Raw genomic sequence first — 144,179 nt, 5'->3', positions numbered from 1 at the left:
CTTGTCATCTGACGTGTATCAATCAACCCTTTTGTAAGCATGGAACTCTGAACCATCCACCGGAGGGAGATAAGTGTTGCACACCAATTTCCCGTCTAGGACAAACAATGGGTGTCAAAACAAAAGCTTTCCAATGTCCAGTAGGATGAACTGACTCAATGTTATAGCAGATGGTGTTTTGCCAAAGTGAGGCCAGCAGGGCTGTGGTTGGCTGCAGTGTTGGTAATGTTCAACTGAAATTACAACTTTCCTTGATACCTCTCACTAGCTTGGTTTCCATCCAAATATGGACATTTCTTCTTTAATGATATGCATGTCAATCGCTCATGGCTCAAATGGGAAGAGCTTGACTTCATCACTACTTGTTTGTAAGAAGTGTTGACAAGCTGACTGTACCGAGCTGTTTTTAAACTACTAGCACACAGCTCGGACACCCATGCCTTGCATTCCCCACAAGACATCTCTTCACAATCTCCAAGTCCGAACTACGGAAGGTACAGAGCCATGAATACGTTGCAATCTATTCTGCATCAGGATAAGCTTTAAACACACACCGTAAGGAACAGCAGGGACTGAAGAAACACACTCCTTTAAAAGTTGCGAGCCTGCACCGCGGGATGGCTTCATTGCTCCAGACCACAAGGGGGAGTTTGCGCACTCATTATGCATTTGGGTCCCAAGGCTTTGACCAAAGACGAATTTTGACACGAGCCACCCTTGCCTTGTGGCGCTCAACGAAGATTGCTGACAAAATAGATGGAAGTTGTCTTAACGAGTCAAGCAAATGTACAATTTGAGGAATGTGTTAATGTAGAGACGTTTGTGCGGCTTTTTTTTGTCAGTTAAATTACGAAAATGAATTTGTCTTTCAGGGACTCCTGAGAACCAACAAACCAGGCTGTTGTCTTGTGAAACAGTGGATGGAAAGAATCTAGCTGGCTAAAGCATTGACTGCACAATTGTGTAAGCTTGCCTTGCAGCTGAAGTAACATGGCTAGCTATTTACTTAGTGTCGGATTAAAAATAACTGTTGCCTATCTGGGTATGGACCTTAAACGTAAAGTTCTGAAGTAATATTCATACCAATCCATGAACCAAGTCTGAATGGCATTAATGAAGCCCAGAGTAGAATACCTTTATTGTGCGACGGATGCAAGACCTATACACACACGTATTTTAGTTATTACCACGCGTGAGATTCCCATATTGTAGCTTGTACATTGAATATATTCACCGATCATGTGCGGTTCAGGTATGACTGACACATTCTTTTTCAGTCATATCAAATGATGCGGTGTCTGCATGTATGTATTACACTACAACAGCGTTTACTGCTCCTGTGATATCAATGATTACACTAACTATACATGATTGATTTAATTCATATATACAGGAAAAAAACCTATGCAGATCTAACTCATCTGAGGACACGAGTGTTTCAACCAGTGGAGAATGTGAAACGCTTTATTGAAAGTGCATTTTAATTGTAAGAGTTCAATCTTGGGCGGGCAGGTGGGTAGAGCGTTGGACTAGTAACCAGAAGGTTGCAAGATCAAATCCCTGAGCAGAAACGGTAAACATCTGTCCTTCTGCCCCTGAACAAGGCAGTTCCTAGGCCGTCATTCTTATCTGACATGCCTAGTTAAAAGGAAGGCAAATCTCTACTCTACAATGCACATATGGTGTGCATTAGATGAGGTGGGGGGAGAGAGAGCATATGATTCATGAATGACAGTGCTTCCCTAATATTCTCTCAGTTCATCCCAATTGCGCTGTCGGGACTGGATTCCTCTCACATCAAAACATACATGCAGACAAGAGCATGATTAAACCTTTTTATTCTAACACGGTCAGTCATCTTAAATCAGGAGGTGAAATGCAAAACTGACTTTGGATCATTAACTCTGGGATTTCAATGTAAAGCATCTAATAATACTTCCAGTTGACTCAACCAAGTGACATCATCTCTATGATCAGAACATGCCCTCTGTCAGCCATTTCAGATGCGGGAGGGGTTCAACAAAACAGCTGATATAACCTAGAGGATTTAGGGAGAGAGGGATGGCGGACACCACACACACACAAGTACTTTAAGCTGAAAAACAGACCCGTGAGGACAAACGATAGAAGATAATGCCAATAGGTGTCTGCGTCACATACAGTATCTTCTTTCAAAGTGTACCTGAAACATTTTAAAGAGGGCTGTGTTTCTCACCACTTGGTTATTGCAAGGCTAACCCATGACTTGGCAGCAACAGATAGTCCAGTGAAAATGTTTATGTGGTGTAAATCTGAAAATTAGCAGCTGACATCTTAAGGGTTTTTTAATTCATGCAAGCGAGACAGATTCCACGGAGAAAAAGAACACAGAACAGTTCAATTACCTCTGGTTATGGACACTTTTTGCCAGCAATAAAGCTTCCACGGCCTGGTCCTCACACAGTGAACATCTGGCAATATCTACATTTTCGACCCCCTTGGTCAGCTCGCTCTCTGAATGTGAAGAAAGCAATAACTGAGATATGACCGTTCAATCTAAAGCAGCACGTGCCATTTTTTAGGATAAGTCAATACAGCCCAGTGCTGCTTACCTGAGATGCCATCTTCGTAGGTGTCCGCTATGACTTCCTTTTGTGTCGGGGGAAAAAAAGTGGCTTTCAGAACAGTTCTTTTTGATTTTGACAAAAAGACAATTGGCCTGTGAAAAACCACACCTTCATACAAACGTGCTACTGTATGCAGAATTCTTGACTCGCAACTGAAGACGCTGCCCTATCCTGCCAGCACGCCCACAAGCGAGCCAGTCGGGAGCAGAATGATGACGCGTGGAAGAGGGAAAGGAATGAGAGGGGAACAGCAATTTGTTGCAAGTTGGGCTAATAGCTGAACAATAGACTATTCTTTAGTAAAGGTTGAATAGTCTAATAGCCGAGCTAGTGTGAGGATTTATGTCTATGCTCTATAACCTACTACTATATCACGTAAGATTGAATTGTTTGAACAGCAGTTGTCTGTGTGTGTGTGTCAAGAACTGAGCAACATGCTTAGCATGTTGCAAAACTGTAGATAACAGCCCGGCAGATGCTTTGTCCTTGTGTTTGTCTGTGACAATATTGAGCACATGGTGTTACTTGATGTATCTTACAAAGTTGTGGTTAATCAGGTATAGGGAGGGGTGGTCATCACGAGGTTTAACTGAGATGGAAAAATACGGAACAACACAATAGCAGGAACTGAGCAACTGCTTTAACTAGGGGGTGATACCAGAACAGTAAGAATCTATACATCGACGGAGGGAGAACTCCAAGAGGCGGGGACCAGCCTGAGCGCCTGCGATAGGCTGAGCAAGTCTAAACCACGCTCAGCCTCTACTGTGATAGACATAGTTCCAACCCGTCTGTTGGCCTATCACAGTATAAGAACAGCTGTTTACGTACATCCTGACAGTTCCCTGTTCTGCCCTGCGTGGTATTACAGTGAGCCCGTATATACGAAAGTTGCATTTGCCATTTATTGCTTAGCTAATAAAAGTACATAGAGTACAATCAGTGACTCAGTGTTATAACTTGTTCTGATACCAGATTCGAATTGACGCAACCCTAACACTAGGTGTGATCCCCTCCCCCCTATCACAGACCAGATTTGCCCTAAAGACCAATGCAATGACTGTTTAAATATGTTACCTTACACGTTACGTTGGCTGACAATTTGTTAGCTACGATGTCCTTACGAACCACATAGCATATCATTACACAGCACTATGTACCGGTATGTTAGTAGTTGTACATCAGACTTGCCAGTAGATTAACTATAGACTTGATTATTCTCGTCGTTCTTATTCACCCAAGGCTGAAAAATTCACCCAAGGCTGAAAAACGGCTAAATAAGAACGTTGACTAAGCTGGAACACTAGCGCGAGCCCATAGCAAATGAATGGAATCGAACGTTCGCAGAGATCGTTTTGACTGGAGTGATGCTTAGGATTCCATTAAAAATCTATCCAGTTTAATTTTACCACTACAATCTGCTCGTCGGACGAAACTGGAGGAAATAAACTAGTGTAGAAAGTAAACATCCGCACCTCGATGGTGTCAACTGTGCTTATGTCTGCGTAATGAAAAATAAAAAGCCTGGCCTAGCGATCGATGACAAATGAAATGGTGCCCGTGTAACAGTTTTACTTCTGTCCTGAACCAGGGACCCGTTGAACACAGACAACAGTTAACCATCGCTCCACAAAAGCCGCGGCCCTTGCAGGGCAGGGCAGCGTTTCCCAAACTTGGTGTACATTTAGGTTTTTGTCCTAACACTACACAGCTGATTCAGATTAACAAAGCTGATTGATTATTTGAATCAGCTTTGTAGGGCTAGGGGAATAAAAAGAAAATGTGCAGCCCTTTGGGGTTCAGGTGACTGAGTGTGGGAAGCCTTTGTCAGAGGGTAAAAGTTGCATACCCCTGGGCTGTAGGCTGCACACCTTGGGTCAATCATTAGGTTCTGTAGCTGTGCATTTTATCAAAACAATTCTGTTCTACAATGGTTATTTTCCTTAGCTCAGGGTAAGTAGTAGCAGGCCTAGAACAGTCTTATGCGACGCAAACATTTGAGTTGTGTTCTTCTTAATCAATCATAATATTTTGTCAAATGCCTTACAGGTTGTTTTGCCTATTGATGGCAGCTGTGGGCATACAAGCACAACAGACACCTTCTATAAGTATGCATTTTGCACCCTGCAAATTCAAGCACTAAGCGTTTGACAATATATTTTTAACTAACCTTTCCCATTCCAGATGACCTCCATGCTGAATGCCTTGGTAACGTTATTCGTTTGAGTGTCGCTCCTCTTTTTGAAGAGGTTGCTACTGTCTTCAGTGAGTTTGCCTCTTATGATTCTTTCTCTCCTTTCATAATTCATGGCTTGATATTGCTCGTCAACTATTGTGTTCACACCATCTCCATCCCTTCCAGATGACACACACATCATAAACCTGACGCCTGGCCTTGCTACTCAGTGTGGATTCAGCTTTAAATTTGACCCCATGGGGAATGCCATGTTTTTTGCTTCTCTTCAAAACTGCTTTTCCCAAAACATGGTAACCCTAAGAACTGTAGTGTTTGCTTGAACTTCAAATGGACAGTTTGCCTTTCAGTGTCACTGCATTTGCAACCCATAATGTAGCAACGTCATTTTATTTAACCTTTGACCTGGAGTCATGCTGAGACCAGGCTCTTTTACAGAGGAGCCCTGTATACACAAAGATACAAGTCAATATTTGCATCACTAGATGGAAAAATGAAATCATTGAAAACAAACACATTCTTCAGTAAAAAGGTCCTCAATAAGCCCGAGTTGCCGTAGAGGTGGTAATTCATACAATTTTAGAGCATGGAGGTTATTAGAAGTACGGTGCCAGAAACATTGAAGCAGTTTTACTGAACTCTGTGGCCACCCCTGGGTCTGGTATCTCTTACCTCTAAGTTAACGATGACGGAAGGTACAGCAGAAGTTTATGGAGGGCTTTCAGAGGGCCAGCCAACTTTCTGTAGTGTGGCTTCAATACAGTGGCAGCTGCATTCATATAGCCAATTTTGCCACAGTCTATAACTTGCATGAATGTCACCTGCATTATTTGTTTTTTTGTTATATAATGAAAGGCTTTTTTTCCCTTCCCCCTTCATTTTAGGATGATAAGATGTTCAGCTTGGTCATGCAGTTCAGGCTGCCAGGAAACCACATGACCGAAGACCCTGTGTATAGAGTGGGCAAAACCTGTAGCTACACCCCCTGGACCTCCCGAGAGATTCTGTGCGACCGCAACTACATGGAGGCAAGTGAGCAGAGCATGCCCTAATGGACATGTTTACAGTCGAGCTTGTCATACTGCCTGTATAAATGATCTGTCTAGAGCTACAACTGTCCAGTGTTTCATTTCTTCTGCGACACAACGTAGAGGTCTTGACTCTCTCTCTCAATTCCACTCGCCTCTTCAAAATGCACATAGGATAACTTTAGAGGTGAGGAATCTTGGCCTATTCTCAATGCATTTAAGGAGGCGAGTGGACAGATTGATTTCCTATTGTCTGGGAGGGAGAAAATGCATAGGGAATAATGGCTTTTCTTCTCTAGGTGTCTGTCAGAAGGACTCTTCCAGACATCCAAACCGTCCCCGAACAGCCCACTGGGGGCCCGAAAGCAAGGAGCGCCAACTTCCGGAGAGGAGCTGAGGTAGCCATATTTCAGTTTCTGTAATTTCACTACAACATGACAGGATGGCGCTAAACAAAATGTGCGTTTGTTGACAATTTTGTTTAATTCATGTTTCCATTTCCTGAGACAGGCTGTTGCTTCAGGATACAAAATGACAGCAGTCGTCTTTAGTCCTAGCAAGAAGGTCATGAATGTGGATGAGGTCCAAAGAAAGGGCTATGCGATAGCCAACACTCCCACACGGCTGGTGTTAAGAAGCCCCCATAATGCAGAGGAAACATACCTCCAGAATGTAAGCTGACTTCCTCCATGAACTGGGTCATGTTCAGTAGAGCAAACATTTGGAAAGCGTGGCCCTACCTGAACTCTGCAACATATTGTTAATACGGTTTGCCCTACTGAACACGGCCCTGGTGTGGTTGCCCCCTGAACAGGTAGCTGGGGTTCCGATGCGGGTGCTCTCAACCTCAACCTTCTTTGAGCAGAAGTGGCTGGTTACTCGAGTAGATGCCACGGCTGTTTGTCCAACACCAGGTTGAGTGTGAAATCATTTAAGATCCTTTAAACCCAGTTCTTAATTGGCTCCAGACAAGACTTTCATTTGTGTTATGTAGTGTTCAGTTGGGAAAATGTTTTGGGGTGAACTGTTTCCAAATAATGGCACATTTGTTTTCAGTTGCAAAATGTTCTGTTATGATGTGCACTTGGCTTCTTGTGTCACTGCAGAGGCAGTGGTCTTTACTCCAGAAGTGATCACCTGGTACATGCCCAAGCACATAGACCCACTTTTCTCCTCTGATGCCTTCACTATGTTGGAGGTGTACATGGGAATTGACGCTAAGAGGCTGGACACTGAGGAAATGGCTGCCAGAAACTACTCGGTTTTAGTCACGGAGGCTCATATTATTGTTGAAATTCCGGTGGGGGCTGTTGGCGGCTATTTCAAGGTCAGCGTTGGATGAGTAAAATGTTCCTGTTTAATTTCTAAATCTTATTTGTAGAGCCTTCAGTGCTTTGCAGTAACCCTTTGCCATCTCTCATGGGTAAACTCCTAGAACCGTTGTTTTGTGTAAAATGTTTCTTATTGAGCAATTGTCTGCTTAATCAGGCTAATATACAATGGATTGCAAATTGTGTGAATGCTGCATAAAATGACACTTAAACATACTCTACCGCTTGTCTTTGCAGTTTGTCCTTTAGCCGCTTGACATTTGAGACCAAATATCCACACTAAAGTATTGTTTACCGGACTTTTTAGGGAGCCGGTAGCTTTGCCACTGTCAACTGAATGCAAGCAACACTCGGCTGCTGTTTACATATTGTGCAAGTGTTTACTTTGCGTGTCAGTTGCTTTGAAAATGCACACCGCCGGAAATGCAAGTTGACAAGCGTATACCTACCAGCTCTCTAAAGTCTGGTAAACAATACTTTGGATATTTTGTCTTAAATTACGAGCGGCTAAAAGACAAGCGGTAGAATGATTGTATTTAACTTTCTGGCTTATAAGGAACATTGACCTGTTTTTGCACTCCAATTGTGTATTACAGCCTGACTGCATCACTCGTCTCCCTTACAGAGCCATATTCAGGATGACCAGTACTTTGTCACTTACACCATTGAGCCCATGCTTGAGTTGCTGTGGATCGAGGAGGTCGCACACGAGGACACCAGCTACAAAGTCCTCTTCCCTATCACAACACCTCCGATGGCCAGGCCTCCACAAGTTCGCAACTGTGAGTCTGGTTTAGTTAAACAGTGCCTATGGTAATTTGGGATGCCTGGGTTGTTCATTAGGCACGACGAAACAGAAGAAAATGTACTGAAACGGGGAGGCAATACCCGGACTTATCCAATAACAAATGTCCATTTTCAACTTCCATTGTACCGCATTTCAAAATGTTTTCCTTTGTTTGCCAATGAACAGACACGCCCTTAGACACAGTTCCTGAGCAGGCAGTGTTTGTGCTTGAGTTGGGGACCTTCAACCTTGATGTGGAGCTGCTGAACATCACCTTTCCCACCATGGTGCTAACTGTTGCAGAGTGCAACGCCAGAGGCTTCAATGTTCAGGAGCAGAGATCCCCGGACAACACCTTGAAGACCTTCAGGATGGAGGTGCCCTTCTCAGACCCGGTGGTCGTCAAGGAGGTGTGTTTCTGTTAAATGCAAAGCCACACGCAGTGATTTGTACATGCCCTAAGAAGTGGGCCACCAACAAAATAGAAATAATGGCACAAATGTACTTTGTATCCCTCATTTACTCAAGTGTTTCCATTATTTTGGCAGTTGCCAATAGTGCTTGATTTAGAGGAATGAGGGCAACATTACTTTAAGTATATAGTTTGTTTTAATAGTCCCCATATGTACTTGTCACTTGATGTTGAGTAAGGTTCTGTTAGCATTATTGTTGTATCAATTGACCAATGCTTTTAACTTCACTACAGAGAAGGGCGGAACAAGGTGTCACAACCTTCACTCTTCAGCTGATCTACGGCCTGGTCGTCTTTCCAGAGTACGCTCCTTTCTCTCACTCTGCCGTTGTGGACGCTGTACTGCTGGACATTGGTATGTCTCTGGACTACGCCAAACTACTGTTGAATGGTTTCCTCTCGTTAATGATTGCCCTGAAAGGAAATTGTCAGCGGAAGCCCAACTAGCCATACTGTAGGTTTTTCCTATGCGGTCTCTCTACAAAGAAAATGTTAAGCTTTAGAGTATTTGGACCCCGTTGTCCTGTTCCTGATTTGCCAGGATCGTGTTTATTCAGGCCCACCGTTGCAAAACAAGGGCTTCTTCTTGGACAAGTTCAAGTAGTACCTTCCTGTTTTTTGTGCTTAATGAACACAACCCTGTTTGTCCTTGTAGTGCCACCCTCAGTCACTGGCAACTGTGATCAGGAGAACTTCCACATCACTGTGGACTACAGGAACCAAGATCCCTTTTTCGTGGTCTTGGTTGGCAAGCGGCTGCTTAACCATGAGCTTGCTCAACAGTATTTAACAGAGGGCGACGCAGACTTCACCATCACGTTGCCCTTCTCTTCGCCGGACGCAGTGTTTGAGGTACGACGCTCTCCCAAAACATGTTAACCTAAATTGCTGCAGCTACCCTGTATACTTGCGTACGATATTGGACTAATGAACTCTCCCATTGGTTCCCAGTCGGTTCACTCGTCCTCTGTCAGGAGCAGACTGGATGTGGCTCTGTTGAATCCTTACAACAACATGACCATCAAATACTTTTCCCTGGCTTGCAGCTTCCTCAAAACGCTGACTGGTTGGTTCTCAAACAATTGCTTCCGATAAATAGTCGTTTGACATGGTTACCAAACCTGGGTTCCTTGCAAATACTGTGAGTCTAATAGTAGTGCCACAGATGGGCATGGTTTGCACTTTTGGTGCTATTCCATTGGTTCAAGCTCAATTAAGTGTCACAAATACAGAACCCAGGTCTGATGGCTACCTGTCTTTTGCTCCCCCACCTCCAAGAGTGTTTCTCTAACGGAACGATGACTGCGCTGGCGGTGAAGGTGGAGTCTGCTCCCGGTCTGAACCCCGGTCAGCTGACCCTGAGCGACCCCGCCTGTGGTCCCACCTACAGCGACGATCGCTTCGCCTACTTCCACTTCACTGTGAACTCCTGTGGCACCACCAGGAAGGTAAAATGACGATTACCCTGAGGTGATACGGACTGTTTGCTTCTGCAGGCTGTAATAAGCAATTCCCCTCTACTACAGTTTATCAACAATGTCATGCTGTATGAGAACGAAATCTCCTTGCCAGATGAACTTGAGGTGAAGCTGAATGCCACGGTGTCTTCAGAGGAGGAATATCAGTAAGTGTATTACGCATCCCAATTGTGGCATTGGCTTTTATTGGGTGTTTTTTTTTTTTTCCTTCGCCAATTGCTCAATGCTTTGTATACAGGGAAAATGTGCCTCTACTACCAGTGTGTCCACTCCACTGCTTGAAGTTGCCTACATCCCTCTTTTTAGGTTAAAGGTTTCCTGCTACTACGTGGCCAACACCACTCGCACATTGGCCTTCCTGACCAGGCCGCGTGACCACGAGCCTTTTGTCGAGACTGGGACGGGTCGACTAATGGTCAGAATGAGACTCGCTCAGGGTAAGCGTGCACAAATTCAGAATTTCAACTTGACCCCTCTAAAAGAATCTCGGAAGGTCTCCTTTTACAAAACGCTTCCCACAAAATGTAAGCCTTGCGTTCTGAGATCTACAGGTGTGGCTATGGAGTAACGGTGAGGAGCTGATTTGGGGTGGTAGTGTTGGCTATAATTGACTTGTGTTCATCGGGGCACAACAGGATATGATAAACGAGCATTTCTTAATGGACATGTTCAGATGGTGCCCACTGAACACGATCCCCGGTTGTCTTGTTCTGTGTTCCAGACGCCTCGTATAACACGTTCCACCAGGAGGAGGACTATCCAGTGGTGAGGTACCTGAGACAGCCTCTGCACTTTGAGGTGGAGCTGACCACGTCCTCTGACCCCAAGGTAGCGCTGGTGCTTGACCACTGCTGGGCCACCCTCAACGAGGACCGCGACTCCCGACCCCGGTGGAATCTCATCATTAATGGGTAACATGTTGTTTTTGGGCCTAAACAAGTGTTATTCCACAGGTGTGGTTCCTGAGTAATTAGCAACCTATCATGCTTGGCAGGCCATTTACTTTGGCTACCGTGGCTATGCCCCCACCCATAGGTCCTGAGTGGTCACAATGCTTAAAAAGCCGTGTGCGGTCTGTCACCAGATCGCCACCCAATTCTGGTGCGTACGATCACATTTTTGTGGTCCCTGCAGCGTACCATTGGAACGGAACGCATGCTGCAACAAACGACTCTAAACCGCGTTGTCTGAAAAGCATCTAAACAATGTTTTGTACTGATGAGAAATAAAGGTCTTCACAACTTTATTCCACCTTAAATGTTAACGTTATCATCTAGTCTAAATAACAGGTTGACTTGTTTTTCAATGTGATGCGGTACAAGGGAACCATGTAAATCTAGTTTAGAAAATATGGCATGCCGTTCACTGCGCCCGTTGCCTGAGATCTTAACTTAGTTTGGCCACTTCAGCATGTGACAAATCTTTGTACTTGTTACGGCGTACACATGACAAGTAGTTTACAGTTAACCAATCAAAAAGCCAATTGTCACCTCCCCAAATACAACCGTAGCTCGACAGCTACACAGAGTTGCAAGATATAACCCCCCCCCCCCCTAAAAAATGGCTTGAGCTAAGGTATTGTGGAGAGGATGATGCAGGAAATATTACTAAGATGGGGGATTTATCAACAGTTTTAAGCTAAATACCCCTGGAAAGGGGGGTCTGATCTGGCAACCCTGAGGTACCATAGTTTACACTCTGCCGTGTTCAAATCAACTAACGACTTCAGTGCATTCAAGACAATGGGGGTACTCCAGTTGAGATCACCATACGTCAGTCGAGTCTGACAGACGCTTACGTGATAACCGACTGCATTGTATGGCGCTAGCATTAGCTCATATGCAGTACCACCTTCAAAAGTGTTTTACACATGTGTCATTACAATCTAGGCAAGAATCAGAAAGCATGAATAGAAAGTACATAATACTTACGGTACGCTACAGTAGAAACGACAACACGTTACGCAGAAAATAAGGCACTTTGAAAGGAATGCACGCATGTCCACAGTTATTTGTAAGGAAGGCAATAAATGTGCAAGGCCTGTATACCTGATCTGGGGAAGTGCTTGGAGTTTCTTTTGAAGGAAAGTTTGTCCGGCTCATTAAATTCTCAAATAGAAATGGTCTGCAACAGTGAAATGGGCTACTTTTGTGAAAATGAGAAGTTGAAACGGCCTATAGAAAATTAGCAGGTAGTGTGCCTTGGTTTGAGGTCAGCGCGGGTTAACTGTGCACATTTTGGAGCAGGGAGTGCATTGTGACGTCACGCGCATAAAATCAACTCCCACTGCTGGGGCGACTGTTGAAGATATTTGGAACTCGCGTGTGAAAAGGTTGTTGGCGTTACCTACACCTTTTTACTCAATGTTATCCTTTTGGTTTGCTACAGTTCAGTGTTCAGCCGAACTGATGGTCAGTCGAATGGAAGTCAAGAGCGGCTGGCAAGCTTAGCTTGCCTTTCCGATTGGTTTCATACAACTGCTCTTAACACTGACTGAATACTTGTTGGTTTTGGGTTGAATTCAGGCACAAGTGACCTCTTGTGTTGAACAGTTATTGCACTAAACATAAAGGATGGTTCACACGCCTGTGCAGCATGGATGTTTGAAACGGAATAGGATCAGTTGACAGGACGCCGCTTTCAATGGAATTTCCTGTCCTAGAGGAATGCGCTAATTGGGAGTTGCTAAACATGAACAAATACCACGGTCAAGTGTAGCAGCTTGCTAGCTAATGTTCATATTTAAAAAAATGTTACTACATTTTTGATTTGGGTGAGCACTTTGCCACAGATGGACACCGCTGGCCTAATTTTTATCTCAAGAATTTAAATTGGGTAACTATTGAAAGATGACTTATTTTTCCTACATTGTAATGGACTTATGATTATGCATGCTGCAAATGACACTTTATTTTGCGGGTGCCTTTTCAGTATCTGGAGACATGTTACACCAAGCAGTGTAGTGAAGCAACTTTATTGGTCAAAACCATTCATTTGGGGGATCGGGTTTGCAAAATGCTATCAAACCACGCAATTTTACCTTTTTAATGAAGTGGTCACAAAAACCTAAATTTGGCCATGTGGACACGGGAGTAACTTTGCAGCTGTTTATTAAATCAGAAATGTCACAGCAGTTTAAAAAAACAGGCTGAATGTTTTGTGTATCATAGGAGAAGACACCACATTCACATGGCTGTGCACGAAATGGGCAGTTCAGATTTGTCGCTGCAACTATATCGTTGTGCAAAATCCTGACCATCCTGATTTCACAAATCCCTTTTTGCTAATATCTGGCAGTTAAACAGTAAATGATTAACCTCCCAAAGATGCACATTTAAAAAGTAGGCCTAAACTGTCAATGCGTAGGTTACTTTGTATAGTAGAGCTGCGCCCTTCACAGAAGTCCTCCACGTGTGAATCCGATGCCATGGGTGTAGAATTGATTGTGTGACCAATTTTTCCGACAGCGGAAGAATTGCTCTGGCGCATTGCATGAAATTCTTAATTAAAATGAAGTGCTTATTTTTGCTTTGTTGATGATGATGATGATGATACCGACTGTCTATTCGGCAACTTTGGTTAAACTACGGTCAGTTGATCAATATTCAGGTAGTCTGACCATTCTGGATAATTTAGAATTTTAAGAACCATTTTAGAGGGACATCTCACCTCATGTCAATGTAATTGAATATACATGTTTGACATCCGTCATTTAACAAGCCATTGCAGTAGACCAAAAGTAATATTGTTGACATTTTTTTTCTTCAAATAGGCAGCCCAATTTCTGTTCTTTAAAATGTACTAAATCAGATTCATCCAGGTCTGATGGGCCAAAAGATCAGAAATTAAAACCAACTGTCGTGACGTGGCCTTGAATTATCTGAGGACTGTTTAATTGTTAGCCGACTCTAAATGAATCATGTTAGGATTTGGGGTGCCGAGGAAGCGGTTTGAAAGAGTTACCGTCTCCCGACTTAAACTCTAGACGGTAGAAATCTATTACATTGATAAAGTCAACTTATTAACCATGACATCGTATCCTCCTTGCAGCTGCAAAAACCCCAGCCTTATGATTCACCATGCACATTTTCTAGGGGAGTTTCTCTAACACGTTCAAAAGTGAATACTGAAACAATATTTCTATCAGAGAGATTAGCTATAGAAAATGAATGTCATATTGGATTTTACTAGAAAGGTGCTCACTCTACAGGTAGGAAGTCTCTAGCCTTTACATTGTATATGAAATATGTTTTTTAAAGATATGGTGATTTTTGGTGGGAAAAGCCTGTTAACAAAGACATTCCTTTAGTTCATACTGGAGGGGGAGAAAGAACCCACTTCTGCTGTAAATTGATCTGATCCTCACAGGACATTCATGACACCGCTACAAGGCGGTTGGGGTTTGCAGCGTTTTCTTGTCACTAACTTAGTCCCCCTCTCTACACTGGCAGCTGTGAGAACCCCGGTGATCCATACCGTGTGGTCTTCCATCCGGTGGTAGCTGACGCCAGGGTCCACTTCCCCCCTCACGTCAAACGCTTTGAGGTCTATATGTTTTCCTTCACCGAGGATGCGGGTGAGCCGAGTGGCCAGGTAACAATCTTTATTGGTTAATTTTGTGTGAGTGGCAATCCTCCCTTTTAAAAAAATCTGACACATTCAAATCTTTGATTCCTAGGTCTTTGTCCATTGTGATGTGGTCATCTGTGATGCCAGTAGTCCCTCTGGCGGCCCCTGTAGTGGACAATGTGTGAATCAGGACAACCCGAAAAGAGGTTGGTCTTGTTTTATGCTTTTCAGACCCTGGCAGACCATAACTGAACTAATAGCTTCTCTCTCTCTCTCTCTCAACAGGACAACGACATGTCAAAGACCTCTTTGAGGAGCGTCATTTATATGTTTCTTCTGGATACATTCTTTGGGTGTAATGTCTCTAACATGTCAAATAAAGTGTTCTATATAAAACAATCCTAACCGTTGGACTACCTTAATTGTATCTGATTTGCATTTAATACCAAGGCGCATGTAGTAGGCTTGTCATCTGACGTGTATCACTCAATATCTATGTACACTGCTCAAAAAAAATAAAGGGAACACTAAATAACACATCCTAGATCTGAATGCAATATTCTTATTAAATACTTTTCTCTTTATATAGTTGAATGTGCTGACAACAATCACACAAATGATCAATGGAAATCAAATGTATCAACCCATGGAGGTCTGGATTTGGAGTGACACTCAAAATTCAAGTGGAAAACCACACTACAGGCTGATCCAACTTTGAAGTAATGTCCTTAAAACAAGTTCAAATGAGGCTCAGTAGTGTGTGTGACCTCCCTACAAATTCTGGGCATGCTCCTGATGAGGTGGCGGAGGGTCTCCTGAGGGATCTCCTCCCAGACCTGGACTAAAGCATCCGCCAACTCCTGGACAGTCTGGTGCTACGTGACGTTGGTGGATGGAGCGAGACATGATGTGCTCAATTGGATTCAGGTCTGGGGAACGGGCGGGCCAGTCCATAGCATCAATGCCTACCTCTTGCAGGAACTGCTGACACACTCCAGCCACATGTCTTGCATTAGGAGGAACCCAGGGCCAACCGCACCAGCATATGGTCTCACAAGGGGTCTGAGGATCTCATCTCGGTACCTAATGGCAGTCAGGCTACCTCTGGCAAGCACATGGAGGGCTGTGCGGAAATGCCACCCCACACCATGACTGACCCATCGCCAAACCGGCCATGCTGGAGGATGGTGCAGGCAGCAGAACGTTCTCCACGGCGTCTCCAGACTGTCACATGTGCTCAGTGTGAACCTGCTTTCATCTGTGAAGAGCACAGGGTGCCAGTGGCGACTTTACCAATCTTGGTGTTCTCTGGCAAATGCCAAACGTCGTGCACGGTGTTAGGCTGTAAGCACAATCCCCACCTGTGGACGTCGGGCCCTCATACCACCCTCATGGAGTCTGTTTCTGACCGTTTGAGCAGACACATGCACATTTGTGGCCTGCTGGAGGTCATTTTGCAGGGCTCTTGCAGTGCTCCTCCTGCTCCTCCTTGCACAAAGGCGGAGGTAGCGGTCCTGCTGCTGGGTTGTTGGCCTCCTACGGCCTCCTCCACGTCGCCTGATGTACTGGTCTGTCTCCTGGTAGCGCCTCCATGCTCTGGAAACTACGCTGACAGACGCAGCAAACCTTCTTGCCACAGCTCGCATTGATGTGTCATCCTGGATGAGCTGCACTACCTGCGCCACTTGTGTGGGTTGTAGACTCCATCTCATGCTACCACTAGAGTGAAAGCACCGCCAGCATTCAAAAGTGACCAAAACATCAGCCAGGAAGCATGGGAACTGAGAAGGTGTCTGTGGTCACCACCTGCAGAACCACTCTTTTATTGGGGGTGTCTTGCTAATTGCCTATAATTTCCACCTGTGTATCTCGGCTATAAGACACTACTTTATTAAAGGTTAAAGTCCATTTCTCAGCTAATAGCCCATCCTGCTACGCTTGTGAAAAGCTAATAGTTTTTCCCTTTTCCACATGTTAAAGGTTCCATTTGATAGTGGTTTTAGCCTTAATCGGTTAACCCCAATTCATACATTTAGGCACAGTCGATAGTGTGCTGGACTTCGGGCTAGAATGTTGAGGGTTCGAAACCTGCTCCCTGCTTGTTTCATTACGTTATTGTGCCGGTCTCAGAGCAAATAGCCTGGATTGTTACTCCCATCTCGTTCCTCGCCCTCTTCCAAACGTCATTCTCCGCCTGAGTGGCTCGCTTGTGGGCGTGCTGGCAGGATATAGCAGGATCTTCAGTTCTGCATCAAGAATTCAGCATAGCAAGTTTGTATGAAGGTCTGGTTATTCACAGGCAAATAGTATGCTCTAAACGGCTGTGGTGACAAACTTTGCTGCCATTTTTTTCCATCGTCCACATGGCTAGGAGAACCTCAGATTAATGCAGATGAAGGGAGTTAGATATGCATAGGAAGTGTAGTGTACTGTCTTTCTGTATACATGAATTACCAATCATCCTTTGCTTAAATCATGTTTCTAGATTATTGCATAGTTACAATGTGTAATCATTGTCCTAGGAGCAGGAGTGGTGAAAACAAAAATGTCTAATTGTAATGCAGACACGGCATCATTCAAAGAATGGAGTGTGATGCACCTGGTATTGGATATGACTGAAAAAAGAACTTGACAAAATATGCACAGTTTCTCTACGTTAGCTAGCATATTCTTCTCAATCGTACATTTTTACCTTGACTCGTTATGTTTATAATTACTTACATTCGCTTCCACCGTAATGTTCTGTCAGCCATCTTTACTGAAGAAAGTCAACAGGGACGGGTGGGTCGCGTCAAATTTGTAATTGGAACCACTCAATATGATTGGTCATAAAAACCCTGGGACCAAAAGAGCACTCGTTATGCATAACTCCCCTTTGCTGTGGTCTGGAGCAATGAAGCCGTGACGCTGGGTACCTCTAAGTCCCGCGGTGTAAGTTCGCAAAGAGGAACCACTGTAGCCGAATTGGAAGAGACGGTTACTTAAATGGAATGAATGTTAATATCTGATTGGCAATTGCGATAGAGCTTGTGGCTGTGATCATAATTGAAAACTAAACATGCATATGAATTATTCCATGATAAAACAAGGTTACAAACAGCAATGGATTGAGGCTGTGGGTAGTACGAGGCTGTAGTATTGTGCCCACAAATGTTTTTCTTTTAAGAATTGGCCGATTTGTATATTATACATTTGGCGTATTACAGGTGAATCTTAAAATAGACGTTTAAGTCTGAAGTAGAAAGTGAATATCCAGAGGTTGGTATTAAAAATATAGAGTAATATTGCTAGGGTAGACTACAATGCAAACATTGCTCAATTAATGCAACAGGTTAAACTGATGAGATTACTGGAAAGGGGCCCTGGGATTGTTTACTTTAGAAGGTCTATTCCACTTATTGAACACTGTGTTCTCTGATGTGTTTGAGTAGGATTCTTTCTTCCAGGACTGATGGAAGTCCACTACAGTATGCATGTTAACTTCTTATGACTGGGGGCAGGATTGAGTAGCTTGGATGAATAAGGTGCCCAGAGTAAACTGCCTGCTACTCAGGCTCAGAAGCTAAGATATGCATATTATTAGTAGATTTGGATAGAAAACACAAGTTTCATTTAACAGTTTTCTAAAACTGTTAAAGACCTGGAGAATAAACCCTCCTCCTCACAGCTGCCCATGTCCCTTAATGTTGATGTGGTTGTTACTGACAAAAAGCATATGGCTGAGCTCCTTTAATCACCACTTCATTAAGTCAGGATTCCTCTTTGACTCAGCCATGCCTCCTTGCCTGTCCAACGTTTCCTCATCTCCCACCCCTTCTAATGTGACTTCCCGATGCTCTTCCCTTTTTTTTCCCCCTTCCCCACTACAAAGTTTCTCCCCACAGGCATTCACTGAGTCTGAGATGCTACAAGAGTTCCTGAAACTTTACACCAAAAAAACCATCTGGGTCAGAGAGAGAGAGAACTGTTCCTTAAAATAACTAACTTTGGCTTTCCGGATAGCCCGAGTACACTTATTTCTCATTTGCTTGAATGAGAGCCATTCTGCCTGAGTATGCGTGTGCCGAGCCTTTTGCCAAATGCAATTCTTGAGGTAAGATCACGGTCGAACCAGGGGCTGAACCTGTTTTTAAATATTTTCTTTATGGTGTGATAACAAAACCACTGAAAATATCAAAAAAGGTACAAGCATCTTCGATAGAGGGGATCAAGCTGATTCTATACCATTTTACAGAATAACTCAAACTGCAGTAAAGTTATTTTGGACAGTATTTGCAGAATACTGCAGTTATACTACACTCTGACTATAATCTTTTTTCAGGAGGGATGTGGTAGCTAACTAGCTTACTTGTTTAAAAATTGGTGAATGTGCTAAAAAGCTACCTAGCTAAACTCCTTTTTCAGGATCCTGTCTTTCAAAGATAATTCATAAAAATCCAAATAACTTCACAGATCTTCATTGTAAAGGGTTTAAACACTGTTTTCCATGCTTGTTCAATGAACCATCAACAATTAATGAACATGCACCCGTGGAACGGTCGTTAAGAGACTAACAGCTTACAGACGGTAGGCAATTAAAGTCAAAGTTCTAAAAACTTAGGACACTAAAAAGGCCTTTCTACCGACACTGAAAAACAGACAGCGCTACTGGGAGACAGGACAGACAGCTGATCGTCCTCGCAGTAGCAGGCCACACGTAACACCTGCACAGGATCGGTACATCTGAGCATCACACCTGAGGGACAGGTACAGAATGGTGACAACAACTTCCCGGGTTACACTAGGAAACCACAATCCCTCCATCAGTGCTCAGATTGTTCACAATAGGCTGGACTGAGGGATTGTAGGCCTGTTGTAAGGCAGGTCCTCACCAGACATCACTGGCAACAACGTTGCCTATGGGCACAGACCCACCGTCGCTGGACCAGACAGGACTGGCAAAAAGTGCTCTTCACTGACGAGTCGCGGTTTTGTCTCACCAGGGGTGATGGTCGGATTCGCGTTTATCGTCGACGGAATGAGCGTTACACCAAGGCCTGTACTCTAGAGCTGGATCGATTTGGAGGTGGAGGGTCCGTCATGGTCTGGGGCGGTGTGTCACAGCATCATCTGACTGAGCTGTCATTGCAGGCAATCTCAACGCTGTGCTTTAAAGGGAAGACATCCTCCTCCCTCACGTGGTACCCTTCCTGCAGGCTCATCCTGACATGACCCTCCAGCATGACAACGCCACCAGTCATACCGCTCATTCTTTGTGTGATTTCCTGCAAGACAGGAATGTCAGTGTTCTGCCAGAGCCAGTGAAGAGCCCGGATCTCAATCCCATTGAGCACATCTGGGACCTGTTGGATCGGAGGGTGAGGGCTAGGGCAATTCCCCCCCCAAATGTCCGGGAACTTGCAGGCGCCTTGGTGGAAGAGTGGGGTAACATCTCACAGCAAGAACTGGCAAATCTGGTGCAGTCCATGAGATGAACTGCATTACTTAATGCAGCTGGTGGCCACACCAGATACTGACTAACTTTTATTCCCCCCCCCCCCCCCCCCTTCATTCAGGGACACATTATTCAATTTGTTAGTCACGTCTGTGGAACTAACAATATTTACAACAAATATTTATACAGTTAGCTGAAAATAAACACAGTTGACAGTGGGAGGACGTTTATTTTTTTGCTGAGTTTAGTTAGTTGACTGCTGTTGCTAGCCAAAAAGGACTTGTTTTTGAAAGTTGGATCATCTTATCCTTTAAGGCTTTAAACGTGTTCTTAAACATTCAAAGCAACTGCGGAATGTCCATAGCAACTGGGAAACGTCCATGCAGGCATTGTCACCTTACCTTGCTAAATTACTGGTTGTCGCGCTCTTTGTTCTATCACAATCAGCATTCACCATTGCACCCACATCTGTCTTTACTATGACAACTAGTGTAGACATGTCAGCAAATAACGGTCTTAACACACAAAACCGATTGCAAAACGGATGGAAACATGGAAAACAAAACTTGAGCATTAATGCCTGCAGTGTAAACAAGGCTTTAGAGCACTGAGCTTGCAATTCAAATTATCATTTTCATAATTTACTGACATGAGATGGCACCTGATATATTATTCAGGACAGAGAAGCTACCTCCAAATAGATTTTAATACTGAATGTCATTCTGTAGGCCAGTCTCAAAACACTCCTGCGGCATCCACTACTACCGTGTGCTACATCCAAGAAATGGAGTGTTTCATAAATCCAGATTGAGTACAGAACCAAATAAATCCAAAAAGTAATGACATTTCTTTGCTCATATCAGGTAAAAAGAATAGATACACTGCTCAGTCAGGTGATGAATACAAATGTTTATTGAATGTGTTTTTCACAAGGATCAAAACACAACGTAAAGAAAAAGGCAGAAAGAGTAGCATGCATCCACCACTGTTCACAAAACTAGCCATTTATTCCCTCCACTTTCCTAATAAGGCATCTCTCTCCTTAAACAGGACAATCCATTCCAAAACCAACATTTATCAGATATTTCCAGACCTCCAACATGGACCTTTGTTGAGACAAAATGAGACTCATCTTGACAACTTTTGTCTGAAATCATCTGACAAACTTTGGTTTTGGAGTGTACTTTCCCCTTTAACCAGCAGCATCAGGTAATTTAACTGCAACACAATTCACTAGCTTAACTAAGCTAACAACGCAGGGTCACACAGAAGGCGGCGGCGGATAATGGACATGGACATCCAAGGCTAAATAAATAAAGGGACGAAGAGAGAAACTGCTACAGATGTCCCCGTCAAACTCTGGACAAAAAAAAATAATAAACTGATTCAACGATAAGATAAGAGATAAGTGGATTGTCTTAAGAATGTTTATTTTTTTTAGTCACACAATATCAAATCTATAAGGAAAGGATGGTGTTTATTCTAAAAGATGAACTAACTGGTGATAGGCATTCAAGTGATGGTACTTTCACTAATATATATTTTTTTACTAAGACATCAGAAAGATGGGGGGGGGGGGATCGGAAAGCTTTCATCGCTTTATACATTTCACGTTATCCGATGGCAGACTACTTGATCTGCCCCTCCACTCTCCTTTCACCTATCTACAATATTATGGGGTCTGGGTTTGAATGATGCAGTGCCTTTGAAAGTTCCAATGCAGCCGTTTTTATCTAAATATGAAATCATTTCTGGGTAACAATTAAGCACCTTACAGTGATTGCTTTTGACCATTTTAATTGAAAACAAAAACTGCTTCTTAGCAAAGAGCAATTTTGCTAGGACTGTTGGAGTGGTCTGAGTGGAGAACTGAACATTTACCTCTTAAGACAAAGAAGTTTGGGACTCTTTCCTTAGTCGTCTATTAACTAATTTACTACATGGTGATGTCACCATGGGAAGGCCAAAACTCCATCCCACCAAAACAGGCAAACATTTTAGGCACGCTTTTCAAACAGCTCTTACACTAAAAGGGCCAAATATTACACCACTTGCCCCCAAAACACACAAATATTGGACTATAATGTGTGCCTTCTTGTACTATAATTTCAAAAAAATGTATTCAACTGAGCCATTTATACTTTGTTAGTATTCTTCTCTTTTATTGTTTCTTATTATTGTTGCATTGTCGAGAAGGAACCTGTAAGGAAGCATTCCGTGTATCGATATATACAACCAATACAACTTGAAACTTGAAGGGCCTTATCATTTTCACAGTATTATTCCAACCTCAGTGTAGAAATGTATATAAAAACAGGGAAATCACGTTTTTGACTGCATTGGGCCTTTAAAGATTATCCCTCTCTAGAAATGCACTGCTGGGTTAAAAATGGCGAGCTGTGGGAGGCCACACACACACACGAGGGGGGTCTTCAGGCAGGCATGTAGGGGGGAGGGGGCTCTTTCACTGGCATCTTCATTGCCATCTCATAGGTGGGCAGGATGTACTGAGGAGAGAGAGAAAGTTCATAATTATTCATTTCATTAAACAATGAATCAATTTAGAAATATAGCCAACTTCGCAGTGTGAAAGGACCAGAGATGGACATGAATCATATTTGCGACATTTGATAATGCTATAATCGGTCTCTTAAACAATCTGGGAAGGAGACTGGGTGTACTGTATCAGTAACATGCATATATTATGACGTTATTAAGTGTTTTCCAGATTACAGACTAATTTACAGTCGGCTACTTTGTCCACTTTTCAACTCTCTAGTCAAAGACTGCAGAGCCCTCTTCCGCTAGAATGAGCAAAATGCACTTTCTAGCGATCTATTGATATAGTACAGGCGCCTGGTCAGTCACAAAGTGAACGATGACAGAGAAACACTGCTGGTTTGGCAGTCATCTGTCCCACCTCTTAGTAACTTTGGGTGTGTGATGTGTACGCTGTGGTTCCAGTCAAATTTCTTTAAATGGAGGGAGATAAAATGAATTTGCGCACATCCCATATAATGTGGTAAAGATAAGACAAAATCCACTCTGTCCATTGTTTTCAGACACATTCATTTATTTTATTTTGCAGGCAGAGTCCGACATCATTGATGGACAACTGACCCGGGGCCAGTAAAAATGTGTGTGGGGCCAGAGGATCTCGTCAGTCACTGGCCTAACAGAGACAGTAACTTTTCGCATTCCAGTTCAACATTTACCTGCTCAGTCGCAGTCTACCATTGAAGACTACACACGTAAAATGTCATGCTATTTGTATTTGAGAAATATGATTGGCCATTCATTCAAGCACCACCACGCTCCCACAAGTCACATCATCTCAAGCAGTAGCATGCGTCTTGGAAAGCCTACTATAGCCATGTCAATTGCTCTTTTGGAAATAGTGTCCTATTTTAAAATCTTCACAAAATGACAATTTAGAAACAAAAATGAATGCAATTAATAGAATGCAGTTCTAAACAATGGAGTAATGACTTGCATTGCTAAACTATATTACACAGATGTTTAATACACAATAACCAAATGTAGCCTATTAATAGCTGAATATAGAGAGAAAGCATGCCAACCTAAAGGCCCCTGCATGTCCACAATGCATTTAAGAACTACACCATGTTCGAGCCAGTAGATCACCACTCCGGGCCAGTGAGAAGTGAACATTGCACCCTGGCTAGTTTCATATGCAGCCACGGAGTGGTGGCGCATAGGCCAATTACTGTGCTTTGATTGACAAACCGCAAGCTTGGCTAGTCTTTAAAAGGTGTCGAACTGACTCAAAGTTAATCTCATACAGTACCAGTCAAAAGTTGACACCTACTCATTCAAGGGTTTTTCTTTTTACTATTTTCTACATTGTAGAATAAAAGTGATGAAATAACACACATGGAATCATGCACTAACCAAAAAAGTGTTAAACAAATCAAAATCAAACAGGTGTGCCTTGGAAAGAAATTCCACAAAATTATGTTTAACGCGTTTGAGCCAACAAGGTAGGGGTGGTATACAGAAGATAGCCCTATTTGGTAAAATGCCAAGTCCATATTATGGCAAGAACAGCTCAAATAAGCAAAGAGAAACAAGTCATTACTTTAAGACGTGAAGGTAAGTCAATCAGGAAAATGTCAAGAACTTTTAAAGTTTCTTCAAGTGCAGTCACAAAAACCATAAAGCGCTATGATGAAACTAGCTCTCATGAGGACAGCCACAGGAAAGGAAGATCCAGAGTTACCACTGCTGCAGAGAATGAGTTCATTAGTTACCAGCCTCAGAAAATACGGCCCAAATAAATGCTTCAGAGTTCAAGTAACAGACACAACAACTGAAATCAGGCCTTCATGGTCAAATTACTGCAAAGAAACCACTAAAGGACACCAATAAGAAGAAGAGGCTTGCTTGGGCAAGAAACACAAGCAATGGACATGGAAATCTGTCCTTTGGTCTGATGAGTCAAATTTGAGATTTTTGGATCCAACCGCCGTGTCTTTGAGACGCAGAGTAGGTGAACGGATGATCTCTGCAAATGTGGTTCCCACCACGAAGCATGGAGGACGTGTGATGGTGCTTTGCAGGTGACACGGTCTGTGATTAGAATTCACACACTTAACCAGCATGGCTACCACAGCATTCTCCAGCAATACGCCATCCCATCTGATTTGCACTTAGTGGGACTATCATTTGTTTTTCAACAGGATAATGACCCAACAAACCCTTGGGCTTTGTAAGGGCTATTTGACCAAGAAGTAGATTGATGGAGTGCTGCCTCAGATGAACTGGCCTCCACAATCACCTGACCTCAACCCAATTGAGATGGTTTGGAATGAGTTGGACCACAGTGAAGGGAAAAGCAGCCAACAAGTGCTCAGCATATGTGGGAACTCCTACAAGACTGTTGGAAAAGTATTCCAGGTGAAGCTGGTTGAGAGAATGTCAAAGCCGCCAAAGAGGATGTGCAAAGCTGTCATCAAGGCAAAGTATTGCTACTTTGAAGATTCTAAAACATTTTTTTTTTTTTGTATTAACACTTTAGTTACTACACGATTCCACATGTGTTATTTCATAATTTGTATGTCTTCATTATTCTTCTACAATGTATAAAAAGGTCAACAAAAAAACAACTTTTGACTAGTACTGTATATCCTTAATAAATCATACAATACACCGATTCCACAAACATTAAGAAGACCTTCCTAATATTGAGTTTCACCCCTTTTGTCCTCAGAACCGCCTGAATTCGTTAGGAATTGACTTGACAAGGTGCTGAATGGCCCATGTTGACGCCAATGTTTCCCACAGCTGTGCCAAGTTGGCCAAATGTCATTTGGGTGGTGGACCATTCTTGATACACACAGGAAATTGTTTTTTTTTTTTAAATTAACAGCAGCGTTGCAGTTCTTGACATAAATACTGGTGCGCCTGGCACCTACTAACATACCCCGTTCAAAAGGCAATTAAATCTTCTGTCTGACCCATTCACCCTCTGAATGGAACACATACACATTCCATATCAAAATTATCTCAAGGCTTAAAAATCCTTCTTTAACCGGTCTCCTCCCCTTCATCGACACTAATTGAAGTGGATTTAACAGGTGACATCAATAAGGGATCATAGCTTTCACCTGAATCACCTAGTCAGTCGATGTCATGGAAAGATTGCCTAATGTTTCGTACACAGTGTACGTCCATAGTATCACATCGGGACAAGTAACGATCTTGTTTGTATTTTTGATATGAAGTCCATCAGGACTTGCCAGACCGTGACGTTAAAGTGAGTAGCCTACCAAATTCCATCGGTAAAATAGCTGTTCAGTTGGCTCCCTAATTTGCATACTGGTAGGCCTTTTTGCGATTATCTGCAGATTAATTATGCAAACATTTGATGGTGAATCCTCTTCACTGCAGAAACAATAGGTAGGATCTCTCCACTAGCCTAACTCTGGTCCAAAATATGATCAAATAAAACAGATTGATTAAATCAATATCAATAAGTATCATTATTTTTATTCAAAGTATTGACAATGGAGTAGTCAGCTGCTGCTGCTTTCTGTGTAGCAAAGCCAATGTTTGACACCTGCTTCATTCTTCAATCATACCTGTATGGCAGATGTTTTTTCTCATCTGTCTTAAAAAAGGAAGCTTGAAGCTCGTGGAAGTCGTGAAAATTAAAATGTTTCTGGTGTTTTATATCATATTATACACCAGCTGATAAAACTAACACTAATTAGTGTGAAAATACCATATAGCATTAGAATGTACCAGAGGCCACCAAAATAGTTTGTTCTGCAAAAATTTCTTAAACCGGGGGAGCCTGGCTTGCTTTTTGAATTATTGGGCTAGCAACTTGTGCTTGTGGAAAACAGTTATTTTTATTCTGCAGTTTTTACTTCGGTTGATCGAGCACACATTTTTTCCTCGAGGCAAGTCTAAGTTCGGTAGACAAAGTCCACGCTCCTTTGTCTGTGAAAGGTCAACAGTACTACTCCTAGTGGAAGATGGAACTATGGACAGGATTCTTCAATTAAGTGTTTGTTGTCATTCTATGAGAGACTACTAGTTTTCATTCAAATCTTTTCACTTGAAATACTGCTCCAAACATCCTAGTTAGACCTTAATTACAGATTTCTTGATTTATCTTAGATTAATTCAGACTATTTTGATGAAGTATTTCAGGCTGTTGTTGCTCAAGAGGGATAAACAACAGTAATATTGGCATACTATTTTGACATTTTTCAAGTGAAGGTCTTTAGGGAGTAGTCGAGCAGACGTTTGCATCGCCTAGTAAAGTTCTGCTAGGAGCAAACCGAACCTGTTTGCAGACTGCTTAAAGATGTGAAAGGTATGCTTCAGATGTAATTACCGGTAATCCGAGTAGGGGCTTTTCAGGCACAAACATACCTGGGGAGGCGCCGTAAAGGCAGGGTAGACGGCGATCTCCGGGACGTTCCTGTTGTTGATGTACTTGTAGCAATTCCACACGCAGTTGATCAGGTAAGCCTGAGGGGAAAGTGGTCAAAATGTTTAGTCCTTCTACCTGATCCAGTGATGCTCAATCCTGGTCCTAGAGAGCCACAATGTGTGCAGGCTTTTGTTATAGCCTAGCTCAAAACACCCCTGAGTCAGCATCTGAAGGCCTATAACCCATCTACTAAAGACCTGTCAGTCAGGGTCTATCAGTCTACTAAAGTACTTTCATGGATTGGTAATTCAGATCAAATCTCACATGAACACTAACAAGTGCAGTAAATCAAATAAATTGCATATTCTTGGGAATGGAGTGCAGCATTCAATCACAGCTATTTCCCCAAAGACCTTCATGATGATGAGAAAGGTGAAGAAGACGAGGACGAAGAGCAGCAGGCAGCTGGAGTCCATGGAGAGCAGGTTGTCCTTGTAGGGGAAGTCTGGCTGAGAGGCGAGGAGAGAGACATTCAGCACATACAGAAGCTAAACAAAACCCCATAAAGACAGACAGGCCAGGTGACAACGATAGTGAGAACACATTTAAACCCTCTAGGGGGGTATATTACAGAGCGAGGTCAATGAGTTAGCCAGCTAACGTTCCCAAGTACTCAGAAATTACTTTAGTTCTCTCTGAATATAAACTCTAACTTTGAATCAGCAACCCATATGAATGTTTTTCTTTAATTAACTGCTGTCATAGAGTGGTGAGGAGCAGTCTACCATACCCGGAAGCTAACTCAACATTCATTTTCTGTATATTTAGAGTTCACGCAAACAGTTTAAGCTTTGTTTTACTACCGACAGTTAAAGCTCATATCGGGATTGTATATAGATTCTGTCCTTAAATATAAAGTAATCTGATTTATTAGTTTGTCTCAATTGTTTAATAATTTTTTTACCCTTAACCTTTTTTCAACTGACCATCGTATTTGTTGAATAAATCGGGCTTTAATAATATGAGTAATCCAGGAATGTCAAGTTAATTGACACGAGAAAACTTGAGAAAACAGCAACGCTAGAGATCGCAATGACTACAATGCATGGCTAAATTATTTCTGGACACTAACAGCCCTGCTACACTACAGCGTCCGGAGTTGCCGTCAGACATTAGCCATTGAGGGATGCTTCCTTTGAAATCAATAAAAGCTGCTATACTGCTCACGTTGAGTCACATCCAACGGCAGTGTTCAAGCTCCAGAATCTCAGCGGTTCCATTTTTGACTGATAACGCACGTTCATTACATCTTGTGAATTGAAATAAAGTTGATTTTGGTTGCATAATGGCCCCCACTAGACACCACTGGCTATTTTACTAAGATTTATGAAGTTAAGAAGCTACTAGTTAACAGAAACTCTAGCTAGCTACATTGACTATGTTCACAATGTAAACAAAAGCAACGTGTAATTAGAGGATATTCAGTACAACCACTAGAAACAATGAGTACTTGCGGAAAAACTGGACCAAAGCCATGGTACTTACGCATAATAGATCAATATGTAACAGTACAGATTTTTTTAAATAAAGATGCTCTTCCACTCTGCTCCTTCGCTCTCAAAACAACGCACTCTGTGTAGCATGTAGAACGCCACATTGACACAACGCTGAAGGTAACGCAACTCTTATAGTGGAGCTGAAGTGTAAGGGTCCACGGAGCGCCTCCTCACCACTTGATTGTGCTTTGACCAGAAAACGAAGAGCATTAACTTCTTTGATATAGGGGGCACTCTTAATTTTTGGAAAAAAAAAACGTTCCCGTTTTAAACAAGATATTTTGTCACGAAAAGATGCTCGACTATGCATATAATTGACAACTTTGGAAAGAAAACACTGACGTTTCCAAATCTGCAAAGATATTGTCTGTGAGTGCCACAGAACTGATGCTACAGGCGAAACCAAGATGAAATTTCAAACAGGAAGTACCCCAGATTTTGAAGGCGCTGTGTTTCAATGAGTCCTTATATGGCTGTGTATGGGTCACGAATGAGCTTAGACTTTCTGTCGTTTCCCCATAGTGTCGACAGCATTGTGACGTATTTGTAGGCATATCATTGGAAGATTGACCATTTTACACTACATATACCAGGTGGTCGCTTGGTGTCCTCCGTCGCAATTATTGCGTAATCTCCAGCTGCATGTATTTTTCTGTTTGCTTCCGAGGAGAAACCAAACTGCCACAAATGATTTATCATCGAATAGATATGTGAAAACACCTTGAGGATTGATTCTAAACAACGTTTGCCATGTTTCTGTCGATATTATGGAGTTAATTTGGAAAAAAGTTCGGCGTTGTAATGACTGAATGTTCGGGGGGTTTTCTTAGCCAAACGTGATGAACAAAACGGAGCGATTTCTCCTACACAAATAATATTTTTTGGAAAAAATGAACATTTGCTATCTAACTGAGAGTCTCCTCATTGAAAACATCCGAAGTTCTTCAAAGGTAAATGATTTTATTTGAATGCTTTTCTTGTGTTTGTGAAAATGTTGCCTGCTGAATGCTAGGCTTAATGCTATGCTAGCTATCAATACTCTTACACAAATGCTTGTGTAGCTATGGTTGAAAAGCATATTTTGAAAATCTGAGATGACAGTGTTGTTAACAAAAGGCTAAGCTTGTGAGTGAATATATTTCTTTCATTTCATTTGCGATTTTCATGAATAGTTAACGTTGCGTTATGGTAATAAGCTTGAGGCTATGATTACGCTCCCGGATACGGGTTTGCTCGACGCAAGAAGTTAACTGGATGTTTTATAGCAGATTTGTATTTTTCTGTATCATAAGAATGTCAGTTGGTTATCATAAAATTGTTCCTGTTAATTGTTAGAATAAAACAATTATTAAAAAAATTAAAAACATTCACAAGACTTCTGGTTCGCTTCATAATTGTGATTTGCGAGACTAGCTGACAGGCAGTGGTGAAGGACTAGACCGACTTACCAGCTCCTTCAAGTAGTCCTTTATCCTGGGCAGGTAGGTGAGGGAGCTGATGGCCACCAGGCAACTCAGAGCAAAGTCAAAGAGCTGGTAGCAAAAGAACGGGATAAGCCAGCCGTCACGATGCTACGGGGGGGAGGAAGGGAAAACCACACACATTACTAAACAAAAGTGTGAAAGGATGGCCATTTCACTAGAGTTCATCAGGAGGTTTGTCATAGCCATAGCAAAAGCTTAATCTAAATGTTGGGTACTATGTTGAGGATGTCACAAAATCAAGAGTTTCTATGTACAGTGCCTTCAAAAACTATTCATACCTCTTGACTTATTCCACGTGTTACAGTCTGAATTCAAAATGGGTTAAATATACTTTTTTGTATTGTTATAGGTTTTGGTTTTTCTATTTATGTTTTGAGGTTGGTCTTAGGGCGCACCGATTGGTGTCACCTCGTTAGACGGAAGGTGCTCCAGTTGCCTTGAGAGATGTGGAGGGCCAACACCTTTAGTTGACTCTCCCTGTTTGATCAAAATAAAAATTCCTTTGTCTGATCTTACCTGTTTTCATTTTTGCTCCACTTTTTGGTTTGCTTCCTGTCTAAGTTTGGTAGTGGGTGCTCATGGTGGATCTTTTTTAGGTCCCAGTTGTTGCTATGCAACCTTCAGTGGACACCCACCTAAAACCCATCCGTTTCAATTTGGTTGTTGTCAGTGACTCTGTTCGTTCCCCCTTCAGTTTGAACAACATTTTTGGTTTTCTTGCTGGGGAACGTAACAGTATACAGGCTTCCTTCTTTTCACCATGTCACTTAGGTTAGTAATGTGGAGTAACTACAAGGTTATTGATCCATCCGAAGTGTAATTAATAACTTCACCACGCTCAAAGGGATATACAAATTATTTACCCATCTACCAATAGGTGTTTCTTTACGAGGCATTGGAAAACATCCCTGATAGGTGGTTGAATCTGTTTGAAATTAACTGCTCGACCTAGGGACCTTTGTATGAGTGGGATACAGATATGAGGTAGTCATTTAAAAATTGTGTTAAACACTACTATTGCACACAGTGTGAGTCCATGTGACTTGTTAATAAAGTTATAAAAACATAATACCACCTTGACATTATGGGGTATTGTGTGTAGGCCAGTGGTACACAACCTCAATTTAATCAATTTTTAAAATTCAGCCTGTAGCACAAACAAATGTTTTTTTTTTAAGTCAAGGGGTGTGAATGATTTCTGAAGGCACTGTACACGTCTTTGCTTAGGTCATCATGACTGGTATTTAGCAGGGGAGGCTACAGCCAGCAATGGACCTACTGTGTGAACACTGAATACAGGGCATCAACAAGGGTAACCTAAGAGCCTGCAGTCACAGCTAAGGCATAACGCTCTATGCTTACGCAGAACCTCTACGAGAGGCAAGCGTTAGCTGTGCGTCGCCATTTAAACTAGCAGATCTAGTCGGGTCCACGTCACATAGCCGACAAACCTGTCAGTATGGATGCCCATCAGGCAGGCCTGGTGAGGTAAACATGATAATCGTTAGAGAAACATTCTGCTTGCCCTGGTGGGGCCAGTAGAATGCACAAGTAAGGAGTCTGCATGCAGTGAGTCAATGTCCATTGCTGAAAAAGCATTAAATACATTAGAAATTGTCCTTTTAGACACCAGGATGTGACAAAGGGCAGCCACCTGAGTTGTATTCATTAGGGCACATATCGTTTTAAAACATTTTGCAATGCAAAACTTAAAATTAGTGTTTATTATTTGACAACTCCAGGTAGTCCCTCCCCGTTTCAGTCCGCTTTCTTTCGTAATGGTTGAGGTTCAATAACATAATTTAAACCTCCTATTTTACACACTCCTCCAGGGGTATTTGTCGTAGGCTTGCTTTACACGTTCATTTAATTTGTATTCAGGGTTTAGAATAGCCGCGACCAAAAGGTCTATTATTAGAAAGTAGGAAAACGAGGCTTTCATGAGTGTGTATTTAGGAGCAGACATTTGCATAACAAACCAAGAGAGTAGTCAGGATGAAAGATTATGCAGGGGGTTATTTTCCCACCCCTGAGCAAAAATGTTGAGAAGTTGACTCGAGAATTTGTAATAGTCGTGAATTTCATTATGGACATGATGTGGATGAAAACACGCTCACACAGACACACAAATCAGAAAGAAATAACTTACAGTAATGGCTCCATAGACCATCATGGCGCTGATAGTGAGCATCAACAGAGAGATGGCGAATCCCACACAGGCATTCTCTATACACACACAGATAGAGACATTCATTAGCGTAAAATACTTTGTTGAAGGACAAATAGGGTTGCAAAGGGTGGGAAACTTCCCGGTAAATTTCCTGAATTTTTCTGGAAATTTTCCATGGGAAGTTAAGCCCTGGAATTTGGAGAATGTTGCTTAAATTCATTAAAAATAGTTAGCTTATAACAGTGAACCTTTTTGTGGGATACACAAGGCAATTCTAGGTCATGTGGCATATTTTGGTTAAACTATCCCCGATTCTATGGAATTGCAACATTGCAATTGCAATGTGCAGATGATTCTCAAGCTCTTGCACACTAATGATATGCTATTGAGCCCACACTACTACACGGTCTGAGCGAAGGACTACATGCTTTCTGGTATGTTTTGATTACAATACTGGGTGGGGTGAATATATTTTTTGACATACATGATTTTTTGTTAACTAGTAAATAGTAGCCTACAGCAAAGTGTGTTTAAATCATTTCGAACTTGTTAATTTCTGCTAGTTAGTTTTTGCTATAATGTGGGTTTTAGCTTGCTAACAGTGTTAATTCACCTGTTTCCATGCATGTTTCATTTTAAAACATTTATCTCACAAAGGAGTTGTTTAATTTAACTGCTTATCTATTTATTTGTACATGGAATTGTATGTTGTATTTTTACTCTTTTTTTTCTAATCATTATAGGAAAATGCCACGGGCACTATCTGATGTGTGGAGACGTTTCACTGCAGCTAATGTAGAAGGAAAAGCTGTGTACATTTGCAAATACTGAGCCAAATCATATGTGAAGAATGCAACAAAGATGCGGAATCATCTGGCCAAGTGCATAAAGTTCCCTCATCACTCACAACAAGCAACCTCTGTCAAAAGTCCCTCTACTTCCATTCGAGGTGAACATGATGAATCAGACACCTTATCGATAGCAACAGCTCATTGTCCTCCTGGAAATCAGATTTTTTTTTTTTACTCAATGGAGGAACGTAGTCAGAGAAATGCTGATGAATGTCATGCTCGAGCTGTGTATGGAACTGGTTCACCTCTGATGCTCACAGGCAATGTGTATTGGAAGAGATTTCTGAATGTTCTTCACCCAGCATACACCCCTCCAACCAGACATGCTTTATTTACCTCCTGCTAAGCTCGGGAATGATTAAGTCATTGAGGAGAGGCATGTGTGGTTCAGTCACAAGGTTCTCAAGGTCTATTATTCACACAGTCACTCTTAAACTGTGCAGGAAGCCATCGATTTCTCAGGTATTTGAAGAGGGCCCTCTTCTTCCACACCTTGTACTTTGATATCACTAACAAACTATAGGTTACAGCAGTTTAGTCCCTCATCTTTTGTCTGTAAACAATATACTTTTATTTTGTGGACTTTATTTAGACAGTAGGTGGGGGACATAGAAAGGGATGAACAGCATTGAAAAAGTGTCGGACCAGTGATTTTGAACCATTACTGCAGGGTGAAATCGGATGTGTAGATGCCAAACTCTGGCTCACGATCTCCTTCTTTAACATAATAACTAAGTGGGAAGAGACCGATTAGAAATGGCACTGATGAAGCCACAGCAGTGCCAGGCTTTGATAATAGCCCAATCAATTCACTGAATGCTGACATTGTATCAAAGCTAGGATTTATGTAGCGCAACCTCGACCCTGTAAATAGCAAGTCAACCAGAGTGCATAGAACTGGGCCCAGTTTCATGATAGCGATAGATTTTAGGCTTAAGTGTGTTTTAACAATGCATCTTTTCTACAACGGCCAAAGACTCGTTTCCCAAAACATCATGCAGAGAGAACAGTCGACAAGTGCTTCAGAGGCATAGGGACCTTACAGATAAGATCGAAAGTAAGGGAGCACTGCTCTCGGATCAGCTTTGTCCATTAAAAGTTTACCTTAAAAGTATAATTATTTCACAATACTTACAACGGATCGACTCCTATTACCACCTATGGCTGCAAATATGAGGCGCCTTATTCTAATGGTTACCCAATACAAATGCAATGCATGGCTAAATTACTTCCGGACACTAACAGCCCTGCTACACTACAGCCATCGGGCGTCCGGAGTTGCCGCCAGACATTAACCATTAAGGGAATGCTCCCTATGAAATCATTAAAAGCTGCTATACTGCTCGCGTTGAGTCACATCCAATGGCAGCGTTCAAGCTCCAGAATCTCAGAGGTTCCATTTTTGACTGATAACGCACACGTTCATTCCATCTTGTGAATTGAAATGAGAAATATAGTTGATTTTGGTTGCACAATGTCCCCCACTAGACACCACTGGCTATTTTACTAATATTCATGAAGTCAAGAAACTACTAGTTAGTCAATGTAGCTAGTTCGAGTTTCTGCTACGTTCACAACGTAAACAAAAGCAACGTGTAATTAGAAGATATTTAGTACAACCACTAAAAACAACTTAAGAGTACTTGTGAAAATGAACACTAAGAATTATTTCACAATACTGACAACGGATCAGCTCCTATTACCACCTACGGCCGAAAATATTGAGTCACATCATTGTGCTCGTGTTACACATCATGAAATATAGAGACAAATTACAAACAGAAGCCTGAAGGTATCAAAATAGAACTTCATTGATTAGTATTAAATGTATTTCAATGATTGAAATAGGCCTATAGCCTCCTGTTTATAATGCCATCATTTGATGTTTTCATTGAAATCATCTACAGTGGCTTGCGAAAGTATTCACCCCATTTTTCCTATTTTGAAGCCTTTACAACCTGGATTTAAAATACATTTTTGGGGGGGTTTGTATCATTTGATTTCCACAAAATGCCTACCACTTTGAAGATACAAAATATATTTTTGCGAAACAAACAAGAAATAAGAAAAACACTGAAAACTTCAGCGTGCATAACTATTCACCCCCCCCCAAAGTCAATACTTTGTAGAGCTACCTTTTGCTGCAAGTCTCTTGGGGTATGTCTCGATAAGCTTGGCACATCTAGCCACTGGGATTTTTGCCCATTCTTCAAGGCAAAACTGCTCCAGCTCCTTCAAGTTGGATGGGTTCCCCTGGTGTACAGCAATCTTTAAGTTATACCAGAGTCTCAATTGGATTGAGGTCTGGGCTTTGACTAGGCCATTCCAAGACATTTAAATGTTTCCCCTTAAACCACTCGAGTGTTGCTTTAGCAGTATGCTGAGTCATTGTCCTGCTGGAAGGAGAACCCCCATCCCACTCTCAAATCTCTGGAAGACTGAAACAGGTTTCCCTCAAGAATTTCCCTGTATTTAGCGACATCCATTATTCCTTCAATTCTGACCAGTTTCCAGTTCTTGCCGATGAAAAACAACCCCACAGCATGATGCTGCCACCACCATGCTTCAACTGTGGGGATGGTGTTCTCGGGTTGATGAGAGGTTTTGGGTTCGCGCCAGACATAGTGTTTTCCTTCATGGCCAAAAAAAGCTAAATTGTAGTCCGCTGTGGAACTTTGCAGCTCCTTCAGGGTTACCTTTGGTCTCTTTGTTGCCCCACTGATTAATGCCCTCCTTGCCTGGTCTGTGAGTTTTGGTGGGCGGCCCTCTCTTGGCAGGTTTGTTGTTGGTGCCATATCTTTCCATTTTTTAATAATGGATTTAATGGTGCTCTGTGGGATGTTCAAAGTTCCTGACATTTTTTATAACCCAACCCTGATCCTTACTTCTCCACAACTTTATCCCAGACCTATTTGGAGAGCTCCCTGGTCTGCATGGTGCCGCTTGCTTGGTGGTGCCCCTTGCTTTGTGGTGTTGCAGACTCTGGGGCCTTTCAGAACAGGTGTATATATACACAGATCATGTGACAAATCTTGTGACACTTAAAGTCCACCTGTGTGCAATCTAACTAATTATGTGACTTCTGAAGGTAATTCGTTGCACCAGATCTTATTTAGGGGCTTCATAGCAAAGGGGGTGAATACATATGCACGCACCACTTATCAGTTTTTTATTTTTTTCATTTCACTTCACCAATTTGGACTATTTTGTGTATGTCCATTACATGAGTCTGTATTGGGCTAAAAAAGGTTAAAGAAGCAGGCATTTGGTGATAGTTATCCATGGCGATGTTATCAAGGGGATTTGGCTGTCTCTCTGTGTGTGTGTGTCTCTCGGTGTGTGGGACAGCCATGAGGTACCAGTATATAAAAAGGTAGTGCAGCTTTGCTAACTATGTGGAAATGTTAACAAATATTGTATAAATCGGGGGATGATGCTAAATCATGCTAGCTACTGCCTGCAGCAATTGTGGACGATGTCACTAATGGCGAACATAGACAACTCAAGTTGAACATGAGCCACACATGAAGATTAGATAAACTAACCCTTAAGGACATTCCCCTCTCCTTGGAAGGTGTGGCTAAAGTAGTGCTCGATGACCTCATACTGCAAGTCGACGGTGGGCACATTCTCTGGGTGGGTCACGGCCACAGTCAGCAGGATGCCCATCAACAGGTTCACCACCTGGCAAGAGAGAGAAAGGTATTGTTAGACTACGTTCTTAAATACATAGCCTGCTCCTAGATCCGTTTGTGTTGGTTTGCCAACGCCTATAATTTGGCGTGAGTGACAATGATCATAGGAGTTGTCAAGACATTACAAATAGATCTGACTGGGCACCAGGCTAGGATACAGTCTGTTGTAGATTAGAACATCTATATTTTATTTCACCAGTTTCTGTTTCAACTTACGTTTCCTTTCCGCAGACATGAATGATAGACTAAGGAATGTCAGTAAAAGTGGTAAAAAAAAAAAGGAGTAGAAAGGGCAGAGAGATGTAGCCAAGATGGATAGAAAGAAGGGAATGGAGGGAGATGTAGAGCCACATTCCATGAAACATTTAGTCTGGATAGTGTTCTCAAAAAACAACTTGTTAGTTTCTCTGAAGGTCAACTTCCCATCCGCCACCACTACACATGGTGGGCCTAAGCCTAACCAATTTATTTCATGAGGCCGATAGTCCCTTGTGGTTTAGGAACAACATTATTATTATTAATTTCCACTGAAATAACGACTGTACAATGTTGGACCTGGGACCGTCATCACGAAGGAAGATAGGCTTCTGAGTGTTTTAAAGATGCATCTTTCCTACAACGGCCAAAGATGTAACATGGGCTTCCCAAAACACAACGCAGAGAGAAATTGATAAGGCATCGTTGGAGCAGGTGTCGAAAAGAGCTGCGCCGGGTAGTAAGACAAAACGAGTATCATAACAGATACAGGCATTTTTTTTATTTTTTAGATACGATTACGATCATAGTATTTTGTAATTATCTGTGATTGGGGGGGGGGGGGGGGGGGGGGGGGGGGGGGGGGGGGGGAGTACTTTTCGGATGCCAGCACGTATCTTTCTCATGTCAGTCAGTCATGTGCAAGGTTCAACGTGGTCTAAATAACTCAACTGGCTAGTTTGGCCGTCTGTAAAGAGAAGGGCAGGCTGTACGTTGATCCTGCTGTTCTGTTTGTATAGAGTGAAGCTGTATTTCTCCATCCACTCTCTACATAATTTCCCCCGATTAGTTTCTCGCCCACTGCAAATTGGAGGACAAACACACCCCTCCGCACACGGCTCATAATCTGCATCTTTTTTTTGCATTGAGAATGTGTAGGGAGGTATTTTGCCAACATATATTTAGGCATATTAAAACACTTCCGTTTTTTCCAATCACGAATATCATTCGATCTGATTATCAACTGTGAATTTACAGATCTGATTGTGAGTATGGTCATGTTGGCACACCTCTAGTGTCAATACTGATAATATCGAAGGGAGCACTGCTCTCGGATTAGCTTTCTCCATTAGAATCTTAGTTTAAAATGATCTCACAATACTGACGACGGATCAGCTCCTATTACCACCTACCACTGCAACTTTTGAGGCGGCTTATTTGAATGCATACTCAATATAAATTCACAGATTTGGCACATAATCATGAAATATATAGAGAAATTACAGACAGCCTACAAGGAACTAAAAATAACTCAATATGATTGAAATACTGTTTATATTTTAACGAAGTCATTTCGGTTTTCATTTGAAGCATATTGAAGACATTGGCAACTTTGTATTTGTAGTCAACTTTGTCCTGAAGTCATCAGGGGTCAGAGAGATGGATAAACTATGTGATTCTTTGTTTAGCTGAGATCTTGTGTAAGGGCAAAGGGGGAAAAAAATATCTAAGGACACACTTAGCTGTTCTACGAGTGGTCTGAGGCAGGCGTTAAGATTACGAACATTTTCAAGTACAAATAACGATGGTTTTAGGAAACAGCTCAGATATTTAACGATGCTCCTAAGAAGGTTCTAATGATGAACTTAACCTTAATATGATTTTTGGGAAACCGAGCCCAGGACACATGTGTGTTGTAGAATGTTTTGAATATTGATCAACTGAAAATAGTGACATCTCTTGATGTTCACACGAAGAAAGCAAACAGTGGAGTCAAAATTATTGACACCCTTGATAAAGATGCGTAAAAACTACTGTATAAAATAATTATAATACTGAGCTATATTGTATACTAAAAAATATATATATATATATTCATACTAATATTTGTCTCAGATAAAGATGGTTTAGCAAGTAATACTTTTTTTTCATAAAAAAAGGTAGGTGTCAAAATGATTGACTCCTGCATTCAATACCTCACCTTGCAAGGATAACAGCACTGAGCTTTATTCTAAAATGTTTTATGAGTTGGAGAACACATTAGGAGGGATCTTAGATCATAGTTCTAATCTAAGTGCAGTGTTTACCACTAGTGCAGGCTGTGGCTATACAGCCGGTTACACACTCATTTTGAGCAGGTTACTTTTTCTAATTAAATTAACTGCCCTACTTTTTTTTTTTTTTTTTTTTACAATTCAGAGGTTTGTAAAAAAACTTTTCTGCAGTCATAGTGCAGCATAAATGCAATACGCTGCAAACAAAATACTTTTCTCCCCCTGCAGTAATTTTGCAGTGTAACTGCAGTTGTAGTGCAGTATAGCTGCAGTTCAACTGCAGTACACAAGTTATTCTGCATTTACTGCATCCAAAATACTACAGTCAACTGCAGTTACTGCACTTTTACTGCAGTTTTAAATCTGCAATCTTTTTTTGTAAGTGGAACGATATTAATTAATTAACTGGGATACTTTTTTTTACAGTAAGTTAGGGGAAAAAGTATTCAGAGCCATTTCCCGCTAGAATGAACGATATGCATCTTCTAGCAATCTATTGACAGGAAAGGCGACTGTCAGTCACAAAGTGAGCGATGACTGGGAAACATTCCACTGTCTGCCATCTGTCCTGCCTCCTGGTACCTGGGTGTGTGTGTTGTGTACGCTGTGGTTGCAGTTACAATTATTTACATGGAGGAAGAGAACATGATGCTCCTTAAATCATCCAAGCGAGTCAATTTGCACGCCCTTTATAATATGGTAACGTTGAGTAGAAATTCACTTAGCCTTTTGTTTTCAGGCACATTCATTTATTTGATGTCATGCCTCTCATATGCAGGCACGAAGTGCTGGGGCATAGGCTTACTGTGAAGGAAGGAAGTAAGGAAGGAAGTAAGGAAGGAAAAAGAGGACGGCTCCACACTACTCTCACCTGTGTACAGTGCATTCGGAAAGTATTCAGACCCCATTACTTTTTCCACATTGTTACGTTACAGCATGAGGCTAAAAAGGTTTAAATAAATAAATCTTAAATCTACACACAATACCCCATGACGACAAAGCGAGCACAGGTTTAGAAATGTGTGCAAATGAATAAAAAAAGATACATTTACATAAGTATTCAAACCCTTTGCTATGAGACTCGAAATTGAGCTCAGGTGCATCCTGTTTCCATCGATCATCCTTGAGATGTTTCTACAACTGAGTCCACCTGTGGTAAATTAAATTGATTGGACATAATTTGGAAAGGCACAGACCTGTATAGATAAGGTCCCAGTTGACAGTGCATGTCAGAGCAAATAATAAGCCATGAGGTCGAAGGAATTGTCCGTAGAGCTCCGAGACAGGATTGTGTCGAGGCACAGATCTGAGGAAGGGTACCAAAACATTTATGCATTGAAGATCCTTAAGATCACTGTGGCCTCCATCATTCTTAAACAGAAGAAGTTTGAAACCACCAAGACCCATCCTAGAGCTGGCCGCACGACCAAACTGAGCAATGGGGGGAGAAGGGCCTTGGTCAGGGAGGTGACCAAGAACCCGGTGGTCACTCTGACTGAGCTCAAGAGTTCTTCTGCAGCGATGGGAGAACCTTCCAGAAGGACAACCATCCCTGCAGCACTCTACCAATCAGGCCTTTATGCTAGTTGCCAAACGGAAGCCACAAACGGAAGCCTGCTTAGGCTTGCCAAAAGACAACTAGACTCTCAGACCATGAGAAACAAGATTCTCTGGTCTGATGAAACGATATTTGAACTCTTTGGCCTGAATACCAAGCATCACGTCTGGAGGAAATCTGGCACCACCCCTTAGGTGAAGCATGGTGGTGGCAGTAACTGTGGGGATGTTTTTCAGCAGCAGGGTGACTAGTCAGGATTGAGGGAAAGATGAACAGAGCCAAGTACAGAGAGGTACTTGATAACTTGTTCCAGAACACTCAGGACCGCATACAGGGGCGAAAGTTCACCTTCCAACAGGACAACGACCCTAAGCACACAGCAAAGACAACGCAGGAGTGGCTTCAGGACAAGCCTCAATGTCCTTGAGTGGCCCAGCCAGAGCCCAGACTAGAACCCAATCGAACATCTCTGGAGAGACCTGACAAAAGCTGTGCAGTGACGCTCCCTATCAAACCTGACAGAGCTTGAGAGAATCTGCAGAAAAGTATGTTAGAAACTCACCAAATACAGGTGTGCCAAGCTTGTAGCGTCATACTCCAAAATAATTGAGTCTGTAATCGCTGCCAAAAAAAAAATAGATTAAAGTTTTAGGGCATATCAACCAGTCCTAATTACTTGTTAAAAAAAAAAGGAGCACTGGAAACTGCACACGTACCAAAAACCCTGTTGTTTTTTTGACAAGTGCCAATAAATAACTCTTCGAGATATGCGCTATGGAAATTACCATAACTCAAAAACCACATGGAAACAGTAGATATTTTTACATTACAGGTCAGAGGACAACCTGCAGAACAGTCTGCTACATTTCGGTATGTTGCAGTTTGATACAGGGGTCACCAAAACAGAGAGACAAATGCAACACTTTTGTCTTACACTCATACCGATTTTCACATCGAAATCAATTGATTTAGCGTCCTGTTAAAACGAACACAGCTCAAAAACCACACATAATCTGGTTAGAGGACAATTTGTAGGAGTCAGCTAGTTAAAATTGTTTCATTTTGATTCAAGTGGATCGCCAACGCAGAAGTTTAACACAACACCTTTTTGGTTAATCACTTCAATCGATATCACACTGAAATTTGATTGGTCACATACACATGGTTAGGAGATCTTATTGGTCGCATACACATGGTTAGGAGATGTTATTGCAAGTGTAGCGAAATGCTTGTACTTATAGTTCTGACTGTGCAGTAATATCTAACAATTACACAACTACCAAATACACACAATTATAAGTAAACGGGATGGAATAAGAATATGTACTAGGAGGTCGACCGATTAATCGGAATGGACGATTAATTAGGGCCGATTTCAAGTCATAATCGGTAATCGGCATTTTTGGACACCGATTATGGCCGAATACGTCGCACTCCACAAGGAGTGGCAGGCTGACTACTTGTTACACGAGTGCAGCAAGGAGCCAAGGTAAGTTGCTAGCTAACATTAAACTTCTCATTAAAAAAAAAACAATCTTAACATAATCACTAGTTAACATGGTTGATAATATTACTAGTTTATCTAGCTTGCCCTGTGTTGCATATAATCGATGCAGTGCCTGTTAATTTATCATCGAATCACAGCCTACTTCGTCAAACAAGTGATGATTTAACAAGTGCATTCATGACAAAAAAGCACTGTCGTTGCACCAATGTACCTAACCATTAACATCAATGCCCTTCAAAACACAAGTATATATTTTTAAACTTGCAAATTTAGTTAATATTGCCTGCTAACATTAATTTATTTTAACTAGGGAAATTGTGTCACTACTCTATGTGCAAGCAGAGTCAGGGTATATGCAGCAGTTTGGGCTGCCTGGCTCAGTGCGAACTGTGTGAAGACCATTTCTTCCTAACAAAGACCGTCATTAATTTGCCAGAATTGTACATAATTATGACATACATTGAAGGTTGTGCAATGTAATAGCAGTATTTTGACTTAGGGATGCCACCTGTTAGATAAAATACGGAACGGTTCCGTATTTCAATGAAAGAATAAACGTTTTGTTTTCGAAATGATAGTTTCCGGATTTGACCATATTAATGACCAAAGGCTCATATTTGATAGAGTGTTTGCCAGCAGCTCTTCAATGTGCTTCAAGCATTACGCCGTTCATGACTTCATACCTATCAACTCCCGAGATTAGGCTGGTAATACTATAGTGCCTATAAGAACATCCAATAGTCAAAGGTATATGAAATACAAATGGTAGAGATAAATAGTCCTATAATTCCCATAACTACAACCTAAAACTTCTTACCTGGGAATATTGAAGACTCATGTTGAAAGGAACCACCAGCTTTCATATGTTCTTATGTTCTGGGCATGGAACGTAAACGTTAGCTTTCTTACATGGCAAATATTGCACTTTTACTTTCTTCTCCAACACTGTTTTGGCATTATTTAAACCAAATTTAACATGTTTCATTATATGAGGCTAAATTGATTTATTGATGCATTATATTAAGTTAAAATACGTGTTCATTCAGTATTGTTGTAATTGTCATGATTACAAATAAATATTATTATTTATTAATTAAAGTATTATATTAAGTTAAAATACGTGTTCATTCAGTATTGTTGTAATTGTCATTATTACAAATAAATATGATTTATTTATTAAAATCGGCCAACTAATCGGTATCGGCTTCTTTTGGTCCTCCAATAATCGGTATCGGCGTCAAAAAAATCATAATCGGTCGACCTCTAATCCTGAGGCTGCATTTATTGTAGCTGGGGACTTTAGCAAAGCTAATTTGAGAACAAGGCTACCTAAATTCTATCAGCATATCGATTGCAGTACACAAGTGAGAAACACACTCGACCATTGCTACTCTAACTTCCGCAATGCATACAAGGTCCTCTCCCACCCTTCTTTTGGTAAATCTGACCATGACTCCATCTTGATGCTCCCTCCCATAGGCAGGAACGAAATCAAGAAGCACCCAATCGGATTCCACACTTGAAGATTGCTTCAATCACGTGGACTGGGATATATTCCGGGTAGCCTCAGAGAACAACATTGACGTACGTATACGCTGACTCAGTGAGCGAGTTTATGAAGGAAGTGTAGATGAGACGTTGTACCCACTGACTATTAAAACCTTCCCTAACCAGAAACCATGGATTGATGGCAGCATTCAAGCAAAACTGAAAGCATGTCCCACCGCATTTAATCATGGCAAGGCCACTGGGAATATGGCTGAATATAAACAATGTAGTTATTCCCTCCACAAGACAATCAAAGAAGCAAAGTGTCAGTCAGTATAGAGACAAACTGGAGTCGCAATTCCATGGCTCCAAAACGAGACGTTTGTGGCAGGGTCTACAGACAATCACAGTTTACAAAAAGAAAACCAGCCCCGTCGCAGACATCGACGTCTTACTACCAGAAAAATTGAACAACTTCTTTGCTCGCTTTGAGGACAATACAGTGCCATCGACGCGACCCGCTACCAAAGACTGTGGGCTCTCCTCCTCCATGGCTGACGTGAGTAAAACATTCAAACGTGTTAATCCTCGCAGGGCTGCCTGCCCAGACGGCATCCCTTGCCGAGTCCTCAGAGCATGCGCAGGCCAGCTGGCTGGTGTGTTTACGGACATATTCAATCAATACCTATCCCAGTCTGTTGTCCACACATTCTTCAAGATGGCCACCATTTCTCCAATTCCCAAGAAAGCCAAGGTATCTCAACTAAAAACTATCGCCCCATAGCACTCACTTCTGTCATCATGAAGTGCTTTGAGAGACTAATCAAGGATCATATCACCGCCACACTACCGGTCACCCTAGACCCACTTCAATTTGCTTACCGCCCCAATAGATCCACACTGCCCTAACCCATCTGGACAAGAGGAATACCTTTGAATGCTGTTCATTGACTACAGCTCAGCATTCAACACCATAGTACCCTCCAAACTCATCATTAAGCTTGAGTCCCTGGGTCTTGACTAGAGGTCGACCGATTATGATTTTTCAACGCCGATTATTGGAGGACCAAAAAAAAAACAAACACGTATTTTAACTTAATATCATTTAAATAATGCAAAAACAAAGTGTTGGAGAGGAACGTAAAAGTGAAATATGTGCTATGTAAGAAAGCTAACGTTTCAGTTCCTTGCTCAGAACATGAGAACATATGAAAGCTGGTGGTTCCTTTTAACATGAGTCTTCAATATTCCAAGGTAAGAAGTTTTAGGCTGTAGTTATTAGAGGACTATTTCCCTCTAAACCATTTGTATTTCATATACCTTTGACTATTGGATGTTCTTATAGGCACTTTAGTATTGCCAGTGTAACAGTATAGCTTCCGTCCCTCTCCTCGCTCCTCCCTGGGCTCGAACCAGCAACACAATGACAACAGCCACCACATCGAAGCGTTACCCATGCAGAGCAAGGGAAACAACCACCCCAAGGCTCAGAGCGAGTGAAGTTTGAAACGCTATTAGCGCGTGCTAACTAGCCAGCCATTTCACTTCGTTCACACCAGCCTCATCTCGGGAGTTGATAGGTTTGAAGTCATAAACAGCGCAATGCTTGATGCAGAACGAAGAGCTGCTGGCAAAACGCACAAAAGTGCTGTTTGAATGAATGTTTACGCGCCTGCTTCTGCCTACCACCGCTCAGTCAGATACTTGTATGCTCAGTCAGATTATATGCAACAGGACACGCTAGATAATATCTAGTAATATCATCAACCATGTGTAGTTAACTAGTGATTATGATTGATTGTTTTTTTATAAGATAAGTTTAATGCTAGCAAGCAACTTACCTTGGCTTACTGCATTTGCGTAACAGGCAGTCTCCTTGTGGAGTGCAACGAGAGAGAGGCAGGTCGTTATTGCGTTGGACTAGTTAACTGTAAGGTTGCAAGATTGGATCCCCCGAGCTGACAAGGTGAAAATCGGTCTTTCTGCCCCTGAACAAGGCAGTTAACCCACCGTTCCTAGGCCGTCATTGTAAATAAGAATGTGTTCTTAACTGACTTGCCTAGTTGAATAAAGATTAAATAAAAGGTGTTAAATATATATTATATATTATATTATATATTTCTAATTTAAAAAATAATCTGCGCCCAAAAACACCGATTTCTGATTGTTATGAAAACTTGAAATCAGCCATTCCGATTAATCGGTCGAACTCTAGTCTTGACCCCGCACTGTGCAACTGGGTCCGGGACTTCCAGGCAGTCCACTCCCAGGTGGTGAAGGTAGGAAACAATCTCCACTTCGATGACCCTCAACACTGAGGCCCCACAAGGGTGTGTGCTCAGCCCTCTCCTGTACTCCCTGTTCACCCACGACTGCGTGGCCATGCACGCCTCCAACTCAATCATCAAGTTTGCAGACGACACAACAGTGGTAGGCTTGATTACCAACAACAACGAGACAGCCTACAAGGGAGGAGGTGAGGGCCCTTGGAGTGTGGTGTCAGGAAAATAACCTCTCACTCAATGTCAGCAAAACAAGAGATTATCATGGACTTCAGGAAACAGCAAAGGGAGCACCCCCCTATCCACATAGACGGGACAGCAGTGGAGAAGGTGGAAGGTTTTAACTTCCTCGGTGTACACAGCACAGACGGTGTGGTGAAGAAGGTGCAACAGCACCTCTTCAACCTCAGAAGGCTGAAAAAATGTGGCTTGTCACCAAAAACCCTTAATTTTTACAGGTACACAATCGAGAGCATCCTGTCAAGTTGTATCACCGCCTGGTACGGCACCTGCACCGCCCACAACCGCAGGGCTCTCCAGAGGGTGGTGCAGTCTGCACAAAGCATCACCGGGGGCTAACTACCTGCCCTCCAGGACACCTACAACACCCAAAGTCACAGGAAGGCAAAAAAGATCATAAAGGACAATAACCACCCAAGCCACTGCCTGTTCACCCATCTACCATCCAGGAGGTGAGGTCAGTACAGGTGCATCAAAACTGGGACAGAGGGATAGAAGCTGTTTTTCAATCTCAAGGCCATCAGACTGTTAAACAGCCATCCCTAGCACAGAGGCAGCCGTCTACCTACAGACTTGATATCATTGGCCACTATAAAAGGAACACTTGTCACTTTAATTATGCCACTTTAAGAATGTTTACATATCTCGCATTACTTATCTCATATGTATACACTGTATAGTGTATCCTATTATATACTATCTATTGCATCTTAGCTGCTCGGTCACTACTCATCCATATATTTTATATATTCTTATCCCATTCCTTTACTAGATTGTGTATTAGGTGTTGTGGAATTTGTTAGGTATTAGGTTGTTATGGAATTGTTAGATACTAACTGTTAGATACTGCTGACCTGTCGGATCTAGAGGCATAAGCATTTCGCTACACTTGCAATAACATCTGCAAACAAATCAAATTTGATTTTATGTCTATCAAGTCTATGAGACCGGTCTGGTGCAGAAGCATGAATGTTTCACTTCCCTACCTGTAACTCCTGAATGGTCCCTTTCTGACCACTTCTTCCATGTGTAAACATGTATGGAAAGGGATGCGGTCAAAAAGTGATTGAATTCAAGTGGATTTACCCTAACATTACTGTTACTTGACACGCTAGTAACAGTTAGCCTACGTTAGAACAACCTCGGATGTGCACCGGGGGGAGCTTAAAGTCCATACGGGTAACGTTATCGGATAGCTAGCTAACTAGCGGTTAACATTAGCGCCAATATAGCAAATTCCATATAGATATAATGTTACAAAAGTATGGCACGCATCAGATATCAAACTAACTTTCTTGACAAAGATGGTCTTCGATTTAGCTTTTTGGTAGTTAGCACAATGGCCTACTCTCGATAGTACAGTGGCAACCAGGGGGTACTGCAACATAACCGCAAATAAGCTAACACTAGCTTAGTTAACGTTAGCTAGCACAATCTAAAAAGCCAGGCGACATTGGCAGTTGTACGTACCATGTACCAAGTGCCGAGAATGATGGTTCCCGTCCTGACATGGCAACACCCACAGCATCGCGTTGTGTAGAACCTGTGTCGATTCGGTTTAAAATGGTGCATGTCTTCCTCAAGAGTAGGGATAAACATCGCTGAAAAAGCTGGGCGACTAAGAAAGCCTCCACCATCAACAACCGACGCTGATATGAAACGCCCACTTATGTGACAAGCGTGTTGAAAGAAAACACAAACGATTAGCTGTTTTGATTGACAACAGTTTTTGGCCATTGTGGAGCGAGGATGATGAACGTCAACCAATCAGCTGCCTCACCACACTGACATATCCGCAAAACTGTCCCTGTGGCGCAATCAGGGGTTGATGATGGGGAAATTCCTTTCCTACATCTCTATCGTTAGTTTCCCTTCTCTTACATCAGTTTCCCTTCTCTAAAGTTATGCTCTCTCTCTCAAAAAAAAATGTTATTCAGAACTTTTTTTTAATTGTTCTACCCTTATACTAAATATGGGCCTGCATCTTTCACTTCTGCTTTATGGGGTTTATGCAGTGCTTGACCTGGGCAGGAGTTCACCGGAGCTGAGTATGGTTTTACTGCTTGAGATCCTGTTTCTCTTATAGCATATTAGCTCAAATGTATTGTGGAGTTCCTGCACCCAAATGTAAACAGTACCGGCACCCAAAATGAGTACCGGCACTTATTTCAATCCAAGTAAAGCACTGGGTTTATGAGTTACAAATAAAGATAATCTGTTAACATGAATAGAATACATATCTCAAGTGAATGCATACTGTATTCAGGTCAATGCCTCAGCAATGCAGAAGTCTTTTGGAGTGTTTTGTTGTTGTTTTAATACCCCGGCTAATGTTAGAATGATGGATACAAAACAGCAAATAACTATGTGTAGACCAAAGACCATGTATGGAATTAGGGTATTATTACGTGTGACAAATTCAACTAAGATTCAGTCAAAGTACTCATCCTTTGAGCTCTAGATGGCAGGAGAGTACTAGTGATATAGTAGGTTTGACTTACTCTGAAGTTAGACGTGGCAATGTGTTATGCAGGTTGATGTTTATAGGGTTATCAGTGTGGTTAAAGTTATTATTATATATATATATATATATATATTTTAAATGTAACCTTTATTTAACTAGGCATGTCATTTAAGAAAAAAATCTTATTTACAATGACGGCCTACCCCGGCCAAACCCTGACGACGCTGGGCCAATTGTGTGCCGCCCTATGGGATTCCCAAATACGTCCGGATGTGATACAGTCTGGATACGAACCAGGAACTACAGTGACGCCTCTTGCACTGACATGCAGTGCCTTAGACCGCTGCTCCACTTAAGAGCCCTAAAGTTAGGGTTAGGTTTACAATTAGATGTTATGACTTTGTGTCTTTGCCTGCTAGCGACCATTCTGCAGAGCTGCCTCCAGAACAAGATTCATGACGAAAAACGCTAACCTGCATGTGTTATCCAAACTATTCAAATCTGGATGTACTAATTTAACACTTGTGTGTGAGTGCATGAAGTTAAGCTAAACAACGGTTACGATTCACATGCCAATATCCCCACTCACATACAGAGCATTCGAAAAATATTCAGACCCCTTGACTTTTCCACATTTTGTTACTTTACAGCCTTATTCTAAAATGGATTAAATAATTGTTTTCCCTTATCAATCTAAACACAATACCCCATAATAACAAAGTGAAAACAGGTTTTTAGACATTAATCCACCTGTGGTAAATTCAATTCAATTGATTTGGAAAGGCACACAACTGTCTATATAAGGTTCCACAGTCGACAGTGCATGTCACAGCAAAAACCAAGCCATTAGGTCAAAGGAATTGTCCGTAGAGCTCTGAGACGAGTGTGTCGAGGCACAGATCTGGGGAAGGGTACGAAAACATTTCTGCAGCATTGAAGGTCCCCAAGAATACAGCGGCCTCCATCATTCTTAAATGGAAAAAGTTTGGAACCACCAAGACTCTTCCTAGAGTTGGCCCGCCCGGCCAAACTGAGCAATTGGGGGAGAAGGGTGTTGGTCAGGGAGGTGACCAAGAACCCGATGGTCACTCTGACAGAGCTCTATAGTTCCTTAGTGGAGATGGGTGAACCTTCCAGAAGGACAACCATCTCTGCAGCACTCCACAAATCAGGCCTTTATGGTAGAGTGTCCAAACGGAAGCCACTCCTTAGTAAATTGCACATGATAGCCTGCTTGGAGTTTGCCAAAAGAAACCTAAAGACTCTCAGACCATGAGAAAAAAGATTCTCTGGTCTGATGAAACCAAGATTGAACTCTTTCGCCTGAATGCCAAGCATCACATCTGGAGGAAACCTGGCAGCATCCCTACGGTGAAGCATGGTGGTGGTAACATTATGCCGTGCAGATGTTTTTCAGCGGCAGGGACGGGAGACTAGTCAGAATCGAGGGAAAGATGAATGGAGCAAAGTACATAGAGATCCTTGATGAAAACCTGCTCCAGAGTGCTCAGGAGTTCTAATAAATGTGTGTTTTGCAAGATAAACATAATCAATCAAATTTATTTATGAAGCCCTTCTTACATCAGCTGATGTCAAAGTGCTGTACAGAAACCCAGACTAAAACCCCAAACAGCAAGCAATGCAGGTGAAGCACGTAATATACATAATATAATCTGCTTCAGAAATGTAGTAATACAGTTCTTCATAACCTCAGTGATTCAACACCGTGTATTGACATTGATCAGAGTCAGAGGCATATTGTTTTTGGCTCTGCTTCACAATAAGTTGTCTCACGCTTGCAACACAAGCAGTGTATTGTGTGAGGGATGTCACTGTTCATTTCCACTCATTAAGCAATAATAATAATAATAATAATGAGTGATGGTACATAACATCAAATGATTACAAGCTACACTTTAGACTCACTACATTAATTACATGCAACACAGTTGTATGTACAGTGTCCATTTCATCAAGGTGTGTGTGACATCCAAAATTAACACATTTTACAGATCATAATAAAAATATGGATTTTTTTTAGTTAAAATTACATATAAAGTACATTATGGTTACAAAAGAGCGAAAGTCGGTCAAAAAGTTCTAATAAATAGAAACATTTATGTTAGGAAACTACACATGACAAAACTAAATCAAAATATATAGTTTTTTCACACCAATAACAATCACTACATGTATTTTTTGGAGACAAAAAGCATGCTAGCCCTTTCACTTCATCATGTACCTCAGCTACGTACACACACACACACCTGGATTGAGTTTCTGGAGAAATAGAAACCCAGTAATCATTACATTTGTTTTGATTAATCTTGTTATATTGATTTTATTATCTTACATTATGTGCATTAAATTGTGTGTGTTCATGTTCACAGGGCTCGCTTGATCTCAGTGGTGACCAACCCTTTATAAATTAAAAGTATCTTCATTTACTGTAAGTGGATATCTGCAGGTTTGAATCATTTTTTATTTTACCAGGTAAGCTAGTTGAGAACAAGTTCTCATTTACAACTGCGACCTGGCCAAGATAAAGCAAAGCAGTGCGACACAAACACAGAGTTACACATGGAATAAACAAACATACAGTCAACAACACAATATAAAAAAAAGTATATGTAGTGTGTGCAAATGAGGTAAGATACGGAAGTTAAGGCAATAAATAGGCTATAGTGGCAAAATAATTACAATTTAGCAATTTAAACACTGGAGTGATAGATGTTCAAAAGATGAATGGCAAGTAGAGATACTAGGGTGCAAATGAGAAAGAAAAAAAAACAGTATGGGGATGAGGTAGTTGGATGGGCTATGTACAGGTGCAGTGATCTGTGAGCTGCTCTGACAGCTGATGCTTAAAGTTAGTGAGGGAGATATGAGTCTCCAGCTTCAGTGATTTTTGCAATTCGTTCCAGTCATTGGCAGCAGAGAACTGGAAGGAAAGGCGGCCAAAGGAGGAATTGGCTTTGGTGATATATACCTGCTGGAGCACGTGCTGCTAATGTGACCAGTGAGCTGAGATAAGGCGGAGCTTTACCTAGCAAAGACTTATAGATGACCTGGAGCCAGTGGGTTTGCCGACGAATATGAAGCGAGGGCCAGCCAACGAGAGCATACAGGTCGCAGTGGTGGGTAGTATATGGGGCTTTGGTGACAAAGCGGATGGCACTGTGATAGACTGCATCCAATTTGCTGAGTAGAGTGTCAGGGGCTATTTTGTAAATGACACCGCCGAAGTCAAGGATTGGTAGGATAGTCAGTTTTACGAGGGTATGTTTGGCAGCATGAGTGAAGGATGCTTTGTTGCGAACAGGAAGCCGATTCTATATTTAATTTTGTATTGGAGATGCTTAATATGAGTCTGGAAGGAGAGTTTACAGTGTAACCAGACACCTAGGTATTTGTAGTTGTCCACATATTCTAAGTCAGAACCGTCCAGAGTAGTGATGCTGGACGGGCGGGCAGGTGCGGGCAGAGATCAGTTGAAGAGCATGCATTTCATTTTACTTGCATTTAAGAGCAGTTGGAGGCCACGGAAGGAGAGTTGTATGACACTGAAGCGTGTCTGGAGGTTAGTTAACAGAGTGTCCAAAGAAGGGCCAGAAGTATACAGAAAGGTCTCGTCTGCGTAGAGGTGGATCAGAGAATCACCAGCAGCAAGAACGACATCATTGATGTACACATTCTTCTTTATATAACAATAAATGCCATTTAGTAGACGCTTTCATTCAAAGCGACTTACAGTCATGCATGCATAAGGAAGTTACGCAATAAACTCCTTTGTCTTAGGTTTCTGATATCCTTCGCCGCAGCCAATACCAATCTCCCCACCACTCCAGCAATAATAGCTGCAAAGAGGAATAATCTAATAAGGTTGGACTAAAAGTACCACAGAGCAAACAGAGGCTGGTGGGAGGAGCTATAAGAGGACGGACTCATTGTAATGTCTGGAATAGAATAAATGGAATGATACTATATAAAACACAAACATATGGAAACCACTTTTGACTCCGTTCCACGGATTCCATTTCAGCCATTACAATGAGCCCATCCTCTTAGAGCTGCTCCCACCAGCCTCCTCTAAGTGCATCTGTTAGTAAATATGGAGGAAGTAATATACTGAATAATACACTAGATAAGTCATAGTAAATAAGTCAGACGTTACCTGCAAGAGTTTTTTTGTTTGCTAGATGAACCTCGCTCTTTGCCACGTTGCCAATGGCGGATCCTATCAGGAATCAAGGTAAGACCCAGATGCAGACACGTCAAATTGACAATGGTTTAATATTCCAACAGGGGCAGGCAATAGATAGGTTAAGGCAGGCAGGGGTCAATCCAGAGGTGGGTCAAAGGTACAGGTCGGCAGGCAAGCTCAGGGGCAGGCAGAGTGGTCAGGCAGGCGGGCTCAGAGTCAGGACAGGCAAGGGTCAAAACCAAGAGGGTGAGAAAAAGGAGATACTGGGAAAAGCAGGTGCTGAGAACAAAAATGCTGGTTGACTTGACGAACAGGCAATGGACAAACAGAACACAGGTATAAATACACAGGGGATAATGAGGAAGATGGGCGACACCTGGAGGGGGGTGGAGACAATCACAAGGACAGGTGAAACAGATCAGGGTGTGACAGATCCAGAAACATCTCCTATCTTAGGCCTTATGTCAAAGGTCAGGTCGGAGTCACACTAAAGACTAAAAAGAGGGGATACTCACACTCCACAATTTTTTTCTTGAGAACATATTTAGCTCATAGTAAATCCTAAAAAAAAACAGTTATTTTATTATGGTGTTGTCTCTCCTTATAATTGGAACACTTTTATCCTCTTCGTCGATGGCATTGAACAAGGAGTCATCTTGACTCATTGTCAATGTAAATGTTGAGATTGTGGTAAACCTCACTGTGCCATGGTCATTTGAACTGCTGCTGCCTTTGGACACTGAAAGGAGTGGAAGTATGTTTGGTCAGATGTTTGGTACTGAGAAATGTAAAAAACTCTGACACAGACAGACGCACATACACACCCAGACATAAAATGAACAGGATTACCTTCTGCCCACTCTCCAGAGCCTGAGCCAGGCCCAGAGCCTAAATCAGAACCAGAAACATCTAGATGATTTCCAAATCCATACAAGACTTCTCGAGGTATATAATACTGCTTACAGGACATACAGACACAAGGACAACTTCAGTGTAGAAATGACCCAAGAAGTCATTAGGCCATTGGCCATACAAGCCAATAACTGTCTGCACCTCTGTACTAATACCTATCTCTCTATAGAAACAGAAATTGTAACCGATTGAAACAGAAACAGAAAATAACAGAGTATTTCTAAAATGTTAATGGTAGTTTAGTGATTTAGTGAATTAATTATAGTATTTACAGGGTTAACTTTCATGTAACCCTTTTAGCTACGTCATACTTGAGTAGCTTTAAGGACTACAAAAGAAAAGACTAGAACAACATTATTCTCAACATTATTCTGTGAGTCAACCAGTGAATCATGTGTTCCAAAGTCAAGTGCTACGCCAGCAGTATCGTCACCACACAAGCAACACAGGCCATTTCCTCCCTTCACAACACAACATGGCTGATACATAATGACTCAAGATGAGGCACTGCCGGCAAGCTGTCATTGTCCTACAAAAAAAACCTGGGGGGACAATAGCATTGGCTGGATTCTACAAAGTGTGTGAGTGTCAATACACTTACAGACTGACCCAGTAAGAGATAACAAACCGAACACTGGATATTTTGTCTGCCATAAGGAAATGGTTGGTAGAAGTGTGATTCACAACATGCTCATTCACAACATGCTCATGAGGTGTCGGACAGAATCCAGTGAGGGGCTAGAGCCTAGAATTTATGACCTCAACAACAAAGACCACAACAACAATATAAGACCTCATCCATTTTCCAAGTTGGCATAGCAGTCAGACGTCCTTTGTTCTCGTCTTGTCGTGTCCCGTGTATATATAAATAAACATATTTTCTTCGCTTATCTTTTCATATATTTTTTTTCTAAAAACTCAACTTCAAAACACTCTCCTGCAACCCGCCTCACCAATAAAATTTTTGTTTTAAAGTATTATTCACCTCAAATCTGAAATCCACAACACAGCTAGCCAGATGTTAGCCAGAAGTTAGCTGGCTAACGTTAGTATTCAGCTAACCACGGTTGGCGGTCATCAGCTATCCTTTAGCTTGAAAAGCTATCGCCAGGTTTGTACAACGCGACTCAGACCAGAGCATACCAGACCTATTTTCTCTCCATATCCCTGGATTTCTACCGCAAGCTCTGGACATTTACACCTGGATCTTGCAGCTAGCTAGCTGCTATCCGAGTGACTATTGGCTAACGTAGGTCCCGGAGCAAACATCAATTATTCCGGAGCTAGCCAGCTGAAGAGTTCCATCAGCCACTCCTGGGCTACAATCACCTATCCGGACCCGTTTTACTCCCGATGCGGAGCCCCCACCGGGCCTTCACGACTGAACTACCAACGTTATCTGCCCGAGGGAGTTATCCAACTGGCCCCTTCGTTGTGACGTAACCTGAACGCCCAATTGCGGCCCGCTAATCGTTAGCTGTCTTATCGGCTGCTATCTGAATAGGTCTATCGGACAATTTTCTTGGGCCAATATAACTATATCTATTTTGCCAATTGGCTTGGTCCCCTCTACCACACAGAACCCCACTAATCTACCAACAGAAACGCACGAGGTGGCTAAAAACAGACCTCCATCCTCTGCCAGCTTGCTACCCATGGCCCGGCTAGCTGTCTGAATCGCCGTGACCCCAACCAACCTCCCTACTCACTGGACCCTTATGATCACTCGGTGAAGCATGCCTCTCCTTAATGTCAATATGCCTTGTCCATTGCTGTTCTGGTTAGTGTTTATTGGCTTATTTCACTGTAGAGCCTCTAGCCCTGCTCATTATACCTTATCCAAACTTTCAGTTCCACCACCCACACATGCGATGACATCACCTGGTTTCAATGATGTTTCTAGAGACAATATCTCTCTCCTCATCACTCAATGCCTAGGTTTACCTCCACTGTATTCACATCCTATCATAACTTTGTCTGTAAATTATACTTTGAAGCTGTTTTATCGCCCCCAGAAACCTGCTCCTTTTACTCTCTGTTCCGGACGTCCTAGACGACCAATTCTCATATCTTTTACCGTACCCTTATCCTACTCCTCTGTTCCTCTGGTGATGTAGAGGTGAATCCAGGCCCTGCAGTGCCTAGCTCCACTCCTATTCCCCAGGCACTCTCTTTTGATGACTTCTGTAACCATAATGGCCTTGGTTTCATGCATGTTAACATTAGAAGCCTCCTCTCTAAGTTTGTTTTATTCACTGCTTTAGCACACTCTGCCAACCTCATAGATATCATCCTAACCAACTTGCCCTCTAAACACACCTCTGCTGTTGTCAACCAAGATCTCAGCGATCACTGCCTCATTGCCTGCATCCGTAATGGGTCAGTGGTCAAACGACCTCCACTCATCACTGTCAAACGCTCCCTGAAACACTTCAGCGAGCAGGTCTTTCTAATCAACCTGGCCCGGGTATCCTGGAAGGATCTTGACCTCATCCTCACCATCTTAAATAAGCATGCCCCATTCAAGACATTTAGAACCAGGAACAGATATAGCCCTTGGTTCTCTTCAGACCCGACTGCTCTTAACCAACACAAAAACATCCTGTGGCGTTCTGCATTAGCATCGAACAGCCCCCGTGATATGCAACATTTCAGGGAAGTTAGAAACCAATATACACAGGCAGTTAGAAAAGCCAAGGCTAGCTTTTTCAAGCAGAAATTTGCTTCCTGCAACACAAACTTAAAATGTTCTGGGACACTGTGAAGTCCATGGAGAATAAGAGCACCTCCTCCCAGTTGCCCACTGCACTGAGTATAGGAGACTCTGTCACCACAGATAAATCCACTATAATTGAGAATTTCAATAAGCATTTTTCTACGGCTGGCCATGCTTTCCACCTGGCTACTCCTACCCCGGTCAACAGCACTGCACCCCCCACAACAACTCGCCCAAGCCTTCCCCATTTCTCCTTCTCCCAAATCCAGTCAGCTGATGTTCTGAAAGAGCGGTAAAATCTGGACCCCTACAAATCAGCCGGGCTAGACAATCTGGACCCTTTCTTTCTAAAATTATCTGCCGAAATTGTTGCAACCCCTATTACTAGCCTGTTCAACCTCTCTTTCGTGTCGTCTGAGATTCCCAAAGATTGGAAAGCAGCTGAGGTCATCCCCCTCTTCAAAGGGGGAGACACTCTTGACCCAAACTGCTACATACTCTGCCTTTCTAAGGTCTTCGAAAGCCAAGTCAACAAACAGTTTACCAACCATTTCGAGTCCCACCGCACCTTCTCCGCTATGCAATCTGGTTTCAGAGCTGGTCACGGGTGCACCTCAGCCACGCTCAAGGTCCTAAACGATATCTTAACCTCCATCGATAAGAAACAATACTGTGCAGCCTTATTCATTGACCTGGCCAAGGCTTTCGACTCTGTCAATCACCACATCCTCATCGGCAGACTCGATAGCCTTGGTTTCTCAAATGGTTGCCTCGCCTGGTTCACCAACTACTTCTCTGAGAGAGTTCAGTGTGTCAAATCGGAGGGCCTGTTGTCCGGGCCTCTGGCAGACTCTATGGGGGTGCCACAGGGTTCAATTCTTGGGCCGACTCTCTTCTCTGTATACATCCATGATGTCGCTCTTGCTGCTGGTGAGTCTCTGATCCACCTCTACGCAGACGAGACCTTTCTGTATACTTCTGGCCCTTCTTTGGACACTGTGTTAACGACCCTCCAGGCGAGCTTCAATGCCATACAACTCTCCTTCCGTGGCCTCCAACTGCTCTTCAATACAAGTAAAACTAAATGCATGCTCTTCAACCCATCGCTGCCTGCACCTGCCCGCCTGTCCAGCATCACTACTCTGGACGGTTCTGACTTAGAATATGTGGACAACTACAAATACCTAGGTGCCTGGTTAGACTGTAAACTCTCCTTCCAGACTCACATCAAACATCTCCAATCCAAAGTTAAATCTAGAATTGGCTTCCTGTTCGCAACAAAGCATCCTTCACTCATGCTGCCAAACATACCCAAGTAAAACTGACCATCCTACCAATCCAAGACTTCGGCGATGTCATTTACAAAATAGCCTCCAATACCCTACTCAATAAATTGGATGCAGTCTATCACAGTGCCATCCGTTTTTTCACCAAAGCCCCATATACTACCCACCACTGCGACCTGTACGCTCTCGTTGGCTGGCCCTCGCTTCATACTTGTCGCCAAAACCACTGGCTCCAGGTCGTCTACAAGACCCTGTTAGGTAAAGTCCCCCCTTATCTCAGCTCGCTGCTCACCATAGCAGCGCCCACCTGTAGCACGCGCTTCAGCAGGTATATCTCTCTGATCACCCCCAAAGCCAATTCCTCCTTTGGCCGCCTCTCCTTCCAGTTCTCTGCTGCCAATGACTGGAACGAACTACAAAAATCTCTGAAACTCCCTCACTAGCTTTAAGAACAAGCTGTCAGAGCAGCTCACAGATTACTGCACCCGTACATAGCCCATCTATAATTTAGCCCATCCAACTACCTCTTCCCCTACTGTATTAATTTATTTTGCTCCTTTGCACCCCATTGTTTCTATTTCTACTTTGCACATTCTTCTACTGCAAATCTACCATTCAGGTGTTTTACTTGCTATATTGTATTTACTTCGCCACCATGGCCTTTTTTTGCCTTTACAGTGCCTTGCGAAAGTATTCGGCCCCCTTGAACTTTGCGACCTTTTGTCACATTTCAGGCTTCAAACAAAGATATAAAACTGTATTTTTTTGTGAAGAATCAACAACAAGTGGGACACAATCATGAAGTGGAATGACATTTATTGGATATTTCAAACTTTTTTAACAAATCAAAAACTGAAAAATTGGGCGTGCAAAATTATTCAGCCCCCTTAAGTTAATACTTTGTAGCGCCACCTTTTGCTGCGATTACAGCTTTAAGTCGCTTGGGGTATGTCTCTATCAGTTTTGCACATCGAGAGTCTGACATTTTTTTCCCATTCCTCCTTGCAAAACAGCTCGAGCTCAGTGAGGTTGGATGGAGAGCATTTGTGAACAGCAGTTTTCAGTTCTTTCCACAGATTCTCGATTGGATTCAGGTCTGGACTTTGACGTGGCCATTCTAACACCTGGATATGTTTATTTTTGAACCATTCCATTGTAGATTTTGCTTTATGTTTTGGATCATTGTCTTGTTGGAAGACAAATCTCCGTCCCAGTCTCAGGTCTTTTGCAGAATGGTCCTGTATTTGGCTCCATCCATCTTCCCATCAATTTTAACCATCTTCCCTGTCCCTGCTGAAGAAAAGCAGGCCCAAACCATGATGCTGCCACCACCATGTTTGACAGTGGGGATGGTGTGTTCAGCTGTGTTGCTTTTACGCCAAACATAACGTTTTGCATTGTTGCCAAAAAGTTCAATTTTGGTTTCATCTGACCAGAGCACCTTCTTCCACATGTTTGGTGTGTCTCCCAGGTGGCTTGTGGCAAACTTTAAACAACACTTTTTATGGATATCTTTAAGAAATGGCTTTCTTCTTGCCACTCTTCCATAAAGGCCAGATTTGTGCAATATACGACTGATTGTTGCCCTATGGACAGAGTCTCCCACCTCAGCTGTAGATCTCTGCAGTTCATCCAGAGTGATCATGGGCCTCTTGGCTGCATCTCTGATCAGTCTTCTCCTTGTATGAGCTGAAAGTTTAGAGGGACGGCCAGGTCTTGGTAGATTTGCAGTGGTCTGATACTCCTTCCATTTCAATATTATCGCTTGCACAGTGCTCCTTGGGATGTTTAAAGCTTGGGAAATCTTTTTGTATCCAAATCCGGCTTTAAACTTCTTCACAACAGTATCTCGGACCTGCCTGGTGTGTTCCTTGTTCTTCATGATGCTCTCTGCGCTTTTAACGGACCTCAGACTATCACAGTGCAGGTGCATTTATACGGAGACTTGATTACACACAGGTGGATTGTATTTATCATCATTAGTCATTTAGGTCAACATTGGAGCATTCAGAGATCCTCACTGAACTTCTGGAGAGAGTTTGCTGCACTGAAAGTAAAGGGGCTGAATAATTTTGCACGCCCAATTTTTCAGTTTTTGATTTGTTAAAAAAGTTTGAAATATCAAATAAATGTCGTTCCACTTCATGATTGTGTCCCACTTGTTGATTCTTCACAAAAAAATACAGTTTTATATCTTTATGTTTGAAGCCTGAAATGTGGCAAAAGGTCGCAAAGTTCAAGGGGGCCGAATACTTTCGCAAGGCAATGTAAGTATTGTGATATTTTATCGTGAGGTCCTTGGCAATTCCCAGTCCTACTTTCAAAGTGTGTTGCATTATGGGAATACAAATTGTCTGACCTTCACCTACATGTCAACTGTATGAACTTTACAAAAATCATGTGATCCAAGGTCATAAAGTATGGCCCAAAGCCCTAGTAGGCCCAAAGCCCTATTAAGGGGTCCCCCCCCATTTTGGGGCAGCAGGTAGCCAAGTGGTTAGAGCATTGGCCTAGTAACCGAAAGGTTGCAAAATCAAATCTCCGACCTGACAAGGTCAAAATCTGTCATTCTGCCCCTGAACAAGGCAGTTAACCCACTGTTCCTAGGCAGTCATTGAAAATAAGAATTTGTTCTTCACTGACTTGCCTAGTTTAATGGTTAAATAAAAAAAAATAGCTGTAGTACAGTGATCATGTCACCGTTATAGACACAGGGTGAGAGTCAGACAACTATTCTTCTTCCTTGTAGATATAGGCTATACATTAAAATAGTCTGTTCTGGCGAATGTGAACGCTCAGCAACCCGTTAAGACTCCTTTATAAAAACAATTGATAATGAAGTAGGCTAAATGGTGACTGACAAACAGCATTTGCTGCTCAAAACAGGTTCATTTCAAAACAACTTCAAGTCCAATTCATGTACTGCAAGTTTGCACAACAACTTCATAAACAAGATATGGAAATGAAAGGCACAGAACGAAGTTATCAAATGTTAGAACGGTTTAATCATACATAGTCACAATTCTGCTCCCCCCCAAAAAATGAGTATTTTTTCTTCATCTAACATCTGGAAATGTACATAAGGCCACCTGAAAATGTACATGACTTTGACAGTGTGACAAAACTCATATGTTCATATTTATATAATTGACAATATCTTACATTTCTTTCACTTACAAGGTAGTAGCTGTTCCAAAATACAGCCCTCTTCTGTACAAAAATAATTCTGTCATATCCTGTGAAGTTTTCCATGGTAGCAGAGAGGACCAGAAGCAGCCTCATTTTAAGTACAGAGCATTGGTGTTCCTTTAAACTGTCACATGTCAGAAAGACAATATCAACAGGAGATGTTATACAGCTCCGCATACAAAACAAGGCCAACCTTTTTCATAACAGATTAAAAACAAAAACCAAGTCAGATTGTGAAGCCATAAAAATAGTTTTAAAATAACGATTGATCAAATAAAACTGTATACATTATATTTTAGGGGAAAGGAGTGATGAATATACACACATCAAAATGCACATTTTTGCAATTTCCCCCCCAAAGTGTAAAAGACATCCCATTTACAGCATCAACGTTTACAAATGTACAACTGTACAGACGAAATAAAAGCATCACTACCAATTTAGCAAGGCCTGTCAAACATCACAACTATACTTTTTTTTGTCAACTAATAAACTTACACTTAACTGCACATATACTACATGTATTCTACAATTATTCATATGAAGCAAAAAACAAAAGCCAATACTACTAGTATTACAGATGAGTTGTATAGCTTTTTAGACTACCCAAATCGCTTGCATATTCAGACTGCAAAAAAAAAAAAAAAAAAAGATGAACAAAATTAAAACCACCTCTATGACGGTCTCACAATCCTATAAACAAGGATCCTTTTCTCAGCTCATCCCCAAATCTATTCTCCACTTCACACACATGGAATGAGCCACTTAAAAATAACAATAAAGTCTTCCTACTGCTCTGAACTGCAGGTGGTGAGGGTGCCCTCATTAGGCCAAAGCCCCCTATCCAAAATAGCAACAATTTAATATTTACTCGTACACAAAGATGCTATACATTTTTGCTAAGCTACTTCAATGCAAGAGATGAATATTCAGTACATAAAGATACCTTTTCTAGGGCAGTGTTCATCTCAAACTACAAGACCGATAAGATGTCCCACATAACATGATAAAGAAAAATCATTCCAAGTTATAAAAACCTGTCACAGCATGCCTATGCTTAACCTGCCCCGCCCCCCAAAAAAGCCCCACTACGGTCATTCCATGTAAATATTACAACCAGGTTAAACTTTCACTATACAACCCGACCTCATGCTTTGCTTCTGAAAAAGAATAAACGTCTTACGTAGCAGTGTCCGGTGTAGCCCCCAAGTAGCCATTAAGTGGGCGGCAAAACATGTTTTTGTTGTTGCTTAAGACAGTATAGGTGGAGTATAGTGGAATCACTGCCTACAGATGCAACAGCGCATGTTCTCATTTCTCAAAGTACACCGTTTAGTAACGATGCCAATCATCACCTGGAGCCGACTAATCAAATCAAGCCAACTGCAAGCTGTTCGCCAACAGCGCGAGACGGAGAGTAGGCGTTACACCCCGGTCTGCGAAAAAACAGAGGCAACAAAATCGAGACAATCACGAGCAGCCAACTGGATGACACCCCCCCCCCAAAAAATGTAAGTACAGAGCTCTCCAAAGCAAAAGTACTTTAGTTGGTCCAATACAGACCAATGGGTGACTAACTCATTGGCACGAAAGACATAGTAACCGGTGGGAAAGATGGGTTTCATAATCTATCCATACTATGCAGTGCTATAAGTAGAAATGGATCCATCAGCTGCTTTTTGCATTGGGATCATTGTGTGGTAGTAGAAAGATAATTTTGTATATTATATTTAAACACATGGCTTTTAATTAGAACAGCTGATAGTAAGTCTGGGTACAAAAACAAATGGAAAATTGTTTAAAAGGATCACTCAAATTTGGCCTTATAAAGTCACTTGCTGGTGTAATTGTAAGAATTGTACATTTTCAGCAAATGCGGTTCTCCTTTTTTTTCCCCTACAGAGGGATTTACAAAGTAAAAAAACAAAAATGTACAACATTATATACCAAAAACCAGCCAGTTATATCTATTACATCATAAACAATGGGGGCGGGTTGTGCTTTACCCGCAAGAGATTGCCTGCAAGACAGTCAGTCAGTCTGTCTGCCTGCCCCCAGATGTCACAGCATTTCTTAGGTGAAGTTGAATAATTTTTTTTATGGGTAATTCCCCCAAAATGGGGGACACAAAGGGTATGTCAAAGGTCAGCTCTGATGGAGCGCCTCTTTATAGAACTAGAAAAAAGGGGGTGGGGGGGCTCCTACTCTGCTCTTTAGTCAAGGGACACGAGAGGGAGGATAGGTCTACATGAGGCCGTTGGTGGGCCCGCCAATGGGCCCCAGGTCAGAGCCACTCTTCATGTAGTACTTCTCCAGCTTGGCCAGGATGTGCTTGCCATAGGTATATTTGCGCAGGGTGGCGATGTGGGGTCGGATCTGGGGTAGAGAAGAACAAAGATGAAATCATTAACATTTATAGTGGTACTGGCCAAATCAGGTTTAAAGAAGTACTTCTTGTTTTGATTTTAAAGAACTAAGCCACCTGCCTCCCACTTAAACATTGTCCTTGAAGGATTCCAAGAGATTAAAAAGTAATTGGACAGAAAAAGTCAATCTCACCAACAATCCACGTAACAGGACAAAACAGACTGTGGATACACATTCTTATCAATGGAGTATTGTAATGAAGGATCAATGTACATTTGTACGTGAAATTGTAATGTATTAATGGAGCAAATGTTTTGTGTTAGGACTGAACCAACCGATGTAGAACTTTTAGGTCTGTTACAGATTTTAGGGAGGCAAAAGTCACCAGTTACTACACACACACACCAATATATATATTTTTTTGTGGAATATAAAAAAACTAACTTATTGTGCTTAAAGAATCAGACACTAAATTATTTGTGTAAACTTGAGGTTTACACAATTAACACCAAAATACAAAACACTTGTTCAGTTAGACAAATCTAAGAAGGCTATCTATATCGGTGGTTAAGAATGCAGAAGTGTTTGTGCTGAGGCACCACAAGTACACTAATAAACATAGGCTGAAGGAATTAAACTTTGCAGTGAAAAGCAGTTTGTAATGTCGCCACCCGATGTCCGTGTCAACATTTGTATTGATTCGACTCAGTGCTTTACAACAGCAAAAGGTTGTGTATACATAAAAATATAAACTCAACATGCATTTTTTTTTAGTTACAGTTCACAAGGAACTCAGTCAATTTAAATAAATTAGGCCGTAATCTACAGATTTCAACTGACTGGGCCGGGGCGCAGCCATTAGCTGCTGCCTACTATTCCTAGGGTCCAGCAAAATTAAAGCATTACAACGCAGAGTGTGCCCTCATGCCCCTACTCAAGCAATACCACATATCTACAATACAAAATCCATGTATATGTGCGTGTAGTGCGTATGTATGCATGTGTGTGTTTCAGTCCCCATTGTTACATAAGGTGCATTCAGATTTGTTTATCTAATTGTACTGCTTGAATCAGTTACTTGATGTGGAATAGAGTTACATGTAGTCATGGCTCTGTGTAGTACCGTTCGCCTCCCATTGTCTGTTCTGGACTTGGGGACTGTGAAGAGACCTCGTGACATGTCTTGTGGGGTATGCATGGGTGTGTCGAGTTGTGTGCCAGTAGTGCAGACAGACAACTCAGTGCATTCAAAAATTTGGATAGAAAACACTAAAGTTTCTAAAACTGTTTGATGTCTGAGTATAACAGAACTCATATGGCAGGCAAAAACCTGAGAAATGACCTTTTCAAGTCATTGCCTATCGAATATACAGTGTCTATGGGGTCATATTGCACTTCCTAAGGCTTCTACTAGATGTCAACAGTCTTTAGAACCTTGTTTCAGGCTTCCACTGTTGAGGAGAGAATGAGAGCTGTTTGACTAAGGTGTCTGGCAGAATGCCATGAGCTGATCATGCGTGCGCCTGTGAGAGGTAGCTGCGTTCCATTGCATTTCTAAAGACAATGGAATTCTCCGGTTGGAACATTATTGAAGATTGATGATAAAAACATCCTAAAGATTGATTCTATACATTGTTTGACATGTTTCTACGAACTGTAATATAACTTTTTTGACATTTCGTCTGAACAAGTGATCGCGCATTTTGCATTTGGTTTACTGGGCTAAACGTGAACAAAAAGGAGGTATTTGGACATAAATGGACTTTATCAAACAAAAATTTGTGGATCTGGGATTCCTGGGAGTGCATTCCGATCAAGATCATCAAAGGTAAGTGAATATTTACAACGCTATTTCTGACACCTCTCCTTCTTTGGAAAATGGCTGGATGTTTTTCTGTGACTAGCACTGACCAAACAATCGTAAGGTGCGCTTTCACCGTAAAGCCTTTTTGAAATCTGACACGGCGGTTGCATTAAGTTTATCTATATTTCCATGCATAACACTTGTATCTTTTATCAATGTTTATTATGAGTATTTATGTTATTTGATGTGGCTCTCTGCACTTTCACCGGATGTTTGTTTGAGACAATGCATTTCTGATCATAACATACCAATTTCAAGAGGTTTTTGGCCATAAAGATCAACTTCATTGAACAAAACACACATTTACTGTGTAACATGAAGTCCTGTGAGTGCCATCTGATGAAGATCAAAGGTTAGTGATTAAGTTAAGTTTATTTCTGGAAAAGTTTCTTTTCTGGAAAATGGCTGTATGGTTTTCTGTGACTAGGTGCTGACCTAAATCGTTTGGTGTGCTTATTTGCCTATTTGAAAAATCGGACACTGTGGCTGGATTTACAAGTGGTGTCTCTTTAAAATGGTGTATAATACTTGTATGTTTGAGGAATTGTAATTATGAGATTTGTTGTTTTGAATTTGGCGCCATGCAATTTCACTGGCTTTTGGCGAGGTGGGACGCTACCGTCCCACATATCCCAGAGAGGTTTTAATCAGCTTCTTGATATGACACCTGTCAGGTGGGTGGATTATCTTGACAAAAGAGAAATGCTCACTAAAAGATATGTAAACAAATTTGTACACAATTTTAGAGAAAGAAGCTTTTTATGCCAACGGAAAATTGATGGGATCCAATATTTCAGCTCATGAAACATGGGACCCACACTTCACACGTTGCGTTTATACACCAGCCCAGGACCTTCCCATCGGGCTTATTCACCTGCGGGATCGTCTGAGACCAGCTACCCAGACAGCTGATGAAACTGGGTTTGCACAACTGAAGAATGTTTGACCGTTTGCACGGACAATCTCAGGGAAGCTGATCTGTGTGCTAGTCGTCCTCACCAGGGTCTTGACCTGACTGCAGTTTGGTGTCGTAACAGATTTCAGTGGGAAAATGCTCAACTTCGACGGCCATTGGAGAAGTGTGCTCGTCACGTCTGAATCTTGGTTTCAAATGTACAGGCAAAGCGGTTTGTTGACGTCAACGTGGTGAACAGAGTGCCCCATGGTGGCGGTGTGGTTATGTTATGGGCAGGCATAAGTTGTGGACAACGAAAACAATTGCATTTTATGAATGGCAATTTGAATGCACAGAGATACCGTGATAAATCCTGAAGCCCATTGTCGTGCCATTCATCCGCCTCCATCATCTAATAATGCACAGCCCCATGTCGCATGTCTGTAAACAATTCCTGGAAGCTGAAAATGCCAGTTATTTTTGTAATTACATTTTTTTGCCAAAACATAAAATATACTTGCAGTGAAGCCACTCAACAACTACACCACTCATCCAACAACTACACCACTCATCCAACAGACTCTCCTTCAGAGCGACAAAGAAGTATGCAGGGTGAATGCCCTGCTCAAGGGCATGTTGAGGCCAAAAACTAGGCCAAAAACAGGGACACCCCAAGAACCCCCCCCCACCACAGTTCCCCAATAGCTGCCCCTCAAACATCTGTGACCCCTCCCACGCAATTAAAAAATAACATTAATTCCATTAACCTCTTGAGTGTAGGGGGCAGTATTTTGATGTTTGGTTGAAAAACGTACCCAAATGAAACTGCCTATTTCTCAGGCCCAGAATCTAGAATATGCATATAATTGTCAGGATAGAAAACACTAAAGTTTCCAAAACTGTCAAAATATTGTCTGAGAGTATAACAGAACTGATATTGCAGGCAAAAACCTGAGGAAAATCCAAAGAGGAAGTGCCTTCTATTTTGAAACTTTTGAATAAGTGAAGCTTTTAGAGAGGTCTCAACCCACCCAATTCATATTAATTTTATAGATAGGCACGTTTTATTTTGTCTAGTTTAGCATCCCAGATAAAACATGTTGCTCATATGATATTTTTTTTTAAATAAAAAAAATCAGGAGTAGGCAGCGCCATCAGTGAGCAAACGGAGATATTCAGGGAATTCTTTCCATAAGTAGACAGGCATTTCCCTCTCCTTGGTTGCAAGATCTTGTCTATTTTTACAAATGTTCTATTAAAATTCATTGTGGAGAGTTTATATCTTTGTGATATGAAGACAAAGTTAGTCTACTTCAACGTCAGCCCATTTTATAGGTAAACTGCAGGGTAATGTAAAAGTTGTATTTTTTAAAGATCCAATACATAATATGGTATACTTATCATAATTAGGTTTTAGTCCAGAGGCCAGAAATGTTATCTAGATCTTCAATGAGACATTGCAGGGATCTAGCTTGTGGACTTAATATGAAACTTGAGTCATCGGGATACACAGACCTTTGTTTTTCTGCCTTGGATTTCTAATCTAATGTTATTGGATCTCATTTTAATAGCTAGCATTTTGATGACCATAACAAATAGATAGTGACAGCGGACACCCTTGTTGAACTCCTCTTGACAATTCAAAACTCAGAAGTAGCCATTTGCTATTTTACACCTGGGGTAGCTATGCATTACTTTTACCCATTTTATAAAAGAGAATCACCGAAATTGAAAAAATCCAGGCATTTATAAATAAATCCAGTGTTACTTTATCAAATGCCTTTTCAAAATCCACTATAAATACAATTTCTGGCTTCTTAGATGTTTCATGATGTTCTATTATTGCTAGTATTTGTAGTACATTATCTCCAATGTATCGTCCATGTAAAAACAACCTGTGATCAGGATGAACAATACCTGGTAAAACCAGGTAAGTGCAATGCATTTTGCTAGTATTTTTGCATCACAACATTGAAGTGTAAGGGGCCTCCAGTTTCTTAGATAGCAAGTATAAAGATCCTGTCTATCTGGGTCTTGTTTTAATAATAGTGAAATCAGACCTTCCTGCTGAGTACCTGGCAGACTACCATTTCTATAGGAGTAGTTAAAACAATGGAGCTTTTAGTACATCAAAAGGCTATCAAGCCCAGGGGTTTTTCCAGGCTGAAAGGATTTAATAGCCTCAAAAAGTTATAATTTGGCCTTCGCACTGATCTCTGTATATATTTGTTAATTTTTTGTATTATTTGGAAATAATTCCTTACCGTAATCAGTGAGAGGATGATCATTCCTTAGCATTCAGTGGGAGAGGATGAGAGGGAAAAGAACATCTGCTTAAAATATTTAGCTTCCTCTTTTAAAATATAATTTGGAGAATCATAAATGACTCCGTCTTCAGTAATGAGTTTGTAGCGGTATTTATTAGAGAGGGGTAAAGAATGATTTTGTTCGGGCGCCAGGCAGGTATTAACCATGCCGAAAGGAAAAGAGTAGAATAGAGAGTACCACTACCAGACCCATACACATCAGCAGAAGATACTGCCTAGAGTGTATCCTGTTTACCAGATAGCCAGTGGAGAGAAAAAAGAATACACCCCATATAAAACCCACATCACAGCACAGGGGTAACCCCAACAAGAATACCTCATACAATAATAATAAGAAAGAACCCAGTCAACAGAGGATTTGCAATAATATGTATTATCGTCCAGTGGAGGAGTGCAGAGGGTATGAATGTGGGGGGTGTTCATAGACACAACAAAGGCCTTAAAAATGCCCACAATCTTCTCGGCCACATGTCATTAGTACACCTCAATACAGTTCACATAACAATACACAACTTGCAAGCAACCTCCCTTCTAACTAAAATGTCCAAATACTTCTGGCAGGGCAATAATAGTCCAGCTCTAATGAACTTCAATGGGAAGTGCATTGGAAAAATAGTCTGTTGCAGGGTAAAGCACTGGAACGATAGAGGGAAGAGAAAGAAGAAGAGAGATCGTAGCTGTGGCGTGCAGGTGTACTGTCTGACTGTCCGATGGTTTGTTGGTTTGTATGTTAAAGCTTCGCAACAATGTTGCTACTAATCCATGAGCCCTCTTTATTTCCTCCTTCCTTACTGCTCATGCTCTCTTAAAGTGGCAGTGCACGGTGAAGGCTCCGTGCAGATTTCGCCACAAGTTTCTGCAAATGATTTGCGTTAGCGTTCCTGTGTTGCAGACTCAGGAAGAATGGAGTGTATTTTTCTCCATATTCCATCCAGCTTGCTTTATTTTTGTAATAGATTACATTCGATCGGTCTTCAATATGTCCCTCAGGTGCTTTGTTTTTCCTCTTATTTTGTATCTACCTGTACTATTAGTTTATGCATTTCCCTTGTTAGTCCGGTCTGTCTCTTTAGCCAGAAACAGCCTTATTATTGATGAATATTGAATGACCTCTGGGATACCTTTAAATGTACCTTCAAACAATAAGAGGATTTGCTGAATCTATATTATACTAGAAAAATTAAGTTAAATTATTTTCTTATTTTTAACTAAGTTGTCCTCCAGTAAGCTTTGAATACATTTCCAATATCCCTGTCCACGTGGAAATTCTATAGGAGTTATGTGAAGGCCAATTAGATGATCCGATCGCATTCGGTCTCCTATTAAAACTTTAACCTCTGATGCAAGAGTGAGACAAGAAAGTAGTCAAAACAACTAGCTTGATTAAGTCTCCATGTATAGCTCACTAGGTCAGGGTTTTTTAGTATCCAAATATCCATTATTTCTAATGTGTCCATAATATTTTTTTATTTCTTTAAGGGCAGTGTACGATAGTTTGTAGATTAAAATAAATCAGTCCATTGAGGTACTTAACACTTAGTCTCCCACCATAAGGATTTGATCATTTGTTGCCTGTAAGTTTGTTGCCTCCACTTTCATATTCAAAAAGGTCCACCTTCCTCACAAATCATTCAGATCAACATTTTTGTTAATTAATAATCGCACCTTTTGAGTTATTTTGTCCATGACAAAATCATTTCACCACCCCATTCCCTTTTCCATGCAACTTCATCTAAGGGTGTAGAGCGAGTTTCCTGTAAACAGTATATGTTATATTCCTTTTAGCCATTTTTTTAAATAATCTGCTAAACCATTACAATTATAACTGGCTATACTTATTTCACCCCTTACCATAACTAGATACTATTCTCAGTCTAAATTGACCATAATTAGTGCTTGTAAAAATACTGCCATCAGAGGTATTGACGGTCAAAATTAGAGCTTTCAAATGTCTGATATTTAGAATTCAAGATATAGAATTTAGCAATATTTGTTTTATTCTAGTCTGTGAGCCAATGCCACAGATGTTCGAACATTTAGACAAGATATGTGTGTAGTAAATCTGAGTAGGTTGAGTGTCTGACATTGGATGTGATTTAGTCAGTGTGTGTACGATGTCTGTATAAAAGAGTAAGACTAATGTGTGATGTCCAAATAAATAACCCTGCCAATTTGCATGGTTGAGTGGCTGTGTGTAACATGTAGTGCGTATAGCCTTAATATTCATGATGATAATTGTAATCTATATCACCATCATAGTTGCATCATAATTACCTTTATCATCGAAAAACACATCCCAGCATTTCCATAGCAATTGACGTTTCACATGATCATGAGACCTTGCATTACTATAGAGACGGCTTCACTACAATACAAACGTATCCCGTACAATGTTATTATTCCCTAATGTCCCTATTCTGATATCTTCCCCTTGCTTGTTGTAAACAAACATGTAGACAGACATAAACCAACAAGAAACATTCAATTACAGAACAGTTCGACTAGAGAGGGCGAGAAGACGAGAGAGCGAGATCAAGTATGTATGTGTAAGTCAGTATGTGTAAGCGAGCATGTAATGGTGTGTTCATATCCACTTCATAGTGTTCAGATATTTTTAGTTCCCATACTTTATTTTTTTCGTAACCTGAAGTCCATGTAAAATTTAGTACAGCCATGGTGTTATGGAGCTGTCGATCTATAAAAATAGTTTATCCACAATGAGAAAGGCACACTTACCCCTCACCCTCTTGCCTCTGTACAGGATACAGCCTCTTATGAAGTTCGTTCATCTCGTGGAAATTGGTAATTGACACTGAATTTGGTCCATTTAAGCTCCCTTCCCCTGTTTTTGATCAGCTCCTTTTGTTGGTATTGTTCAAATTTTGAGATGATCGGTCAGGGACCCTTGGTCTTGTTAAGTCTCTAGAGGAAGTTTCAAGGCGGATGCATGAATTCTCTGATCGCGCCCTCTGGATTATTGGATGCGTCCTCAGGAATCCCAGAAAATATGAGATTTTCACGCATGCTACGACTTTGTATGTCTAGTAGCAACTCCCTCATCATCCTGTTTTCCGTGAGGAGACAATCCATTTTGGAATCGTGAATTTTTTACCTCGGCTGCGAGTGCCTTGTTCCCTCCTTGGAGCATGAGAATTTCACTCTAGAGTTTAGCAATCCTCCCCCCTGCTACCTCCTCACACAACTTTCAGGGTTGCATGGATTCCAGCAAGAGCACTAGCCTCTACTTCAACGCCCCTTAAATTAGTGTATTCTGCCATTTCAGCCACACCTGTTGCCCTACAGGTGTATAACATGGCTGTCTGCCTGATTTTTATCTCCATAGACAAACATTGGCCTTACTGAAGAGCACAGTCAAATTTCAACGTGTCACCATCATAGGACGCCACCTTTCCAACAAGTCAGTTAGTAAAATTTCTGCCCTGATCAACTAAGTACTGTTATTGTGAAGTGAAAAAGTCTAGGAGCAACATGTCAGCCGAGAAGTGGTAGGCCACACAAGCTCACAGAACGGGACAGTCTGTCCTTGGTTACAACACTCCAAACTGCCTCTGGAAGCAATGTCAGCACAATAACTGGTTTGTTAGGGGCTTCATGAAATGGGGTTCCATTGCCAAACACAAGCCTAAAATCACCACGTGCAATGACAAGCGGCAGCTGTAGTTGGATAAAGCTCGTCGCCATTGAACTCTGGAAATGCGTTCTCTGGAGTAATGAATCACACATCACCATCCGACAAACATCTGGGTTTGGCGGATGCCAGGAGAGCGCTACCTGTCCGAATGCATCGTGCCAACTGTAAAGTTTGGTGGATGAAGAATAATGGTTTGGGGCTGTTTTTCATGGTATGGGCTAAGCCCCTTAGTTCCAGTGAAGGAAAATCTTAACGTGACAACATACAATAAATTACATTCTAGACAATTCTGTGCTTCCATCTTTGTGACAACAGTTTGGGGAAGTGTTTTTGAGATTAGTGTTGAAGAACTTGTCTGGCCTGCACAGAGCTTTGACCTCAACCCCACACCACACCTTTGGGATAAATTCGAATGCGAGCCAGGCGTAATCGCCCAACATCAGTACCGAACTCATTAATGCTTGTGGCTGAATGGAAGCAAGTCCCCACAGCAACGTTCCAACATCTAGTGGAAAGCTGTCCCAGAAGAGTGGAGGCTGTTACAGCAGCAGGGGGGGGGGGGCAACTCCATATTAATATCTATGATTTTGGAATTAAATGTTCGACGAGCAGGTGTCCACATACACTACATGACCAGAAGTATCTGTGACCAGATGTACAGTTGAATGAAGTCAGAAGTTTACATGCCCCTTAGCCAAATACATTTAAAGTCTCATAATTCCTGACATTTAATCCTAGTAAAGATTCCCAGTCTTGGGTCAGTATCACCACTATTTTAAGATTTATTTAGGCTTTTATTTTTTTCATAACATTCCCAGTGGGTAAAAAGTTCACATGCACTCAATTAGTATTTGGTAGCATTGCCATTAAATGTATTAACTTGGGGCAAACGTTTCTGGTAGCCTTTCACAAGCTTCCCACAATAAGTTGGGTGAATTTTGGCCCATTCCTCCTGACAGAGCTGATGTAACACTCAGGTTTGAAGGCCTCCTTGCTCGCACACGCCTTTTCAGTTCTGCCCACAAATGTTCTATGGGATTGAGGTCAGGGCTTTGTGATGGCCACTCCAATACCTTGACTTTGTTGTCCTTAAGCCATTTTGCCACAAATTTGGAAGTATGCTTGGGGTCATTGTCCATTTGGAAGACCCATTTGCAACCAAGCTTTAACTTCCTGACTGATGTCTGGAGATGTTGCTTCAATATATCCACAATCTTCCTGCCTCATGATGCCATCATTTATTTTGTGAAGTGCACCAGGCCCTCCTGCAGCAAAGCACCCCCACAACATGATGCCACCCCCGTGCTTCACAGTTGGGATGGAGTTCTTCAGCTCGCAAGCCTCCCCATTTTTCCTCCAAACATAACGATGGTCATTATGGCCAAACAGCTCTATTTCTGTTTCATCAGACCATAGGACATCTCTCCAAAAAGTATCTTTGTGCAGTTGCAAACAGTCTGGCTTTTTGTGGTGGTTTTGGAGCAGTGACTCCTTCCTTGTTGAGCGGCCTCAGGTTATGTCCATATAGGACTTGTTTTACTGTGGGTATAGATGCTTTTGTACCCGTTTCTTCCAGCATCTTCACAAGGTCCTTTGCTGTTGTTCTGGGATTGATTTCCACTTTTCGCACTAAAGTATGTTCATCTCAAGGAGACAGAACGTGTCTCCTTCCAGAGCAGTATGATGGCTGCGTGGTCCCATGGTGTTTATACTTGCATACTATTGTTTGTACAGATGAACATGGTACCTTCAGGCATTTGGAAATTGGTCCCAAGAATGAACCAGACTTGGAGGTCTAAAAGAAATTGAGGTATTGGTTGATTTTTGATTTCCCCAAGATGTCAGACAGAGGCACTGAGTTTGAAGGTAGGCATTGAAATACATCTACAGGTGCACTGCCAATTGACATCAATTGGCTTTAGAAGCTTCTGATAGGCTATGACATTTTCTGAAATTTCCCAAGATGTTTAACCTCTAGCACTTAGCCATCCCGGATCCGGGATCGTGAATACAGCCTCAAGCTCATTACCATAACGCAACGTTAACTATTCATGAAAATCGCAAATTAAATGAAATAAATATGCTAGCTCTCAAGCTTAGCCTTTTGTTAACACTGTCATCTCAGATTTTCCAAATATGCTTCTCAACCATAGGAAAACAATCATTTGTGTAACAGTAGCTAGCTAGCGTAGCATTTAGCGTTAGCATTCAGCAGGCAACATTTTCACAAAAACCAGAAAAGCATTCAAATAAAATAATTTACCTTTGAAGAACTTCAGATGTTTTCAATGAGGAGACTCTGTTACATAGCAAATGTTCAGTTTTTCCTGAAAGATTATTTGTTTAGGAGAAATCGCTCCATTTGGTGCGTCACGTTTGGCTACCAAAAAAAAAAACGAAAATCCAGTCATCAAAACGCCAAACTTTTTTCCAAATTAACTCCATAATATCGACTGAAACATGGCAAACGTTGTTTAGAACCAATCCTCAAGGTGTTTTTCACATATCTCTTCGATGATATATCGTTCATGGAAGTGTGCTTTCTGTTCTGAATCCCAGGAGAAAATGGCCGCAGCTGAAGATTACGCACCAATTTAGACAAAGGACACCGGGCGGACCACTGGAAAATGTAGTCTCTTATGGCCAATCTTCCAATGATATGCCTACAAATGCGTCACAATGCTGCAGACATCTTGAAGAAACGACAGAAAGGGCAGGCTCGTTCCTGGTGCATTCACAGCCATATAAGGAGACAATGGAAAACAGAGCCTCAGAAATTCTGCTCATTTCCTGTTTGAAGTTTCATCTTGGTTTCGCCTGTAGCATGAGTTCTGTGGCACTCACAGATAATATCTTTGCAGTTTTGGAAACGTCAGACTGTTTTCTTTCCAAAGCTGTCAATTATATGCATAGCCGAGCATCTTTTTGTGACAAAATATTGCGCTTAAAACGGGCACGTTTTTTAATCCAATAATGAAATAACTGGTTAAAGGCACAGTCAACTTAGTGTATGTAAACTTCTAACCCACTGGAATTGTGATACAGTGAATTATAAATTAATCAATCTGTAAACAATTGTTGAAAAAATCATTTGTGTCATGCACAAAGTAGATGTCCTCACCGAGTTGCCAAAACTATAGTTTGTTAACAAGAAATTTGTGGAGTGGTTGAAAAACAAGTTTTAATAACGCCAACCTAAGTGTATGCAATCTTCCTACTTCAACTGTACATCTCTATTCCCAGTCATGTGAAATCCATAGATTAAGGCCTAATGAATTTACTTCAATTGACTGGTTTCCTTATATGAACTGTAACTCAGTAAAATCATTGCATGTTGCGTTTATATTTTTGTTCAGTGTAAAATACTTTTCACACCACATGGAAAGGAGACTGCCATGGGTAACAATTAGAATTTGGATTACTAGAAATACTGTACCAAAAGTACCACCAACCTTTGGCTTTACGGCAATACATGAACCTGGCCTAAATTAAACGGATCTGAATTAACAAACAATGGGAAACGCGGGGTGTACTCAGAAGGAACCAAACAGGCCGAAACAGGGAGGGACTAACCTGAACTTCTCCAATGAGAAATAGCTGTTAATGTAGCAAAATGTTTACAGTGAAATCACTAGATGGTATATGTCAACCCACCTTGTGCATGATGATTTTGCGCTGGGCGGGCTCGGCCATGTCGATCATCCTCTGCACCACGTAGTTGGCGTACTGATCCTTCATCATTGTGTAGAGGGCGCTGTGGGGGCCGTCCTTCTGGCAGCACACCTCGTCAATCAGCAGGGCCCGCTCGGCACGGGATGAGTGGATCACACACTTCTCCACCACGTTACTTAGGGAGAGACGTGGGCTCAGTTAAAAACAAACTATACGGGGCGGTGTCCTGAACACAAAGTCAGCCTAGTCCTTAATTAAAAAGCTAAAGGCTGGAACGTGACTATTTTCAGGAAACTAGGTGTATGTCGCGCATCACTACTTCACAGAAAAGCCATTTGAACCATAAAAAAATAAAAAAAGGATTTGTTGGCCGAAATGCCTTTTGGAACGTGAACTTTCATGTGCCCTAATAACAAACGTGTATGCCATCTGTAAATATGAATAAAATTGTTAAATTACGAGCCTAGTTGGTTTAGCCACGGAAAAAGACAGCAACCTTCCCACTAGCCATGATTGGCTGAGATGAGTGTATACAGACCCATGCAGTCAGAGCCGGCCCTAGCCTTTTGGGGGCGCTAAGCAAAATTTTGGCCTACATCATTCAAGAAGAAGATAGAAATTCAAATTCCCATGAAACTGATTGGGATCAAATAGTCAGCATGCAGTTGCAGCATGGACACTGCACCTGTTAAATGTGAAGAATTATCATTCATGATTGACAGTATATCATTTTTTATAAAGGTAGGCCTAATTTGGTGTTTGAGGATTTTAAAAATAGAACAATGTATTTGAGCCATGTGTAGGAATAGGCAGTTATTATATTTTGGTGATACATTGCAGGCAATGTATATTGTAAAATTATATAGTTCAATAGTTTTCATTTTGGTAACAACTTTAATTGAAAAATGACAATACATTTGAAATAAAAATGCAGTTCTGTCCTTAAAAATATAGCACTACATCACTGATTGTGTTGCTCAGAAAAAGCTAAATACAAAATTAAGAAAGCTGCAAATTTGGGAACGTGACTGGTACTGGAAAAGAGGACAATATGGATTAACGATTTTGCAGAAAGAGTTTGGGGTAAGAACAGGTTTAAATGCGACTTGTAACCTAGCCCATCTTTTTTTGTGAGTGAGAGATTAACTTGAGGTAAGATGAACTTCAATGTTCCATGGGAAAAATTGTCTTAGACACACAGTACTGCTGTACACAAAAGACAATCAACATAACGCATTGCACGTTACCCTTGTCATACACTTCTCATATAGCCACATACATAACACTTTGCATATTCCCTTATTCTGTCAGTGGCTTACGAACACGGCACAGCTTTACTTATTGCTGTTTAGGTTATATGTTGGACATGGGAAAAAAGAAATGCTTATACCTATTCGGCTAACATGTGGGGGACCTTATAGCATCGGCCAGAATCTTTATATTAGTTCTGAGTAGCTGATTGGCTGACGGTGAGACATGCTCGCATCTGCTCTGAGCACTGCTCACACTTGGCAATAATGGCCGAATATATTCAATATGTTTGAAAATCAGGACGCCCGGATCCAGCCATCAACCGCAAAATCGGGTAAGTGCTACACGTTATGGGTTGTGTCATTAAGTTTTACGTCGGGTTTGCTCAGATTTTTTAAAAAATGCGCCGGGAGCTGATCGGAAGCCCGTAGATCGGGCAAAAAAAAGAAAACTTGTAATGTCCGCCCGGCTTAACTCAATGGGGCATCTCCATTGAAAGTCCGGGGAAAATCTTCATTGGAAAACCACCCATGAACGTAATTCGTCTCACTCAGTGGAGGCTAGGGTCACTTTAAAATTGGAGGTGGGCCTCATTGGAATGGTATAACTGGAAAGCACGTCTTCACATGTCTCACTCTCACCAGCTCTAAAAAAAAAAATAAAAAAAATAAAAAAGAGAAAAAAAAGGGGTGGATTTGTGTTGCCATACCTCGCAAATTTGTGCTGGCTCAGGAGGAGCACCTTCCCGCGGACCTCTGCCACGATCTTGCTCTTGTCTTCTGGTCTGCCGTGCTCCAGGACGTGCTGGATGACGTAGTTGCCGTACTGATCCTGCAGGGGGCGATGGAAGCAAAAGACAGTGTGGGATCACATTTCCCTTTCACACCAAAAGGAAAATAGTAAATTTCACCATCTTGTAATATCATTGAGATAACACGCACTACGGATTCAATAATGTTCAGATAGTTGAGAGATTTTCCTTTGACACAGACATCTATAAATGACACCCCATAGTAGCAATAGCACTAATTATGTAGTGGCCAAGGCACCTTAGTAGCAACCTAAGATGAGAGCTCCTGTAAATATGTGACCCGTCTCAGGAAGCTGGACCTGTCGCACATCATTACTTCACAAGATAGGCATTAGATGATGTTTTATACTTATCAAAATGCATGTGAACCCTCATGTGCCTTAATAACAAACTTGTATTCCATCCATAAATACGAATATTTTCTTTAACTACAAGCCAAGTTGGTTTAGACATGGAAAAATACAAAAACCTTCCCACTAGCTATGATTGGCTGAGATAATGGATGGGCTGGACATGACAGAATATGAATTTGGATAGGTCTGCCATATAGCATGCTTCTGTGTATAACGTGAGCTGCTCAGCATGTGTTGACAGTCATTTCTATTGCAGGGTTTTTGAAAGAAATAACTTTAGCCATCGAGAACAGCAAAAATGTTGCTACTTTTCTTAACATTGATGGCCTGAACTTAGCAGGCGCCATCAACAGATCAGTTGGAAGTTGTGATGGGCTATTTATCGCGCGCACACACACACCACAGTCGGTGTGAACCGGAGTGATTTGACAATGCTGGCCAAACAAGATGTAGCTACAACCGTCGACAATAAACGTGAATCCGACCATCACCCCTGGTGAGACAAAACAGCAACGCGCCAGTGAAGAGTACTTTTTGCCAGTCCCGTCTGGACCAGCGATGGTGGGTTTGTGCCCATAGGCAACGTTGTTGCCGGTGACGTAAGGCAGGTCCTCACCAGACAACAGGCCTACAAGCCCTCAGTCCAGCCTCAGCCTATTGCGGACAGTCTGAGCACCGATGGAGGGATTGTACGTTCCTGGTGTAACTCGGGCAGTTGTTGCCATCCTGTACCTGCCCCGGAGGTGTGACGTTCAGATTTACCGATCCTGTGCAGGTGTTACACGTGCTCTACCACTGCGAGGACAATCAGCTGTCCATCCTATCTCCCTGTAGCTCGGTCTTAGGCGTCTCACAGTACAGATATTGCAATTTATTACCCTGGCCACATCTGCAGTCCTCATGCCTCCTTGCAGCATGCCTAAGGCACGTTCATGCAGATGAGCAGGGACCCTGGGCATCTTTCTTTTGGTGTTTTTCCAGAGTCAGTAGAAATGAAAATTAAGGAGACTAGAGGCCTAACAGTCACCTTAATTGCCTACCTGCTGTAAGCTGTTAGTGTCTTAACTTCTTATGGCTGGGGGGCAGTATTGAGTAGCTTGGATGAAAAGCATGCCCAGAGTAAACTGTCTGCTACTCAGGCCCAGAAGCTAAGATATGCATATAATTAATAGATTTAGATAGAAATGTCAGTGTTTTCTACAACTGTTTGAATGATGTCTGAGTATAACAGAACTCATATGGCAGGCAAAAACCTGAGAAAAAAATCCAACCAGGAAGTGGGAAATCTGAGGTTTATAGGTTTTCAAGTCTTTACCTATCCAATATACAGTCTATGGGGTCAAATTGCACTTCCTACGGCTTCCACTAGATGCCAACAGTCTTTAGAGCTTTGTTTGAGGCTTCTACTGTGAAGGAGGGGGGAATGAGAGCCGATTGAGTCAGGGGTCTGGCAGAGTGCCATGAGCTGATCACACGCGCTCATGTGAGTTAGCTGCATTCCATTGCATTTCTACAAAGGAATTCTCAGTTTGAAACATTATTGAAGATTTGTTAAAAACATCCTCAAGATTGATTCTACACATCGTTTGACATGTTTCTACGAACTGTAATATGACTTTTGTCTGAACTTTCGCCTGGACTTGCCCGCACCTCGCGAGTTTGGATTTTTTGGGATTTGAGGTTGTTGGACATAAATTATGGACTTTATCAAACAAAACAAACATTTGTGGAACTGAAATTCCTGGGAGTGCATCCTGATGAAGATCAAAGGTAAGTGAATATTTATAATGCTATGTTGACTCCACAACATGGCGGGTATCTGTTTGGGTTGTTTTGTCTGAGCGCTGTATTCAGATTATTGCATGGTGTGCTTTTTCAGTAAAGTTTTTTTTTAAATCTGACACAGCGGTTGCATTAAGGAGAAGTGGATCTAAAATTCCATGCATTACAGTTGTATCTTTTATCAATGCTTATTATAAGTATTTCTGTAAATTGATGTGGCTCTCTGCAAAATCACTGGATGTTTTTGAATACTGAACATAACACGCCAATGTAAACTGAGATTTTTGGATATAAATATGAACTTTATTTAAACATACATGTATTGTGTAACATGAACATGAAGTCCTAGGAGTGTCATCTGATGAAGATCAAAGGTTAGTGATGAATTTTTTCCATTTCTGCTTTTTGCGACTCCTCTCTTTGGCTGGAAAAATGGCTGTGTTTTTCTGTGACTAGGCGGTGACCTAACAATTGTTTGGTGTGCTTTCGCTGTAAAGCATTTTTGAAAATCGGACACTGTGGTGGGATTAACAACAAGTTGATCTTTAAAATGGTGTAAAATACTTGTATGTTTGAGGAATTTTAATTATGAGGTTTCTGTTTGAATTTGGCGCCCTGCACTTTCACTGGCTGTTGTCAAATCGATCCGGTTAATGGCATTTCAGCCGTAACAAGTTAACGACCGTTCCACAGGTGCATGTTCATTAATTGTTTATGGTTCATTGAACAAGCATGGGAAACAGTGTTTAAACCATTTCAAAGATAATTTGTAAAATATCTTTTGTAAAGTCAGAGTCCTGAAAAAGGGATTTTTTTTGCTGAGTTTAGTTGGCTCGCTTCAGCTACTTGCAGAGTCATACTACAGCTATGAAAATATTTATTGGTAGGGAGTTGGGATTATGCCTGTTCATTGTAGCTAGCAAGATTCCAGATGACCCATCAAGTTAGACAGGTGTGTATGGCCATTATTTAAGTAACATGTGTACAATTTACACGTGTGTAGGGTAAGCAACACCTAATAATTATAAAATATTTGCATCTGGACACTTTGTTTTTTGATATTGCTACTATGCAAATAACCTTCTGTATCCAGTGCATGTGACAAATAAACCTTGATATGGGGTGTGTTTCCCAGAGACTAATGAGATAATGGGAAGAACATGACCTGCACCAAAGTCAGATTAGGATATAGGCCAAGATAAAAAAAAAAAAATGATCTGGAGTTTCCTTATTGTAGACTACTACTTTTAGTCTTGAAATCTTTGGGTTTTTACTACACTACTTAACTCGGTTTGGCACATGGCCTCATGTGAATCCTTAAAGAGATGGGTGGGGCTAAAGCTTATGAGGGCGTGAAGGATGCTGAATGGGTGTAGACGAAGAGGTCTCCAGTAGATGTACCAAAACATTCAAGGGCCATTTTTCTCAAAAGTGGGGTCACAAATTTATCAACTTTCAAAGCAGAATTACTTCCCAATTTCGGGTCACATACAGTGCATGCAGAAAGTATTCAGACCTTTTCCACATTGTTACATTAAAAGCTTTATTCTAAAATGGATTAAATACAAAAAAGGGTACTCGATCTAAACACAATACCCCATAATGACAAAGCGAACACAGTTTTTAGAAATGCTTGGACATTTATATGGTGCGGCAGGTAGCCTAGTGTTGAGTGTTGGACCAGTGACCGAAAGGTTGCTAGATCGAATCCCAAGCTGACTAGGTAAAAATCTGTCATTCTGCCCCTGAACATGAGTTAACCCACTGTTCCTAGGCCGTCATTGTAAATAAGAATGTTCTTGACAGACTTGCCTCGTTAAATAGAAAGGTTAAATTAAACAAACTTTTTTTTAAATCAATAAAAAATAAAACATACTTACATAAGTATTCAGACCCTTTTACTTCATACTAGCAGGTGTCCACATTTAATTACTGGTAAATGTTTTTTATCAGCCATTTTATTTATTATAATATTTCTGGTTTTTGTTTGCCAGAATGTGCAGATTGACTGGCAGGTCAACACTGGCTTGGCTAGCTAATTGTTTTTGTTTGAATGACGCATTTGGACACGGTACCAGCTTTGTTTCCTCTGCCTGCTAGTTCCTGACCAACAATTCAATTGAAGAGACACCTGAAGCTTAAGAGGCATGGCAGATGCAGTAAAAGGAATGCAGTATGGAGGCAGGGGGCTCATCGTGAGGATGACTGGCTACTACTCTGAACTGTGTGTAGTGAGCTTCTGGGGCCCAGAGCTGCTGAGACATCACCCAAGTGGGTGTTACACATTGTGAAGGAGAAGTCCAGTAACTACACAACTCCAGGCTGGTTCCCCGAGTAGACCTCAACAAAATCCTCACCAGACTCTTCATCCATCCTCTACCTGACCATCTTCCTCTGATCAAGACATGAACTGTCCCCCTCCATCTTTGGGAGGATGCACTCAGACTTGGCCTCTATTGGTTGACCCAACTACTGCTAGGCTACTCATGATGAATTGTTTTTCTGTTTTTGACAAGCTTTGAGAATCTTATGAAAAGCACCATTGAAATGTCAAAAAACTATTAAATATCACTGCAGTCACCGCAGATTGCTGTAGGTCAAACGACAAGACGCAAGCTTCTGATTTGCATTAGACACAGGCTATTCAGGTCCATGTGAAACCAGCAGCATATTTGCCCCTTCAGGGATAGGTGATAAGACCGTTGTGGGTGTGGTTTTATGGGAAAAAATAACTTAATATACCTAAAGCTTTGCAGGAAAACGAACAAACTCACCTGACCAGATATCAATAGTGACTCAACAACATTTGACCACCTGAAATTAGTAGCATGCCTTGTTATAGTACAGTTGTCCCCCTCCCACTTATTTGATTTGAAGCAAATTACATGATTTGATTTACAAACTTTGCCAAACCATTTTGCTTCATTGCTCAACATGGTCTGATGGACTTTAACCCTAAAATCCAAGAAACCACAGTAAGTTCAAAACATATGGGACAATATGTCAATGTTGGGGGTCCAAATTGTGGTTAAAAAAAAGCTTGACTAGGGGAGTCTTTCTAGCAAGTATTGATAATTAAAATCAGAATAGGCAGGCAGGAGAGAGGTGGGGAAAAAAAGACTTAGACTTAGACTTAGAATCAGGTGGTGTCTGTGACCAGAGGGATTATCCAAACAGAGCGGAGAAGCGGGATGCTGCGAATACTCTACGTGACAGGACAGAAATATTTATTCTAAACAAAGGAACAAGAAAAAGGAGGAGGGAGGGAGGCAGCGGAAGGAGGAAGAGGCGTGCTCTGAGTGTAGGAGGAGGGAGGCGGTCTGAAAAGAGGGATAGAGAGTTTGAAGGTAAAAGGCCTCTACGGTGTTAAAGCAGACTGGTTATTGAGAAAGAGAAATATGGAGGAGGAGTGAGGGAGGCGACACGAGGAGGACGTCCACGTGGGAGGCGAATTGCTGACCTTGAACAGTGCATCGCTGGACACTGTATAATATGTTTTGGGTGTCATCTCCAATGAAACGCCTTGATATTTCTAGATGGAATAAGTGGGGGGCGGGGGGTTAAATTAACATCATAGGTAGAAGTCATTGACAGCATAAATAAATACATGTATTATTAACCGTAGGATAAAAATAGACACTGCGCATGGTCATGTTCGTTAGGCACCATAGGGAAGAAAACGTACTGAAACAGGAAGGGGCTGTCCTGACTTGTTCAATGAAAAATGGCCCATTTTTTTTCTTCCCTTTCGTGCCCTAATGAACGCGACATGCTGCACAGCCACATTAACAAATGAAAACATCACAAGAACAAAACATGCGCACACACACATTCAGAAGTTTGGGGTCACTTAGAAATGTTCGTTTTTGAAAGAAAAGCATATTTGTCAATTAAAATCACATCAAATTGATCAGAAACACAGTGTAGACATTGTTAAATGTTGTAAATGACTATTGTAGCTGCAAACGGTTATCAGCAACCATCACTCCTGTGTTCCAATGGCACGTTGTGTTAGCTAATCAAAGTTTCTCATTTTAAAAGGCTAATTGATCATCAGAAAACCCTTTTGCAATCAGGTTAGCACAGCTGAAAACTGTTGTTCTAATTAAAGAAGCAATGAAACTGGCCTTCTTTAGACTCGTTGAGTATCTAGAGCGTCAGCATTTGTGGGTTCGAGTACAGGCTCAAAATGGCCAGAAACAGAACTTTCTTCTGAAACTCGCCAATCTATCCTTGTTTCCAGCTACAATAGTAATTTACAACATTCATATCCACACTGATGTTATTTTAAAAATACATGTGCTTTTCTTTATAAAACATGGGTATTTCTAAAATTCAAACGGTAGTGTACACACACACAACCGTACCAGTCCTAAGTTTAGACACGCCTACTCATTCAAGCGTTTATTTTTACTATTTTCCACCGTGTAGAATAGTGACGACATCAAAACTATGAAATAACACATATGGAATCATATAGTAACCCAAAGAGTATTATACATATCAAAATATATTTTAGATTCTTCAAAGTAGACACCCTTTGCCTTGACAGATTTGCACACTCATTGCACCCAGATCGTCTCAATCAGCTTCACCTGGAATGCATTTCCAATAGTCTTGAATGAGTTCCCACATATGCTTAGCACTTGCTGGCTGCTTTTCCTTCACTATGCAGTCGAACTCATCCAAAACCATCTCAATTGGGTCGAGGCCAGGTCATTTGATGCAGCACTACATTACTCTCCTCTCTCTTCAGCCTTCTATCAGAAGGCTATCTTCTGTATACCCCCCCCCCCGTCACAACTAATTGGGTCAAACACATTGAGGAAAGAAATTCCACAAACAAGGCACACCTGTTAACTTTTTATGGTGGGGGGGGGGGGGGGTGGGGCAGTATTGAGTAGCTTGGATGAATAAGGTGCCTAAAGTAAACGGCCTGCTCCTCAGTCTCAGTTTCTAATCTATGCATTTTATTATTATTATTGGATAGAAAACTCAAGTTTCTAAAACTGTTTGAATGATGTCTGAGTATAACAGAACTCATATGGCAGGCAAAATCCTGAGTTGAAATCAAAACAGGAAGTCAGAAATCTGAGCTTTGTATGTATTCACCAGAGTCCAATGAAATCCCCTTGAGATATGTTGCACTGCCTAGGGGTTCCACTAGATGTCAACCATCAATATAAATTATAATGAGACTTCTATGATGTTGTGGGAGTGAATGATAGCAGAATCAGTCAGGTGTCTGGCAGTCAGCCATTTTCTGATCATGTTTATTCCTCGTGGTAGTCACTTGTGTTCCATTGCTCACGAAGACTAGGAGTACTCCGGTTGGAACTTTATTGAAGATCTATGTTAAAAACATCCCAATGATTGATTCTGTACTTAGTTTGAAATGTTTCTTCGACCGGTAATATCACTACAACAATTGGATACCACGAAATTGGGGAGAAAAGGGGTAAAAAAAAAAATTATTTTTTTTATTTATTTTTTTTATTTTTATAAATGTTGACGCCATCTTTGCGGCTGTGGTGTTTTTACTTCTGAGCGCTGTCTCAGATTATTGCATGGGTTTCTTTTTCCGTAAAGTTTTTTTGAAATCTGACACAGCGGTTGCATTAAGGAGAGGTATATCTAGAATTCCATGTGTATAACTTGTATTATCATCTACATTTATGATGAGTATTTCTGTTGAATGATGTGGCTATGCAAAACCACTGGATGTTTTTGGAACTAGTGAATCTAACGCGCCAATGTAAACTCAGATTTTCTGATATAAATATGAACTTCATCAAACAAAACATGCATGTATTGTGTAACATGAAGTCCTATGAGTGTCATCTGATGAAGATTATCAAAGGTTAGTGATTCATTTTCTCTGTGATTTTTCTCTCTCTCATTGGCTGATAAAATTGGCTGTGTATTTTAGTGAGTTGTTGGTGACCTAACAATTGTTTGTGGTGCTTTCCCCGTAAATTCTATTTGAAATTGGACACTGTGGTGGGATTATCAACAAGACTACCTTGAAAACAATATAAAATACATGTATGTTTGAGGAATTTTAATTATGAGATTTCTGTTTTTTTGAATATGCCGCCCCGCACTTTCACTGGCTGTTGTTATATCGCTCCCGGTAACGGGATCTCAACCATAAGAAGTTAATTGAAATGCATTCCAGGTGACCACCTCATGAAGCTGGTTGAGAGAATGCCAAGAGTGTGCAAAGCTGTCATCAAGGCAAAGGTTGTGTTATTTCACAGCTGATGTCTTACTATTTTCTACATTGTAGGATAAATGTAAAATTAAAGAAAAACCCTGGAATGAGTAAGTGTCCAAACTTGACTAGTACTGCAAATTATAATAACAATATTTGAGAACTAACAATGACCAAAGTAAAAACTAGACAGTGAGAATCTAAAATGTCATCAAGCCACCACTGATTGTTATATTTGAGTTACCCAGATAGCATAAGAACCCAGCATAAGCAATCGCAAAACTATATATCACTATTATAGTTTTAACTATGTTTTGAGGCTATATAGCTGGGGTACTCAAGTACTATTTGTGAAAGTACGTTCACACAAATTTCCTAGGTGGCAAAGGTCCGGATAGATAATGTAATTTATCAGCGTAGTAACAAACCCCCACCTCACAACCCATGCAACCCTAACTGTTCACACCCCTCTTGTTGGCAGATAGAAAATATGTTGCCGTTTTAATTTCCTGCAACTCTATGTATTCTTCCATGTGTTGTGTGTTTATATGATACCAGGGGTCAAAGTCCGACCAAATAAAAAGTAGATTTTACATTTCATTCCCTCCCCTCTGGACCCTGTTCTGGGTCCGGTCAGTGTTCTGCCTGTTGAGTATGGGGTCTATGTCGTGTATGTCAAGGAGGTTGGTGGCACCTTAATTTGGGAGGACGGTTTTGTGGTAATGGCTGAAGCGGAATGGTATCAAATACAAACATGGTTTCCATGTGTTTGATTCCATTCCATTCACTCTGTTCCAGCCATTACTATGAGCCGTCTTCCCCTCAGCAGCCTCCACTGGTGTACGTTTACAAACATTGGTTTAAAACAAGTTAATATTTTGGATTCTGATTGGGTATGACAGTTGAACTAAGTTCGAGGCATTTATAAGTTATATTCTTTAATAGTCAATGGGTACATATCATTAATTTATACGTCCAAAAGTGGACATAGCAACTGCTGATTTCTCCTGATTTCTCTCTCGCTCAGTTTGTAGAATTTCAGGTAACTAGCTTAAAACTGAAACTCTCTCAGCTCCATGGAGAAATAGGTAGAATTGCAGGAAATTGGCTTAAATATGAAAACATTTACACGGCCAAGATGTGGGCCTCTAAAATACAGCCACGGCCCATGCTATACCCACCACCTAAGCCCCTTTTTGATCCAGTAAAAACCGTGAAAAGCGTTGGCCATGTGTGAGCGACCGGGGTCTAGTTAGGAGTTGAGACTACGGCTCGCCTGGCTGCAGTTACCTGGCCAAGCTGCTCAGAGTGCTGGTGCAGCTCCTCCAGGATGGGCAGGGTCTGCTCCTGGGTGCAGTGCTCCAGGATCCTCTGGATCACCCTGCAGCCGTAAGGGTGGGTGGACAGCACAAACACCTGCAGGGGAGACGACACGTCAACAAAATGTGTTACAGGCCCCCTTGAGCCTAAATAAGTGGGACATAAAGTAAAGCATTTAGGAAGATGAATTATTTAGTACATTTTTGATTCATTTTTTAACACTTGAAAAGGGCCCAAATCAGATGGTCCATACATTGAATACTGTGGTGAAGCTGAATAACATGTGCGTGTCTGGGTCGTTTTCAGTAGGTGAAAAGCATTCAGAAAGGGGCAGGTATAGCTATTGGAACTAGTCCAATGAAAACATATATTATTGTTTCCCCGTTGGATAATGTTTTGATGCAGTGTGCCCTGCTGAACACAATGTGACTGGAGGTTGTGTTGATGTTTTCTGGGTCGTGTACATTAAGCACTAAACATAGAAAAAACAAAAAACTACATAACAGGAAGGGTCAACATGAAATTCTCCTATCAGAAACACATTCTCCTTTACTGTTACAAACAGTTTTCCATTGTATGACCAAATGAATTGGCTCTCACCTGGCCCTGGAAGGCATCAATGATGAACTGCAGGGCCTGGGGCTGGACACACTCGATACACTTCTGCACCACATGGTTTCCGTTCTGATCCTTCACACACTTTAGCACGTGGCCGTCTAGCTCCCGCACAATGTCACTCTGAGGAAGGGGAAAGAGTGGAGTAATTCATCCAGCTCTCCCTCCATAGATCTTCTGAACATTTTCAACCCATCTATGTCAATCCCATGGAAATAGAATGACCAAGTCATTACACCTCCATTTACCTTCTAATGGCTCGTTGATAATAGATTGTCTGTCACCCAAAGTCCTCAATGTAAAGGGCAATTCAAAGAGGACGACAACAGGACCATACTACATAGGTATCCATCCCCCATGCTTACTGGAGAGTTCACCACACTCAGAAACACAGTTAACAACAACACCAGGGCAATGTCTCAAACGGCACCCTATTCCCTTTATAGTGCACAACTTTTGACCAGGACCCATGGAGTTCTGGTCAAAAGTAGTGCATCGTATATAGGGAATAGGGTGTCACTTGGGACTCTTCCTAGAAGCCCCCCCCCCCCAAAAAAAACTCCATCTATAATCGGAAGAGAAGTGAAGATCCACTTACAATTACCTGCTGGTCGGAGGATATGGACTCCAGGGCCTTCTGGATCACTCGGCAGCCGTACATCTGCAAGGCCAGGGGCAGCACGTGGCCGCGGATTCGGGTGGCAAGAGCCAGCTTCTGATCTGCACTGCCAAACTGCAGAGAACATTTCAATGATGATGCAAAAATATGACAACCTGTTCTCTCTGGCTCAGTTGGTAGAGCATGGTGCTTGCAGCGCCACAATGTGGGTTTGATTCACGAAAATGTATTAAAGCATGATTAAGTCACTTTGGATTTATAAAATCATGTTTAAGTCTGGTAAATGGCATATTTTATCGATAAGTGTTTTCTGAATATACAGTAGGTCAATTTGACACCTACTCATTCAAGGGGTTCTTTATTTTTACTATTTTCTACATTGTAGAATAGTGAAGACATCAAAACTACGAAATAACACATTAAATCATGAGGTAACCAAAAGTGTTATATATCAAATACATTTTGATTTGTTTGAGATTCTTCAAAGTATCCACCCTTTGACTTGATGACAGCTTTGCACACTCTTGGCATTCTCTCAACCAGCTTCGAGGTAGTCACCTAGAACGCATTTCAATTAACCGTAGTGCCTTGTTAAAAGTTATTTTGTGGAATGTCTTTCCTTAATGCGTTTGAGCCAATCAGTTGTGTTGTGACAAGGTTAGTGTTGTATTCACCCAAAGGGTCGGACAGCTGAACAGACAAAGACTTGTTTCCACCAGCACAAGTGTGTGTGTGTGTGTGTGTGTGTGTGTGTGTGTGTGTGTGTGTGTATATATATCCCAATTTGGGTGAAGTATCCTCCTTCCCTCTAAACATTACATATTTATTGCTAAGCAGAAAGTTAAGTGTTCCGGGCAATAAACTGTTCCTTCTCCCTTAGTGACTTGACCTAACCTCGGCCCCCATTCACCCCCCTTATCAGTGACGGCAACCATGTGATTGCCTTTACTCAGTGCATTGCAAGCTTAATTGTCTCCACCGTATACATTCCTCCTACAGATAACCATTAACTTCTGGTGTAGAAACTAGACAATGGCACTCATTTCCATAGGAGACCTGATAATTAACAATATTTCAAGTTTAGGAGTCAGAACCCATTAGGGTGGTATTCAAAAGACAGCCCTATTTGGTAAAAGACCAAGTTCGTATTATGGCATGACCAGCTCAAATAAACAAAGAGAAACGACAGTCCATCATTACTTTCAGACATGAAGGTCAGTCGATACGGAAAATTAAGAACTTTTAAAGTTTCTTCAAGTGCAGTCACAATCCATCAAGCACTATGACAAAGTTGGCTCTCATGAGAACCGCCACTGGAAAGGAAGACTCCGAGTTATCTTCTGAAGCAGAGCTAAGTTAATTAGGTACCAGCCTCAGAAATGAAACCACTACTAAAAGGACACAAATAAGAGACTTGCTTGAGCCAAGAAATCCGAGCAATGAACATCAGACCGGTTCCAACCGCCATGTCTTTGTGAGACGCGGAGTAGGTGAACGGATGATCTCAGCATGTGTGGTTCGGAGGAGGTGTGATGTGTGGGGGTGCTTTGCTGGTGACACTGTCAGTGATTTATTTATAATTTAAGACACCAGCATGACTACCACAGCATTCTGCAGCGATACACCATCCCAGCTGGTTTACACTTAGTGGGGCTATCATTTGTTTTTCAACAGAACAATGACCCAAAACACACCTCCAAGCTGTGTAAGAGCTATCTGACCAAGAAGGAGTGTGATGGAGTGCTGCATCAGATGACCTGGCCTCCACAATCACCCGAACATAACTCAGTTGAGATGGTTTGGGATGAGTTGAACAGCAGAGTGAAGGGAAAGCAGCGAACAAGAGCTAAACATGTGGGAACTCCTTCAAGACTGTTGGAAAAGCATTCCAGGTGAAGCTGGTTCAGATAATGCCAAGAGTGTGCAAAGCTTTCATCATGGCAAAGGGTAGCTACTTTGAAGAATCTCAAATATATTTTGATTTGTTCAACACTTTTTGGTTATTACATGATTCCATGTGTTATTTAATAGTTTTGATGTGTGCACTATTATTCTACAATGTAGAAAATAGTGAAAATAAAGAAAACCCCTTGAATGAGTAGGTGTCCAAACCTTTGACTGGTACTGCATACATTTTAAAGCAATGCTCTTACCCACATTAAATTACAATAGGTGCATCCCAAGTCATTCAGACAACCATGTCATGATTTATCTTCTTTGAGAGATAGAGATAGGAGATAGAGATATATATGCCTTGCGAAAGTATTCGGCCCCCTTGAACTTTGCGACCTTTTGCCACATTTCAGGCTTCAAACATAAAGATATAAAACTGTATTTTTTTGTGAAGAATCAACAACAAGTGGGACACAATCATGAAGTGGAACGACATTTATTGGATATTTCAAACTTTAACAAATCAAAAACTGGAAAATTGGGCGTGCAAAATAATTCAGCCCCCTTAAGTTAATACTTTGTAGCGCCACCTTTTGCTGTGATTACAGCTGTAAGTCGCTTGGGGTATGTCTCTATCAGTTTTGCACATCGAGAGACTGACATTTTTTCCCATTCCTCCTTGCAAAACAGCTCAAGCTCAGTGAGGTTGGATGGAGAGCATTTGTGAACAGCAGTTTTCAGTTCTTTCCACAGATTCTCGATTGGATTCAGGTCTGGACTTTGACTTGGCCATTCTAACACCTGGATATGTTTATTTTTGAACCATTCCATTGTAGATTTTGCTTTATGTTTTTGATCATTGTCTTGTTGGAAGACAAATCTCCGTCCCAGTCTCAGGTCTTTTGCAGACTCCATCAGGTTCTTCCAGAATGGTCCTGTATTTGGCTCCATCCATCTTCCCATCAATTTTAACCATCTTCCCTGTCCCTGCTGAAGAAAAGCAGGCCCAAACCATGATGCTGCCACCACCATGTTTGACAGTGGGGATGGTGTGTTCAGCTGTGTTGCTTTTACGCCAAACATAACGTTTTGCATTGTTGCCAAAAAGTTCAATTTTGGTTTCATCTGACCAGAGCACCTCCTTCCACATGTTTGGTGTGTCTCCCAGGTGGCTTGTGGCAAACTTTAAACAACACTTTTTATGGATTTTTATGGATCTTTAAGAAATGGCTTTCTTCTTGCCACTCTTCCATAAAGGCCAGATTTGTGCAATATACGACTGATTGTTGTCCTATGGACAGAGTCTCCCACCTCAGCTGTAGATCTCTGCAGTTCATCCAGAGTGATCATGGGCCTCTTGGCTGCATCTCTGATCAGTCTTCTCCTTGTATGAGCTGAAAGTTTAGAGGGACGGCCAGGTCTTGGTAGATTTGCAGTGGTCTGATACTCCTTCCATTTCAATATTATCGCTTGCACAGTGCTCCTTGGGATGTTTAAAGCTTGGGAAATCTTTTTGTATCCAAATCCGGCTTTAAACTTCTTCACAACAGTATCTCGGACCTGCCTGGTGTGTTCCTTGTTCTTCATGATGCTCTCTGCGCTTTTAACGGACCTCTGAGACTATCACAGTGCAGGTGTATTTATACGGAGACTTGATTACACACAGGTGGATTGTATTTATCATCATTAGTCATTTAGGTCAACATTGGATCATTCAGAGATCCTCACTGAACTTCTGGAGAGAGTTTGCTGCACTGAAAGTAAAGAGGCTGAATAATTTTTGCACGCCCAATTTTTCAGTTTTTGATTTGTTAAAAAAGTTTGAAATATCCAATAAATGTCGTTCCACTTCATGATTGTGTCCCACTTGTTGATTCTTCACAAAAAAATACAGTTTTATATCTTTATGTTTGAAGCCTGAAATGTGGCAAAAGGTCGCAAAGTTCAAGGGGGCCGAATACTTTCACAAGGCACTGTATATATACATACATATACGTATGTATATATATATATATACACATATATGTATATATACATATATGTGTATGTATATATACATACATATACGTATGTATATATATATATATATATATATACACATATATGTATATATACATATATGTGTATGTATATATACACACACACACACACACACATACACATATATACACACACACACACATATATACACACACACACACATATATACACACACACACATATATATACACACACACACACATATATATACACACACACACACATATACACACACACATATATACACACACACATATATACACACACACATATATACACACACACATATATACACACACACATATATACACACACACATATACACACACACATATACACACACACATATACACACACACACACATACATATATATATTATTATTATTTTTTTTAATCAGCATTAGTAAAAAGCTAAAATCAGACACATACTGTATTGAAGGCACATTAAAAGTTGGTATGGTTATGAATCAATGATGACACAAATATCCCAAGTACCATCAAATGTAACCCTACAACTGTGACAACGGTCCCCACCTCAAAGAACTTCTGGATGACGTAGTTGCCAAACACGTCGGTCATCAGCTGATAGGCCGCCTGCAGGATCTCCCCAAACACCATCTGCCTCTCGGCGGGGGTGGCCCTCTCCAGCTTCTGCTGGATGAACCTGGAGACAGACAGGGAAGAGGAAGGAGGGACATGGGAAGGGAATTTTAGTGGCAACACAATCATCATATAGTGATAAGGAAGTGTCTCAAGAGCATGATATGAGGGCGTAATATGCAGCAACGGATGTGTTTGTGTATCACTGTGTGTGTGTGTGTGTGTCCGTTGATCCGTATGTCTATCGCCCACCTGGAGCCGTGTTGGTCCTGGGAGAACTCCACCATGTGGCCGGGCAAGTCACGCAGCTGCAGGTTGGGGAAGCGGTTGTTGCGGAAGTCCTCCAGCAGGCGGCTTCGCCCGCTGGGCATGACGTCCGAGCGGCTGTAGCGGGGCCGCGATGGCGGGAACAGCTGGCTGCTGGAGCTGAACAGGCTGGAGGTGGCTCCTGCGCTGCGATACTTTGCCTCCGCACCCGGCGCTGCCGAGATGTAGCGCCCACTGCCGTTCGTCAGGCCGCCTGGGGGTAGGGGATGCCAGGGCGGAACAAAATAATGAATGGGTGTTGCCATAGAAATAAAAATGTTCAACCCTCACTACGTTAACTTGAAATCCCACTAGTCCCATTTCTACAGATGTTGCATGGACAGCAGCACAGTTACGCAGAGTATTGGTTGAGTGAAGTTCATGTATAGTTTACTGCAAAATATATCGGTACCCTTGCACTTTTCTTAAATAATTCCATATTTCTCAAATAAGTTACCAAAGCAGTGAGTGTTTTCTTTGAATGCTTCATTTGGTAAACCCCACTGTTGAAGGAGACAAGAACTTCTCAAAAACCTACCTAAAGCTTAAATCCCGGGAAAATTTTCTGTGGACACCAAACACACATCAAAAAGCATCCAGGATTGGTTCAAGAAACAAATGGACTGTTCGGAAATGGCCAGCAAAACTCTATGGCAAGATCTGAAAACAGCAGTTGGTTGAGGGCACTGTTTACTGCTGTTGAAGAGTAGACCAAATTGCCAGTAGAAAGGTGTAGCTAGGTCATGGATAGCGACAAGTAGTGCTTGTTTGCCGTTATTTTGGCCCAAGGCTGTGCTCCCCTCTGGGGTGCACTAATTCCAGGGTGCCAATGGGAGAGGACAGGAAACCAAAAGTTTCTTCATATTTCAACTTATTTGAGAAGAAATAGTGAATTATTTAAGGAAAGTGCAGGGGTGCCAATATAATTTGGCCGCAACTGTATATGCTCAAATAAAAAAATATTGAAAAAAATAAAACTCCTTGCGGCCTTACCCAGGTGAAGGCTGGAGGAGGATCCGTGAGAGGATGGCAGAGAGGGTGGGGGTGTGAGTGGGGAGTGGCCCGGAGTTAGGCCAATGGGACTGGGCGAGGAAGAATAGCCTAGGCTGTTGTAGAAGGGCTGGCCAATGGGGGTGAGGCTGCTGCCGCCACGCTTGTACAGGTCAGAGCTTGCCAGTAGGGAGTCCCGGCGAGAGACGCTGCTGCTGGTAGAGCTTGACACTACGGGAGGGAGAGAGAGACGAAGACTGAAATTAGGAGGGGGATTATTTTAATTATTTTAAGAGGGAGTAGAGAAAAATAACAAAGTGGGGGTACAGATTAAAAAACTCAGTGAATTGCCAAGAAAAATTAGACTTTTTTTGTGGTGCATGGCATTACATGTTTTGCATGCTTTTTGCATATGTACAATGATTAACCTGAAGCTAGTTCCTTCTCCACTTACCTGATGATCCGAAGCCTCCGAGCGCCGAGCCCAGGCCCACGCCCAGGGAGCCACCGGTGCCACTAAAGCCCAGGGAGGAGGTGGGCGGCGGGGCCTGGGATGTGTGGGAGAACAGGGAGCTGCTCTGGGAGCTGGCCGGCACCGACGCAGTGCCATAGAAGGAGCTGGAGGGCAGGCCCTGGTTCTGGGGCGGGGGCTGCTGTTGCGGCATGGAGCGGTACAGGCCGTTGGGCTGAGGGCCCGACATGTTGTTGCCCGAGCCGGACGCTGAAGCGGCTAAATAGAGGGAGAGAGGGATGAAAAGAGATCAAAACTAGGTCAACACGGCTCAGTGTGGTGCCCATTGGGAGAGGACAGGAGGTGGGTTAGTGCCATAAAACTGTGGGACAGCACCATCAGCATTAGCAATTATTTCACGTCATTGCAAGTGTGTGTCTGGAGATGATAAAATCCTGACAAATTTTCACAAGCACTGTGTTCACACTAAATGTGGCACTCATTCCACTGGCTTCTAAGCCTCCTTTAAAAGACACCATTTCCAACACTGCAACATTATGAAAGCACAGGGCCAGACAACACTAGGTACTCACCAGCCTGCGCTGCGGCCTGAGGGTTGATGAGAAGCGGGGTTTGGACCAGGCGGACAGGCCCTCCCAGACCGCCACGGGCTCCGGAGGCCATCACCAGGGTTCCGTTCTGATCGTAGTAGGCGGCGGGGGCCAGCATCTGGTAACCTGGGTGGGCAGGAGACAGACACACTGAGGGGAAACGCACTTATGAAAACCAGCCAGGTGTGTGATCTACGAGAGGGAGCGTGAGGGCACTGAAGGGGAGCTATCTTATTGCACCATAATCATAAGCAAGAGAAAGGCAGGTTGAAGGAGTATGCACACAAAAGGTATTCCAACAGTATGAATGAATATTCTCAGTCGAAGCAAACAGGCTACCGAAAGCGAATACAGTGGGCGACGTCATCAGAACTCATCCCACAAGTCTCCAGAAAACCTGTTTAGGGACCGAGAGGCACCTTTCATTATAACGGAAGAAACATGTTCCTAGCATGTGAGGAATGTGTTTGCTGGCCTCATAAATGCAAGCCAGTTAGATAATATTTAGAGAATAAAAACGTTTTGGGCTAGTTATTCTAACTTATTTGCAATCCCTTTTATTGCTGCTTGCTAACTTGCTGTCTAGCTTTAGAGGTTAGCTGGCTAGTAAGCTAGAGTAGTTCGCTACTGCCATCAGTAGTTGTGTTATTATCATATTTAGCCTATTCCACCTTTTGTAGAATGCATACTGGAATTTGAATATAGCGTGGGGAAAGGGAATCCGGACACATCGTAAACACATTTCAAATGTAGGTGTAGGAGCATGAGGCTTTGGGAATTCCATGATCAGAACTCTATCAGAATAATAAAGCTGCCTGAACTGTCAAGCCTATACACGGCCTAAGTAGATGCTTAACCAGGCCTGCTCAGTATAGCTTGGTTTGGCAGTGTTAAAAGCCCTTATGTCTGCTCCTAAACTAACGCTACTCTGTGTAGTGTCACCGACCTGGCATACCAGCATAAGCGAGGGCCGGGTTGGCGGCGGCTGCTGCCAGGGAGTCCTGCTGGCTTTGCTGGCCCTGACCAGGGGTGAGGGGGCGTTGGTTGTTCCCGGCACGCATCACCTGGAAAGAGCACCCCAACCTCATTAAAAAAATGACTTCAATGACAAGATCATATCAAACTATTTGTCACATGCGCCAAATACAAGCATTATCCCTTTAAATTCTCCATCATAACTCTGATACTTAAATTCTCCAGTTACCTGCTGTTAGTTGGTGAAATGCTTACCTGTTGCTGTCCCGGCCCTGGTCCCTGATTGGATGCCTGCTGGTTAGCGTTGTGACTGGCAGCCGCAGCCGCCGCCTGTTGCTGGAAGAGGTTGGCAGGGTACACGCCCCAAGGAACACCATAGTACTGGGGGGGAACCACTGTAGGCCCTAAGGGAAGGGAGTCCTCAGTTACTACTACCAAACCTGTGGCATGAACAGTTTGATAAAATTGTTACATTCATTAAAGTAGAAGATTGTTACGTTAGTGTGGATCAAGAAGCTATTAACGGTACACAATGAGTGAATGTAAAATACTTAAGTACTTCAAATATTTTTACTTAAGTATTTTTTTGGAGGGGAGGGGGAGTATTTATATTTGACAACTGTTACTTTACCACATTCCTAAACAATATTATGTACTTTTTGCTCCATTTTCCCTGACACCCAAAAGTACATTACATTTTGAATGCTTAGCAGGACAGGAAAATTATTGTAAATAAAATAGAAAATGTGGCAGTCTAATGTTCTTTGCTTAATATAAGGCATTTGAAATTATTTATACTTGTACTTTGATACTTAAGTATATTTAAAACTAAAACTTTTACCCAAGTAAGATTTTACTGGGTGACTTTCACTGGAGTCATTTTGTATGAAGGCATCTTTACTTTTACTCAAGTATAACAATTGGGGACTTTTCCCACCACTGTATGTGTGTGTGGATTGCTAACCGGCAAGTGTAGCTGCTGCGGCAAGTCCTGCAGCGGTGTAGGGGTCGGCTCCGGGGGGTCCAGCGTTGATGATGTATGGGTTAGGCACGAACGCGGGAGCAAGGCCGGCTGGAGAATACGGTTACCCATGCGTGCATATTGAATAACACATCAAACGGCCGTCAAACTCAAACTAGTATGGCATTCTGTAAATGTTTCACTTACACAAAATTCTAACAATGACTACCAAATCTTGCACAAACATTCTCTAATCCTTTTATGTACGTGTACCGTTTGGAGCCAGGTATATGTATAAATAAATTCACAGTACATACACTGTCTATAGTAATAAAGCTACAACTTACCAAGGTGTTGTTGCTGGGCAGCAGCCAGGGCATACTGTTGCTGCTGGGCAGCAGTGAGCTGCTGGACAGTCAGATGGTTGGACCGCTGGAACAACTGGAAAACACATTCAAGTGTGTAACTTGTTTTACGGCAGTTTCCACTCCTCTCAAGCAGGTTTATCTATGCATTGATAAGAAATCTGGTCCCTTGCTCAACCCACCTGCTGCTGGGAGTTGTAGTCAAACAGGCCGACGGGGGTGCCTGAGGAGTCCACCTGGATCTGGTTGCCAGCGTAGTCGAACTGGAGGGACTCCACACCCTGCTGCTGATCCATGCTACCTATGTTCTGAGTTTCTTGGCTCTGGAAGTCCTCCTGCTGCTGGGGCTTGTTCTGGGCTGGATTCTGGGGCTGCATGGCGTGGTGCTGTGCGTGGTGCTGGTGCTGAGTCATTATCTCCAGCCCGGCCTGGCCGGGACCCATCCTCTCCACCGCCTCAATCGGGGAGGCCTGGCGACTTCCTGGGGTGGGGCTAGAGAAGTACATGTGACAATATGGCCTTAGAGGCTTTGTTCACAACTGTCTCAATGACATTGACTGCCTGAACCAAAAATAAATACATACATCTAATACAGCTTGGAAGTGACTTCAATGTCTTATCTGCATAATTCAATTAAAATAGATTTCATTTTCCAGAGGAAACTACAAGTGCAGTGAAGGATTGGTAAATACATCTTATAATGATTCTTTCATGACCTCCCAAATAACTATTAACAGGGAACTGTACTTGAAGTCTTTGCAGTCTCTGTCCATGCCGTTGAGCAGGCCTCTCCCATTGACATCATTCTCCTCTCCCACTTTCATTTCAGGGCTCTTGTCCTCTTCGAACGGAGACGTCTTGTCTTGCGCGTCGCCCTTCTCCCTCCTGTCCGTGTCAACGTCCACTCCGCCCTGCAAAACCCCCCAAAATTCAGGCTTGTTTCTCCAAAGTGACACAATACTCAATTGGAGACCAACACCAACACTAAGCAATAAGATCATTTGAAGCTTCATTTGAAGTCGTATTCCTGGAATAACTAAACAATTTTTGTATCACTATGGACTGGTTAGGCACAAAACCGACAAGTGCACAACTATGGGGAAACACAGATGAGGTTGGCTTAGATTGTTGACAACATTTAAAGTATATTTCGAATCCAATGTTTATTGAAAACAAAACAACATGCACACATTGTCTCAAATACATCGTTAGCTAGCAAATTTTGGGCCATATTAGCATAAATGTGACCGTCAAAACACCTGAAAACAAGACATGGTATCAAGAACAAGATGGTATCAAAAAACTAGCAGAAACAAGCCACCTACAATTTCCCACTTGTCCTTGTTGCTAGCCATGTGGTCATCCATAATCATAACACAGACTTCTGTCCCATTAAAGCAAGTACATAATTTGTGACAGTCAGCAAACACATCTATTGAGCCTGATGTAGGTATTCTCTTGGTTCTGTGTGGATCGGCGAAAAGGAAAGAGCAAAAGAGACCTTGGCAGAAAGACTTACATAGCCACCGTTCCTGTAGCGGCCATCCATCTTGTCACCGGGGGAGGAGCTCAGGACGTACTCCACCATGCTCACTCCCAGGCCTCCTCCCTCAGAGCGAGGGGACAGCACAGAGCTAGCATCTCCGTTCCCATGGAAACCATGTCCGGGTCGCCGCTGCACCATGATAGGCTGGGACACTGAGTGATCTGCTCATCAGAGGAATGGGGGTGGAGCAAAGAATAGAGACATCAAGGACTGAGACATGATCATAATAGGAAGATAGCGTTGACCAAGCATTCCACAAAAGAAGATTTTGAGTTTCAGCATGTTTCTTGAAAAAGCTATCTGCATGGTCTTGATGGTACCAGTTGAACTGAGTAGTAAATGCAGTACTTTAATTTCAAGCACTAAACTGTAAGGCTATTTGTTAGGCTTGGGCGGTGTACCGGGGTATTTGGAAATAGACATGGGATGGTTTTTCCCCTATCATCAATACCGTTGAAACTATTTATTTGAAAAAAAAAACAAGTTTTTTAAAATTATTTTATTTAAATCTTTTGAATTTTTTTGCTACTTAAGTAAATACTTGCAGTCAACTCATGGAATACATTAGGAGATAAAGTGGATCGTGTTAATTTCACTGGTCACAATTTTTTATTCTGAAGTTTGCCAGTGGTCCCCAGTCACGTTTTGTTTACGAGCACACAACGATGCAAGACCAGAGTCTTGTGAGTCACTCATGGTTGTGGTGATCTAGTTAGAAGTATGGAATAAAAATTAAAAAAAATGTACTTAGGCGCACGCATGTTCCTTGTAAAAAAGGTCAGCATAGAGACCTTCAAATGCATATCTGGAACCCTGAGCTGGATATGATTTAACACATAATAATAATAATAAATATTATTATTATTATAATAAACAGTGGCGTAGCACATAAGCCAGCAAGGTATTGAAAATCTACAGACAGTGCAGATTGTAAACAGCGGCACTTGTGTTTAGTGCCGGTATTTCAGGATATCCCGGGACGGCACAAGGTCGGTAATGAAGGTAGGATAAGCTGGATACGGGCCAAGCCTACTATTTATTTATGCATAGGACATTTTGATTTTGGGTTGAATTGGCAATTTTGGTACTGCCCCTGAGTCAGATGAACTCATAGATACCATGTTTATGTCTGTGTCCAGTATGAAGAATGTTATGCAGTTTTGCGAGCCAATGCTAACTAGGGTTAGCACAATGACTTCAAATCTGTGGTTATCTGCTAGCAGATCGACAGACTTCGTCATTGCGGTTCTCTAAAAACCTGAGGGTAAAACAAACAGACCAGCAGAGGCACAGAAAACTACTCACGAGAAGATCCCCAGGCATTCACCCTCCACTCCTCTCCAAGGAGCATCCCTTTCCTTCCATCCTTGGACAATTCATCCGAATCCCACAGTTTCTTTGCTGGCAGCATCTGTAAAGACAAGGCAAAAAGGAAACTTGAACATTCAGGAAGACTTCAATGAAAGATGTAGCACAAAACCTATCCTAAGTTTACGGGGAAGAAACTTGCAATGTGGCAGATCTCAACCTACCTCACCCATGCCCCTGGACTCCAAAGCAAGGGCTTGAAAACCATAGTTCATCTCATCCACAGTGCGAACCTGAGATAGGAACAAATATTTTCCTTTAGACAGTTACAGCACACACACACTTCGACACGGTGAATATGGTATCCTTATTCGCAATAGGCTAGTTTTGGCAAGACCCCCATGAAATGGACAAAAATGAATGGCATCTTATTGGCATTGGGCGAACCATATACACAATTGCAAATACCACTCAAATGGACGGCAGTTGATCAAAAACATATTGCAAGCGCAACATGGCAAATGTCATACTCCAAAAATCCCAAAGGTGGAGAGAGCACTCCACCATAGGATTTCATATGGGAAATGGTCAAAGTCAGGTCCTAAGGGTGACATTTTGAAAATCAATTTCTTTTCACAATTTTAAACCCTCATAAAAACTGTTTGGGACCGATTTTTTTTTGCTAAATTATACATATGTAGTAACCGTATGGACAGCTCTTATTTTATTGAGTTTGTCCATTTGCCATATATGATCATAGGAAGTCAGCTTCCGAACCCAAAAGTCAATGAACCATGTCCAAATGGCATATAAGTTAAGCCCTGAATCACCCTAGAAGGTCAACTTGTCATGTTTGATCATAGGAAGTAAGAATTTCTTGTTGATGTTGACTCAGCATGTCCATTTCGTAATGGGAACTCCTTATGGATATTTATTGGCAATGGGCACAGTCAACTTGCAGAAGAGCATGTTCACACTGACAATATAGCATGTGTGTAATGGACACTGTCCAATCGCTCGTTGGTGTTGATTTCAGCCTGTCCATTTGGTGATGGAAAATACCTCATTAAATACATTGGAAATGGACAAATGTAAACTGTCCATTTGCAATGTCTTACAATGGGCATTTATCAACACGAATTGGACATGCTCTAATATACTGCAGAAATGCCCAATTGACTGGCACGTTGAACTCGGGGTGGCCGAGTAGTAGTAGTGATAGTGATTCCTCTCCATCGCTTGTTGGGTGTTGATTTCAGCCAGTCCATTTAGTGATGGTAAATCACTCATTAAAAACATTGGAACTGTACACTGTCCATTTGGATTATAAAAATGTACAATGCCAACATATACTGCCATCAAGTCAGCCATCAGTCAATAAGACATACTGACACCAAACTCACTTTGTCCAACTCTTTTCGAGTTCTGTTAAAACCATTTAAAACAAAACTTCAAAAAGTAATTTATTTTCGAGCTGTGGGTCCAGTTCTGACATTGTGTGTAGGGCTAGCTGAGTCAACCCCGAATCCGGAGTTTCGGGTAAATACAGTGCCTTGCGAAAGTATTCGGCCCCCTTGAACTTTGCGACCTTTTGCCACATTTCAGGCTTCAAACATAAAGATATAAAACTGTATTTTTTTGTGAAGAATCAACAACAAGTGGGACACAATCATGAAGTGGAACGACAATTATTGGATATTTCAAACTTTTTTAACAAATCAAAAACTGAAAAATTGGTCGTGCAAAATTATTCAGCCTCTTTACTTTCAGTGCAGCAAACTCTCTCCAGAAGTTCAGTGAGGATCTCTGAATGATCCAATGTTGACCTAAATGACTAATGATGATAAATACAATCCACCTGTGTGTAATCAAGTCTCCGTATAAATACACCTGCACTGTGATAGTCTCAGAGGTCCGTTAAAAGCGCAGAGAGCATCATGAAGAACAAGGAACACACCAGGCAGGTCCGAGATACTGTTGTGAAGAAGTTTAAAGCCGGATTTGGATACAAAAAGATTTCCCAAGCTTTAAACATCCCAAGGAGCACTGTGCAAGCGATAATATTGAAATGGAAGGAGTATCAGACCACTGCAAATCTACCAAGACCTGGCCGTCCCTCTAAACTTTCAGCTCATACAAGGAGAAGACTGATCAGAGATGCAGCCAAGAGGCCCATGATCACTCTGGATGAACTGCAGAGATCTACAGCTGAGGTGGGAGACTCTGTCCATAGGACAACAATCAGTCGTATATTGCACAAATCTGGCCTTTATGGAAGAGTGGCAAGAAGAAAGCCCTTTCTTAAAGATATCCATAAAAAGTGTTGTTTAAAGTTTGCCACAAGCCACCTGGGAGACACACCAAACATGTGGAAGAAGGTGCTCTGGTCAGATGAAACCAAAATTGAACTTTTTGGCAACAATGCAAAACGTTATGTTTGGCGTAAAAGCAACACAGCTGAACACACCATCCCCACTGTCAAACATGGTGGTGGCAGCATCATGGTTTGGGCCTGCTTTTCTTCAGCAGGGACAGGGAAGATGGTTCAAATTGATGGGAAGATGGATGGAGCCAAATACAGGACCATTCTGGAAGAAAACCTGATGGAGTCTGCAAAAGACCTGAGACTGGGACAGAGATTTGTCTTCCAACAAGACAATGATCCGAAACATAAAGCAAAATCTACAATGGAATGGTTCAAAAATAAACATATCCAGGTGTTAGAATGGCCAAGTCAAAGTCCAGACCTGAATCCAATCGAGAATCTGTGGAAAGAACTGAAAACTGCTGTTCACAAATGCTCTCCATCCAACCTCACTGAGCTCGAGCTGTTTTGCAAGGAGGAATGGGAAAAAATGTCAGTCTCTCGATGTGCAAAACTGATAGAGACATACCCCAAGCGACTTACAGCTGTAATCGCAGCAAAAGGTGGCGCTACAAAGTATTAACTTAAGGGGGCTGAATAATTTTGCACGCCCAATTTTTCAGTTTTTGATTTGTTAAAAAAGTTTGAAATATCCAATAAATGTCGTTCCACTTCATGATTGTGTCCCACTTGTTGTTGATTCTTCACAAAAAAATACAGTTTTATATCTTTATGTTTGAAGCCTGAAATGTGGCAAAAGGTCGCAAAGTTCAAGGGGGCCGAATACTTTCGCAAGGCACTGTGGGCAATTCGGAGCCCAAGCAGCGACCTTACTTAGTGCTGAAAATTCACTTTTTCCCCAGGCGTTGCTTCGGGGTCCCTGAAAGAGCTATCGGACAGAAACTTTATGGTCGTCTATATGGGCCGAGGCGGTTTCAATGCACCTAGCCGTGTGATTCTGGGATTTTGGAAAATGTGATTAACTCAGAGCATTGAGACCGCCTCCATCTTGTTTCTGGGCTAAAAGTACATTTGGCCAAAACTTTGCTCACCAAGTTGTCTTCAAAGTCTTTTCCGTTTGAGAAAACGGCCATGTCCATTTGCAATATACAGCCTTTTCCGGTACAGCAGAAAAATGTCAAAATACAGAAATGTGTAATGCGGAAACTAAATGACGTAGTGACTATTTGACGACTTCCCAGAATACCGGAGCCTGGGGGACAACCTGAGGCCGTCGGCCTATTTTAATAACTCCCGCGGACGTCTGCAATATGGAGATCCTTAATCAATCATAACATGGAAATGCCACCCATGTCCCTAGGTTCCTATAAAACGTCACACATTGACATTTTATTGGTCAACATGAGTCAACATTAAGAGTCTAAAATAAATGAACCTGTTCATTGAAAAGTAATATAGAAATCACTTACCAGGGTTCTAAGACAAACTTTTTCCACTGGTGCTACCAACTTTCAGTTGATGGCACCAGCACATGATTTGGTCGCACCAACAAGGACATGACCGGTGTCAGTTTTTTTAACCAACGTCAAATTGTTTGTATAAACAAAGTACATTAATATTTAATGGTAAATCTGTATTGATAAACTGGGTAAATCAAGATGAAGCTTAGCCAATTCACAATACCGTAGAATGCATATTCAATACAGGTGTGCATGCATCAAGTTATTTTGCTTGTTTTGGCTGATTTCATGGGGCTACAGATGTTCCCCTTCCTAATGGGACTTATTGTACTGATCAACATTTCTTCATATGAAGCAACCGCATGTTTTATAAAAAATAAATAAAGTGTTTGTCTCATTAAGACCTAATGATGTCACTTCTCTCTCACTGTGAAGGACTTGAGGGATACAAAGTGAATGAATAAAGTTAGTGGCAATGACAATCAGCTTTGAAATCACCATATTTTGAATTATGTATATTATCAAACAAAGTACTAGGGTAATGAATTGATGATGGCTTCAGCTGAAACCAACTAAGGTAGGTAAGACTACAAAACTGGAAGCTACTGGTATCTTCTTGCATTGTAAAGTGTTAAAGCCTGTAATGAATCTACTTTTGCAAACAGTTAACAGTTGCAACATTTCTACATGCCGCGTTGCATTATTCAAGCAGGGCTCTGCGCACACAAATAAGGAGCTCAATGAAAAATATTTGAGATAAAGCACTGCATAAATAGGTCAAATCTATAACCGTACTTCGTGCTCTATAAAATATTAATAAATGTGAACAAATAAATTGGTTGTGTCATATTGTTACTCTTTAGAGCATAATATACAGTTAGATGATTTGTGAGGAATCTGTAGTTCTTAAGCCTTAATAAAGGCTTCACAAAGCCTCCATAAGATTAAATTCAAATAAAGCGAGAGACGGACTTTCCTTCACATTTTTAATGGTTGGATTTTGGCTACGCTACTTTGAAGCAAGGCAAGGCTCAATATCTGAAGGATTTTTTTATTTTTAATACATGTATTTTTTTTTATCAGTTCAAACAATTATAATGCCTCAATCTCACATTGTAAAGTGGTGGGTGACGTGCTGATAGTCAGCAGTAGCCTATGCACTCAAATGGCGAATGGGAAACACGCTTTAACTACGAGTTGAGAAATAAGCTTTAAAAAAAATAATGCGATTCCATTGGGATTTGTTATTTGTTGTGCAATGAATGGGCTTCTAGAAGCACATCACTCCCGTACTAGCTTTGAGGATGCTCTCATTCTGTCAAAACAAGTGATAGGCCATCCCCCTCCTCAAACTAGGTTCTATATGCTGTGCGTGTGATAAGATGCATGATGACTAATGAAAACAACGAGGCAAATTATTTCCACTAAATTGTGCAAATTAAACTATAGACCGATAAGCGGTTAACATCCCTAGACACAATAGATGTTATTTTCCCCTTTGTAAGTAATTGACGTTATACCCTGACTAAACCGTTCGCGTTGCAAAATAAGTTTAGGAATATGTTATTCAATTATTGCGCCAACGAGCGTCTGTGTTGCCTAGGGCTAAAATAGAAGTAATTCCTATTTCTGACGCAGATCGCGCTGCAAGTCCTGCCTCTCCCATCTCATTGGTACCCCCGTACCATTTCCTTATTGTCTTTCAATAACCCATGTGGGTATAACCAAACTGTTTTGCCAGTTGTTGTGGTAATACTATGAAAGTGTAGATGCCAATCACCATATAAATTCAAAGATGAAAAAGCCTAGGAGGAGAGATGACTAGAAACGAGTCGGTTGACCGTTTTGTATGTGGATTGTCAGAGTAGAGGACCTTGTGCATTTCTGGTAAAATAACTCAATGTTTATATCCCAGGACAAATTAGCTAGCAAGTGCAAACTAACTAGCTAAATTGCCATACATGTTTAACCTCTCTAGGGTAGGTGGCAGCATTTGGAATTTTGGATGAACTGCATGCCCAAATTAAACAACCTGCTACTCTGGCCCAGAAGATATGATACGGTAGATTTGGATAGACAACACTAAAGTGTCCAAAACTGTTAAAATAGTGTCGGAGTATAACAGAACTGATTTGGCAGGCGAAAACCTGAGAAAAATCCATTCAGTAAGTAGTTTTTTTTGTTGGTTTTGTAGTTTTCCTTTCAATGACATTACAGTATCCATTGACTTAGACCTCAATTTGCAGTTCCTATGCCTTCCACTAGATGTCAACCGTCTTTAGAAATTGTTTCAGGCTTGTATTCTTATGAGGGAGTAAGACCAGTCTGAATGAGTGGACCCTACCGTGTCGCAGAGATTCTTCATGCGCAATCCCGAGAGAGTGCATTTCTTGTTTACCTTTTATATTGACGACGTTATTGTCCGGTTGAAATATTATAGATTAGGCTAAAAACAACCTGAGGGATGAATATAAACATTGTTTGACATGTTTCTATGAACTTTACGGATACAATTTTGATTTTTTGTCTGCCTGTTTTGACTGCGTTTGAGCCTGTGGATTACTAAAGAAAACGAACAAACAAAAACTGAGGTTTTTGGATAGAGACTTTATCAAACAAAAGTAACATTTATTGAGTAAATGAATGTCTTCTGAGTGCCACCATATGAAGATCAAAGGTACGGGATTAATTTCTCTCTATTTCTGAGTTTTGTAACGCTTCTGCTTGGCTGGTTACTGTTTGTAATAATTTGTCAACTGGGTTATGTTCTGGGCTAGGTATGTTCTCACCGAAAAGCATTTTATAAATCTGACACTGGTTGGATTAACAAGAAATTAGGTTTAAAGATGATGTAAAATATGTTTTGTTTTCTGAATTTTTATAATGAGCATTTCTGTATTTGGCGCTCTGCAATCTCACTGGATGTTTGCCAGATGGGACGCTAGCGTCCCACATACCCTATTGGTTCAGAGTTTGTTTTGATATTTTAACCTGCGTGTCTTGATCGCGTTTTGTGGGGGACAAAATAAGTTTGCGCACGCGCAAAGCCGGTTTGGGTTCCGTGTTAGATATAAGCCAAGTCTATACCCTTGTGCGAGATATCACTGACTGAGACCCCCCCCCCCCCTTTACACACAAACCCAAGTCTGTTGTGTACAAGCTGGGTGTTTCCTGGGAATGGAACCTAAACTTTAAAAAAAACTTGCACTCAAATTTGAAAAAGATTTTAACTAGGATGCAAATTTCAGTCAATTTTTCTGCTGACTAACCTAACCCTGTTAACCGGTAACAGGTCATTTTTAGCAAAGGGTAAAATAATGTGACCAATTGAAAACACTATGCATACATACATTTTCAGAGGTTAATTGAAACATGCAGTGGAAAGCCAATCATCTCACAGCCAAAAGGATTTATTATGGAACATACAACTACTGTAATGAAGCAACAAATGTAAAAAGATAATTTCAAACATTTGCCAATGCAATTTGCAGGAAAATACTTTTCTATACAGTGCCTTCAGAAGGTAATCATTCCCCTTGACTTATTCCACGTGTTACAGACCGAAATCAAAATTGATTCAAGTCGATCTCCCCTCTACACACACAATAACAAAGTGAAAACCTGTTTAGAAATGTTTGCAACTCTACTGAAAATTAAACAAATCTCATTTACATAAGTATTCACACCCCTGAGTTTATATACTGCAGCACCAGTCAAAAGTTCAGACACTTCTTTCTACTCATTCAACGGTATCTTTATTTTAACTATATTTTGTAATTGAGATTCTTCAAAGTAGACACCCTTTGCCTTGATGACAGCATTGCACACACATCGTCTCAACCAGCTTCACCTGGAAGGCATTTCCAACAGTCTTGAAGGAGTTCCCACATATGCTGAGCACCTGTTCGCTGCTTTTCCTTCACTCTGTGGTCTAACTCATCTGAAACCATCTCAAAATGGGTGAAAGTCGGGTGATTGTGGAGGCCAGGTCATATGATGCAGCACTCCGTTACTCTCCTTCTTGGTGAAATAGCCCTTACACAGCCTGGAGGTCTGTTGGGTCATTGTCCTGTTGAAAAACAAATGAAAGTCCTACTAAGCGTAAACCAGGTGGGATGGCGTATCGCTGCAGAATGCTGTGTTAGCCATGCTGGTTAAATGTGCCTTGAATTCTAAATAAATCACAGACAGTGTCACCAGCAAAGCACCCCCACACCTCCTCCATGTTTCACGGTGAGAAACACATATGCAGAGATCATCCGTTCACCTACTCTGCATCAAAGACAGGGCGGTTGGAACCAAAATGAAAAAAATTGGACTCAAACCAAAGGACAGATTTCCACCGGTTTAATGTCCATTGCTTGCGTTTCTTGGCCCAAGCAAGTTTCTTATTATTGTCCTCTAGTGGTTTCTTTGCAGCAATTTGACCATGAAGGCCAGATTCACAAAGTCTCCTCTGACCCGTTGATGTCGAGATGTGTGTTACTTGAACTCTGAAGCATTTATTTGGCCTGCAATTTCTGAGGATGGTAACTAATGAACTTATCCTCTACAGGAGAGGTAACTCTGGGTCTTCTTTTCCTGTGGCGGTCCTCATGAGAGCCAGTGTCATCATAGCGCTCAATGGTTTTTGCGACTGCACACTTGAAGAAACTTTCAAAGTTCTTGACATTTTCCGGATTGACTGACCATGTCTGAAAGTAAAGGACTGTTGTTTCTCTTTGCTTATTTGAGCTGTTCTTGCCATAATATGGTCTTGGTCATTTACCAAATAGGGCTATATTTTGTATACCACCCATACCATGTCACAACAACTGAGAAAGAAAGAAACATCAAGGCAAAGGGTGGCTACTTTGAAGAATCTCAAATATGTTTTGATTTGTTTAACACTTTTTGGGTTACTGTATGATTCCATGTGTTATTTCATAGTTTTTGATGGCGTCACTATTATTTGACAATGCAGAAAATAGTAAAAATAAAGAAAACCCCTTGAATTAGTAGGTGTCCAAACTTTTGACTTGTAGTGTGTGTTAGAATCACCTTTGGCAGTGATTACGGCTGTGAGTCTTTCTGGGTAAGTCTAAATGCTTTGCACACCTGATTGTACAATATTTGCACATGATTATTTTCAAAATTCTTCAAGCTCTGTCAAATAGGTTGTTGATCATTGCTAGACAACCATTTAAGTATTTCCATAGATTTCCAAGCAGACTTAAGTCAAAACTGCAACTAGGCCACTCAGGAACATTTCCTTTCCTTTTTTCTTGGTAAGCAACTCCAGTGTAGATGTGGCCTTGTGTTTTAGGTTATTGTCCCGCTGAAATGTGAATTAATTTCCCAATGCCTGGTGGAAAGCAGACTGAAGCAGGCTTTTCTCTAGGATTTTGCCTGTGCGTAGCTCCATTCAGTTTCCTTTTTGTTCCTGAAAAACTCTCCAGTCCTTAACGATTACAAGCATACCCATAACATGATGCATCCACCACTATGCTTGGAAATGTAGAGCGTGGTTGTATTGGATTTGCCTCAAAAATAACACTTTGTATTCAGGACAAAAGGTTAACTTCTTGGTGACAGTATTTTCATATCCGGATGAAATGCATGCCCAAATTCAACTGCCTGCTTCTCATCCCCAGAAGATAAGATATGCATATTATTAGTAGATTTGGATAGAAAACACTCTGAAGTTTCTAAAACTGTTTGAATCATGTATGTGAGTATAACAGAACTTATTTAGCAGATACACCCCAAGGACAAACCATTCAGATTTTTTTGGGGGGGTGTCACTCTTTTCAATGGATTTTCATTGGGAATCAAGATTTCCAAGGGACCTTCTTGCAGGTCCTATCGCTTACACTGGATGTCAACAGTCTTTAGAAATTGGTTGAGGTCATTCCTTTGTGTAATGAAGAAGTACGGCCATCTTGAACGAGGGTCACTTGAAGTGTACTGTTAGATAGAGGCACGTGACCAGAAGGCATGCTTCAGGCTGTTTTCTTCCTGTATTGAACACAGATCATCCAGTCTTCAATTTTATTGATTATTTACGTACAAAAAAGCACCTAAAGTTGTGTTTTGGCAAAGTTTACAGGTAACTTTCGAGATATTTTGTAGTCACGTTGAGCAAGTTGGAACCGGTGTTTTTCTGGATCAAACGCGCCAAATAAATGAACATATATCGACGGAATTAATCGAACAAAAGGACCATTTGTGATGTTTATGGGACATATTGGAGTGCCAACAAAAGAAGCTCGTCAAATCTAAGGCATGATTTATATTTTTATTTCTGTGTTTTGCGTCACGCCTGCAGGGTTGAAATATGGTTTCTCTTTGTTTACCGAGGTGCTATCCTCAGATAATAGCATTGTTTGCTTTTGCCGAAAAGCTTCAAAATCTGACATGTTGGCTGGATTCACAACAAGTGTAGCTTTAATTTGCTATCTTGCATGTGTGATTTAACGAAAGTTTGATTTTTATAGTAATTTATTTTAATTTGTCCCTCTACATTTCCCTGGCTTTTGGCCAGGTGGGACACTAGCATCCCACATATCCCAGAGAGGTTAATTAATTGCTTTGCCACTTTTTTTTTTGCATTATTACTTTAATGCCTTGTTGCAAACAGGATGAATCTTTTGGAAGATTTGTACTTTAGACAGGCTTCCTTCTTTTCACTCTGTCAAATAGGTAAGTATTGTGGAGTAACTACAACGTTGTTGACCCATCCTCATTTTTCTTCTCCTACCATAGCAATTATACTGTTTTAAAGTCACCATGAGCCTCATAGCAAAATCCCTGAGTGGTTTCCTTCCTCTCCGGCAACTGAGTTAGGTAGCACGCATGGATCTCTGTAGTGACTAGGTGTATTGATACACCCTCCAAATTGTAATTATTAACTTCACCATGCTCAAAGGGATATTCAAAGTCTGCTTGTTTATCAACCTACCAACAGATGCCATTCTTTGCAAGGCATTGGAAAACCTCCCTGGTCTTTGTGGTTGAATCTGTTTTTGAACTGTACTGCTCGACTGAGGGTCCTTACAGATTGTTGTATGTCAGGGGTACAGAGATGAGGTAGCCATTAAATAAAGTAATGTTAAACACCATTATTGCACAGATTGAGTCCATTCCACTTGTGAAGCAAATTTACTCTCCTGAAATTATTTAGGCTTGCCATAACAAAAAAGGGTTGAATACTTATTGACAAGACATTGAACCTTTTCATTTTTTTTGGGGGGGGGGGGGTCTAAATACACATTTTTAATTTGACAATTGAAACAATTTTAAATTCAGGCTTTAACAAAATGTGGAAAAAGTCAAGGGTGTGAATACTTTGAAGGCACTGTAAATAGCACACCTGATGCAAACAGTTCCATGTGAGATTAAAATTAGAGGGGGAATCTAAAGATGCAACAAAAAGAATAACTAGAATTGTGCCTTTGGCTTCCGGACAACGAAAGAAAGTTGATATGAAAACCAATAGAACAGGAGATAAATGCTGGTTTCAATGGCAAATGAGGGAGTCTTTATAAAATAATTGACTCCATGTTTCTGTCATGGGATTTCGCCTCATCTACTTTGGAGCAAGGTAAGACATGCCTCACAATATGAAATAAAAAACATCCAGGTTTCAAACAATGCATACTCCAATTGCAAGGTGGTTGGTGACACGCTGGTAGCCTACCTACCGTATTCATTGCCTAGGCACTCGAATGGAGCACGGGCTTCAATTAGGAGTTGAGAAATAAAAAAATAGTAGCATTAGAAAGCCGTGGCCATCAAGTGTTAACACACGATTGCATTTACAATTTGCAGCGCAATGACTGGGTTTCTAAGAGCACGTTCCACTCACGCAGCAGCTCTCGCTGTCTGACAGGTGATATTATTCTGCTCAAACTAGGCTCTAAACGCTGTGCATGTGTGATAAATAAGACACAGGATAAAGTAACGAAGATGCACACGTGCCAACTTAATTGCACTAATTTATGCAAATTAACCTGTAGACAAGCATGACCGGTGAAATTTCTGTCATGCTTGGGGCTGAAACGGCATAAGGTCTCTGCGGTGGTAAAGTAGTTTCTAAAACGTCTAAGGTTTGCTTCATTCAAATACTGTACCTTTTTCAAACAGAAAGCAGTTTGGCCCTGGCAAAATATTCATACCTGGTCAATGTGGTTGCCATCTCCTGTAGGCCAACGGTGCTTGCTAGGGGTGCAACCTCCCAACTGCTCACCAGGTTGCCTCTGGAAGAAGTAGCCAACTGTGGCATCGTCCTGAGAGCGCCCACTCAGTGGAGGCTGTGGGGTGCCTGGGGTGGGGTTGGGGCCCCTATCCATGCCCTGCAGAGGGTGTGGCCCCCCGGGACCCTGCCCTGCTCCCCCTACAGCTGCCAGGGAACCCCCTCCATGAACTCTGATGCCCCCAGCTTCAGGGGCACCGTTTGTGTGCAGCATCCCACCCCGTGTCTCCTGCCAGGCCACGTCATTCATACTTAGGATGCTGCATGGAATGCTCATTCCACGGGGAAGCCTATGGAAGGGGGAAATAATAGAACATGTCAGAGGGTTGCTTTACATTGGTTATGGATAGCACTTGTCAAACATTAGGTTGAGGTTTCTGATATTGAATGTAAGCTTATTGAACCAACCAAACATACACGTATCAACTGTAGCTAGTAAAATAAATATCGATATATACTTTTTTTGGTCCCTAACGTTAAGACAGTTTTCGTTATTTTATTTGTTTAATAAGTTAGCTGAAATGTCTGCAGAACTGCAGCAGAAGCACTGTCAGCGTCATAAATGAGCATCGTCTCTAGCTAGCAACAGCAACATAATCTTCTCTGGGGACGTTACATGCCCCTTGTTTGATTTAGCTACCTGGCTATCTAGACAATGTATTTATTACACTGCTAACATTAACGTATTTTAAGCTAAATTAGCTATGAAAAGTTAGCTAGCTAACTCCATTACGCTGCGGAAGTGTCCCTAAAGTCCGTGTAATATGCGCTTTGGCCTTCTTAGCCAAACAGCTAAAGTTAACTAACTAACATCAATCGTGAACATACACTACCTACATCACAGACAGAAACCAATGTAACGTTATGGATATAGCTAGCAAAACAATGTTAGATAGATGGATAGCAAGCTAGCCTACCGTTGCTAGCTTACTTAGCTAGCTAACTTGTTAGCGTAGCCTTCGAACAATGAATGTCTGGCTGGAGTGTTCAAGTCGCCGTTGTCGGGTGTGTGTTTTGCTAAATAAATATTACACACTGTATTAGTGTAGAAAGCCGGTGTACCTAGTTAGTAGCTAGCTAACGTTAGCCACATATTGTACATGGTTCGTTAACGTTAGTTTAACTACCTACCGTTAGCTAGTAGTAACGTCATTCAAACACGTTTTACGCGAAATTGATAACATTCGCTAGCTAGCGAACGTTAGCTGGTAATTCGGCGCATAGAGTCTCTAGATTACTAGCTAGCGAACGTTAATGTTGGTGTGTGGTTATTGCTTTCACGAAAATGTTGAATACCACGAGTAGTTATGTACCTAGCTGGCTACTTTAACTAGCTAGCTAAACCAACTCTACAAACTATGTCTACTGTATAGCTTGCAGACTCGGTTAGTTTAGCATGAAACTGACGTCAGAAAAACAGTTAACTACAGTAGCTAGCTACGTCCACGATTTCCCTGTTCATGACAACTGGCTTCATAGTTCAGACCAGTCATTGGTTCAGACTAGCAAAACAACCCTTCGTGAACTACTTAGATAACTAGATCATTTGCTATAATGCCTAGCTACCTGGCTATCACATTTGTTCGTTACAATAACAGTAGACAGAAGCCAAGTTAACTAGCTAACGTTACCAGTTCACTTACAAATCTAGCGTCAACGTTTAATTTGTTTGTTAGCTACTAGCCTAGCTAGCTAGGCAGAGTAAGGGAGGCCCCTTACCTTTTCAGTTTGATAAAATCAGCGCTGTAAAATTACTAGTGCAGTTTAATAAGTGCATACAATGAAGGCACAACTCTTCGTTGTGCACACGCCGTTGAACAGTAAGCAAACCTTGATAACCGAGTGAAACATACAAATGCCGCTTGGTGAGCTGTATTAACAAAACACCATTGCTGGGTAACTAGCTACACTAACAACATGGCCCCCCTCCAAGTTCCAGAGGGGCCTTACCCGCTAAACAAAAGGGGATATACTCAACGACCAAGGCAATAATCCACACTTAAAATAGTGAGAATGCGTAATACATCGCATTATATAAACTTAGATACTCACGCGCTGTCTTTTAGAGTGAAGAGCGATGTTTGTACAAAATGTCAGTGGTTGAAATGTATATTGTTTTGTTTCCGTGGAGATCGGTGTTTTAATGATTAGCTACGATTGAACGTGCAATGAAGGAGTTTGACTATCACGCTAGTGCCCTCCCTGCAGTCTATATGCATGTTGTACATTAGACCTGCGCACTAACATGTCAAACGAGCCAATATTTGCGATTATAATAAAATAGACTATATAATAAAATAGACTATGAAATTACCCACTCATAATTTCTCAATTATTTACATGTAGTATGCATGATTTCTCTGTATCAATTAAAGTCTACTAGGGAGTCAGTCCAGTGTAAAATTTCAATAATGCTGATCAATATTGTTCATGATGTTTAATCAATACGACTAATTCCATAGGTGTAGCAAAAACCAATTAAGACTCAACTTCATATGCTCCTATCTCAATCAATTGTACTTAAATCGCAACAATATGATGTATATGCTAGGCATTTTGGAACGACAACATGATTATTGTGAATGGGAACACATCATGGCACGCGCAGTATGAAACATTACTCTACATGAGCTAATTTCAAATAGTCCTATTGGTTTGAGCAATTTTGCAATATTTCATCATCTTTGTTTCATGTGGAGAGAAGGCAAGTTGTTTCATGGGGTACATAGGCCTGCCCGTGCGTAGGTCCTGGAAAAAACATCGCATTGGGAATTGTTATCTTGTTATTTGATGGCCAGCTGCGACCCACAATTTATTGAAATATAAACATGTTTTTTTGTAGGCCTGGAGCTGGCTCTACATTAGTATAGGCCTTATGTGTTTGTCATATGGATAGTGGCATATAGGCCTATGTCAAATGACTATTCATACATTAAGTTATGTGATTGTGAATGAGGAAACATTTATTGAAAAAAATGTAGGAAATAAGCCAAAGACATTGCCAAATTAGTTCAAATCAAATCAAATCAAATTTTATTTAGTTGATCCCAGGTTGGTATCTGGGCGAGACATGATCCTCGTGGTACACTACCCTCCCCTACCGACAAAGCAGGACTGGGATCCAATCACCTCCTTTTTTCGAAATGATGATATCACCTCGGTAGATACGATTGGATTGCTATATTAGGAAAGCGCCGTGCTCTTTATAAAGCCAGCGCTTCAGTGGTTAGACAGGGATACATATTTGCGAATTATAGAATCGAGCGGCTAAACGCGCTAGCATACCTTCAGGGAAGTTTAACAAGACTCATAGTCAGAATTCGTAGCTAGCTAACACAAAGACAGCTGATACATAATTATTTTCGAATGTCATATTTGTTTAAAAGCTAGAGTCAAGGGAAAGTGGTCTATCAGTGTCAAAAGCAACAAATGGCAGAGATACGAAAAAAGCTGGTCGTCGTCGGTGACGGCGCGTGTGGGAAAACCTGCTTGCTGATTGTATTCAGCAAAGACGAGTTTCCTGAGGTCTATGTGCCAACTGTATTTGATAACTATGTGGCGGACATTGAAGTGGACACCAAGCAAGTCCAACTAGCACTATGGGACACGGCTGGACAGGAGGACTACGACCGCCTTCGCCCGCTGTCCTATCCGGACACCGATGTCATCCTGATGTGCTTTTCCGTGGACAGCCCGGACTCCCTCGAAAACATCCCCGAGAAATGGGTTCCAGAGGTTAAGCACTTTTGTCCCAACGTGCCAATTATTTTAGTCGCCAACAAGAGAGACTTGCGCAACGACGAGATTGTTAGGACCGAGCTGTCCAGAATGAAACAGGAACCCGTGAAAACAGAGGACGGGCGCGCCATGGCCGTGCGCATTAGTGCATATGACTATTTGGAGTGTTCTGCTAAAACAAAGGATGGTATTCGGGAGGTGTTCGACACTGCGACACGTGCAGCTTTACAGAAGAGATCAAAACCCTCCAACGGTTGTGTGAACTGCTGTCTGTTGTTGTGATTGAATAAACGGCTGACGTAAGCGATAAAATAGGCCCACGGCTGCCAACACCATCAAGACCTGTTGTCCTTGTGCTTGAAAAGTAAAAAATAAAAACAACTCTGCGTGCCTCTCATTAAAGACTTTCTTGCGAGCCAGTAGCATAATGTTCAAAATAAATGATAATCCGATTATGGATCATCATCTGGATCTATTCTGACCAATTTACCTTATTTGACTCGAATATATAATCAAATACAAGTACAACGGACACTGTGATTATAATTTACTGAAGAAATACGTTTGTCAAATATTCAAGATGCTACCCTGAAATTATGCTGTAGTCTTTGAGGATCTTGTTCCAAGTAGCCTACTTGAGTGTCGGGGGCCAAGGCTTGTTGATATGCAACCAGTGTGTTTGGCAATTTATGGAATCTGTGGAGGGAAATATAGGCCTATAGCTGAAAGCGGTGTTCAAAAGGGAAGGGAAAAGCAACGTACAACCTCGAGTTTTAGGCTTTATCCCCTTATATGGTCACATTGCATTATTCATGTGAAAGAGGTTATTGTCCAGTTTTCAAGCCAAGATTCTACTTACTCAAAGTGTTGGAGCCTACATGATTGTTTTGAATTGTAAGCCTTAGACTACATTTTTGGGGGGCCAAGCTGCTCTCAAACTGATCCAAAAGGCTGTCCATCCTGCCTCCAGTGGGGTTTTTTTTTGTTGTAAATTGTTGACATTGCATTAAGATGACAGGGTCTGCAGCACGGTGTAAAGAATGAATGCAATTATTTCACATACTGTATATGGAGTTTCAAAAAGACCCCAATAGTGCAATATCAAATCAAATCAAAAAGACCCCAATAGTGCAATATGTTTTTATGTCTTCAAGTTTGTGTCACAGTTATTTCTATTGTTTTTAAATAAAGATATGATCATAATGTATAACCTAGTGCCAGTTGAATTCCATATGGTTGGCCTCTGCTGGGGATGTAAACTGTAAATGCACATGGGAAAACCTCATTATTTTACTTTTGTGTATAACTATCTGTCCCATAATTGATAGGGACAGTTTCATAGTGGGTCATCATAGCAAGAATTAACTCCAAAGTCAGGAATTTAAGGTCAATATAGAGATCCCCGCCAAAAATATTTCAACCCTGACCTATGTGTCTCGTATTCCTCAGGGTCACAAAGCAATCAACTTATGTAATGCAATTATAGCTTACTGCTGGCAGCAGCTCACCCACATCATGCATGTTTTCACTTCAGCCTTGTTTAGGATAAATGGCAACACAATTCAGGACAAGACCAACTACCCCTGATGCAGGAAGCGGTTAGGTGGTGTGGAAAGCTATCAAAAGCAAGAGGAGAAATAAAACAGAAAAAAACAATACTGGAAATAGTATTACAGCACAATAAGAGGAAATGAGCTCAAAGGACAGAGCACACAGATAAAGACAGAGCAAACAGGATGACTGGGAGACTGCTTTCCATTACACCCCAACTACATAGAAACGACTGGAAGCACTGGTAAGCCTACTAAATGTGAAGGTGGTCTGCTAGTGGTCAGCTTAGTGGTTTAAGACAATAATGACACAATTCTTGCCACTTCTATTGTGTTGTGTACGTTATTGGTTTAAACTAGGGAGATAAGATAGACAGTTTTTGTTTCTAAAATGGGGATGGTTATGGGATGGTTCTATCAAGAGAACTGTCAGGATATATTACACAATAATTGTAAAACTACAATACATTGTCTAGAAATCATTTTTCAACCACTCCACAAATTTCTTGTTAACAAACTATAGTTTTGGCAAGTCGGTTAGGACACCTATTTTGTACATGACACAAGTAATTTTTCCAACAATTGTTTACAGACAGATTATTTCATTTATAATTCACTGTATCACAATTCCAGTGGGTCAGAAGTTTACATACACTAAGTTGACTGTGCCATTAAACAGCTTGGACAATTCCAGAAAAGGATGTTGTGGCTTTAGAAGCTTCTGATAGGCTAATTGACATCATTTGAGTCAATTGGAGGTGTACCTGTGGATGTATTTCAAGGCCTCCCTTCAAACTCAGTGTCTCTTTGCTTGACATCATTGGAAAATCTAAATAAATCAGCCAATACCTCAGAAAACAAATTGTAGACCTCCACAAGTCTGGTTCATCCTTGGGAGCAATTTACAAACGCCTGAAGTTACCACGTTCATCTGAACAAACAATAGTACGCAAGTATAAATACCATGGGACCATGCAGCCGCCATACCGCTCAGGAAGGAGACGCGTTCTGTGTCCAATAGATGAATGTACTTTGGTCCGAAAAGTGGAAATCAATCCCAGAACAACAGCAATGGACCTTGTGAAGATACTGGAGGAAACAGGTACAAAAGTATCCATATCCACAGTAAAACAAGTCCTATATCGACATAATCTGAAAGGCTGCTCAGCAAGGAAGAAGCCACTGCTCCAAAACCGCCATAAAAAAGCCAGACTATGGTTAGCAACTGCACATGGGGACAAAGATTGTACTTTTTGGAGAAATATCCTCTGGTCTGATGAAACAAAAATAGAACTGTTTGGCTGTAATAACCATCGTTATGTTTGGAGGAAAAAGAGGGAGGCTTGCAAGCCGAAGAACACTATCCCAACCGTGAAGCACGGGGGTGGCAGCATCATGTTGTGGTTGTGCTTTGCCACAGGAGAGACTGGTGCATTTCACAAAATAGATGGCATCATGAGGCAGGAAAATTATGTGGATATATTGAAGCAACATCTCAAGACATCAGTCAGGAAGTTAAAACTTGGTCGCAAATGGGTCTTCCAAATGAACAACGACCCTAAGCATACTTCCAAAGTGGTGGCAAAATGGCTTAAGGACAACAAAGTCAAGGTATTGGAGTGGCCATCACAAAGCCCTGACCTCAATCCTATAGAAAATGTGTGGGTAGAACTGAAAAAGCGTGTGCGAGCAAGGAGGCCTACAAACCTAAAAATGGCACCGGAAGAAATGGCAGTAGTTTAACGGGCGCCCAACCAATTGTGCAAAAATGTGGGGGGTTTTCGCTTTATTTGTAACTTATTTTGTACATAATGTTTCTGCAACCGTAGCTTACAGCAAAACAGAGCTTCTGGATATCAGGACAGCAATCACTCACCTCGGATTTGACAAAGATTTTTTCTACAACAAGGACGACGCACAAGACATTCTCCAAACACCCCACAGGGCCGAGATCCCCGTTATTTGCAAGAGAAAGCGACGCAGGTACAGAGGACAAAGAGCCGGGTGCCTGGTCAGGACCCGGAGAAGGCGACTGGGAAAGCTGCTGTTACTGTCAATACTACTTGCCAATGTGCAATCATTGGACAATAAATTAGATGAGGTACGATCACGAATATCCTACCAACGGGACATCAAAAACTGTAATATCCTATATTTCACGGAATCGTGGCTGAATGACGACATGGATATTCAGCTAGCGGGATATACGCTGCACCGGCAAGATAGAATAGCACACTCCAGTAAGACGAGGGGGGGGGGGGAGGGGGGTCTGTGTATATTTGTAAACAACAGCTGGTGCTCGAAATCTAAGGAATTCTCTAGATTTGCTCGCCTGAAGTCGAGTATATTGTGATGAATTGCAGGCCACACTACTTGCCTAGAGAGTTTTCAGCTATACTTTTCATGGCTGTTTATTTACCACCACAGACAGATGCTGGCACTAAGACCGCACTCAGTCAGCTGTATAAGGAAATAAGCTCACCCAGAGGCGGCGCTCCTAGTGGCCAGAGACTTTAATGCAGGGAAACTTAAATCAGTTCTACCAAATTTCTATCAACATGTTAAATGTGCAACCAGAGGGAAAAACATTCTAGATCACCTGTACTCCACACACAGAGACGCGTACAATGCTCTCCCTCGCCCTCCATTTGGTAAATCCGACCACAACTATATTCTCCTGATTCCTGCTTACAAGCAAAAATGAAAGCAGGAAGCACCAGTGACTTGGTCTATAAAAAAGTGGTCAGATAAAGCAGATGCTAAACTACAGGACTGTTTTGCTATCACAGACCTGAACATGTTCCGGGATTCTTCCGATAGCATTGAGGAGTACACCACATCAGTCACTGGCTTTATCAATAAGTGCATCAAGGACGTCATCCTCACAGTGACTGTACGTACATACCCCTACCAGAAGCCATGGATTACAGGCAACATTCGCACTGATCTAAAGGGAAGAGCTGCCGCTTTCAAGGTGCGGGACTCTAACCCGGAAGCTTACAAGAAATCCTGCTATGCCCTGCAACGAACCATCAAACAGGCAAAGCGTCAATACAGGGCTAAGATTGAATCATACTACACCGGCTCTGACACTCGTCTTATGTGGCAGGGCTTGTAAACTACTACAGACTACAAAGAGAAGCACATTCGCAAGCTGCCCAGTGACACGAGCCTACCAGATGAGCTAAATCACTTCAATGTCGCTTTGAGGCAAGCAACACTGAGGCATGCATGAGAGCATCAGCTGTTCCGGACGACTGTGTGATCATGCACTCCATAGCCAACGTGAGTAAGACCTTTAAACAGGTCAAGATACACAAGGCTGCGGGGCCAGACTGATTACCAGGACTTGCGCTCCGGGCATGTGCTGACTAACTGGCAGGTGTTTTCACTGACATTTTTAACATGTCCCTGATTGAGTCTGTAATACCAGCATGTTTCAAGCAGACCACCATAGTCCCTGTGCCCTAGAACACAAAGGCAACCTGCCTAAATGACTACAGACCCGTAGCCATGAAGTGGTTTGAAAGGTTGGTAATGGCTCACATCAACACCATTCTTCCAGAAACCCTAGACCCACTCCAATTTGCATACCGCCCAAACAGACTATTGCACTCCACACTGCCCTTTCCCACCTGGACAAAAAAAAACACTTATGTGACAATGCTATTCATTGACTACAGCTCAGCGTTCAACACCATGGTACCCTCAAAGCTCATCACTAAGCTAAAGATCCTGAGACTAAACACCTCCCTCAACAACTGGATCCTGGACTTCCTGACGGGCCGCCCCCAGGTGGTGAGGGTAGGTAGCAACACATCTGCCATGCTGATTCTCAACACTGGACCTCCACAGGGGTGTGTGCTCAGTCCCCTCCTGTACTCCCTGTTCACCTACGACTGCATGGCCAGGCATGACTCCAACATCATCATTAAATTTGCAGACGACACAACAGTGCCTGATCACAGACAACGACAAGACAGTCTATAGGGAGGAGGTCAGAGACCTGGCCTGGTAGTGCCAGAAAAACAACCTATCCCTCAACGTAACCAAAACTAAGGAGATGATTGTGGACTACAGGAAAAGGAGGACCGAGCACACCCCCATTCTTATCGACGGGGCTGTAGTGGAGCAGGTTGAGAGCTTCAAGTTCCTTGGTGTCCACATCAACAACAAACTAGAATGGTCCAAACACACCAAGACAGTCGTGAAGAGGTCACGACAAAGCCTATTCCCCCCCCAGGAAACTGAAAAGATTTGGCATGGGTCCTGAGATCCTCAAAAGGTTCTACAGCTGCAACATCGAGAGCAACACTAGTTGCATCACTGCATGGTACAGCAATTGCTCGGCCTCTGACCACTAGGCACTACAGAGGGTAGTGCGTACGGCCCAGTATATCACTGGGGCTAAGCTGCCTGCCATCCAGGACCTCTACACCAGGCTGTGTCAGAGGAAGGTCCTAAAAATTGTCAACGACCCCAGCCACCCCAGACATAGACTGTTCTCTCTATTACCGCATGGCAAGCGGTACCGGAGTACCAAGTCTAGGACAAAAAGGCTTCTCAAAAGTTTTTACCCCCAAGCCATAAGACTCCTGAACAATGGATACCCGGAGTATTTGCATTGTGTGCCCCCCCAACCCCTATTTTTATGCTGCTGCTACTCTCTGTTTATCATATATGCATAGTCACTTTAACTACACATTCATGTACATTTTACCTCAATTGGGCCGACAAACCAGTGCTCCCGCACAGTGGCTAACCGGGCTATCTGCATTGTGTCCCGCCACCCACCACCCGCCAACCCCTCTTTTACGCTACTGCTACTCTCTGTTCATCATATATGCATAGTCACTTTAACCATTTCTACATGTACATACTACCTCAATCAGCCTGACTAACTGGTGTCCGTATGTAGCTTCGCTACTTTTAAAGCCTCGCTACTGTATAGAGCCTGTCTTTTCACTGTTGTTTTATTTCTTTACTTATCCATTGTTCACCTAACACCTTTTTTTGCACTATTGGTTAGAGCCTGTAAGTAAGCATTTCAATGTAATACCTGTTGTATTCGGCGCACGTGACAAATGAACTTTGATTTGATTTGAAACCTGACTCCGTTACACCAGCTCTGTCAGGAGGAATTGTGGGAAGCTTGTGGAAGGCTACCTGAAACATTTGACCCAAGTTAAACAATGCAAAGGCAATTCTACCAAATACTAATTTAGTGAATGTAAACTTCTGACCCACTGGGAATGTGATGAAAGAAATAAAAGCTGAAAGAAATAATTCTCTCTACTATTATTCTGACATTTCACATTCTTAAAATAAAGTGGTGATCCTAACTGACCTAAGACATGTAATTTTTACTAGGATTAAATGTCAGGAATTGTGAAAAACTGAGTTTAAATGTTCTTGGCTAAGGTGGTTGCAAACTTCCGACTTCAACTATAAGAGGTGAAATGTGTTCAATTGAAAGCAACAAAAATGAGTTACATAGTGAATGTACTCAGTTAATTGCAACATGTCTTGATATGATGTGGTCTTTGTCAGAGTGTCTCAATAAAGTCTGTGTTTTATTAATGTTTTTGGAGCCCTACCTTTACAGTACCACATTAAAATTGCCTGTGAATCAACATACGGCTGATGACTTATGTTTTTGCTGTTTTATTCCCAGTAATCAAATGTTGGAGCAAACTATATGAAATTTAAAAAAAATCTTAATATCAACATGTGTAATGTGTGAAATGATGCTTGGGGGGTCAAGTAGTGTATCCACATAAAATAGGGCTCGGGAGAGACGAAGGTTGAAAGTCATGCGTCTTCCGATACACAACCCAACCAGCCGCACTGCTTCTTAACACAGCACCACCAATGTGTCGGAGGAAACACCGTGCACCTGGCAACCTTGGTTAGCACGCACTGCGTCCGGCCCGCCACAGGAGTCACAGCTGGCGCTGCAGTACAGCGCTCTTAACCACTGCGCCACCCAGGAGGCCTAGTTTCCAGTTTGTCACTTACACAAGTACAGTGAAATGTCTTTCTTGCTTGCTCTTTCCCAACAATGCAGTAATATATCAGTAGAACTATACAACATTTATAAAAAAGTCATATTTATACAGTGACTTGATTACACAGGTGGATTGTATTTATCATCATTAGTCATTTAGGTCAACATTGGATCATTCAGAGATCCTCACTGAACTTCTGGAGAGAGTTTGCTGCACTGAAAGTAAAGGGGCTGAATAATTTTGCACGCCCAATTTTTCAGTTTTTGATTTGTTAAAAAAGTTTGAAATATCCAATAAATGTCGTTCCACTTCATGATTGTGTCCCACTTGTTGTTGATTCTTCACAAAAAATACAGTTTTATATCTTTATGTTTGAAGCCTGAAATGTGGCAAAAGTTCAAGGGGGCCGAATACTTTCGCAAGGCACTGTACATAGAATGGTATGAATATTAGTTCAGAACGTTACATTTTATGGTCCATACCAGATCGGCTCCATAGTTATTTATCCGACACAAGCATGTTACTTCAGCTGCATTACAAGGCAAGCTTACAATTGTGCAGTCAATGCTTTAGCCAGCTAGATTTAAATTCACTGTTTCACAAGACAACAGCCTGGTTTGCTGGTTCTCATGAGTCCCTAAAAGACAAGTTACAAATTCACTCTTAAAACTAGCTAGTCAGGTAGCTTGGTAAATACCAATTTTCGTAATTTAACTTAGACAAATATAGCCGCACATACGTTTGTACCTTCTGTAGTTCGGACTTTGAGATTGTGAAGAATGCATGGGTGTCCGAGCTGTGCACTAGTAGTTTTAAAAAGACAGCTCGGTACATTCAGCTGGTCAACACTTCTTCCAAAAACAAGTAGTGATGAAATCAAGCTCTTCCCATTTGAGCCATGAGAGATTGACATGCATATCATTAAAGAAGATGGCCATATTTGGATGGAAACCAAGCTAGTGAGAAGTATCAAGGAAAGTTGTAATTTCAGTTGAAAATTACCAGCCCTGCTGGCCTCACTTTGGCAAAACACCATCTGCAATAACATTGAGTCAGTTCATCCTACTGGACATTGGAAAGCATTTGTTTCGACACCCATTGTTTGTCCTAGACAGGAAATTGGTGTGCAACACTTATCTCCCTCCGGTGGATGGTTCAGAGTTCCATGCTTACAAAAGGGTTGATTGATACACGTCAGATGACAAGCCTACTACATGCGCCTTGGTATTAAATGCAAATCAGATACAATTAAGGTAGTCCAACGGTTAGGATTGTTTTATATAGAACACTTTATTTGACATGTTAGAGACATTACACCCAAAGAATGTATCCAGAAGAAACATATAAATGACGCTCCTCAAAGAGGTCTTTGACATGTCGTTGACCTGTTGAGAGGGAGAGAAGCTATTAGTTCAGTTATGGTCTGCCAGGGTCTGAAAAGCATAACACAAGACCTACCTCTTTTCGGGTTGTCCTGATTCACACATTGTCCACTACAGGGGCCGCCAGAGGGACTACTGGCATCACAGATGCCCACATCACAATGGACAAAGACCTAGGAATCAAAGATTTGATGGTTTCAGAAAAAAAAGATTTAAAAAAAAGGGATGATTGCCACTCACAAAATTAACCAATAAAGATTGTTACCTGGCCACTCGGCTCACCCGCATCATCGACGAAGGAAAACATATAGACCTCAAAGCGTTTGACGTGAGGGGGGAAGTGGACCCTGGCGTCAGCTACCACCGGGTGGAAGACCACACGGTATGGATCCTCGGGGTTCTCACAGCTGCCAGTGTAGAGAGAGGGACTAAGTTAGGAACAAGAAAACGCTGCAAACCCCAACCTCCTTGTGTACAAAGTCCTGTGAGGATCAGATCAATTTACAGCAGAAGTGGGTTCTTTCTCCCCCTCCAGTATGAACTAAAGGTATGTCTTTGTTAACAGGCTTTTCCCACCAAAAATCACCATATCTTTAAAAAACATATTTCATATACAATATAAAGGCTCGAGACTTCCTACCTGTAGAGTGAGCACCTTTCTAGTAAAAATTGCAAAATAAAAACCAATATGACATTCATTTTCTATAGCTAATCTCTGACCAGTCTTATGTTAGAAATATTGTTTCAGTATTCACTTTTGAACGTGTTAGAGAAACTCCACTAGAAAATGTGCATAGTAAGTAGCCATGCCAGGAGGGACATCAGAGAGTGGGTCAGACTGACGGAACCGTCCCCGGCGGCCAGAGTGCAAAAAAGGACTGGTAACAGAAATTAACATTAGACCAGAAAACCGTGAGGCGCAAGCTACACGTTTGAAACTTTCCTAAACTCACAAGTACCTAGAAAAGCAACCTTAAGTGGGACCATTCTGCTACTATATCCAAACCATCCTACTCTCATCACCCACTGAGGAATCAGCGACAGGATTGATTAGCCCATCTTCCAGAACGAGTGAAAGGAAAATCCATCCTGTAGTTCTGTTCAAGACTAGCCATTGGAGCCACGGCCAGAGAGAAGACCCAACCACCTACCTTTCCACGGCACCATCCCACATAAATGCTTTTACTCCAAGCCGACGCTGGTTCGTGTGTTAAAAAATGTATCAACGATAAGTGTCCCTTATGGAACCGGGGGGGGGGGTAGAGACATCTTGTAACAAGCCATCATATTGTGTCAGTCCGCTAGGGACCTGTGTGTTTAGCCTGTGTTTAGTTAGCTAGTAATTCAATTTGTATAGTACTGAATCATAAGGTTGGGGTTTTGCAGCTGCAAGGAGGATACGATGTCATGGATAATAAGTTGACTTTATCAATGGAATAGATTTCTACCGTCGAGTTTAAGTAGGGAGACGGTAACTTTTTAAAACCGCTTCCTCGGCACCCCAAATCCTAACATGATTCATTTAGAGTCGGCTAACAATTAAACAGTCCTCAGATAATTCAAGGTCACGTCACAAGTGGTTTGTTGGTTTTAATTTCTGATCTTTTGGCCCATCAGACCTGGATGAATCTGATTTGGGACATTATTTATTTTAAAGAACAGAAATTGGGCTGCCTATTTGAAAAACAATGCACATTTAGCATTTCTCACCAACATTACCTTGTCTACTGCAATGGCTTTTATAGCTTGTTAAATGACGGATGTCAAACATGTATATTCAATTACATTGACATGAGGTGAGATGTCCCTCTAAATGGTTCTTAAAATTCTAAATGATCAGACTACAGGCGACCTGAATATTGATCAATTGACTGATTTAACCAAAGTTGCCGAATAGACAGTCGGTATCAACAAGGCAATCATATTTTTCAAAATAAGTAACTCATTTTAATTAAGAATTTCATGCAATGCGCCAAAGCAATTCTTCCGCTGTCGGAAAGTGGTCTCAAAATAAATTCTACACCCATGGCATCGGATTCACACGTAGCTCTACTATACAAAGTAACCTACGCATTGACAGTTTAGGCCTACTTTACATTTGCATCTTTGGGAGGTTAATCATTTACTGTTTAACTGCCAGATATTAGCAAAAAGGGAATTGTGAAATCTGAGGACGTTACATTGAGACAAACGCTCACACCAGTACAAAGCCACTTGAGCCGACAGACGATGGTCAGGATTTTGCACAACGATAGTTGCAGCTGAAATGACAAATCTGAACTGCCCATTTCATGCACAGCCATGTGAATGCGGTGTCTTCTATGATACAGGCTGAATGTTTTGTGTTTTTTTAAACTGCTGTGACATTTCTGATTTAATAAACAGCTGCAAAGTTACTCCCGTGTCCACATGGCCAAATTTAGGTTTTTGTGACCACTTCATTAAAAAGGTAAAATTGCGTGGTTTGATAGCATTTTGCAAACCCGATCCCCCAAATGAATGGTTTTGACCAATAAAGTTGCTTCACTACACTGCTTGGTGTAACATGTCTCCAGATACTGAAAAGGCACCCGCAAAATAAAGTGTCATTTGCAGCATGCATAATCATAAGTCCATTACAATGTAGGAAAAATAAGTCATCTTTCAATAGTTACCCAATTTAAATTCTTGAGATAAAAATTAGGCCAGCGGTGTCCATCTGTGGCAAAGTGCTCACCCAAATCAAAAATGTAGTAACATTTTTTGAAATATGAACATTAGCTAGCAAGCTGCTACACTTGACCGTGGTATTTGTTCATGTTTAGCAACTCCCAATTAGCGCATTCCTCTAGGACAGGAAATTCCATTGAAAGCGGCGTCCTGTCAACTGATCCTATTCCGTTTCAAACATCCATGCTGCACAGGCGTGTGAACCATCCTTTATGTTTAGTGCAATAACTGTTCAACACAAGAGGTCACTTGTGCCTGAATTCAACCCAAAACCAACAAGTATTCAGTCAGTGTTAAGAGCAGTTGTATGAAACCAATCGGAAAGGCAAGCTAAGCTTGCCAGCCGCTCTTGACTTCCATTCGACTGACCATCAGTTCGGCTGAACACTGAACTGTAGCAAACCAAAAGGATAACATTGAGTAAAAAGGTGTAGGTAACGCCAACAACCTTTTCACACGCGAGTTCCAAATATCTTCAACAGTCGCCCCAGCAGTGGGAGTTGATTTTATGCGCGTGACGTCACAATGCACTCCCTGCTCCAAAATGTGCACAGTTAACCCGCGCTGACCTCAAACCAAGGCACACTACCTGCTAATTTTCTATAGGCCGTTTCAACTTCTCATTTTCACAAAAGTAGCCCATTTCACTGTTGCAGACCATTTCTATTTGAGAATTTAATGAGCCGGACAAACTTTCCTTCAAAAGAAACTCCAAGCACTTCCCCAGATCAGGTATACAGGCCTTGCACATTTATTGCCTTCCTTACAAATAACTGTGGACATGCGTGCATTCCTTTCAAAGTGCCTTATTTTCTGCGTAACGTGTTGTCGTTTCTACTGTAGCGTACCGTAAGTATTATGTACTTTCTATTCATGCTTTCTGATTCTTGCCTAGATTGTAATGACACATGTGTAAAACACTTTTGAAGGTGGTACTGCATATGAGCTAATGCTAGCGCCATACAATGCAGTCGGTTATCACGTAAGCGTCTGTCAGACTCGACTGACGTATGGTGATCTCAACTGGAGTACCCCCATTGTCTTGAATGCACTGAAGTCGTTAGTTGATTTGAACACGGCAGAGTGTAAACTATGGTACCTCAGGGTTGCCAGATCAGACCCCCCTTTCCAGGGGTATTTAGCTTAAAACTGTTGATAAATCCCCCATCTTAGTAATATTTCCTGCATCATCCTCTCCACAATACCTTAGCTCAAGCCATTTTTTAGGGGGGGGGGGGGGGGTTATATCTTGCAACTCTGTGTAGCTGTCGAGCTACGGTTGTATTTGGGGAGGTGACAATTGGCTTTTTGATTGGTTAACTGTAAACTACTTGTCATGTGTACGCCGTAACAAGTACAAAGATTTGTCACATGCTGAAGTGGCCAAACTAAGTTAAGATCTCAGGCAACGGGCGCAGTGAACGGCATGCCATATTTTCTAAACTAGATTTACATGGTTCCCTTGTACCGCATCACATTGAAAAACAAGTCAACCTGTTATTTAGACTAGATGATAACGTTAACATTTAAGGTGGAATAAAGTTGTGAAGACCTTTATTTCTCATCAGTACAAAACATTGTTTAGATGCTTTTCAGACAACGCGGTTTAGAGTTGTTTGTTGCAGCATGCGTTCTGTTCCAATGGTACGCTGCAGGGACCACAAAAATGTGATCGTACGCACCAGAATTGGGTGGCGATCTGGTGACAGACCGCACACGGCTTTTTAAGCATTGTGACCACTCAGGACCTATGGATGGGGGCATAGCCACGGTAGCCAAAGTAAATGGCCTGCCAAGCATGATAGGTTGCTAATTACTCAGGAACCACACCTGTGGAATAACACTTGTTTAGGCCCAAAAACAACATGTTACCCATTAATGATGAGATTCCACCGGGGTCGAGAGTCGCGGTCCTCGTTCAGGGTGGCCCAGCAGTGGTCAAGCACCAGCGCTACCTTGGGGTCAGAGGACGTGGTCAGCTCCACCTCAAAGTGCAGAGGCTGTCTCAGGTACCTCACCACTGGATAGTCCTCCTCCTGGTGGAACGTGTTATACGAGGCGTCTGGAACACAGAACAAGACAACCGGGGATCGTGTTCAGTGGGCACCATCTGAACATGTCCATTAAGAAATGCTCGTTTATCATATCCTGTTGTGCCCCGATGAACACAAGTCATTTATAGCCAACACTACCACCCCAAATCAGCTCCTCACCGTTACTCCATAGCCACACCTGTAGATCTCAGAACGCAAGGCTTACATTTTGTGGGAAGCGTTTTGTAAAAGGAGACCTTCCAAGATTCTTTTAGAGGCTAGGGGTCAAGTTGAAATTCTGAATTTGTGCACGCTTACCCTGAGCGAGTCTCATTCTGACCATTAGTCGACCCGTCCCAGTCTCGACAAAAGGCTCGTGGTCACGCGGCCTGGTCAGGAAGGCCAATGTGCGAGTGGTGTTGGCCACGTAGTAGCAGGAAACCTTTAACCTAAAAAGAGGGATGTAGGCAACTTCAAGCAGTGGAGTGGACACACTGGTAGTAGAGGCACATTTTCCCTGTATACAAAGCATTGAGCAATTGGCGAAGGAAAAAAAAAAAACACCCAATAAAAGCCAATGCCACAATTGGGATGCGTAATACACTTACTGATATTCCTCCTCTGAAGACACCGTGGCATTCAGCTTCACCTCAAGTTCATCTGGCAAGGAGATTTCGTTCTCATACAGCATGACATTGTTGATAAACTGTAGTAGAGGGGAATTGCTTATTACAGCCTGCAGAAGCAAACAGTCCGTATCACCTCAGGGTAATCGTCATTTTACCTTCCTGGTGGTGCCACAGGAGTTCACAGTGAAGTGGAAGTAGGCGAAGCGATCGTCGCTGTAGGTGGGACCACAGGCGGGGTCGCTCAGGGTCAGCTGACCGGGGTTCAGACCGGGAGCAGACTCCACCTTCACCGCCAGCGCAGTCATCGTTCCGTTAGAGAAACACTCTTGGAGGTGGGGGAGCAAAAGACAGGTAGCCATCAGACCTGGGTTCTGTATTTGTGACACTTAATTGAGCTTGAACCAATGGAATAGCACCAAAAGTGCAAACCATGCCCATCTGTGGCACTACTATTAGACTCACAGTATTTGCAAGGAACCCAGGTTTGGTAACCATGTCAAACGACTATTTATCGGAAGCAATTGTTTGAGAACCAACCAGTCAGCGTTTTGAGGAAGCTGCAAGCCAGGGAAAAGTATTTGATGGTCATGTTGTTGTAAGGATTCAACAGAGCCACATCCAGTCTGCTCCTGACAGAGGACGAGTGAACCGACTGGGAACCAATGGGAGAGTTCATTAGTCCAATATCGTACGCAAGTATACAGGGTAGCTGCAGCAATTTAGGTTAACATGTTTTGGGAGAGCGTCGTACCTCAAACACTGCGTCCGGCGAAGAGAAGGGCAACGTGATGGTGAAGTCTGCGTCGCCCTCTGTTAAATACTGTTGAGCAAGCTCATGGTTAAGCAGCCGCTTGCCAACCAAGACCACGAAAAAGGGATCTTGGTTCCTGTAGTCCACAGTGATGTGGAAGTTCTCCTGATCACAGTTGCCAGTGACTGAGGGTGGCACTACAAGGACAAACAGGGTTGTGTTCATTAAGCACAAAAAACAGGAAGGTACTACTTGAACTTGTCCAAGAAGAAGCCCTTGTTTTGCAACGGTGGGCCTGAATAAACACGATCCTGGCAAATCAGGAACAGGACAACGGGGTCCAAATACTCTAAAGCTTAACATTTTCTTTGTAGAGAGACCGCATAGGAAAAACCTACAGTATGGCTAGTTGGGCTTCCGCTGACAATTTCCTTTCAGGGCAATCATTAACGAGAGGAAACCATTCAACAGTAGTTTGGCGTAGTCCAGAGACATACCAATGTCCAGCAGTACAGCGTCCACAACGGCAGAGTGAGAGAAAGGAGCGTACTCTGGAAAGACGACCAGGCCGTAGATCAGCTGAAGAGTGAAGGTTGTGACACCTTGTTCCGCCCTTCTCTGTAGTGAAGTTAAAAGCATTGGTCAATTGATACAACAATAATGCTAACAGAACCTTACTCAACATCAAGTGACAAGTACATATGGGGACTATTAAAACAAACTATATACTTAAAGTAATGTTGCCCTCATTCCTCTAAATCAAGCACTATTGGCAACTGCCAAAATAATGGAAACACTTGAGTAAATGAGGGATACAAAGTACATTTGTGCCATTATTTCTATTTTGTTGGTGGCCCACTTCTTAGGGCATGTACAAATCACTGCGTGTGGCTTTGCATTTAACAGAAACACACCTCCTTGACGACCACCGGGTCTGAGAAGGGCACCTCCATCCTGAAGGTCTTCAAGGTGTTGTCCGGGGATCTCTGCTCCTGAACATTGAAGCCTCTGGCGTTGCACTCTGCAACAGTTAGCACCATGGTGGGAAAGGTGATGTTCAGCAGCTCCACATCAAGGTTGAAGGTCCCCAACTCAAGCACAAACACTGCCTGCTCAGGAACTGTGTCTAAGGGCGTGTCTGTTCATTGGCAAACAAAGGAAAACATTTTGAAATGCGGTACAATGGAAGTTGAAAATGGACATTTGTTATTGGATAAGTCCGGGTATTGCCTCCCCGTTTCAGTACATTTTCTTCTGTTTCGTCGTGCCTAATGAACAACCCAGGCATCCCAAATTACCATAGGCACTGTTTAACTAAACCAGACTCACAGTTGCGAACTTGTGGAGGCCTGGCCATCGGAGGTGTTGTGATAGGGAAGAGGACTTTGTAGCTGGTGTCCTCGTGTGCGACCTCCTCGATCCACAGCAACTCAAGCATGGGCTCAATGGTGTAAGTGACAAAGTACTGGTCATCCTGAATATGGCTCTGTAAGGGAGACGAGTGATGCAGTCAGGCTGTAATACACAATTGGAGTGCAAAAACAGGTCAATGTTCCTTATAAGCCAGAAAGTTAAATACAATCATTCTACCGCTTGTCTTTTAGCCGCTCGTAATTTAAGACAAAATATCCAAAGTATTGTTTACCAGACTTTAGAGAGCTGGTCAACTTGCATTTCTGGCGGTGTGCATTTTCAAAGCAACTGACACGCAAAGTAAACACTTGCACAATATGTAAACAGCAGCCGAGTGTTGCTTGCATTCAGTTGACAGTGGCAAAGCTACCGGCTCCCTAAAAAGTCCGGTAAACAATACTTTAGTGTGGATATTTGGTCTCAAATGTCAAGCGGCTAAAGGACAAACTGCAAAGACAAGCGGTAGAGTATGTTTAAGTGTCATTTTATGCAGCATTCACACAATTTGCAATCCATTGTATATTAGCCTGATTAAGCAGACAATTGCTCAATAAGAAACATTTTACACAAAACAGTTCTAGGAGTTTACCCATGAGAGATGGCAAAGGGTTACTGCAAAGCACTGAAGGCTCTACAAATAAGATTTAGAAATTAAACAGGAACATTTTACTCATCCAACGCTGACCTTGAAATAGCCGCCAACAGCCCCCACCGGAATTTCAACAATAATATGAGCCTCCGTGACTAAAACCGAGTAGTTTCTGGCAGCCATTTCCTCAGTGTCCAGCCTCTTAGCGTCAATTCCCATGTACACCTCCAACATAGTGAAGGCATCAGAGGAGAAAAGTGGGTCTATGTGCTTGGGCATGTACCAGGTGATCACTTCTGGAGTAAAGACCACTGCCTCTGCAGTGACACAAGAAGCCAAGTGCACATCATAACAGAACATTTTGCAACTGAAAACAAATGTGCCATTATTTGTAAACAGTTCACCCCAAAACATTTTCCCAACTGAACACTACATAACACAAATGAAAGTCTTGTCTGGAGCCAATTAAGAACTGGGTTTAAAGGATCTTAAATGATTTCACACTCAACCTGGTGTTGGACAAACAGCCGTGGCATCTACTCGAGTAACCAGCCACTTCTGCTCAAAGAAGGTTGAGGTTGAGAGCACCCGCATCGGAACCCCAGCTACCTGTCCAGGGGGCAACCACACCAGGGCCGTGTTCAGTAGGGCAAACCGTATTAACAATATGTTGCAGAGTTCAGGTAGGGCCACGCTTTCCAATTGTTTGCTCTACTGAACATGACCCAGTTCATGGAGGAAGTCAGCTTACATTCTGGAGGTATGTTTCCTCTGCATTATGGGGGCTTCTTAACACCAGCCGTGTGGGAGTGTTGGCTATCGCATAGCCCTTTCTTTGGACCTCATCCACATTCATGACCTTCTTGCTAGGACTAAAGACGACTGCTGTCATTTTGTATCCTGAAGCAACAGCCTGTCTCAGGAAATGGAAACATGAATTAAACAAAATTGTCAACAAATGCACATTTTGTTTAGCGCCATCCTGTCATGTTGTAGTGAAATTACAGAAACTGAAATATGGCTACCTCAGCTCCTCTCCGGAAGTTGGCGCTCCTTGCTTTCGGGCCCCCAGTGGGCTGTTCGGGGACGGTTTGGATGTCTGGAAGAGTCCTTCTGACAGACACCTAGAGAAGAAAAGCCATTATTCCCTATGCATTTTCTCCCTCCCAGACAATAGGAAATCAACGGCCAGTTCTCAATCTGTCCACTCGCCTCCTTAAATGCATTGAGAATAGGCCAAGATTCCTCACCTCTAAAGTTGTCCTATGTGCATTTTGAAGAGGCGAGTGGAATTGAGAGAGAGAGTCAAGACCTCTACGTTGTGTCGCAGAAGAAATGAAACACTGGACAGTTGTAGCTCTAGACAGATCATTTATACAGGCAGTATGACAAGCTTGACTGTAAACATGTCCATTAGGGCATGCTCTGCTCACTTGCCTCCATGTAGTTGCGGTCGCACAGAATCTCTCGGGAGGTCCAGGGGGTGTAGCTACAGGTTTTGCCCACTCTATACACAGGGTCTTCGGTCATGTGGTTTCCTGGCAGCCTGAACTGCATGACCAAGCTGAACATCTTATCATCCTAAAATGAAGGGGGAAGGGAAAAAAAGCCTTTCATTATATAGCAAAAAAACAAATAAATTCAGGTGACATTCATGCAAGTTATAGACTGTGGCAAAATTGGCTATATGAATGCAGCTGTCACTGTATTGAAGCCACACTACAGAAAGTTGGCTGGCCCTCTGAAAGCCCTCCATAAACTTCTGCTGTACCTTCCGTCATCGTTAACTTAGAGGTAAGAGATACCAGACCCAGGGGTGGCCACAGAGTTCAGTAAAACTGCTTCAATGTTTCTGGCACCGTACTTCTAATAACCTCCATGCTCTAAAATTGTATGAATTACCACCTCTACGGCAACTCGGGCTTATTGAGGACATTTTTACTGAAGAATGTGTTTGTTTTCAATGATTTAATTTTTCCATCTAGTTATGCAAATATTGACTTGCATCTTTGTGTATACAGGGCTCATCTGTAAAAGAGCCTGGTCTCACCATGACTCCAGGTCAAAGGTTAAATAAAATGACATTGCTACATTATGGGTTGCAAATGCAGTGACACTGAAAGGCAAACTGTCCATTTGAAGTTCAAGTACCCACTACAGTGCTTACGGTTACCATGTTTTGGGAAAAGCAGTTTTGAAGAGAAGCAAAAAACATGGCATTCCCCATGGGGTCAAATTTAAAGCTGAATCCACACTGAGTAGCAAGGCCAGGCGTCAGGTTAATGATTTGTGTGTCATCTGGAAGGGATGGAGATGGTGTGAACACAATAGTTGACAAGCAATATCAAGCCATGAATTATGACAGGAGAGAAAGAGAATCATAAGAGGCAAACTCACTGAAGACAGCATCAACCTCTTCAAAGAGAGGAGCGACACTCAAACGAATAACGTTACCAAGGCATTCAGCGTGGAGGTCATCTGGAATTGGAAAGCTTAGTTAAAATTCAAAAAATATATATTGTCAAATGCTTAGTGCTTGAATTTGAAAGGTGCAAAATGCATACTTATAGAAGGTGTCTGTTGTATGCCCACAGCTGCCATCAAGAGGCAAAACAACCTGTAAGGCATTTGACAAATTATTATGATTGATTAAAAGGAGGAAGAACACAACTCAAATGTTTGCGTCGCATAAGATTGTTCTAGGCCTGCTACTACTTACCCTGAGCTAAGGAAAAGAACCATTGTAGAACAGAATTGTTTCGATAAAATACACAGCTACAGAATCTAATATTTGACCCAAGGTGTGCAGCCTACAGCCCAGGGGTATGCAACTTTTACCCTCTGACAAAGGCTTCCCACACTCAGTCACCTGAACCCCAAAGGGCTGCACATTTTATTTTTATTCCCCTAGCCCTACAAAGCTGATTCAAATAATCAATCAGCTTTGTTAATCTGAATCAGCTGTGTAGTGTTAGGACAAAAATCAAAATGAACACCAAGTTTGGGAAACGCTGCCCTGCCCCTTCTGCCCTACGAGCCTGCTGGTTTTCTGTTCAAACTGATAATGAATTGCACCCACCTGGTGTCCCAGGTCTAGATCAGTCCCCTATTAAAGGAGAACAATGAAGAAATGCAGAGGAACTGGCTTTGAGACCCAGAGGTGAGTTTGAGGGCTATAGCTGTTCCTGCTCCTCAAATTTCACTGTTTGCCACTGGTGTAATTGAATGAGGGGTTATGTGTATAGCTGGGTGAACCGGTGTGTTAGAGTTGCGTCAATTCGAATCTGGTATCAGGATAAGTATGACACTGAGTCACCGATTGTATACTATGTATTTTTTATTAGCTAAGCAATAAGTGGTAAATGCGATTTTCGTATGTACGGGCTCTCTGTCCCACCTCGCAGGGCAAAACAGAGAACTGACTTGTTCTTGACAAAGATATTATAAATATACTCTGACAGAAATAGTTCCTGCTTCCGAGCCGGCCTGTCAGAGTAGAAACTGGGCGTGGTTTACACTCACCCAGCCTATCGTTGATTGTTGGCGCAGAGGCTGGTCCCAGCCCCTTATGCACTTCAGTTGATAGATGTAACTATTGCTGTGAAGAATATCTATGTGCTCATGCTCGATACCGTTATCTCGCACCTGGCTCCTGTTATCTAACAAAATACCATTTGTTCTCGCAACACTACGTTCTGAATGTGCCTCCCCCCAACTCATTGCACAGTTCCTGTCTTCATGTTATTCTGTATTTTTCCATCATGAGAATGGCCCATGGCCCTGAAACTGTTAACAATGTCTCAAGTCAGCTATGTTGCATAACACATACATCCACACAGGCCAACAGCAGATAATATTCAATCACATATGGTAACGGGCTATAGTGCATAACACAGAATCCTCATACTTAATTGAATGAGGGGTTCTGTGTATAGCTGGGTGAACCGGTGTGAAAGGGCTAGCTAGTTTGGGGGTTGCGCATGGATAGCGTAGTTGTTCCCTTTACTCTGCAAGGGCCGCTGCTTTTGTGGAGCGATGGGTAACTGTTGTCTATGTGTGCAAAGTAAAACTGTTACACGGGCACCATTTTATTTGTCATCGATCGCTATGCCAGAATTTGTATTTTTCATTACGCAGACATAAGCAAAGTTGACACCATCGAGGTGCGGATGTTTACTTTCTACACTAGTTTATTTCCTCCAATTTCGTCCGACGAACAGATTGTAGTGGTAAAATAAAATGGGATAGATTTTTAATGGAATCCTAAGCATCACTCCAGTCAAAACGATGTCTGCGAACGTTCGGTTCCATTAATTTGCTATGCTTAGTCAACGTTCTTATTAAGCCGTTTTTCAGCCTTGGGTGAATTTTAACTCCTTCTATTGTCCAGCCTGTAGCTAGCCAGAACGAATTTACGAAAGCACAACGACTATACCGTGTATCTAAACTAAGAATAGGAAACGCAAAGGATTACTACCCTCATAGAAATTGCTAATACTTTACATGAACGACTGCTCATTCGAAAATAAATTGCAATTTATATTTATGCCCATATGTCGTTGTTGTCTTCTCTGTTGTAATCCGGTCCATCTGCTAGAGAGTTCATCGAAGTCTCTCTGGTTGAGTTTACCCGAAGATCAGAGTATTTTGCGGTTAGAATGGATACTTCAGAGTACCATTCGGAAATGGTCTCATAGGATAGCTGTTTCGGCGGTTGTCTGTATCCTCGTTCTAGTTTTACGTCATTTCTAGCTGTAGACTAGTAACTAGAGGTCAACCGATTATGATTTTTATTTGTAATAATGACAATTACAACAATACTGAATTAACACTTATTTTAACTTAATATAAAACATCAATAAAATCAATTTAGCCTCAAATAATGAAACGTTAAATTTGGTTTAAATAATGCAAAAACAAAGTGTTGGAGAAGAGAGTAATGTGTGGCATGTTAAAAAGCTAACGTTTAAGTTCTTTGCTCAGAACATGAGAACATATGAAAGTTGGTGGTTCCTTTTGACATGAGACTTCAATATTCCAAGGTAAGAGATTTTAGGTTGTAATTAATATATTATTTATAGGACTATTTCTCTCTGTACCACTTGTATTTCATATACCTTTGACTATTGGATGTTCTTATCCTCTTTATCCTACCCCCTCCTTTTTCGAACATTCTGTTAAAAATCGCGCAACATTTCAGCGTCCTGCTACTCATGCCAGGAATATAGTATATGCATATGATTAGTATGTGTGGATAGAAAACACTCGGAAGTTTCTAAAACTGGTTAAATCACAGCTGTGACTATAACAGAGCGTGTGTTTCATCGAAAAGCGCAAGAAAAACTGGTCACTGAAATCTGAAAAAAGTATCCATGCGCCCCTTTCATGGATTATTTAAAGGAAACCAAATTTAATATGGAGACGGATGCAATTCCTACAGCTTCCACACGATGTCGCCAAAAACGTAATTTTCATTGACAAAGTAACAATAATTTTCATTGACAAAAATCCTTTGAGACATTACCAATAGATCCGTGATTCCATCCAGCCTACCTCAATCGATTTTGGAAGATTGAGAAATGGACACTGTTTTCTTTTGTAGCTGCTATTGAATACAGATCGCCCAGTGATCAATTTGATCGCTTATTAACGTTTACAAATACCTAAAGTTGGGTTTTAAAAGTAGGTTGAAGTGTTTTGTCAAAGAATATAGGCAACTTCTATAATTTTTAAACATGACGTTGCGTGTTGGAAGAGAGCTTTTTTCGTGATGCAGACAGGCTAAGCAAATGGATATTTTGGGCATTCATGGACGGATTTAATCGGGAAAAAGACCAATTTGTGATGTTTATGGGACATAGGAGTGCCAACAAAGAATATCAAAGGTAATGAATGTTTTATTTTATTTCTGCGCTTTGTGTAGGGCCGGCTACGCTAATTCTTTTGTTTACGTCGCCTTCAGGCATTTTGGGGTGTTGCATGCTATCAGATAATAGCTTCTCATGCTTTCGCCGAAAAGCATTTTAAAAATCTGACTTGTTGGCTAGATTCACAACGAGTGTAGCTTTAATTCAACACCCTGCATGTATATTTTAATGAACTTTTGAGTTTTAACGAGTACATTTAGCATTTAGCGTAGCGCATTTGCATTTCCAGGTGCCTACTTGAGACGTCTGTACAAAAGTGCTGTTTGACTGAATGATTACTGCTGCTGCTCAGTCAGACTGCTGTAACGGTTTTCTTGTGGTGAAGGAGAGGCGGACCAAACGCAGCGTGGTTATATTGATTCATGTTTAATAAAAAAAGAAACACGAACACTACAAAACAATAAACGTGGAAAACCAAAAACAGCCCTACCTGGTGCAAAACACAAAGACAGGAACAATCACCCACAAACCCATAGTGAAACCCAGGCTACCTAAGTATGATTCTCAATCAGAGACAACTAATGACACCTGCCTCTGATTGAGAACCATACTAGGCCGAAACATAGAAAAACAGACTGCCCACCCAACTCACGCCCTGACCATACTAAATAAATACAAAACAAAGGAAATACAGGTCAGAACGTGACAACTGCTCTAGCAAATCAGACTTAATTATAACATAATAACACACAGAAATACGAGCCGTGGGTCATTAATATGATCATATCCGGAAACTATAATTTAGAAAACAAAACGTTTATTATTTCAGTGAAATACGGAACTGTTCCGTTTTAACGTGTGGCATCCCTAAGTCTAAATATTCTTGTTACATTGCACAACCTTCAACGTATGTCATAATTCTGTCAAATTAGTTCGCAATGAGCCAGGCAGCCCAAACTGTTGCATATACCCTGACTCTGCGTGCAATGAACGCAAGAGAAATGACAATTTCATCTGGTTAATATTGCCTGCTAAATTGGATTAGTAGTTAAAACTAGTGATTATGATTGTTTTTTATAAGATTAGTTTAATGCTAGCTAGCAATTTACCTTGGCTTCTACTGCATTTGCGTAACAGGCAGGCTACTCGTGGAGTGCAATGGTTAGAGCGTTGGACTATTTAACTGTGCGGTTGCAAGATTGGAACCCTGAGCTGACAAGGTGAAAATCTGTCGTTCTGCCCCTAAACAAGGCAGTTAACCCAGAGTTCCTAGGCCGTCATTGAAAATAAGAATGCATTCTTAACTGACTTGCCTAGTTAAATAAAGGTATAAAAAAATAATATATATTTTTTAATAATTGGAAATCGGCGCCCAAAAAGACCTATTTCCGATTGTTATGAAAACTTGAAATCGGCCCTGATTAATCAGTCGACCTCTACTAGTAACTCGTGTCTTCTATAATTTCTCACTTATTCTGTAGTGAATCGATAGTCTCAGAGTTGAACCATTTCCAGACGTGTAGCCAAAGCTCCACGTGGGATAGTTTTCTAGTCTTATAGTTTGTAAAGGTCTTAACCATTCGAGACGTCCAGTTTACTGTGGGTCTCTTTTGCACAAATGTAAATTTCGTCAAGTGATTTTATACTGTTCTGGGAATAGCGTTCCATGACGCTGGGTCATGTCTGTGCTCACAGGGGCATGGCCACTGACTAGTTAAACTTTACATGGAAGACAATTCTCTCAATTTAAAGGTTAACATCACATTTACATAATTTCATCTTTTCTCATTCATTTTATACAAGAATTAGAAGCAAACCCCATAATTGAGAAATGGACACATTCAGATATGTGTTTCCTGGCCCTCATGAGATCACCAAATGAAACACACTCGTCATAACTGTCCCTTAAGTTCTGCGGACCATTCCCACATTCTCAACAGTAGAAATATTGTTTAATTCTCCCATTTTGGGGATTTGGAGTTTGGCCTAGGCTTTGTTCTGGGAGACTCTCTCCCTCAAGACTGCATGGCAGTTTCTACCTGGTATTTATGACCTGAGGTAAAAAACCTTGGTTAGGAGAGAGAGTGAGAGAGGAGTGGGAGCCATGATCTACATCCAGAAAGGGCCACGAAATGACACCTCTTTCTCTCTCACATTATCTATCTCTCTCACAACCGCTCGGACTTAGAAGGGTTAATTGTAGGCACATACTACAAAATAAGGGCCTGTCATGCAAAATAATGTCCCCCGGCCAAATACTGTCCCCCTCTGTCACAATGGGATTCGATAAACTATTAGCGTCCGTTGCTATATCAACGGTATGATGACCTAATGATTCAAATTTTGGAGATCATTGCAGACAAAATTACGTTATTTTCATCATCACTATGCAAACAAGGCTGATTTCCACAGCAATTCCACTGTTTAAACAAGTTTTGTTTAACTAATAAAATGAAAACATTAATTTGAACTACTTGTGGGTACCTTGTTAACATTACTACCTGTCATTTAAATTGATTTTTATTTGGATTTCATGTAATGGACATAAACAAAAGTCAAAATTGGTGAAGTGAAATAAAAAATAAAAAAATAATTAAAAACTGAAAAGTGGTGCATGCATATGTATTCACCCCTTTTGCTATGAAGCCCTTAAATAAGATCTGGTGCAACCAATTACCTTCAGAAGTCACAGGATTAGTTAGATTACACACAGGTGGACTTTATTTAAGTGTCACATGATCTGAAAGAACCCCGGAGTCTGCAAGACCACTAAGCAAGGGGCACCACCAAGCAAGCAGCACCATGAAAACCAAGGAGCTCTACAAACAGGTCAGGGACAAAGTTGTGGAGAAGTACAGATCAGGGTTGGGTAATAAAACAATATCCAAAACTTTGAACATCCCCCGGAGCACCATTAAATCCATTATTAAAAATTGAAAAGAATATGGCAACACAACAAACCTGCCAAGAGAGGGACGCCCACCAAAACTCACGGACCCGGCAAGGAGGGCATTAATCAGAGAGGCAACAAAGAGACCAAAGATAACCCTGAAGGAGCTGCAAAGCTCTACAGTGGAGATTGGACTATCTGTCCATAGGACCACTTTAATCTCTGACCAGAGCTTAAATAAAAAAATAAGCAAACACATTTTGTGTTCACCAAAAAGCATGAGGGAGACTTCCCAACTCTATGGAAGACGGTACTCTGGTCAGATGAGACTAAATTGAGATTTATGGCCATCAAGGAAAACGCAATGTCTGGCCCAACACCTCATCACCCCGAGTTCACCATCCCCATCCATGTTTTTCATCGGCAGGGACTGGGAAACTGGTCAGAATTGAAGGAATGGTGGATGGCGCTAAATACAGGGAAATTCTTGAGGGAAACCTGTTTGAGTCTTCCAGAGATTTGAGACTGGGATGGAGGTTCACCTTCAAGCAGGACAATGACCATAAGCATACTGCTAAAGTAACACTTGAGTGGTTTAAGGGGAAACATTTAAATGTCTTGGAATGGCCTAGTCAAAGCCCAGACCTCAATCCAATTAAGAATCTCTGGTATGACTTAAAGATTGCTGTACACCAGGGGAACCCATCCAACTTGAAGGATCTGGAGCAGTTTTGCTTTGAAGAATGGGCAAAAATCCCAGTGGCTAGATGTGTCAAGCTTATAGAGACATACCCCAAGAGACTTGCAGCTGTAATTGCTGCAAAAGGTGGCTCTACAAAGTATAGACTTTGGGGGGTGAATAGTTATGCAAGCTCATGTTTTCAGTTTTTTTTGTCTTATTTCTTGTTTGTTTCACAAAACATATTTTGCATCTTCAAAGTGGCAGGCATGTTGTGTAAATCAAATGATACAAACCCCAAATAAATCTATTTTTATTCCAGATTGTAAGGCAACAAAATAGGAAAATTGATAAGGGGGGATGAATACTTTCGCAAGCCACTGTACATTTCGGAAATGGCAAAGAAAACGTGTAATCTGCTTGACACCATTAAAGTTACTTACCTCACAGATCACCAAGGCAGCTAATTTCCACTCCAATTATTTGCAAATACATTTGATTCATACACTGGCTTGTTTAGCTGTCATGTTTTAATTTTCACCTGCAAAACCCTTATCTACACTGAAATAATATCATTTCAGTAGTCCTCTATTTTGATTATTTATAGCATAGCTCATATATAGTTGAAGTCGGAAGTTTACACACCTTAGCCAAATACATTTAAACTTGAATTTTCACAATTCCTGACATTTAATCCAAGTAAAGATTCCCTGTCTTAGGTCAGTTTGGATCACCACTTTATTTTAAGAATGCGAAATGTCAGAATAATAGTAGAGAATTATATATTTCAGCTTTTATTTCTTTCGTCACATTCCCAGGGGGTCAGACTTTACATACACTCAATTAGTATTTGGTAGCATTTCCTTTAAATTGTTTAACTTTGGTCAAACTTTTCTGGTAGCCTTCCACAAACTTCCCACAATATGTAGGGTGAATTTTGGCCCATTCCTCCTGACAGAGCTGGTGTAACTGAGTCAGGTTTTTAGGCCTCCTTGCTCGCACACGCTTTTTCAGTTCTGCCCACACATTTTTTTTATAGGATTGAGGTCAGGGTTTTGTGATGTTTACTCCAATACCTTGATTTTATTGTCCTTAAGCCATTAAATGTATTTGGCTAAGATGTATGTAAACGTTTGACTTCAACTGTGTCTATTGTAGATCCTAGGACACAACAATGAATAATGTGGAAGAAATAAATACCATACAACTTACAATAATAAAGCTTGTGAAACAGCTGTGAAAACCAACCTGGCAATATTTAATATTTTAATACATTAACTTTTATAGTTTTTGGTACAGTTGTCATTATTTTATTTTCACAGATTTGTTGTACAATCACATTGCAATCATAGACTAAAATTCTGAATTATGGTGTGTTGAATTATACCTGTCACTTGTTCTCAACAGGCAGCCAGAGTGACTTGAAGGGGGACTTGAAGAGTGAGACAGGCACTGCTGCTCTTTTTGTTCTGTGTTTGT

General features: G+C 41.7%; 5 protein-coding genes across 19 annotated transcripts; 2 read left to right on the top strand and 3 right to left on the bottom strand.

Moving 5' to 3' along the window:
• The first annotated feature begins 4,411 nt into the window (after window positions 1-4,411).
• Window positions 4,412-14,870, top strand: LOC110514904. The gene is made up of 21 exons (XM_036975539.1): window positions 4,412-4,559; window positions 4,656-4,714; window positions 4,791-4,871; window positions 4,969-5,093; window positions 5,685-5,828; window positions 6,128-6,226; window positions 6,339-6,500; window positions 6,643-6,742; window positions 6,935-7,155; window positions 7,785-7,941; window positions 8,133-8,356; window positions 8,653-8,773; window positions 9,074-9,270; window positions 9,370-9,484; window positions 9,697-9,866; window positions 9,945-10,042; window positions 10,203-10,333; window positions 10,618-10,807; window positions 14,348-14,489; window positions 14,575-14,671; window positions 14,751-14,870. Exons 1-21 carry the CDS (start codon window positions 4,537-4,539, stop codon window positions 14,822-14,824), a joined length of 2,730 nt encoding a protein of 909 aa, XP_036831434.1. The 5' UTR covers window positions 4,412-4,536; the 3' UTR covers window positions 14,825-14,870.
• A 5,918-nt stretch (window positions 14,871-20,788) lies between these two features.
• On the bottom strand, window positions 20,789-52,831 carry LOC110522012 (lysosomal-associated transmembrane protein 4A). Of its 2 annotated transcripts, none has more exons than XM_036975538.1 (7): window positions 52,522-52,831; window positions 36,410-36,548; window positions 31,993-32,069; window positions 29,808-29,930; window positions 27,217-27,312; window positions 26,803-26,901; window positions 20,789-22,406 (listed from the first exon to the last, which is right to left on the bottom strand). In XM_036975538.1, the coding sequence occupies exons 2-7, from the start codon at window positions 36,531-36,533 to the stop codon at window positions 22,332-22,334; spliced, it is 594 nt and encodes a 197-aa protein (XP_036831433.1). In that variant the 5' UTR covers window positions 36,534-36,548; window positions 52,522-52,831; the 3' UTR covers window positions 20,789-22,331. The 2 variants fall into 2 exon arrangements, with proteins under 2 accessions (XP_036831433.1, XP_021455746.1); XM_021600071.2 differs by lacking the exon at window positions 52,522-52,831 and adding an exon at window positions 47,354-47,561.
• A 7,619-nt stretch (window positions 52,832-60,450) lies between these two features.
• On the bottom strand, window positions 60,451-114,707 carry LOC110522005 (pumilio homolog 2). Of its 14 annotated transcripts, none has more exons than XM_021600052.2 (23): window positions 114,515-114,705; window positions 112,386-112,752; window positions 100,668-100,736; window positions 100,441-100,546; window positions 99,109-99,296; window positions 98,337-98,500; window positions 97,772-98,081; window positions 97,572-97,665; window positions 97,228-97,335; window positions 96,519-96,667; window positions 96,235-96,352; window positions 95,271-95,438; window positions 94,681-94,956; window positions 94,230-94,457; window positions 93,183-93,450; window positions 92,865-92,994; window positions 88,382-88,510; window positions 87,763-87,900; window positions 87,133-87,258; window positions 83,089-83,160; window positions 77,392-77,513; window positions 75,414-75,606; window positions 60,451-63,030 (listed from the first exon to the last, which is right to left on the bottom strand). In XM_021600052.2, exons 2-23 carry the CDS (start codon window positions 112,737-112,739, stop codon window positions 62,899-62,901), a joined length of 3,642 nt encoding a protein of 1,213 aa, XP_021455727.2. In that variant the 5' UTR covers window positions 112,740-112,752; window positions 114,515-114,705; the 3' UTR covers window positions 60,451-62,898. The 14 variants fall into 14 exon arrangements, with proteins under 14 accessions (XP_021455727.2, XP_021455723.2, XP_021455731.2 ...); XM_021600048.2 differs by having other exon boundaries at window positions 88,376-88,510; window positions 114,515-114,704; XM_021600056.2 differs by having other exon boundaries at window positions 88,376-88,510; window positions 95,271-95,414; window positions 114,515-114,704.
• A 910-nt stretch (window positions 114,708-115,617) lies between these two features.
• LOC110522013 (rho-related GTP-binding protein RhoB) lies at window positions 115,618-117,414 on the top strand. The gene has a single exon (XM_021600072.2). The coding sequence runs from the start codon at window positions 115,892-115,894 to the stop codon at window positions 116,480-116,482; it is 591 nt and encodes a 196-aa protein (XP_021455747.1). The 5' UTR covers window positions 115,618-115,891; the 3' UTR covers window positions 116,483-117,414.
• Window positions 117,415-125,012: 7,598 nt separating this feature from the next.
• On the bottom strand, window positions 125,013-136,132 carry LOC110522010. The gene is made up of 21 exons (XM_036975536.1): window positions 135,984-136,132; window positions 135,829-135,881; window positions 135,662-135,742; window positions 135,438-135,562; window positions 134,702-134,845; window positions 134,290-134,388; window positions 134,016-134,177; window positions 133,774-133,873; window positions 133,361-133,581; window positions 132,592-132,748; window positions 132,177-132,400; window positions 131,760-131,880; window positions 131,263-131,459; window positions 131,049-131,163; window positions 130,667-130,836; window positions 130,491-130,588; window positions 130,201-130,331; window positions 129,722-129,911; window positions 125,406-125,547; window positions 125,217-125,313; window positions 125,013-125,143 (listed from the first exon to the last, which is right to left on the bottom strand). The coding sequence occupies exons 1-21, from the start codon at window positions 136,004-136,006 to the stop codon at window positions 125,070-125,072; spliced, it is 2,724 nt and encodes a 907-aa protein (XP_036831431.1). The 5' UTR covers window positions 136,007-136,132; the 3' UTR covers window positions 125,013-125,069.
• Between the last annotated feature and the right edge of the window lie 8,047 nt (window positions 136,133-144,179).

Source organism: Oncorhynchus mykiss, chromosome 4, assembly GCF_013265735.2.
Source record: "Oncorhynchus mykiss isolate Arlee chromosome 4, USDA_OmykA_1.1, whole genome shotgun sequence".
NCBI lineage: Eukaryota > Metazoa > Chordata > Actinopteri > Salmoniformes > Salmonidae > Oncorhynchus > Oncorhynchus mykiss.
This window is presented reverse-complemented; position numbering and strand designations above follow the sequence as displayed.

What these genes read in the sequence shown, in the direction of transcription:
- LOC110514904 (XM_036975539.1), top strand. Translation starts at nt 4,537, where the DNA reads ATGGTTATTTTCCTTAGCTCAGG. An exon ending in ACTTCCGGAGAGGAGCTGAG is followed by an intron (nt 6,227 to 6,338) that starts GTAGCCATATTT and finishes TTCCTGAGACAG; the next exon opens with GCTGTTGCTTCAGGATACAA. An exon ending in CCTGTGGCACCACCAGGAAG is followed by an intron (nt 9,867 to 9,944) that starts GTAAAATGACGA and finishes CCTCTACTACAG; the next exon opens with TTTATCAACAATGTCATGCT.
- LOC110522012 (XM_021600071.2), bottom strand. Translation starts at nt 47,482, where the DNA reads ATGTTTATCCCTACTCTTGAGGAAGACATGCACCATTTTAAACCGAAT. An exon ending in AGGACTACTTGAAGGAGCTG is followed by an intron (nt 27,313 to 29,807) that starts GTAAGTCGGTCT and finishes CTCGCCTCTCAG; the next exon opens with CCAGACTTCCCCTACAAGGA. An exon ending in CCTTTCTCATCATCATGAAG is followed by an intron (nt 26,902 to 27,216) that starts GTCTTTGGGGAA and finishes CTTTCCCCTCAG; the next exon opens with GCTTACCTGATCAACTGCGT.
- LOC110522005 (XM_021600048.2), bottom strand. Translation starts at nt 112,739, where the DNA reads ATGAGCATTCCATGCAGCATCCTAAGTATGAATGACGTGGCCTGGCAG. An exon ending in CGCAGCAGCTACACTTGCCG is followed by an intron (nt 96,668 to 97,227) that starts GTTAGCAATCCA and finishes CCCTTCCCTTAG; the next exon opens with GGCCTACAGTGGTTCCCCCC. An exon ending in TTGATGCCTTCCAGGGCCAG is followed by an intron (nt 87,259 to 87,762) that starts GTGAGAGCCAAT and finishes TCTCCCCTGCAG; the next exon opens with GTGTTTGTGCTGTCCACCCA.
- LOC110522013 (XM_021600072.2), top strand. Translation starts at nt 115,892, where the DNA reads ATGGCAGAGATACGAAAAAAGCTGGTCGTCGTCGGTGACGGCGCGTGT.
- LOC110522010 (XM_036975536.1), bottom strand. Translation starts at nt 136,006, where the DNA reads ATGGTTCTTTTCCTTAGCTCAGG. An exon ending in CTGTTGGCGGCTATTTCAAG is followed by an intron (nt 132,749 to 133,360) that starts GTCAGCGTTGGA and finishes TCTCCCTTACAG; the next exon opens with AGCCATATTCAGGATGACCA. An exon ending in CGCTGTACTGCTGGACATTG is followed by an intron (nt 131,460 to 131,759) that starts GTATGTCTCTGG and finishes TTGTCCTTGTAG; the next exon opens with TGCCACCCTCAGTCACTGGC.